Source organism: Hakea prostrata, chromosome 3 (assembly GCF_041222555.1).
Source record: "Hakea prostrata isolate BN-2017 chromosome 3, UWA_Hpros_2, whole genome shotgun sequence".
Lineage (NCBI taxonomy): Eukaryota > Viridiplantae > Streptophyta > Magnoliopsida > Proteales > Proteaceae > Hakea > Hakea prostrata.
Window position 1 is genome coordinate 33,445,810 of NC_142602.1, and position 121,544 is coordinate 33,567,353.

At 40.0% G+C, this 121,544-nt stretch overlaps 4 protein-coding genes across 5 annotated transcripts; all 4 read left to right on the plus strand.

Moving 5' to 3' along the window:
• Positions 1-16,425: 16,425 nt before the first annotated feature.
• On the plus strand, positions 16,426-75,144 carry LOC149022138 (phosphoglucan, water dikinase, chloroplastic-like). Of its 2 annotated transcripts, none has more exons than XM_089150310.1 (19): positions 16,426-16,896; positions 16,991-17,597; positions 21,194-21,280; positions 21,366-21,497; positions 22,183-22,308; positions 22,394-22,572; positions 30,505-30,589; positions 30,805-30,969; positions 31,061-31,113; positions 46,480-46,688; positions 46,803-46,921; positions 47,309-47,379; positions 47,550-47,667; positions 67,939-68,025; positions 68,128-68,214; positions 68,304-68,380; positions 68,477-68,639; positions 68,852-68,960; positions 73,573-75,144. In XM_089150310.1, exons 1-19 carry the CDS (start codon positions 16,697-16,699, stop codon positions 74,475-74,477), a joined length of 3,579 nt encoding a protein of 1,192 aa, XP_089006436.1. In that variant the 5' UTR covers positions 16,426-16,696; the 3' UTR covers positions 74,478-75,144. The 2 variants fall into 2 exon arrangements, with proteins under 2 accessions (XP_089006436.1, XP_089006435.1); XM_089150309.1 differs by having other exon boundaries at positions 16,985-17,597; positions 73,573-75,143.
• On the plus strand, positions 38,516-40,802 carry LOC149022139 (uncharacterized). The gene is made up of 2 exons (XM_089150311.1): positions 38,516-39,696; positions 39,819-40,802. The coding sequence occupies exons 1-2, from the start codon at positions 38,921-38,923 to the stop codon at positions 40,441-40,443; spliced, it is 1,401 nt and encodes a 466-aa protein (XP_089006437.1). The 5' UTR covers positions 38,516-38,920; the 3' UTR covers positions 40,444-40,802.
• Positions 75,145-76,554: 1,410 nt separating the features above from the next.
• LOC149022140 (uncharacterized) lies at positions 76,555-76,977 on the plus strand. Its single transcript, XM_089147554.1, has one exon. It carries the CDS (start codon positions 76,555-76,557, stop codon positions 76,975-76,977), a length of 423 nt encoding a protein of 140 aa, XP_089003680.1.
• A 16,456-nt stretch (positions 76,978-93,433) lies between these two features.
• On the plus strand, positions 93,434-94,349 carry LOC149022141 (oil body-associated protein 1A-like). The gene is made up of 3 exons (XM_089147244.1): positions 93,434-93,555; positions 93,635-94,038; positions 94,126-94,349. The coding sequence occupies exons 1-3, from the start codon at positions 93,434-93,436 to the stop codon at positions 94,299-94,301; spliced, it is 702 nt and encodes a 233-aa protein (XP_089003370.1). The 3' UTR covers positions 94,302-94,349.
• Positions 94,350-121,544: the final 27,195 nt, after the last annotated feature.

Consider the following 121,544-nt stretch of genomic DNA (forward strand, 5'->3'; position numbering starts at 1 on the left):
AAAACAGGGAAAGTATAGATGATTAAATTTTAGGTTAACACAATATTACTCAAGAAGATTTTCTTTCACGAGGGAGGTTACCAAAAGTTTTCCAGGACAATCACACAAGGTTGGGGTTTCAAAGAATTAGGGTTAGGTTTTCAAGAATTCAATAAGTAGGGTTTAAGAACATGATGATGATCATGAGTCTTAAAGAATATGGTGAGATCGGAGAATTGATGATTACAAGAATGCTTCATCACCTTTTCGATCTCAATGAAAACAGAATAAAAGAAAGAAAATCGGAGATAGAAGAGAGAGTGGTTGAGATCATACCTTTGCCGTAGAAAGATGAAGAATTCTTCAAGTCTTTGAAAGAGATCACCAAAGAGCCTGCAAGGGAATGGGTTAGATTAGGGTTCTAACTCGTTCCAGAGGCTTAGGAGGCAGATGAGGCGGAGTATTCCCGAGATTAGACTTAAATAGAAGTGACAGGATTCAAATTTCAAAAACAGAATCAATTGGTCGATTGATTGGTCGATTGATCCAATCGACCAATGAGTCGACCAATCAAGACAGCAACTTCAAAACAGGGAATTGAAGGCTCAGATCAAGTCCAAACATCAAGGGGTTTTGCACACCTCTAGAGTGACATACCTAGGAGTTAGAAATGCCTTTGAATCAATACAGAGACCACTCCAAGACCATCAACTAATCCAATCTTCATCCGGGTGCAGTTTCCACCATTGGAACACTAGCATCAACACTCATGGATTCCAATCCAGCCATCAAGTCTTCAACAGAAATGGTCCAAAGATGACTTCTTGCCTTACTTCGGGTCACTGGACCTACAATAAACAAAGTTTCCGGATTAGGGTCAGGGTTGGGTTTCACAAGGGATGAGATCAATAGAAAACTCAACATCTCTATCTGGAGGCACTCCCGATAGATCATCAGGGAAGACACCAACAAAGTCACAGACAATCTTGACTTCATCAACTCTTTTCTCTACTTTACTCTTGCCTTTAGATGAAGCATCATCCACTAGGGCGTAGACTTGCATCAATGCAGACAAGGATCTTCTTACCAATCCTTCTTCTCTCACCTTGAAATTCAAAGACCGGACTTCCACGGATATGGAACTGAATCTTCCTTGAGGAACAAAGAAACACAGCTTTGTGGGCTGTCAATCAATCGATTCCCAAAATGACATCAAAGTAATGCATATCGAGAAGTACCAAATTGGCTTCCAAGTTCTTCTCACCAATCAAAACAGGACATTTAACTAACCCTTTATCTAGTTTCACAACAGGACCAGTAGGTGTACTAATCAATAAACAATGAGATAATCTCTTAGGCATTAGGTCAGTCTTCTTGATGAATGCAGATGATATGAACGAATGAGATGCACCCATATCAAATAAGACAAATGCAGGAATGGAAGCGACTAACAATGTACCTGTAATCACATCATAGCTTGCATCCTGTTTAGTACTGGAAATACTGAACACTCTACCAGAGGGAGGAGTAGGAGCATTCTTCACTACAGGGAGAGGCTGCTGGGCAGGCCTCTTCGGACAGGCACGAGAAAAATGACCAGCTTGCTTATAGAAAAAGCAAACAGGATTGCTGAGTCCCACTGGAGTAGCTGCAACAGGAGGCTTATGAACCAAAGGCCTAGGATTTGCATTCACAGGCCTAACATTTGCATTCAACGGTGGTTGATTCCCGCCATACTGTCTAAACTAGCCGAGCTGCTGAAAACCAGGGCTCTGACCTACACTCCTAGGCTGAAAAGTAGGAGTGGGGTAGGGTGTAGGTCTCACAAAGCGCCGATCATTACTATACACCAAACCAGGGTTTCTGGGCTGCCAGAGCCTTTGTACACGAGCACTCTCCTTCTCAGTTTCTTCCAACTTCTTCGAGTTCTGCACCACTTGGGCATAGCTCACTATAGGCTGGACAGTGAGGTAAGCTTTAATGGCAAGGCGCAGTCCTTTAAAGAACTTCTTTGCTTTGGCGAGGTCAAGCTTCAAAGAATCTGGAGCAAAGAAATGAAGCTCCTCGAACTTCTGTTGGTACTCCAACACAAACAATGATCCATGCGTAAGAGCCATAAATTCAGCTTCTTTTGCATCTTTCACCGCTTCTGGGAAGTAGTTCATGCAGAAAGCTTCTTTGAACAAGTCCCAAGTTACAACACCCGCATGCAAACCTTCCAACACAGGCCGAGTGGAGGTCCACCAAGCGTCAGCTTCATGTTGCAACTTATGTTCAGAAAACAGAATCTTTTGGGCTTCAGAACATTGCAGATGTCGAAAAGCCTTCTCGAACTCACGAAGCCACTTGTTTGGAAACAAGGGGTCCTTGGACACTCCAGTGAAGGTGGGCACTTGCAGTTTCAGAAAACTCTCCATCAGATGAGTATGAGGAGTTCCAGCTAATCCTCTAGCATTCAGAACTACGGCATGAGGATTCCCATTAGCACCAGCACGAGTCTCATTATGTAGAGTCATGAAACCCGTCAGCATTTGATTAAATTGGGCTGCTTGCTGCTGCATCATATTGCCCATGATATTGGCAATATCACGAAAGCTTCCAACATTTTGGGCACCAAGTATGTCATGGGTACCCTGATCGTCATTGTTGGTCTACTGATCATGACCATCAATGGGTATCTCACCACCTCCATGAGGTATCTCACCATGACCATTGCTACTGGATCCACCACGCCCACTTCTCAGAGTAACCATTCTGCAAAAAATCGAAAACATCAAAAACACCGAATTTCAAAGTTTCATCATAATCCACAAGTCTAAATGATTTGAAAATTTAAATCATGCTTAAATACATCCATATAGTCATCAAACAATAATCCATAGGACAAAAATCACATTTTCCAAAAATTCAACAAAAAATGAGGTCACTGGGTCCATTGGTTGATTGATTGGTCGACTGGCCCAGTCAACCAATGAGTCGACCAAGGCTCACAGAATACGAAAATTAGTATTTTAGGCCTCATTTCCTCATTCTAACTTCATTCTAATCACTTCAAAACGTGAGAGAGCTCTGAGGAAAAACTTATAAGGTTCTTCCAAGTGTTTTTGGGAGTGATTTAGTGCTTCAACAACAACACCACATCACACATTCATCTCATACAAGGTAAATCCATCATTTCTTCTTTCATATACAATTTCTTATGCTTTCATTCTCATAGAAATCATGTTTTACTTGTATCCAATGCTAGAAATCATGTTTAGGAATACTTAGAAACACATTCCCTAGGTTTTAAACACAATGCCATGCATAGACAACAAGTTCTAACACATTCTAGCACTTTCACAATGTTTTCGTACCGAAATCGTTAACTTTAGAAAAAATTTGATTCCTTACAAACAGCTTGGAGTATTCGCACGAAATCAAATGCTACATGTTCGCAATGATGTTGTAGATATGACCATGTAGTTTGAATGGGCCAATTCCAACTTTTCAACAATTCAATTTTGCCCTAATTTACAAAAATCCCCAATTTCTTCTTGCTGAATTTTCCACTTTTCACCAAGTTTTCGATCGATTTTCTTCAAATAAACTTCATGATCATGCAATTCCAAGTATTGTGCACATGCTAGTATCTTCCAATCGAATTTTCCCCAAAATTTCAATTTTGATGAAAATTACGAAAATACCCTTTTGGTTGAAAACTTGAAATAGCACTAACTAGCAATGTCTTTTGTCTCTTCCACAGACATACACTATGCAGAGAGGAGGGCGAGGACAAGGACGAGGTCGTATGGTAGGGGCACTCAGGGGTAGAGGCCAGGTGCCTTCACGGCCTAGAGAGGAGGTTCGACGACCAGACAAATTTGATACTCCACAGGCCGAGTTCTTATACGAGGCCTACTTTAGTTATTGCAGTATCGAATTCGGACATCTTCTTCACCTACGACAGCTCAGGGTGTTCAAGATTCGGCAAAGATTTGACACTATGGAGTGGACACATCTCTTCACTGAGGATTTGCTAGTATACCCCGAGCTAGTGAGGTTGTTCTTTAGCAACCTCACATCTACAAAGGAGTCTAGAGGTCCAGGACATCCTCTTCGATTGGTCCTCAGGAGCAGAGTCCTTCAAACACGGATCCGCTTCTCCACAAGGGCATTAGCTGAGATCTTACGAGTACCTTACTATCCACGGCAGTGCGTGTGAATACCTGCGGGGGCAAGGATAGACAGCTACTTACTACCATATGAGCTGCACAAGATATGCACTACACTATGGGATGATCGTCGATGCTACACTCCACGGAATAGCAGGCGGATGATAGATTCTGCAAGGATTATCGGTCGTATTGTCGGCCGAAATATCATGCCGAAGGCGGGACATCACCATCGGGTCATAGTGATGGAGGCCTTGGTTATCTACCGAATCTACATGGGCTTCCAGATAGACTTATCTTACATCATTCAGCAGGTCATGCTAGATCTGGTACTGCGGCCTAGTATGCGGAACCTTTGCTATGGGAGGCTTCTGACTTTGATCTTTCGGCACTTCAGAGTGAGTCTTGAGGATACACCGGTGGACACTAGTGCACTGGGGTATACGATCAGGACTAGGACCATCCGACAGATGAGGCTTACACAAACAGAGAGATCTCCTGGTCCAAAGGGTGAGGATGATGAGACCGAGGAGGAGAGGGATGAGTCTGATGATGGAGGAGAGGATGTCGGTCCTAATAGTGATGATCAGGCCGAAGATGACACAGAGATGCACGAGGCTGAGCCGGAGCATCACGAGATTCCTCCTTCATCGCACTTCGAGACAGGAGGCCCTTCTCATTCAGTCCCAGAGACTTCTGATTTAGGTGCTCAGATGAGATCGATGACTTCCATGCTGGAGAGGATGGGAGTCAGACCGGAGCAGATGTATGAGAGGATGGAGTCACGGCAGGATAGGATAGAGTCACAGATTACTTAGATGGCCGAGGGCTTCAGAGCTTTTAGAGATCAAAGGAGATCACCTAGATAGATTGTACTTAGGATTTCTATTTATGCATTATTAGGAAAGAACTCCAGAAGGTAGAAAATCAAATCATCCAAAATAGACCAAATATGAGGCTACTGTCCTCATTGGTCTACTGACCTAGTCGACCAATCAGTCGACCAACAGAGTTAGTGACAGACAAAATCAGAGATTTCTGATCCGAAATCCGAATTTTGTGATTCCAATTGCCACCAAACAAGAAGGGAATACTATGACAGTGTATTGGTCTAAAGAGAAATTCAAAACCTCAACAACATCAAGTCCTAAAGTCACAGATTAGGAAATAAAACTTACCATAAATAGGTCAGTTAGGGTTCTTGGAGAAATCATGGCAAATTCATGGAGGGGAAACTAAAGAATGATAGATTACTAATCTAATAGAGAAATCATGGAAAACATGTACAAAACTTCTAGAAAAACAGATCTAAGATTGAAGAACTTTGAATCAAAAATGAGAAAGAAGATAAGGACATGGTTTCCTTCAAAAGCAAGTGATGATCTTGATTAAGATCATCCATCAAGCCTTAAATCCTTAGGAAAAAAAAAAAAAGTGGAGTGATGGTTGCAACAGAAATGCAACATCAACCCCATTGTTCTCAGTCAGAAAAGAAAAGAAAAACTAAAGAAAACTAAAGATGGAGAAGAGAGGAGGGTGATCACATACCTTGTGATGCAAAAGCAAGAGAAATGATGAAGATCCAACAAGAAAACCACCAAAGGTGTAAAGGAGATGACTTGGGGAGAGCTCTGGTTCGTTCCAGAAATTTTGGAGGCACAAAAGATGAATTAGACTCCAGGTTGGACTTAAATAGAGCAGCCAAGACCTAATTCAGCAAAACAGATCTCATTGGTCGATTGCGCCAATCGACCAAACATGACAGCAAGGCCAAAAGTGGGATTTGGTGGATCAAATGGAATTCAAACCTAATGAGTATTTACACACACCTTAATTGACATACCTAGAGTATAGAATTTCCTTCGGATCAAGTCAATAATGTTCCAAGCCTTTCAACTAATCTCAACTCCAGTCAGGTGCAGTTTCCTTAAATAAATCTGAGCAAGTTTCCATAAATGGAACACTGACATCAACTTCCATGGATTCTAAGCCAAACACCAAGTATTCCACTGAGATGGCACATAGTTGACTTCTTCCTTTACTTCGGGTCGTCGGACCTACAAACAACAGGGTTTTTGGGTCAAGGTTAGGATTGGATTTCACAGTACCACACTGGTTACGGTGAACAAGTTGATAAAGACTAGTAGTCCGAGATTGAGACTTATCTGGAGCAGATCGGTTTCGTACTTGTGTGCTAGAGATGGGATATCATCTCATTCCCTTTTTAACCTTTTATTTGATTCGTTGAGATCATAGTTTAGTTTGTTCCCTTATCACTTTGGGAACCAGTTGTAACCCTTATTTTCAGTCGATCTACCTTCCGCCATTATTATAGGATGGGTTTCCCCCTCTTTTTCACACTTTTACTATTTATCCTATTTGTATCATTTCCGCACTCTGATATTCTTTGTGATCCTTCTGAGATCCTTTATTGACTTTTATTATTAAAGTAATTGAATACAAAGATTTGTTCTTGCTTTTGATTATGTTATTGTGGTAGTGACTATGATCGTTCCTAAACTTGATCTTTTGGGCTGTGGATCACTCCACCGGGTAATCTAGATAGGGTACCCCCTGGGTGGATGTGACAGAATGGTATCAAAGCCCAAGTTTTCGAACAATCATAATCATGGAATACAGTAATAAAGCATCCTTGAGTCATAGATCCAGAAGTGACTCAAAATTTCTTAGAGGTGAATAATAGGGAACTTGGATTAGAAACTTGAATAAATGAAGCATAATACATCTTAGTTGAATAATACACAATAATTAAAGTTAATGACTTGTACTTGGGTTCTAGTCATGGTTAGAGTTAAGTTGTCAGTTCTAAGTATTGTGTTTGTGTGTTGAGTTGTGAGTTGTGAGTTGAGTCTTGAGTTGAAAGTTGTCATCATGAGTCGTTATTGTGAGTGAGTATTTGTTTTGAGTTGTTGTCGAGAGTAATTTGTTATGAGTCTGAGTCGTGTTGTCATCACGTGTTGTCATATGAGTCTAATTCGGGTGTTGTCGTTGGGAGTAATGGTCGTGAGTAGTCATCATGAATTATAAGTCATAACTAAACATTAACAATTACTAATGCAACAAAAGAAAATGCATAATGTACAATAACAAAAGTAAAACAAACTTAATTTCATTAATCACATAAGAGATTTTTACAAGTCTGAAAGGAAATACATCTAGGAAAGCATAAAAGGAAACTCCTAGTACTATCTATCTAGGTGATCGACTCTGATGATCTGTCTGATCCCTTCTAGATCTGAACTCCTCCTCCAGTCGTGCAAACCGCTCACCTAGGGTGCACATGTAGGACTCTATCCTCCTCTGTCCAGCCCCTATAGCCTCCTGATGAGCCTCTATCGTCTCAAGGATGGAATGAAGCGATGACTGATGAGAAGCCACACCTAGAGCCTCAAAAGTCGTATGAGATGGACCTCCAGCCTCAAAGAATTGCGGAGTAGGAATCTCCTCGTGTCTCAAAATCTCATCATGAGCCCGATCCTCATCTCTCTAATCTCCATCTCCTTGACCCTCACCCTGAGCTGGAACTCCATCATGATCATCATCATCTCTATGCTCATCCCCATCATCATCGTCATCATCGTCATCATCACTGGCATCATCATCCTCCGAGTCATCATCCTCGGAAATGTCACCCTCATCCTTCGATCTAGCTGCATTGCGAAGCCCCATCTTCCCCATCAACCATGCACCGATGTCCTCACCTATATCTTGGCCCTGAGTCACTGGAGTGTCATCAATTTGACATTATAGTGCCAAAAGATACGTGTCAAAAGCCGACCAAAAGCCAAGTTCCTGATCCCAAGAAACTCTACTTGATCTATCATGACCTGTTGCATGATGTAGGCCAAGTCTATTTGCACTCCAGTGTACATACTGTAGATGACCAATGCCTCCATCACGGACACCTTGCTGTGGTGCCCCGCCTTTGGAATAATATTTCACCCGACAATGCGAGCGATAACCTGAGCTGAAGGACGCATCGCAGTGCCGCTCCGAGGCATATAACAGTCAATGTCATCCCATAGAGTCATGCATACCTCGTGAGACTCGTGTGGAAGAAGAGCCTCGGTAATGTCCGTGCCAGCAGGAATCCACCAGCGAGAATCCCCTACATACGGTGTCACATCCACCCAGCCGGTACCCTATCTGGCATACCCGGGATGTGATCCACAGCCCCGAAGATCCATAGTTCAGGGACCACATAATCCACATCGACGATAATACAATCATGAACAGATAATAATCATAAACTAACAATGAATGATCATGGAATTCAGAAATAAGGTGTCAGACATAATCAGAGTGCGGAAATAAATATCAAATCATATAAATTAAGAAGGCAGTGGGCGGAATCCACTCCTTCACCAAACGGAAGTGAGGTCAAAATTTAGTTAAGTACAATTCTCAAGTTATAAAGGTAAGTTAAAGTTATTACAATTCTTCTAAGTATACTGTCACAAAAGAAGGGGTAACTACTCATAAGTCTCCTCCATAATAAATATATCTTCTTCAAAGTTGAGGACCATGGAGACCCAACATGACTGCTCCCATACAACTCCGGGGCTAACCCTGGTACGCCTGGTAATCTTCTTCGGTATGGTCACCGAAGTCTTCAACGTAGCCAACCTCCGGATGGTAGTATGAGGTATCTGGGTCTGCCTCAGGGAGGGTGCCATCAGAGTAATCACCTGTAGAATAGCCTAACAAAATATTGCAACAGAAAAGGAATGAGTTCAAAAGAACTCAAAGCAAGGAAGTTATCCCACCACACATAAACCACAAGATAATCATAAAATGATGCAGATGATATGAGGCATATAATGCAATATGACTTTATTCTAAGTATGCTGGTCATCTATGGTAGACATGCTTTAAGTCATAGCACCATACTTCTTTAGGTAGTCTCAGTCACTCATCACCGGGGGAATTGGGTCCCGCATCCCTCTCGGACAAATCCATGGTTGGGGTTTCGGTCACCGCTCTCTCACATCACCGTTTGGTCTAAGTATTGGCGCATGTCAGGCTATAGCCTAGCCCAATGCAAGTCATCTACTTAATCATATCATGCCAGTTCCAGATACTTCCATTCCTCCCCTCTCGGGATCCTTTCCGGTATCCTTCACACTAGAGTCACGGATATTACTCACCGGACTCATCAACCCTATTGGTCATCCACAAATGGTAAACGGGAAGCTCTCACGTCCCTCTCACGGATCATTTCACCGGTCTTGAGCGCCCGTGAGCCCAAGTCTAGCCATTTGTAACCCTACCAATAAATGGCCCCTTTCGGGTAACCGTAATGCAATTTATGTCCTCTCACGGAGTGGATACCGGTCTTGAGCGCCCACAAATCCACACTACTACCACGGGTTGTTCGGTCTCAATGCCCTTCCAAATCGGGTCTGATATGATAGGGACATCCTAGCCATACATCTAGACAAATCCTATGCATGTCATTCAATAACCCGGAAAGCGTCAATGGACACCTTCGGAGAACATCCCATACTATTCCCTCCGATGTCCAAGGACAGAAGCACCAGTAGGGTACCCCTCAATCCCAAGTTATACTTAAGCAATCACATGCCCAAGTTCATCACATCAGTTCACAAGATACAACGTCATAATAAACATTCAATTCATGACATTGACATAAGTCATCATATATTGAAATTGATAAACATGATAAAACATTGAAGTAATATAATGTAAACACAAAGCTACTGTTAAAAGACATATGTAGCAAGTCTAACACGATAAGAATATGAAATAGAAACTATATTTACTAGGTTAGGAATACCAAGTCAAGATTTCCATATCCTAGGTAATTACATCGATAACTATCCTTACCTTGAATCGGAGAAGAGAATGGTCCAAGATCACAAGCAAGTGGCCCAAATAGTCTTAAAGTCCTAAACAAGCATATATGAAAGGTTAGAGAAGAAATCGGAACAATCGGAGATCAAACGAATCGGAATCGGGCAAAAGTTGCTGACAAGAACTCTATTGGTCGATACATTTGGTCGATAGTATCGACCAATAGTATCGACCAAATCAATTCCAGGACGACAAGCTGGCGCTTTTCGGATTCTTGCCCGCATTTGGTCTTCCGGGTCTCGGATTGACATGAAACTTGGAGGATAGTCTAAGCACAACATGGGGACACTAATCATCAAGAAACTTTTATAATCCAATGGTCCATTTGGAAATCCCCAAATTGACATATTACGGTTAAGAGTTGTAGATCATGGCATTGGCTATATCTCAATGCAAATTAGGGGAAAACATGGGGGATTAGGTAGGGAATCGTTTAGAAGTAACATGGAGCACATATGCAAGGTATAGATTAGGTTAATCATGAGCTTCATCTCAGTTTGGTAAATAAAGCAAGTTGGTAAGCAATAAATCATGGAAATGTGTAGTCAATGATCATGAGGTGAATCAATCATAGTCATATCGGTGAAAACATCATTGTATGGGGTTTAGAAGGTTCATGGCAAGGTGTATGCAAGGTTGCAGCACCTTGGCCATGGTCCCAACAGTAAAATAGAGAAAAGATGAGTGAGAAAGTGATTAGGAGAGAGAGTCATACCTTTAAAGTGGAACAAGAAAGTAGGAATGAGTGGTTGGCAATGATTGATGAAGAAAATGCTTCACCACTACCAAGGAGGAGTTCTTGGGAGGCTCTCTCACGTTCCCAGATGTTAAAAACGCGAGAATAGGGCTCCAGTCTCGAGGAATAATTAAATAGAAAAGAATATTCCAAGAATCTTTAAATCTGGGCTCAGCAGACTTGTTGGTCGATACCTTTGGTTGATGGTATCGACCAATAGTATCGACCAAAACAATCTCTGCAGAAATTTTACAGAATAGTTCAGCAACTTTAGGTGCGGACTTGGAGGGCTATACAAGGTCAAATTGCATGGGGTTTTCTCCTACAGTTCACTCAAGAGGTCTAGTTTCAGGGAGTACCTTCAGATTATGCACAGGAGTCCGTTTGCTATTTCAATTGTCTCACTCTTCATCAGTGCGCAGATTCTAACTTAGCACTGGTAATGTGCTCAAGGAAGGAGCAGCATCATCAATGTCCATAAACTGGAATCCCGACATTACGTCATCAACCAGTAGGGCCCATAAGTCCCTCCTACCACCACTTCGGGTCTTTGGACCTACAAACATAACAATGACCGGGTCGGGTCAAGGTTAGGTAAAAGCTGGATTTTACATACGGAACACCCAGGATGCTAGATAACGTCCTGGTGTTGAAGAGAATTCCCTTGCCTCTAACCGAGGATTTAATGATGAGCCTAATACCATCCTCTGGGTGGTCAACAAAATGATAGGTCAGGTTACTGTAGAAGCACCTGACAAGGTCTGGGTATGCCGTGGTATACAACTGTAGCCAACCCATAGTCTCCAACCTCTCCCTTATGCGAAAGGTCTCTAGACCCTCCAAAACAACCAACCACCCATGCTCGATCGGTATATCGTGGAAGTAGTACTCATGTAGGAACTCGGCCCAAGGAGTGGTGAACGAGCCCTGTCTGTAACCACTGGCCGTGGGACCTGTCCTCGACCCCTATCAACCCGCTGCCCTCCTCTAGGCATAGTGAACCTGTGGAGACAAGAGAATATTACAATTGGATTAGTCCCTTTGTGTATTGGATAGATGAAGGGCATTTTCGTAAATTTTCAAAAAAAATCGATCTTGTCAAAATTGTGATTTGAACATATTAGCATGTGCATAAGACTTGGATAAACATGCTAGGATGGTTTGTTTGGTGAAAATCAATAAATTTTGATGTGTGGAAGTAAAAATTCAGCAAGAAGGAAGGAGAAAACCCTCTTCTGAGTTAGAGTTTGGGATTTTTCAAAAGTTGGAATTTGACCGAGCGGAGAGTGGGAGCATCTTCCCCATAGTAAATCAGTCTTGTAGAATCTAATTAAATTTAACAACATCCTCAAGCTATTCAGAATCTGATGAAGATCTTTCCGCATTTGACGGAGACCTTGAGGGCTCCGAAACCACCGGGAAGTTGAGGTTATTGGCAATTTGGTCCAAGCGCCGATGCAAGTAGCGCATATCACCCCTGTTTCGTGTTGCTTTGTCCTCAATTCCTGACGTTGTTCCCTCAATTCTTGATAATCTTTCATTCATCTGCTGTTGAAAAGCCAGAAATTCAGCTCGAGTGATGTATGCATCAACATTTTCAGCACCATGTGCTCCTACATCTGCCACCTCACAAGAAAAATTAGCTCCAGAGATTCTACAATCATTGTTCTTATTCTTCTTCTTCCCACTTTCACAACCCTCCCCCTTAAGTTCAACTCCATACATAGTAAAGATACAGGTAAGGAGTCTACCATATGGGAGAGCACGATTGTGTGTCGTTTTCGCAAACATCATCATGCGAAGAATTATGTACGACAGATTCAGAGGCGTCCTTGAATGAACACAATGGGTCAAATAGGCTTCAAAAGAAGTCAGGTATTCATGGTGACCACTACGAGGAACAATGTTGTGCATCACGATGTAGGCAATGGCATGAGGAATATGTTTCAGCTGCTTTAACTTGATGTGGGTGTCACCCGTGTAGTTTACCACTATATCCCTATAGGTGACACCCACTTCAAGCTACTCATTAAACCTCTTCCTAGGCTCCCAAAAAAATAAAGGTCCTACAGTTGAGATTCCAAGCTTACGACCTAGCTCACCAATATCAAACACAATTTTTACCCCTTTAACATGGGAAATGGCCACTAAGGTTTCCCCCTCCTCCCTAAAAGACAAGTTAGAATAAAAAACTTTCACTAGGTGGTAATAACACTAGGGAGGTAACTGAAATATGTTTCCCACCCCATGTCTCTACATCTCTTCCTTCTTCTTTAGCTTGGTCCTTTATGATATCAAAATCAACTCTCGCATCGTCAGTAACAAATATGTCCTCCTGACGTTGCTTTCCTTTTCCCTTCACCTTTGCCCTTCCCTTTGCGGCCTTAGGAGCCATTTGAGTAGATAAAGGGTATTTGCTGCATAGATCAAAAAACATATTAGCTAAACAACATATTATGACAATGAAACTAAAGTATAACAAAACAAATAATAATTCTAAGGATGAGACAACATTAAAGAGAGAAGACAAGCATTATAAGCATGAAAAGATTCAGTCCACATATTAGTTGTTCAAAATGAACAACCATCCAAGCATTGGCCTGAATGGAAAGCTTCACCCAACAAGTCATATTAAAGACAAACATTTCCATACACATAATTTGCAAGCAACCGAGAATCCATTTGTAACTACTTGTTTGTATTTTAACTTAATAACCAAGAACATGTGTCAAACATCCACCCACCCACAAGACATCACAAAGAGAGGGAAAGAACCCTCTATTCTTAAAATCAAAATGCTTCATATTGATAAACCCTAACAAGTTCAACTAGGAACCATGAACAGAAAAACATGCAACAAATTTAAAAAGTATCAAAATGTTCTTACGTATACTCACGCCATATGTCTGCACAATTAATTATACTGAATGGGATTTTCATGATAAGTAACTACAAATAAGTAGTACAACAGTACTATCACCCTTTCACTTGTCCAAACAAAATTACCCCAACCTTGGAAGCATCGAGTACAACTTTTTAGCAGATTAGTAACTTAACAAAGAAAATGACCAACAACAATAAAGTCAAAGTACATGCATAACAGAGAAGAAAATCATATTCAAATTACAACTACTAAGTATCTTAAAGACTGCAAACTAAGAGACACAAAGATCAAAATCTTTTACTTTCATTTGTTTCTGAGTTGGGGAAGGGAATCAATAACTTAACTTTATATGCCCACCTACAGCATTTCTAGCAACCACAAGGACACTAGCCTGACAAAGATTGCACGAAAAAACACTATAGCCTCAACCCTGATAATGGTTCTGGCGGAACAACTCCTTGACTAAAGCTATTTATTGTTTTGAACCCCATGGTGTAAATTACCAGCACAATGTTAAGATCTAAATCTCGGACACCACCCCCACCCCACCCCCAAATTGATGACAAACCTTGTAGAAGAAATCAAAGAATCTCTTGTCATTGAAGTTTTCAAAAGGGTGCATACAACAGCAAAGTCAAGGATGAAAGATTTGGTTAAAATTGGCAAGCAATTATCTTCTCCACTAGTCATACAAAAGCATCCCCACTTTAACAAGAGAAGCAGAAGAAGCAGAAGAAAGTAGACAAGGGGGATGAGGAATTTTGGCTCTCACAAGCAGGGCTATCAGCCCTTAATCCAATCAATCAATTGGGTAAAAGAATCTTTGGCTACTAAGGCCTTTTGTATAATAGGATGTTGAGTCACAAAGAAAATAGAGAATGAAAATTAGGAGATAATGAAAATAGCAGTCTCCTTTACGAATTGGATTTGCCATACATAAATTAGTCTTGCCTAGCTCCAACCACATGGTTAAGAGAATAAGGAAAATGAAATACGTGAGTTGTAGAAAAAGGACAAACCCAAGATATGATTGGAAGAGGCATAATCTACAACTCGAACTAAAACTCTTAAATTTAGTTACTTTGCTTCAACACTTATATTCCCTGCATTCATAATACTAGGTATTCAAGATAGTAAAGAAAGATATTTTCCATCATACAAGTTCCCCTCCCGTCTTCCTTCATTGATAGACTACATAAAACATTTAACCTACAAAACAGTAAGGTTTTATTTACTTTGTTTCACCATCTTCAACATCTATTTCGTCTTAGATGTTAAAAGAAAATTCAATAAGTTGAAAAGAGTTTTACCAATCAATCAGTTTATAATCGAAACACAGATGTCATATTTTATTTGTAACGAACTCAAAAAATAAGAGGCTTCTTCCAAGGATCAGTAAAATAAAGGATCCTATGTACATCAACAGTTAACACTCTCTTCGCAAGGTTCATATCATGCTTTCAAGGATCTTACTAGCTAGAACTGCTCTAGTTCAAACAATGGGTTGGGAATTCTAGTTTCAATCACTAGAACCATGGTATATGTAGAAACAAAATGAGGGCATCAAACCAAAATGCTTATAAGGATTTCAACTACAATCAGATCATCTTGTCCAGAGGATCATAATCAATATTAAAATTCACAGCAACCACAGATATTGTAATGCTACCAAAATGCTTATGTATGAGGCAAACATGAAAAGATAGTCTCACACTATAAAACTAATAAGAAAGCTGCAACTATAGATATTGTAATGCTTTAAAAAAACAATTCTTAAATTACACCTAGGTTCAACTTATGGAAACCTGGAATACAAGAGATAATCCAAGTTATAAAGGAAAAAAAAAACCTTTGTTCAAAGATAAGCATAGAAGATAGTGCACAAAGTCATAAGAATCATATCTAAAGCACTGAATCTCAACAAAAAAAAAATCATTTAAACTGAACCACAGCTTGAACTAGTTCAATTTAAAAGAAAAACACCAAAATAAAAGTAGGAGTGGAACAAAAACAGCTAATCTCGTCTGCAACACTATACTCAAGGTTCATAAAAATGACTTGTTATATAGGAAACCATAGGATCAAATGCCCAACAAGTATAGAATACCTAATAAAACAAGCTTATTTTCATAATCACAGACATTGGTTTCCATCTACTCAACAACACCCAAAAGAATATTTGGTAACATTCCAATAACAAACAAACATCCAGAAGGCTGAGACGAAACATTACTTGTTAACACCAGAGAGACAGAGAAGAAGCATGAAGTAAGAACTACAACGAAAGATGGAAGAACCGAAGAGGGTTTTGAGGGATTCTTCTTTCTTCTGCTTCAAGATTCTTCTTCTCCTTCGATCGAAAACTGGGTTGAAAACCTGCGACTGAAGCTGCTGTTTCCTGCTTCAAGCTATAACTCTTCTACTTCGAGCAAAACTGGGAAGCTGCTGCTTGCATTCGTCTTCGTCTTCTCCTCTACAAGTTCTTGAATTAGGGCTTTTGATTTTGAAATGAAACATGAGCTGTTCACTTAACGCTTTTGATTCATTTCGAAAACGTATTTGTGCTTTTCAAATCTTACATACGAAAACAATTGTATGTATATTGTGTTTTTAAAATGTATTAACTAATTGTATGGAATACCAATACTTCAGTTACATGTATCACTCGAACCGCCCACGGACTCCTTGGTAGCATTTGGACCGAACCGTCAGCAAAAACCAAGTATAACAGCTGAGTTTTGATTATTTTAATAAAATATTTCGAAGGACTTCAGGAAAATTGAAAGATGTCCATAGCGGCACAGCCTTCATTGTTCAACGTGGGCGCGAGAAGGATACTCAACGCATCTCCCCATGAAAAATCTACCCAACTGGATAGTTCAGTTGCTCGAACCCAATCCAGGCTTCAGATGGTTCACAACTTCAGCCACCGGGCAGAACTTCGAAGCTGTTGATCTATCACCGAAAAAACCAGCCGGCAAATAATTTTGCAAAGCCAACATAGCATTCTTATCTTCTTTCGCTGTTGAATGCAATAATTAACAAATAATGGCTTCTCTGCGACTCTTCCACTGCTCTGTATGCAGAGATGATTACCAATCCCAATGGCAACACAAGCTCCCCGGCATCTCCATTAACAAGCTCAAACTCTCATTCGCGGTTCATGATTTGTCATTTCCGGACAAGTCTATCTCTTGTCATACACGCTCATGTCGGATCCTTTGCCGTGTTTCTTCCGTCGAAGAAAGGTATTGTACAATTTTATTCCTTTCTTCATCTTGGTTTTCTTTTTGTGTGCAAATTATTCTAAATAAGGAGATTTAACGAATTTGGCAGCACTAGGGAGGAGGGTAAAGATATGATGCCGAGACCTGGAGGAGGAAAAGTGCGACTCTGTGTTCGTTTGGATCATCAAGTTAAGTTTGGCGAGAACGTCGTGATATTAGGTTCGACGAAGGAATTGGGATCATGGAAGAAGAGAGTGAAGATGAATTGGGCGGAGAATGGATGGGTATGTGAGTTGGAGCTGAAAGGTGATCAACCAATTGAATTCAAATTCACGATTGTTGGAAAAAATGATAAGATGGTTTGGGAAAAAGGCAACAATCGTTTACTTAAGCTGCCTAAAGAAGGTGTTTTTGAGATGGTTTGTAGATGGAATATGACTGGAGAGACTATAAATCTATTGCCTTTGAGTTGCACGAAGGAAGAAGGGGAAGGAGAAAAGGCTATGAGTGGTAATAATGGCGCTGAAGTTGATTCGGCTCCTCTTCTTGACAGAGCACAGAGCCCTTTTGTTGAGAAGTGGCAAGGGAGGTCTGTATCGTTTATGCGGTCGAACGAGCATGGAAAAAGAGAGACAGAGAGGACCTGGAATACCGAAGGCCTTGAGGGGTTGCCGTTAAAATTAGTTGAAGGTGACAGAAATGCCAGGAATTGGTGGCGAAAGGTACTGTCTTTGGTTTCCATATCTTTAGCTTTCAGTTTAATGACAGTTGTTTGAATAGTATGGAATTATTTTCTTTCTGGTGTTGCTTTGCCCTTTTTTTTCACTTCTCCTTATCTATGGTTTGGACTTTTGGTTTGTTTAGCGCCACAAAATTATTATGATTCCTTGAAGTACTATCATCCTGTTGCAATATTTGTTTACTCTTCAATTCTCACAGTTGAGACATTGGATTTTGCTGTCTTAATTCTTATCAGACGCCACTCAGCTCATCTTTAAATACATATGTTTTTCCTGCTAAAGGATCATTTGCATTAAAGAAGAATTCAAAGCGAACAATTCCAGATGCCTGAAACTGAACACAAGAAACAGTCAGCCCTTCCCATCTTAGGCAGGCACTCAATAGGAGGGCCAGACCTGCAAACAAAAGTTAAACTAGAATAAACATGATACCTTCCATAAGCATAAATTCATGTTTGTTGACTTCATCTTTTTCTAATTCATTAAGAAGAAAGCACCAAAGTTCACAGTAGCAAAACTCTAGGATTTCATTATCTTCGACTCAATCACCTCCACTGACTTTCATCCGGCGTCTTCAAAGAGACACCTCCACTGACTTTTAAATTAACATTGTTAATCTAAATACGTATTCTTTGACTTATTTTTGTGTGTTTAACTCACTTTTAGTAATCCTTCTCAAACTTAGCTTTTTTATTCACTCTTTGTCAAAACAATTGATTCTTTCATTTACCTGCTTAAAATACCTGAGCAATTTTTTTTTTTCGTTGTAAAATCTGGTCATTTGAAGTTTTAGGTGTGTTTCTGTTCTGGTCATGAGTTGTCTTTTTTCGGCTGGAAACACTTTCTATGACAAAACAAAAGAGACAACAGGATCTAGCAAGAAAAACCTTTTCTTCAGGGAGAGCTTGCAATCGACCAATCATAGATTCATTATGGCTCCTTAGTAGAATAATGTAAAGTAAATTCTTATATTGGGAAAAAAATAACTGACACTGGCCTGTAGCCACTCAGGAATCTAGCTCTGGTACTTTTAGAAAAATAGTAAGACAACAATGTCCACCTTGTGGTAGCAGCCGCAGCATGGTATGGGGACCTCGGATTAGATATGTAATGAGCACATCTGACCTATGGATCGACAGTTATGAGTATATCAGAGGTTTGGTGTGGATGGTCTATCCAGATTGTGGAGTTCATGTCTATTTCTTAGGTGGATTGTTGGAGATCACCCTTAATTCGATCAAGGGTCTTAATTAATACAACCTAGTTGGTTTAGCTTTTGTTTTTCTTCTTTTCTTTTGGATGAATATTTTTTCTTTTTGGGGTCATGCTTTTGGATGAATAGTCCAGTTGAGTTAATTTGGTTTTATTGGGTTTAATTTGACAAATGGGTAATTTTCATTTTACAACAGCAACACAACAACAACAAGAAGAGAATGTTTTCCCAACTAAATGGGATTGGCTACATGGATTCTTGCCTTCCAATCAGCTTTATTTGAGCCATACTAGATACAAGGCCTAAGCAATGCATATCCTTTCTCACCACTTTCTTAATGTTATCTTAGGTCTGCCCTTAATTCTTCTAATTCTTTACTGCTTTTCTGAGAGGTATTTAAAGGCCTCTAGTGAACGTGGTCGTGCCACCTCAATTGACTTTCTTGTAGCTTATCATTTATAGGAGCTACTCCTATACCATCTCTAAGCTTATCATTTATAGGAGCTACTCCTATACTAGTTCTAGTAAGATCATTCCTTACCTTATTGTTCCTAGTTTTGTCACTCATCCATCTTTACCATCCTTGTTTCTGGCAAACTGATTTTATCTATATGATGCTTCTTAACACCAAATACTCCACACCATACATTGTAGCTGGTTGTACGATAGTGTTATAGAGTTTTCCTTTGAGCTTTAAAGGAATGTGTTGATCACAAAATACCTCGAACGCACCTCTCCACTTCATCCACCCTATTTTAATTCTTCGTGGAACATTATGCTATATATCATCTTTTTTATTTATAATTAAGTCGATGTACCTAAAATAATCACTTTATAGAATTCCCTTTTCATCAACTATCACCACCACATGGTCCTCATCGTCCATTCATGACCAAAGTTACACACTAGATATTCCATCTTCGCTCTACTTAATTTAGAATGTTTTCATTTTAGTTTACCTTTTTATATTTATAAAATAGTTTAGCATTTGTGTTGAATGATCTAAGAACTTTTGACCTGTGGTAGGGGGAGAGAGTCGGTCTTTACCTATATCTATATATATATATATATACACACACAAAAAGAACAAAAATTTCCGATGTGGGTGTTACATAGTAATATCCTAGGACAATTCTACCCTATATACTCAATATTACAACACTCTCCTTCAAGTTGGTGCATAGATATCTATCATACCCAACTTGCTAATAATGTAACAAAAAACTTTAGTGTTCAAACTCTTAGTAAACACATCAGCCTTTTGATTTTTGAAGAATCAAAAGAGATAGAGATAAGACTAAATTTTCTCCTTGATGAAGTGTTTGTTGATCTCTACATGCTTCGTTCTATCATGCTGAACCGGGTTGTGAGCTATGCTAATTGTTGACTCTCGATCTGAAAATAGCTGTATAGGGACCTTTTTGTTTATGCATGTGGATCCAGACCAACTCTTTCAACAATAACACCAATGCCTTGGGCCATTTCTCTGAACTCGGTTTCAGCTTTAGACCTAGCTACAACTGGCTGTTTCTTACTTCTCCAAGTCACCAAGTTTCACCCAAATGAGTGCAATACCTAGAAGTTGACCTATCATTAGGACACCCTGCCCAGTCTGCATCAGTGTAGGCTTGAATATTTAAGTGTCCATGAGAAGAAATTAGGTTTTCCTTTCTAAGGGCTTCCTTTAAGTACGTCAAAATTTTGTAGGCAACATCTAGGTGAGAAGAATGTAGATCATGCATGTACTGGTATGGTATGCTCATTGCAAAGGCTATGTCCTGTTTAGTTGGGGCAAACAAATGTGTCTTCTACTAGCCATTGGGGGCTGGTCTCGTCAAAGAGTTCTCCATCTTAGGCTTCAGATGTGAGTTAGGTTCAATAGGCATGTTAGCTAGCTTGCATCCATATCCCTATCTCTGCTAAGAAATTCAGGGTATACTTTCTCTGAGAGAGGGATACCATTAGAAGAATATGCCAACTCAATACCCATTAATATCTCAACTTTCTCATGTCCTTAGTTCCAAATTCTGCTCCCAAGAAAGCTTTCAAGGCTGAATCTCAGCTGCATTGCTGCCAGTGATAACTATGTCATCTTCATGCATTAACGTTACAGTGATGTGGGTGTTGGTCTTGGTAGTTCTTGTACTATGGTTGTAGCAATTATATTTTCGGCACTTGCATAATTGCATTTACCATGTGCATTTTTCATAGGAGACACAAGTGGTGTGACTTGTTATTTTAACGTTTCTTGTCTTTTATGCATGTTGATTTAGTAGTTTCTGTCAGTGGTTTTCCTTGGACTCTGTTTATGGGTTGGATATAAGAAATACTATGAGGCATTTTGTGCTTCCATCCATTGATGCAGTTAGAAGTTGTACGTGAACTGCTGGTAGGACATTTGACAAGTGAGGATCGCTTAGAGGCTCTCACATGCTCTGCAATATATCTGAAGGTTCTCTATTATGATTTCTGTTCATATAAGGTGGCTGTCCGTTTCTCTTTTTAATTCATAGACTTAGTGCTGGTGCTTCATACAGTGGATAAACACAGGGCAGATTCCGTGTTTTGAAGATGGAAGTCATTACCGACCAAACAAGCATGCTGAAATTTCCAGGCTCATATTTCGTGAACTTGAAAGAATTACCTACAGGAAAGATGCATCACCTCAGGTGAGTTAGATTTGTCCAAAGAGATTTTTAGCCTACATCAACTGCCATTGCTTTTTCTCTAATGCACTTCATGAAAAGGGCATCTGTTGATATCATTTGTCTTCATATTTGTAGTTTTGCTGTTGAATAACACTTAATCAATGATTGTCACTCTGCAATTGTATACATGACCATTGACAGGAGAGAATTCTACATAAGTTTGTGGATCATTTTCTTAATCATGGGAGCCTTTCCTATGTCAAATCATTATGGTTTTTTTTTTTGAAATTGGGGTTCCATGATTTCATTTATCATTGTGAACATCAAATTGTTTGTCCGTGAGTATGATTTCTTGCTGAAATCTTTTTCTGCATCCTGTATGTGAAGCTAGTTTCCTGTTTTAGTGGTTCGCAATCCTATTAGTCATGGAAAACAAACTTCCGCAGTCACAAAAGTAAACTTTTTTCATGCGAATTACTTATGTTTCTTGTCAAATATCCCCCCCCCCCCCCCCAAAAAAAAAAAAAAAAAACACTTTCCCATTAAACTTGCCACCCCTACCTTGAAACCTCCCCCCCCCCCAGGTGACCAAAATTTTCTTTTGAATTCCCCTATTTAAACTTTTTAGGATATTATTTGTTTGCAATGCTTAACTGTATTCATCATTGTCTTCTGTAATCAATCTTCTCCATGTAATTATTTGCAGGAAATACTTGTTATTCGCAAGATTCATCCATGTTTACCATCATTCAAGTCAGAATTCACTGCATCTGTTCCTCTGACTAGGATAAGGGATATTGCTCATAGGAATGACCTTCATCATGATCTCAAGGTTATATATGAAACAGTACTTGCTGAGTTTGTCTATTATTTTTGTCCAGTATTTCCACTGCATTAACTTTCTTCTGTAACTCCAGCAAGAAATCAAGCATACGATACAAAATAAACTTCACCGTAATGCTGGTCCTGAAGATTTGATTGCTACGGAAGCAATGCTGGCAAGAATTACTAGGAATCCTGGCGAGTATAGTGATGCTTTTGTTGAACAATTTAAGATATTCCATCACGAACTCAAAGATTTCTTTAATGCTTGCAGGTATGCTACATAAAGTGTTAGATCCTTTAGTCTGTCTTAGGGACTGGTCTTTTGGAATATTATTGCTTTTGTAATTTGGCAAACCTTACTTTGTTGGCTTAAATATCAAGTTAATGAGACAATTTCAGCATTGTATCGCTGTCTGCCTGAAGACATTTACATTTAGTTATCTAGACATTGTGAACACTTAATGCCAGTCATTTATTGTTTTAGTTAATCTTTTGACCTGTGGTTGGATGTCAAGGTGGTGTTGCCTAGTTTAGGCCTTTGATTAGACATGATTTAGACATGATTTAGGCATTTCATCCACATATGATACCAATGAGCCCAGAGGATCCATATAGCCATAGTTATGGAAAATGGTTAATAAATTAGCATCCCAATTACTCAATCTTTTTATACTGTTTGGATCCCTATCATGGTATAACCATGTCAACAATGTTGAGGGAAAGGAATCATCCTTCACCTAGGTCTCAAAGGGCTTTACTGTACTGTTTCATTCTCATTTATTTTAATTTCACCCTGTTAAACTAAATCAATGAAATGAAGAGTTTTAGATCCTTTACCTTAGTGATTTTCTACAATGGATCTAGACACTGGAGGTGCTCTTTGCGTTCCCTTTCCCTTCTTTCAGCTTGTGAACTCTATAGGTTATTTCCACGCTTCCAAATCGGTGAACCACAATGATGGAGGTTCAGGATTAGCTTGGAGAATTCGTAGAGCATGGGAGAGTATTCTAAATCATGTGTTTTTGTTTGGTTTTCCATCCCTCTATTTATAATATTTTCCCTCAACCCTAATTCCTTAATTAGGATTTTCCTTAGACTCATCTTAAGGAGGGAATATTAGAGTCCTCTTTAGACTCAATTAAATAGAGGAGTAGTCATTTTAGACTACATAACCATCTTGCCGCCACCTATGGCACAAATTGTAGTGGGACCCACCCACTAATATTAACATCTCCCACTCGCCACAAGGTGGTGGAGTTATCCAAATGATTTCATCAACTCTAATCCTTTCAATGCAGAAATGGAACATGTGACCTAAAAGATGTATCTTGGGTAGGAGTGCTATATCAAATCTCCATCTAACCAACATAGCACATCACTTGAAAATTATCTCATTATACCCTAAACAATTCAATTATACCCAGTTCCACATTCTCGATCCCTCATAGTGAGTTATGTGAACTATCCTCATATAATGTACTCATGACTTTGTCCAATGACAAGTCGCCCTGGTAATGAGTCACATCATTGATGGGTATAAAATGAAAAGTTTTCCTATAACCCTCATGTCATTTGGATTATCCCCAACTGCTTCCCAGTCTTGCCCTGCGAGACCGCATCATCCATGATCCTAAGGAACAAGCTAAAGTAGCATCATTGGGTGTCCTCTTCGTGGCATAGTCTAAAGTATAGGGTACAAGTAGGATCAACAAAATGTGATCCTGATGGCTCACACAGTGATGATGCAGGGATCCATTCAATCACTTTTATCATCGGTCGACTTCAGCACATGCAACAAACATGCATGCTATGGCGTAACTCCCACTGATATGGGCATGTCACAAAAGAAAAAATACGCTATATGAATCTTGGTTTAGTCACTACCTAAACCGCCTAACCTGATTCTTCTACAATCAGTCACACATTGACCAATTATAAAAGATTCACATTCGGCTCCAATCCAGGCAACACAGAAATGTGATGATTCTATGTACAACCATTGAGGTCTCATCTTAGTTCCAACTAAGGTGCCTGACATTGGTTTGAAAGCCCCTTAAAGCCTTACAAACCCTTAGGCTCATCTTGCTCGCTATCTACAAGCTCCAAGGTGAATTACTCGTGTGAGTGGGTCAATTCCATGCCTGGTGACATCTTTATAAAATATACTAACTCACTGCATCATATCATCTGCATGTGAGAATAGGCTGAGACTTCTCAAAAGTCTTCTAAGCCAAACTGCCTCTTGAACAGTAGCTGAGCATGTAACATACGCAGCCTACATCGTGGACAAAGCAATGCAAGTTTGCTTCTTGCTGTTCTAGGTAACAGCTCCACCTCTAAGGATAAAAACATAACCTGAGGTAGACTTTCACTCGTCCTGATCACTGCCCCAATCAACATCTAGGTAACCTCTCAACCTCAAATTTGAACCACTATATGTGAGCACGAGATTTGTCGTCCCACGAAGGTAACGGAAAATCCTTTTTACTACTACCTGCCAATGAGTAAGTCCTCGGTTACTCTAGTAACGACTGACCATCCCAACAGCATAGCAGATATCTGGGCGCGTGCATATCATAGCGTACATCAGACTACCAACCGTAGAAGCATAGGGTACTCTTGACATTTTATTTTTTTCTTCTTCATTCTTAGGGCATTTATCTAGGGTCAATCTACACATTTTGTCCATTGGTGTGTCAATGGGCTTAGAATTTTGCATGTGGAATCGTTCAAGGACTTTCTCTAAGTAAGTTTGTTGAGACAAACCAAGAAAGTTCTTTGAGCGATTCCTCACTATCTTGATGCCTAACACAAAATTGGCTTCGCCCATGTCCTTCATCTCAAATGTGAAGGACAGCCACTCTTTAGTGGCGACTATAATGTCAATGTCATTCCTTGCTAAAAGGATATCATCGACATATAAAGAGAGAACTAAATTTTATATACACAGAATGATTTTCTTCAATCACATCAAAGCCATTAGAAGTTACGGAATGATGAAATCTAAAATACCATTGTCTGAACGCTTGTTTGAGGCCATATATGGAACGTTTAAGGCGGCAAACTTTGCGCTCATGTCCCTTGGACTCAAAACCCACTGGTTGATCCATATAAATCTCTTCGTCTAGTTCTCCGTTGAGAAATGTTGTTTTAACGTCCATTTGAAAGAGTTCAAGATCTAGTCTTGCCACAATGGACAAAATAAGATGAATGGATGCTATCCTCATCACAGGGGAGAATGTCTCATCATAGTCCACACCCTCTCTTTTGGTGTAGCCTTTTGCCACAAGTCGTGCCTTGTATTTGTCAATTGATCCATCGGCCTTATGTTTAACCTTAAGAACCCATTTGTTCCCAATAGTTTTGCAATTAGGTGGAGGATCAACTAACTCCCAGACTTGGTTCTTTTCCATAGAACTCAACTCATCTTCTATAGCAGCCAACTATTTGTTCTTAGCATGTGATGATAGCGCTTCCTTTAGGGATGCAGGCTCTTCCTCATCAGCTAATGCACACAAAAGGGCGTCCCCTTCAATCTCGAATTGACGACGGAGAATATGTCCTCTTGTGCTTCTACGTACATTGAGATCACAATCGTTTATGGGTGTTGTGTCCCCATTAGGTACACTCCCACTAGGTTCACAGTCTGCATTCGTGCTCCCACTTGGTGCACTATGACCAACATCTTCTCTGGCGACTAAAGGATGTGTTCTTTCCCCACCCTCGCCAAGAGGATTTGGTATGCTGTGATCCTCTATCTCATAGAGGTCAAGATCTTTATGCGCATCAGATAAACTAGGGTAATCTGCTTCTAGAAACTTAACATTTTGTGACTCAAATCTCAGACATACCTCCACTAAGGTGTTCGCCATACATAACGTATCCCTTAAAGCTATTAGGATACCTCACAAAGATGCATTTCTTAGCTCTAGGTCCTAACTTCCCGTACTTATGGGAAGAGGTGTGAACATACCCAGCACAACCCCATGGTCGTAAATGTCCTAGAGCAGGCTTTGTACCTTTCCATAGCTCATAGGGTGTAGATGGTATTGACTGAGATGGTACTCTATTCAGGATATAGGTTGCAATCTGAAGTGCATCTCCCCAAAAACTAATTAGGAGGTTTTGCTTGTGCCATCATGGACCTAACCATGTCCAATAGAGTTCTATTCCTTCTTTCTTCTACACCATTTTGTTGCAGAGTGTTAGGAATAGTTAATTGTCTCACAATTCCTTCTTTTCTTCACACAATTCTTTAAATTGTTCAGATAAATATTTGCGTCCACGGTCAGTTTCGCAGAATTTTTAAATTCCTGCATAATTGATTCTCAACCTCTATCACAAAGCGTTTGAAGCAATCTAATGCTTCATGACGGTGATCGATCAAATAAACGTAACCATATCGCGAATGATCATCTATAAAAGTGAGAAAATAGGAGGCTCCATGTCTTGCCTTAACATTCATGGGTCCACAGATGTCAGAGTGTACTAACTTTAATGGTTGAGTTGATTTGGGTGCCTTTCCAAAAGGCTTCCGATGAGCCTTTCCAGCCAGACAAGGTTCATATATGGGCAGGTCTACTTTAGCGAGTGAGCCTAAAAGGCCGACTATAGCTAACCGTGACATCTTGTCCTTCCCAATGTGACCTAATCTAGAATGCCATTTTATAGATTCTATTACTGTCAACAATTAAAGAAGAAGAATTAGAAATAACTTGAATCAAATCTAATTTTAAAAAAATCCTTTGTCAAGAATGCAGTGGCCCCATATGGCCCCTTCAAGTAACAAATCCAAAGCACTGTTGGAAAAATTGAAAGAATATCCAAAACTTAAAAATGCTGAAACCAAAACTAAATTATACATTAGGTCTGGTGCATAAAGTACATTATGGAGGATCAACGTGCGGCCCATTCGTAAGCTAAGTTGGACTGATCCAATGCCTTGAACATCAATATTGGCGCCGTTTTCCATGTAGATTCTATGCATTCTCAATGACACTTTGTGATAATTTATGAAACTGCCTTCTTTCTGTGTGACGTTTCTGGTTGCTTCAATATCAACAATCCAATCTGATTGTTTTAAGGCAACCAAAACAGGTGTACTCACAAAGATACAATGAAAAGATAAAGATGGTACCTTCTTTGACTCAGTGCAATCACAAGCAAAGTGTTCATTCTTTTGGCAATTTTAGCACGTTATTTTGGACTTGTCGTTCTTACCCCCATGCTTTCCACGTTTCTGTTTGACAATTCCCTCCCTAGGTGCCAAGTTCCTGGTACCCTCCTGATTCCCTCTTTTAAGTCCTTTACGTTTGGGCCATTTGCCCTTACGTGTACTTGCCTGAGCAACAAGAGCAGTTGTGCGGGTCGCCTCTAGGCGCTCCGCTTCCATCTCAAGGTGTTGAGCTAGATCAACATACGTCTTGATGCTCTCAAGATGAGCAAGCACTTGTTTCATTGGTGCCCAGGAATCATGTAAGTTCCTAATCAAGGCCTGGATTTATTGCTCATCAGAAAGGTCATGTTCATCATCTTTTAATTTGAGAACCATTTCCTTGACAGTTTTGATGTGCTCAGTCATTTTATGCTCATCCGGTACATCTCAAACTTGAGGATCATACCTCGCAATCTAGTTGTGGATGTACCACCAAAAGCGCGCTTCAGCTCGTCCCACATGGACTTAGCTATGGGGAAAACCTCATATTCCCCTTATAGGTCATCTTGCATGGCACTTAGTATGAAAAACCGCGCACTTTGGTCTTTCTTAACCCAAGCATCATATAGATCCTTATCTCTATGAGACTGGGTAGTCTCTTTTCCCAAGGGAGGATTGGTCGGTACAGTCATTTCCGTAGTAAGATGCTCCATGCTATCTTGGTCATTAAGGTGGTACTGGACTTTCCGTTGCCACTTCTCAAAGTTCTTATGATGAGAAGTTTCTCACCCATGAGAAGGTCAACGATCACGTTTTTAGAGGCCATCTAGACTACATCCATAATGCGAAAAAAAAACATAGTATATTTTTCACCGCCCATTGGAATTTTTCCAAATTAATTATCCTTAATCCATACTGTGGTGTCAATCATCTAAAATTGTTCGATGTCAAACCCCACCAAAAATGTATTGAGAATAATTAATTTAAATTATTCCAATAAGTATACATCGGAGGAATGAGCATCTCCTATTATATAATTGCGCTGTACATACGGATGCGCATGGGTCCCACCAGAGGAACCCAAATTTTGGTACTTCTAATGACACATCGAGTCAGTACAAGATTGTGATGCGCAGTGTGGTGGCAACCCTATTACATGGCTTCCAAAAAATAATTAAAATTACATCCCTTTAATTATATCTCAAAGAATCCTACTACAACACTACTAGGGTATACCACACTTTGCATCACTCTCAAATACCAACTCTAGCGTACATACATAAAATGTGTCATTATGGTAACACCAAACAGGATCTCTTCCATGCATAAATAAAAAAAATTTATGGTCTATTTTGGAAGAGTGATTCTGCATCCACCTAATGGAGCGAATCAAAAGTTTAAACCGCCATGGGAGGGTTCCATTGCTAATTAAATTTTTCGCAAAATCATTATAGCAAAGAATGTTAAAACAATATAACAACCGTAACAGTAAAGCTAATGATCACAAAAATTGCACAAAAACAAAATTTTATGCAAAACATAAAAATATGCAATCATAAATAACTCCAGGCTAATATCTTTTTAATTAAAAAACAAAACATAGTACTAGTAGAACTCCAATGGTTTGAGTTTGTGGTTAATAACCACAAGGTTAGGGGTTCAAACATCACTCCAGCAATAGTTTATGCTTTTTTAAAATTGAATTAAAAACCAACCTCAAAAGGGAATCTATTTATAATCTGAAAAGAAATAGAAAACCCACAGGCACGATCTCCACTCTCTCTCTCTTTCCACATAAAGAGAACGACAAAGAAACGTTAAGATTCCCCACTAGGTTCACAGTCTGCATTTGTGCTCCCACTTTTTTCTTTTTGGAACGCCGAACAACACAAAAGGCGTCATTTTCTCCCATTTTGTCTCCCTTTTTTTTTTAATTAAAAATAAATAAATAAACTATAAAAAAAAAATGTTCTAGCTTCACGTTCACGTGAAGGTCCAAGAACTTTTTTTTTTTTTTTTAATCCAACGCCGAACATAGGGAAGTGTCCTTTCCCCTTTTTTTTAATAATAAAAAAAAATCTACACAAGGAAAAGAAAAGAAAACTACTCATCCAATTTCATACCATAGATTGGGTAGAGGTCAAGCAATTGGTTAAGGATTGAATCTTACACTCATTAATGTCAATGGATCCTATCAACCAACACCCATAAAACTAGCCGTTGCCAGCGACCCTAACCCCAACTTGGCTCGGATACCAATGTTAAACTAAATCAATGAAAGGAAGAGTTTTAGATCCTTTACCTTAGTGATTTTCTGCAATGGATCTAGACACTGAAGGTGCCTCTTTGCGTTCCCTTTCCCTTCTTTCAGCTTGTGAACTCTACAGGTTATTTCCACGCTTCCAAATCGGCGAACCACAATGATGGAGATTCAGGATTAGCTTGGAGAATTCGTAGAGCATGGGAGAGTATTCTAAATCATGTGTTTTTGTTTGGTTTTCCATCCCTCTATTTATAATGTTTTCCCTCAACCCTAATTCCTTAATTAGGGTTTTCCTTAGACTCATCTTAGGGAGGGAATATTAGAGTTCTCTTTAGACTTAATTAAATAGAGGAGTAGTCATCTTAGAATACATAACCATCTTGCTGGCACCTATGGCGCAAATTGTAGTGGGACCCACCCACTAATATTAACACACCCGTTGTTGATCAACCATGGTCTGTTCATTGTGAATTAGCCAAAACTTTTGACCAACATATTTTGAAACCAAGGAATGATGGTTAGTTGCAACTTGTCAAGCCTTAACATAAGCCATTTGACTCAGTGAACTGAATGCAGTATAGTTTGTGTTCATTTGGCTCCATCTGGACAAAATGTTGAGAGACAGGTTTATCGATTGGGTTTCTTAGTATGCAAAGCGAATTACTCCCTTGAACTTCTTGTCCTCAGCTTCCTGCTAATAATAGATACCTACTTGCTTACTGGCAATCTATCATGAAATCTGTCTATTAAATTTATTTTCTATTTGTATTTTTGCAATTATGCAGCCTTACTGAACAGCTTGAATCTATTAAAGTATCCATGAATGGGCAGAGTTTATCAGCTATGAACTCATTTTTGGAGTGCAAGAAGGTACTGGTAAATTTTGTATCTTAGTAGTTTTCATTTGAAGTTTCATATCCATCATTTATTGTTGATATTTTTGGGTAGGTTTATTTCTTTAAAGTCCATTTGTTTCCATACTTGATATGCCAATTTGATTATAAAATCGTAAGCATATCTTCTCCAGTCAAGTCTGCTCAATAAATGTGTATTTTCAGCCTCATATCTAATTTCTGCTCTTGCAGAATCAAGAAATATTGGAATCTAACAGTCTCTCCAAAGATGGTGACATTGACCTATTGATGAAAACCTTGCAATCTTCGGTTGCACTTAGAGCTGTGCTTACAAAAGGTCTTGAAAGTGGTCTTCGTAATGATGCCCCTGATACTGCAATAGCAATGCGCCAAAAGGTAAGATTCTCTTGGATCCAAAATTCTGTAGGACTTGCAGTCAAATTTTGATCGTATAATGAATTTTTTCTCAGTAAATTATTTTGTGTAGTGGCGTCTTTGTGAGATTGGCCTTGAGGATTATTCTTTCGTTCTTCTAAGCAGGTATTTTTAGGTTAAGCCTACTTCCATTTCTTCTCTTTTTAAATATGATATAGTAGCTACTCCATATGATTCAGTGCTTATGTTTTCTCTTGTGATGTTAGGCTTGTGTTAATGTTATGAGTTAAAAGTAAACTTGTTGATCAATCTTCTATGCTGTGTTGTCAAACTACTCCTTGTCATCAGTTGGGTTACTGGTAAATGTTTCTCTTCTATGTATCATGAATTTGTATTTAGTCTGAATGGACATAAGTCAAATCTTCTGCATTGAGTAAAATGGACAAGGGATCCTGTGTAAATGGCAATAGAAAGAAAAGCTACTATATGTACTTTGCTTGATCAAATTTAATGAAGCAATGGGAAGAGGGTGGTAGGAGGGAAGACGGTCCAGAATAAGGGAAAATGTAAGTAAAATTTGTTGTTATCTGTTATGTTGCAAGTTCAGTATTAAGTGATAATCCAGACGAATAACCCATTTTGAGTGGTTATCCTCAACAATGATTGTGGCGCAGTAAAATTCAGGTATCTTGTACCCATTAGTCTCCACTCCTATTCTGAAGATATTTGGTGTGATGTAGTTCCCATGAGGTTGTAGACATAATCTTAGGGAGGCCATGGTTATTTGATAATGATGTAATTATTTTGGGTAGGGAGAATGTTTGTAAATTCTATCATAAAGAAAGAAGATTGTGTTCCTCCCCCTAAATCCCTAAGAGGAGATCAAGAAAGGACAGGTCAATAGGAGGAGCCCAGTACCCAACCGCAACCTTTGATTGTCCTCCCTAAAGAATTCAGAAGCCCTGGAAAAGAAAGCCACTAGAAGTTACCCTTGATTACTCGGGCTAGAGATCCACAACCAGAAGAACCTTCTCCACCAATCCAGAAGCTCCCTCTAGGGCTATTACTACGAGAGACTGATACAGGCTATGAGGTTAAACTGGAAGAAGACAGAGTTGACTCATGGTGAACAGGTCATGACAAGTGAAGAATATGCTACAGCTGATTACATGGAAGAGATTAAAGTAACAACACCAGCTACACATGTGCTCGAAGAAGTATTTAATCCCCTAGAGTTCACCATGCCCTTGATTTGAAAGACAAAGAACTGCTGCCCCAAAAATTTGAGGTGACACTAAAGGAGTTACTTGGTCTGGCTCCTACTCGATGCGACATTCGTCATGCCTTTGACCTAGCGTATGATCTTGTCATATCAGAATAAGGGGTAATATTTGAAACTATAATGACAATGACTATACACTCAGAGGAGATTCCTTGAGAATAAGAGACCAAAGCAATCAAGACTGAATGGATGCAAGGTAAAAAGAAGACTTTGAGAGCACTGCCATACAAGCACTTGAGCCCTAGAGTATGCCCCACCAACCCTCAACAGAAACAATAACAAGGTGGTAAATGGCACTAGAGATGTCCATAATAGCTTGATGACTGATTTGGAGCACATTGACCTTGTCTTGCCACCATGGTTCTTTGAAGAGAAGGCCCTAATACTCGAAGACTACATTCCTCACATTCTCACTTTCCTAGGACTCTGCTTAGAAATAGTTCACACTGTTGCACACAAGATGTTTCCTCCACCACACTACAAAATTCAAGGTTAAATGTTTTTACTAACTTTGAGCTTGAGCATATCAAATTCAACATACCTCAGGGTTCTTTGAAGAGAAAGCTCCAAGACTTGATGACTTTTTCCGCTTCACCCCTCGGGGGCCCGCAACACCCCAAATGACCCCCCACATTGCTGTAAAATTCGAGAATGAGTTCATACTAAAGATTTCCGGAGGATTTATCCAGAATCACATGACAGGTGCATTCATTAGGCGATAAATGCTTTTGGAAGAGGGGGGGGGGGGGGGTTTTTGGGTTCCCCCCCCCCCCTTTTTTCCTTTTTTTTTCCCCCCCCGGAAGCTCGAAATCCATCTTCCCACTCCGTCAGGGTGCAAGCTCTTCCTTCTATCTTCCTCCTTTATGGCTGCAAAACCTTAATCTCCACTATCATCTTTAATTGGATGGACCACAACTTCCTGTTATTGGATCTTCAGGTCCTTGGGCCTGCAATTTGGGTTTCAGGTTAGAATCCTAGGGGATGTCATAAGAGGAGCACATTCAATCCTACTTCACTAGAGTTCGAGACCAGAGAAGGGGTGCAGAACATCACAAGGTAAAACTCGGACTGAAGGAGTTCAATGGTTTGTTAGATCCTCAAATCTTCTATAACTAGAGAGCTGCCCTTGACATAGTTGTTAAGGCGTCTCCTAGGCGTCCGGGCACCTTCGGAGCGCCTCAAATCGGTGTCGCCTCATTTTCAGGCAATAAGGCAACCGCTTTGGGGTATGAGGCATTGCCTAGGCGTCGCCTCAAGAGCCTTAGACACCTTATACCCCAAGGTGTTTGCTTTTTTTTTCTTTTTTAAATCACATGGAAGATGCCAAATCGAAGGCATATATTGAATTACTTATTAGATTCCAATTGTAAAGTATCTATTGTTTGAACCTATATGCATATTTATAATGACACTACATGTGATCAAATGTTAAAATTAAAATAATAATAAAAAAAAACAAAAAAACAAAATTGAAAGAGAATAAGTTCTTGACTCGAGTCTCACACTCTCACTCTCACTCTAATCCCTAATCTCTTTCTCTCTTCCTCTCTTCTCTTCCATTCCCGCGACGACATTCTGGCAAGCCGCGCGGCAGATGACTTCTTCTCTTCCTTTCTTCCCGCGGCTTTTTATTTAGGACCTACTATGTGTGGTTTGTAGTATGTTGGATGACTTGAGGTAGGCTAATATTAGTTTTTTTTAATCATATAAGATATGATAGATTTATAATAAATTGGAGTGAATGAGATGTAGACTAAAAATTTCACTTAAAACGCCTCAACCGCCTCAAAAGCGCCTCGGAGGGCGCCTCATCGACTCATTGCCTCAACTAGCCTAAACCACCTTGCATCACCTCATCGCCGTGACCACTATGGCCCTTGATGACTACTTCGACTGGTATGACCTATCTGAGTATAGGAACATAAGACTAGGCAAAACTAAATTGGTAGGAGCTACCAAAGATTGGTGGATTGCGATGAAAAGAGAATTATACTAAGAGAGTAAAGAACTAACCACCTGCAACCAGATGAGAGTCCGACTGAGAAGTACCCGCCAGAACAGTACAAGGTAAGAGTCCAAGAGGAGCTACTCACTCTTAACTTGGGCACCATGTCTGTGCTGACTGCATCCAACAATTTAACTCTTTAGCATCCAAGGCAGGCGCCAGAGAAAGCAAGCGATAGACGATAACTTGATTCAAGCCTGGTCAAATGTAGGATATATAGATGGCTCTAAGAGTTATGTACATCATAGGTCTTCGAGATCTATTTGACAAGGATCTTTGTGCATAAGCCCTATCTCAAAAGATGCGATTTAGTTATGACTATTGAAGAGATCCACTTAACAACAATCCCTACACTCCCCTTAGAGGAGTCACATGAAAGGTGCCAAACTATATCAAAGAAGAAAATAGAGGTTTATTATTCATTAACAACCCTGGTGAGTGCTTTTACTACCATGAGAGAGGACACTTTGCTAGAGAGTGCCCTAAGAGAACAGGACTTGCAGTCCTAGACACTAGCCAGACAAAACCAGAGGAGACACATGAGTGCCAACTTCTAGACTTTGAGCCAGATGAGGAGTACAACAAAGATTGGATAGACCGAGGAGTTCTAGTAACCCATATTGAAGTTGAAGACTTGAGGAGGAGCTCCATCTTCCATACCAAACTGGGGCAAGAGGACTATTAGCTTAGACTATCATGCATGGAAAAAAATTCGATTTTCGACCGAAATGCTTGCAAAATTCCAAATCGAAACGAAATGTAGTAGTAGGCACGAAATGTATCCATATCGTTTCGTATCGACCGATATTTCGGCTGATACGAGTCGATATTTCGGCCCGATACCATATCAGGCCGAAACAACACTTCCACAGCCTTTAAAGTATCCAACTCGAGCTCATTTTCGACATTTCGATGCTGTTTCGACCTACCGAGCCATATCGCCTTGGAGATTTCGACCTCCTTTTGAAGATTTTGCTGATTTCTCTTGCATTCATTCCCTTCTACACCTAATTTCTAGTATTCCATTTCCTTCAAACACTTGATTTTCTCCTCCATTTGTGCATTTTCTCAAATCTTGCAAGGTGAGTAACCAACTTCCTCATTTTATGATTTTTGTTTCATTTGTCCCTTAAATCATGTTAGATTGCTTCCAAATTTATATATGTTTACTTTAGAGTGTTGATCTATGAATTTGTAGCGTCAAAATTATTTTTTGATTCTTCCTACTATTTTTTTATTTTTCTGTTATTAAAAATTATTTACTAAATTATATATATTGCTAAAAATGTATATGTATAGTACATGTATAAGCTTCAAATGAATGTATGTGAGAGTTGAGACACCATATTGCTGTGATGGTGTTGAATTAATTTTTTTTTCTGTTAATTATGTAATTTTACTGTATTTAATATATATTTAAATAATTAAAAAAATATTTAAATATTAAAAAAAACCAATTAATTTCTGTTAAATTTTAAATAGTGGAGTATTAGTGGAAGGATGTATGCAATTTTTGGAGCATGTTGTGGATATTTTTAAGATAGTTTGTGTGTATTTTATATATTTTAAAATTATTTATATATTAAAAAATACTTATATAGTTATACATATATTTTTTTTTATATTTAAAAATAGGAGGTTATTATTAAAAGCATGTATGTCATTTTTTGAGCATATTGTGGAGCTTTTCAAGATACTTAGTGTGTGTTTCTTGTATCAGGCACTCTATTTTAAAGATGTCTGACATACCTTGGGAACATGGGAGGCCACTGACAGCTGATAGGAGGAAGAGCGAGTGTAATTATTGTAAGAAACAAATAGGAGGAGGTGGGGCCACTAGATTGAAGGTGCATCTAGCTGGTGGCAACAGGGTGCCCAAAGGTGCCTGTAGAGGTCAAGAGGGCAATGGCCTCATATATTACTGGTACAAAGCAAAAGAGGAAAGAGAAGAAAACACAAAGGGATGAGTTCGAGGATGCCTGGTTAGATGACCTTCCAGATCCTGAGGGTTATTGTGATGCCCCGCATATTTTTATATCGTTATTTTATTACTATGTGTGAATGTGTCAGTCTTTAAGATTATAAAGGATCCGATGTTTGGTTTAATCAAATGATCTGAGTGTAGTTAAAGGATAGTTTAATTGAGGCTAGATTCCAATTGATATTTGGTCGAGGTCAGACATCGCGTGTGGGTCCCACAACAGTGGAATTAGACTGAACTGAAAATAAGGTAATGATCAGCATGATTTTCTGAACCCTAAGGTATTAATATTAGTACCTCAGAGTGGGTCTTGCGTAAGGTATTACAGCAGGCCCACGAGCCCATACCGAAGCCCACTATTTAATATATGTTATATTATGTATAAAAGTAAAGCATATATATGTATATTATATTATATACACGTAAAGGAATTAAGGAAAGAGAGGGAGGGAGGAGGTGACAGCTTTCCCCCAACCTCTCACCTACATGTGACTACATAAGTGAAATGAATTTAATCAGAGATATGAGAAGGAGGAGGTGGCTTTCCCTAAAGTGGTAAGTGCGCAGAATTTTAGAAAATGAATAATGAGGCGGTAAGAGGGAAATAAGAGAAGAGGATTAAGGAGGAGAGAGAAGAAGTGAAGCCGTAAGAGAGGAAGCAAGAGGAGAGAGAATACTGAAATGGAAAATAAGGAAAAGTTGTGGAAAAATCGAGGAAGGAGAGAAAGTTAAGAAAATGAATGTTTGCGTGGGATAGGTTTAAGAGGAAGGAGAGAAATGAGTGGAGAAGTATTAAGAGACAGAGAGTGGAAGCCATTAAAAGGGAAGAGGAGAGGTAGAGAGGAGAGAGATGAGAAGTGGAAAGAATGATCAAATGGAATGCTTTCTACGTGTAACTGAAGATAGCAGACAGAGAGAGAACGAGTGGAGAGGAGAGGAGAGAAGAGAGAAGGAGTTGAATGGAGAGAGAAATAGAAAAGGTAAAAGAGAAGCCATTAAAGGCATTAAAGGAGGAGGAGAGAGAAAGGAAAGAGAAGAGACGAAAGAGGAAAGAGGAAAGAGGAGAGAGAAAGTAGGAGAGAGAAAATATTATAAAAAAGGGAAAATTTCCCGTTGGTTCCCGCATATTCGAAATAGCTAATAATTATTCGGGGTACAGGAGCGAAAGCGGATTTTATCGGAACCAGGGTCAAAAACACACACGCATGGAACAGAGACAGGTAAGTGATATTGACCAACTTATGTATGTTAAGTAGGTGATTCCATTCAGTTGACATGTAACATTCACATGTTGACATGAAATCTATTTTATTTATTTTTTGATGCTAATTATGGAAAATGCATGATATATGTCTTTGTGTATTGAACAAAATGCATGGGATTGGATGATAGTTTAATGACTTGATTGAATTGCTTGAATTGGAATGCTGACAGTATTCTCGAACTGTACGTTAATTATGAATTGAAAATGATGCTTATGTTTATCAGATGTGGAATTATCATGCTTTCATATTTAAATGATTGAATTACATGAACTGTGTTCAGATGAGACTGAATGATGATTGAAATGAAAAATGTACATTGAAATGGACAGAGCATGGTAATGTAATACTGAAATTGAATATAAGAAAGAATAAAAGAAAAATGAATAAAATGTTAAAGGCTTCTGTAAGTCCTGGTACTTATGTACCCAAATGGGAGGGCATGAAGCGGCTTCTGTAAGTCCTGGTACTTATGTACCCAAATGGGAGGGCATGAAGCAAGACTGTAAAGTGAAAGAAAAGAAATGAAATAATAAGAATAAAGAAAGAAAGAAAATGTAATGGCTTCTGTAAGTCCTGGTACTTAATGTACCCAAATGGGAGGGCATAAAACAGCTTCTGTAAGTCCTGGTACTTATGTACCCAAATGGGAGGGCAAAAGTGAAAAGATATACTAGACTGATGATGGCCTTCTGTAGAGAACACCTGGCCTTGTGCCTAAAGATTGAAAGAGAATCTCTTCATGAGAACCTCTAAGACTGAGACTGAGACTGATGCCACTTGTGTAGTTTAGACTGATGATGCTCTCTCTACAGTTAGCGCTTAGGTCTGGTTTAATAATGAAAAGAAAAAGGAAAATGAAAAGGAAATTGGACTACATGATGTTATATGACAGTGATGTGATGATTGATATATGATGAATTGCTTGACTTACTTACATGGTTGTCTATATTGCTTACTGGACCGTAAAGCTCACTATTGTAACTGTTGACAGGTCCACAGATATATGACAAGGGCAAGGGTGCTGCCACTTGATAGTGCATTTTAAAGTAGAAGATGGAAAACTTTTCTTTTCTTTTTGTTGCAACTGATGTTGGTTTGACTGAACTGTGAATGTATATATTTCTTTGAGACTGTACGTACTTTACTAGACACTGTTGAAAAGACAAATGTAAACATGACAGGACTTTAAACTGTGTACATATGTTTATGAGTCAAACTGTCAAACAAGTTGTTTGTTTGTTTTTGAGAATGTTTAGTTTAGCATTTTGTTTTAGTAGTTATAAACAAATTGATAAGGAAAGGAACTGTCACGTGCCCTAGTTAAATGTCCATAATGTGGGCCCTACCAAGCATGTGAAAACTGGGGTCGTGACAGTTATGGTAGGGATGAGCCAAGAGACAGTGACCCTGATCCAGAGGCTGATCAGCTGAGGAGGGCGATGATGATGAGTAGGGAGCAACAAAGGATTGATGACATGAGGAGGCAACAGAGGGGTCTGGGTTGTGGGTCCTCTAGAGAGCCAGTAGGTATGGGAGGCACAGGTGGCTCCCAAGTCCCTATGAGGAGGTCTCAGAGTGTGAGGCAGGAGGCTCCTATCCCACGGGCCCCTACAAGGGGTCGAGCTTCCTCAGCACATCGTACAGATCCGGATCTTGAGATTCTTCGCAATGATCCGGCCCTATTTGCGAGGCCTGAGCATAAACAGAGAAAGTTGAAGCACTTATGGGGGAGTGTGAAGGAGAAACTGGGGATGGCTTTCTCCAAATGGGCGTATTACCATAGTGTTCCAGCACATACAGCCCAGGGGCCCTACTACAGAGATATGATTGAGCAGATAGGCAAGGCTGGGAGTGGTGTACAGGGCCCCACTCCATATAAGATCTATAATGTGTATTTGCTTAAGCATAAAGAGGACATAAATGAGTACATTAAGGGATTAAAGCCCATGTGGGATCATTATGGAGTGACTCTGATGGCTGATGGTTGGACTGGTCCCACTAGACAGTCCATCATCAATTTCATGTTGAATTGTGATGGGAGAACAGTGTTCCTCAAGTCAGTAGATGCATCCGATGAGAAGAAGGATGCAAAATACATTTACAAATTACTGAAGCAAGTGGTGAAGGAGGTTGGAGTGGAAAATGTGGTTCAAATTGTGACTGATAATGGCTCCAACTACAAGAAAGCTGGGTTGAAGATGCAGGAAAACTCCAGGTATCTAAAGTCTAAACATATAGTATTAATTTTCATTTGTAAATACATATATTTACATTACACATATACATGTACACTTTATAACTTTGTATTGATGGCTTGATGCCTTGATGGATGGACAGATATAGGCTCTTTTGGACTCCTTGTGCTGCTCACTGCATTGACTTAATGTTGAAGGAGATTGGAAAGGTCAAGCTTGTGAAGAATACCGTGGACCAAGTTCGACATGTTAGCACCTTCATATATAACCACACCTATGCATTAAGGATAATGAGGGACAAGTGTCAGGGTGAGTTAGTGAGGCCAGGCATAACCAGATTTGCTACTAATTGGATAGCACTGCAGAGCTTTGAGAGTAGGAAGACTGGCCTTAGGATTATGTTTGCATCAGAGGAGTGGTTTAACTGGGAGGGTTCTTCATCAGTGGGAGGAAGGAGAGCACAATTGACCATCCTTGATGAGACTTTTTGGCACAATGTGAGGATAGTGGTGAAGATGCTTGAGCCTGTGGTGAATGTATTGAGGATGGTAGATCAGCAGAGAAAACCTACTCTACCACACATATTTGCTGCAGTAGATAGGATGAAGCAGCAAGTTGCTCAGGTCCACCCACGCGGCAACAAGAAAGTCCTTCAAATCATCAACAGTAGACGGGAGTCTATGTTGCAGCATCCACTGCATAAGGCTGGTGAGTTGTTAAGTCTAGTAGTATTTAATTTAATTTTCATTATGTTATCACACTATTAAGCATTAACTATTCCCTTTTATGACATACTTTTTCTTACACAACATACTATTTAAATCCCAAGTACCATTACAAGGACAATCTTGGGATGAGGCAAGATTTGATGGATGCTGTCCAAACTGTAGTGGAGAAGTTCGAACAGGAAACAACTAAACAAGCAATCATCCTTATGGAAGTGAGATAGTGATTTGAATCATTTGATTCACAATTCGTAGTTTTATACTAAGTCATTAACCTGGTAACTAGTTATTGTTTATTTGTTTTTTCTCTTTATATATTAGATAAAGGCTTTTAGGGATGCCACTGGGAGCTTCGGTCGTGCTATGGCCGTATTGGGACGGGAAACCGCCCCTCCGAGTAAGTTCATTCATTTATTTCATTATACATTTAATTACTATATTCTATCTTTAATTTAGTTATTTAAGTATTAAAATGACTTGGAGTCTATGTTTGTTGCAGCTGAGTGGTGGTTGCAATTTGGACGTGATTCACACAACTTGAGTAGGATTGCAAGCAAAGTGCTCTCCCAAACATGTTCTGCCACTGGTTGTGAGCGAAATTGGAGCACCTTCAGCCTCATTCACTCAAAGAGGCGCAACCGATTGGGTGTGAAGCGTCTAGAGGACCTTGTCTACCTACACTATAATATGAGACTGAGAGAGGATCATATTAGACAGGGGATGGACAGAGAGAGCACCAATATCGAGTTGGCCGACATATTTGAGATGGATGATGATGATAACCCGATAGTTGATCGGATCGGGGATAGTGGAGACGGATTGCTGGATGAGGATGGAGGTCTTCCCAATAGTCAGATTGCAGAGGAGATGGGGGCTGATGTGGGGGACTTCATGGCCCAGGAGGGGAGGCCACATGCAGAGCCCGCCCGTCCCTTCGTGCCACACCCTAGTGCATCCACCCAGAGTGAGGATTTGATTTTCTGGTCCGACACTGAGGATGAGGTGACTCAGGCCTCTGGCGATGACGACGATGGTGGTGATGATGACAATGGCAGTGACGGTGATGATGGAGGGGATGAGGAGGGTGTGGGACCTCGTGATCAGGATTCAGCTGATCCTAGGGACAGACCACCACCACCACCACCAGCAGTACGTGAGAGTCGAGGGGGGGGGAGGACGACCACCGAGATTCACAGGAGAGAGTCAGTTCACCCACGCGACACAGGATTCAGACCATACTGGAGCTGCATCTCAAGGCAAAAATGTTTCCTCTACATATTCGAGGAAGGGGAAGGGGAGACAGCACGGCTGGAGCACAGAGGACACGCCATCATATGGGTCCTACCGTCCATTCGATGCCGAGAGCTTGGTGGGATCTATGAGATCGATGGGCATTGATGATGCTAGAGACTCCTCCACCTCCAGAGGATCCAGATGGCATAGGCCTGCAGAGTCCTCATATGATACTACTGTGGAGAGTATTGGTTCTACCGAGTCGACTTATGGTTATGGTCCTTATGGACCATATGGTGTCCCTCCTGGCTATCAAATTCAAGGTCAGGCTAGTCAGCCACGACTGGAGCCTTATGGTTATGGAGCGGCCTATGGAGCTTATGGTGTCCCTCCCACTGTTGATTATTGGAGTCAGCCATTGGGACCTTATCAGTATCCTTATCCTTCTCCTAGTCCTGAGAGCCAGGGTGCTCTTTCATTTGTTGAGCAGATCTTCCACACTATTCCATAGCCACAAGGCCCACCACCACCAGTTCCTTTGGTGATTCACAACTTCCCACCGTTAGGGAATCTTATGCATGTGGATGAGGCCACATACAGAGATGCAGTTCTTGACTATGTCCAAAACTATATGGGGCGGGGGCAAACATCATGGGAGTTATATTGTCATTTGTATGGGGTGCAGACGGAAGAGGTAGACCTTGAGGCTTGAATAGAATATACTTGTAAGTAATAACATTCCCGCTTCTTCTCTGATTCATGTACTATATACTTGGAATGTTGGATGTTACATTTTCAGTAGTTTTTTAGTAAACTAGTAGTTTTATAGTGTTTATTATGCTTGAAATAGCTAGTATGCAAAAATCCAAATCAATTTGAGTGCATTTGAGGCTCGAAATTGAGTTTTCAAGATTCAGGAAAAAAGTATCCAGTTTTGGTCGAATTTTCGACCGAAACCTCAAAATTTCGACCTTTTCCAAGGTCGAAATGTTCATATCGATCGAAATTTTTACCTTGCTATCATGAACAGCGGCAGCATCAATGTGGTCTTCGAGAGTTTCATACAGAGGACTGAACTAAAGACGGAAGCACCCATAACCTTACAAGGTTTCCCTACTCAACGGTGCCAGGATGGATGTGATGTAGTCTTCTGAATCTTATATTTCAACCCAATCTTAAACCTAGTCATGGTTTGAAGCTTACTCTCCCTTGTGCCAGTCCTAGAGGTCAATGAATCAATCTGCTGTATATAATCTGAAACTAACAAATTACCTTGCTTTAGTGTATGGAATTGATCCTGCAATCTGGTTCTGTAACGCTTTGGTTGATATCTCTCTTATCATTTCTCTCCTTATCTAGTTCCATGTTGTGAGTTCTTTGCTTTCATAGTATGACTCCTGCTCCATAGTATTCCACCAATCTCTAACAGCACGATCTAACTTTGCCCTGCCCAGTCTCATCTTCCTGCCTTCAAAGAATTCATGCCAATCAAAGTAATTGTCTAAGGCAACCCTCAGTCATAGACTACGTGTGGATCAAGAGACCCATTAAGCTCCTTGAGCTCAAGCTTGACTTTGTCATGGTCTGCACCTCTTCTTTGGTCCCGTCGACCATTAGAGGGTATGCCCTAATGTGATCTTCAAGTGCAGTAGGCATTTGAGGATGTTTGTGGAGAGACATGTCTTCAACATCATACCTATCAAACATAGGTTGTCATAGCAAGACTCCGTAGTGTGGCCACTCCTGTCACTCCTGTCCCTGTCATCTCTGTGAGCTCTTGGTGGGTATAGTGCTCCTTCAGTCTCATCCCTGTTTCTGTGAGGACTATTGGGTTCTTGTTGATGGGGTATCTAAATTTTGGGAATTGATTCTTGGGGGTGGGGAAGGAGTGTGCAAGTCCTGTTTTGGAAATTTCAGATTGTGTTGCTAGGAGAAAAGAAGAAGAAGAAGAGAACGATGGATAGGGGGCTGGGGAGTGAGGGGAATGCAGAGGAGGCATTGGGAAAGCGAAGGGACCTAACTGTGGGTTTCTAGGGGAGGGGAAGAGGGGCTGCGATGGGGATGGGGGGTGGGAATACCGAGAACTAGGGTTCGGTAAATGGGGGATGGTGCCACGAGGTTTTGGGAGAAGGGAAGGGCTAGACAAGGGTTGTGGGAATGGAATGGGGGTAGGGGAAGGGGCTAGGATCACACTTACTTGTTTTTCCTTTTTTTGGGGGTGGGGGGGCGCTGTTGACTGAAGACTGAGTTGAAGAGGACTCTAGGGCTGCCTCAGGCTTGAAGATGTAGAAGAAAGCTGCTATTGCAGAAAACTCTCTTAATCTGTCAAACCCTGGTCATGGGCTAGGTTCCCATGACTCCAAGTCTCTGATTCTTTTATATTAATTCTTCAACTGATTTGATAATAATGAGGTGGGGGCTTTCTATAGCCTTACATTTGAGGGAAACAGACTAAAGCACAATCTAGGAAACTCAATTGGACTTAAACTAGGGAATCTACTTTGTATTGGGCTTCCTTTTACAACCCAACAACTTGACAAAACAAATTAGAACGGAGTCTTCTAGAGATCTCCTAATTAAAAGTAACATGCAAAAATAAATAACCAATTTCCAGAAGGAATCTACTTGAAAATTGTATTCCAACTGGGACTCCTAGTTAGACAAGGACTCTAAACCACTATCCAATTGAAATACATAAAGTAGAAATATGGTCCTAAAAATATTCTAAAAGTTGCTGGACCCTTTTGGTGTTAAAGGGGGAGGGAAATGACCAAATTTGCCCTTTCAAGGATTCAGCCAGTTCCATGGTGCACCAATTCAGCCTGGTTTTTGGTCTAAGTTTTGATAGGCCTACTTACATCAAAGACACAAGGTGGAAGAGTAAACAATGAGGTGTTAGGTTGTAGGGCTGAAAAGGGCAGTTGATCATTTAACATAGATGAGGGCATATAATTAATAAGAAAGCACACAGTCAGAATAGCATTAAATTTTTTTAGGGACATCCGTATGCAATATAATAGATCTTGTAATATCCAGAAGATGCTTGCTTTTGCGTTCAGCTACCCCATTCTGTTGGGTATTATAAGAGTGACTTGTGTGATGAAGAATCCCATTTGAATGACAAAAATATGAAATTTCATTTTGAATACATTCAAGGGCATTATCTAAAAGAAACACTATGATGGAAGCATCAAATTGGGTTTTTATTTGATTGTTTCAGAAACAAATCGTGACTGATTCTTTAACAAAAATACCCTCAAAGCATACTAGAATGGTAATCATCAAAGCTAACAAAGTATGACCACCTAATCTATTTCTGACCCGACAAGTGCCTCAAGTGCCAGATTGAACTAATGAAAAAAGAGGATTGACTAGGCAGGATACCATGAGGTGGAAATGAAGATGTCATGATGTTATCTCAATTCACATGCTTCACATAGCAAGGAGAATATAGACCACCAACTTGGAAACATAAGTTGGAGCTTGGCTAAAGAAGGATGTCCAAGACAAAAGTGCCACTAAAAAGGAGTTCGAGGCATCAACCACAGTAGATGGACCAGCCCCAATTAGTAATATAATTTTGGTTGTTCAAGCCCTCCGCCAATTGTCCCCCTTGTCTGCAGATCCTGAAAAATGCAAAAGGAAAAAAGGTAATGGAACAATCAAGACTTTTAGTTGGTTAGCTAGCTGATAGAAAACCTAACAGAAGTTTAGGAACATAAAGACTGGGAGACATGTTCATGGAGTTAGTAGGAGATACCACACCTTGACCTGTAACTTTAGTAGAGGAGCCAACGGAAAGAATAAGTGGAGAAGAGTTAGTATGACTAGACAAAATAGTATTGAGTCAGAAAACCAGTCATATGGTAGCAAGCACCAGAGTCAACAATCCATAGAGTGAAAGTGGATGTAGTGAAGGCAGAGTTAGCTACATGAGCAACAGTGGAGTTAGATCTTGAGGCAGTGGTGGCTTCAAGCTGTTGGAGATGTTTTAAAAGCATGGGATAGTTATTGCAAGAGACATGAGACCCAGTAGTACATCCTTGATGTAACAGTAGTGTTGTCAAAAGAAACAGAACCATCATTAGCGTCACCAAAACTAGCATTGGCCAACTCATGGGCCTAATCTGGTTTTCCATGTTTTGTCCAGCATGTGTCTACAGCGAGATTAGGCTTTCCATAAAAAGTGCATTAACAAGAAGTCTTATCAAAGGACTGTTCACCTGCTCCAGGCACGATATTGAGATCTCTTGGGAATATTTTTGCCTACTGCTTTTTATTTTGTTAATTTTGTTTCCTACCTATTCTGTGTAGTTCTGTTCATAGTTGAATAATATTGGAGAGTTCACTTCATACAGTTGAACTCTAGAGTTGCACCCTATATATTCTTCTTCATCCTCTCCCTCTTCTTTGTCGTCTCTTCTTGTGTGCTCTATCAGTTGCAGTGTGGATCAGATCTTGATTTCTGAAGATATCTGCGACATAATCTTCTTTGACTTTGTAGAGTTTTCATCTCCTCTTTGAGGGAATAATAAATTGAGCTTTTGACTTTAAGGCTGGCAAGTGGTTGAATTCGATCCAACCTGATAACCCAAACATCGTAAATATATTATTATTCAGCCCTACCCAGTATTCTGACATTAGGCTTAATTTATCATCTAGATTGGAACACGGAGCAGGAATGTTGTATCAGTCCCCAAGTAGTGTAAAGAGTTACATTCTAATTTGCCTTCTGTTGCTTTCTATTTTATTAGATTTTTTATCATGATAAAATGCTTGTTTTAGCTGGAGCATTCTCGATACATCTTGGGATTACAGCCTGTTGGACTGTGGTGCTTTTAATAGGTTCATCAATGCACTTGAAGCAATGGGAGGACCATCTTGGCTTGCCCAGGGTGCAGGGTCAAAGAATATAAGCTCTTGGGATGATCCGCTCCATGCCTTTATAGCTGGTATTCGCCAGATGGGACTTTCATCTTGGAAGCCAAAAGACTGTAATGCTATTGAAAATGAACTCTTTGCATGGCAACAGAAAGGTCTACTTGAAAGAGAAGGTGCATTGTCCTTACTTTGCATTGTATGGATTTTTTCGAAGGTAGGTTATTTCTAGGATGTCTTTTGGTGTCTAAACATGCTTCTCTTCTCTGGTTCTATTTGTCATTGCTCAGGCAGTGAGGATGGGAAAATCATTTGGGCATTGAGGATTAAGGCTACTCTTGATAGAGCACGGAGGTTAACAGAAGAATATTCTGAAGCACTCCTTCAGATTTTTCCTCCAAAAGTTCAGGTTTCTAATCTGTTCCTCCCTTATAGAAGTTTGAATAAGTCCTAATAATGTGCAATCACTTGCTTGAGATGTTTTCTGCATTTAAGATGTGCTGTACTCCAGATTTTCCAAAATTATTATGTATGCTAGACTTCGAGGTTCAATATATAAAACTCCAAGTAATTTTTCAATTTTAGCGGGGCCTATTTTTCTTCTATTATTCTCCTGCAGCATCTCTGATCCAATTAATTTTATCCGTGTTCATTGTACTAGATTCCAAACTATGGCATAATCATAGAATATTTATGTATTAATGAATCCTGGATTTTTTTTGTAAAATATTTCTTTAGATTTAGATTAAGGAATAAAACTTCAGGTTCTGATAAGAGAGTTCTCTGGGCCTTGCAGTTGTTAGGAAAAGGTCTTGGAATTCCAGAGAACACTGTGAGGACGTATACTGAAGCTGAAATTCGTTCGGGGTATGGATTGCTTTCATTCAACTGCATTCACTTGTCAGCTTACCATAAGTCGTCGGTGCAGTTGATTGATCTTTTTTTCTTTACTATACAAATAAATATTGCATCAATGCTTTTTATTCGTTAGATAGCATTCATGTTCTAACTATTTTACTTTGAATTGTCATCCACAGTGTTATTTTTCAGGTCTCAAAATTTTGTACCCTGCTTCTGAAAGCTGTACGAAGTACACTGGGATCTCAAGGTTGGGACGTTGTTGTACCAGGTGCTGCTGTTGGTACTGTTTTACAGGTATTCTCAATTGTGCAGAATAAGAAACACATAAGTATATTACCAATGGGGAAACAAGTTTTTCCACATGGTTTGAATTTTAACATCTAGTTTAGGAAATTTATGTGATTGTAAATAGTTGTATGACAGTATGAGACTGAATGAGATTTAGAATGACTGGTTTCGTTTTTTTTTTTTTTTTTTTTTTTTTTTTTTTCAGATGAGTTTTTTCTTATTCCTTTCTGGTGGGTCCACCGGGGGGGGGGGAGGAACATACATGGCCCTTAATCCTTCGGAAGGTGGACCAAAGATGCAACAAAGAAATATATGCAGTACTGACCCCAAGCTAAAATAGTTAGCGTATTCCTTGGGCTACCCAATAAGGAACTTCTTGTAAGTCTGAAAATAGAGGGTAGAATTGTCCCTCGAGTATTGTTTGTAATAATCCCACATAGGGAATTTTCTTTCTTATTGTACTCTTCCATTATTATTTATAAAGACTGATTGTAACTCTCTAACAGAAGTTAGAAGTTCTCAAACAGTATCAAAGTCACAAATCTTAGCCATAGGATCTGAGAGTTTTTGAGAAACCCAAAAATGCCACTGCTGCTCACCCTCTTCCCTCACAGCCACCACTTCTGCCATAGCACCCCTCTTCCTCCTGGTCCTAAGGACCTTTGCAAGCCAGTGTTAGGTCCCTTGGACTGCCACCACCTGCCGTCGACCTCTGTAACCATACTGCAACGCGTCTAGGGGTATCACCCTACCCCTGCGAACCCTCTCGGGAGCCCGTCTCCTTGAGCCTTCTGCCGCCTTCCATGACCTTGTTTTGAGCTTCTACCTCCCTATATGTCTCTCCACCCTTGATGTTGAGCACTTTTCTCCTACCAAAGGCCTCCATTCATCCATGATAAAATTCCTTCCGTATAAAGCATCTTGATTTTTTTTTTCACATCTGTTATTACCCGAATTACAACAATGTTTGCTGAATTTGGTACTACTGCCTCATCTGGTTTGTCTACTATGAAGGATGCTCCCGTTATTCGTGAAATTGATTTTTCCCGATTCTAGATGAACTCAGTTATGCTTAACAGGACAAATTTTTTTTGATGTTCTCTATTGAAAAAGCCGATTGTGGTAGAATGACTTATTGTGATCAATGTGATCCCAAACCCTCTATTTATAATAAAGTGAAAAGAATGCTATTACATAAATACCCTCACTTGGGTGACAAGAAATGGAAATTTACATGAACACAAACTCTAATAGAATTGAACTCCTAGTAGAACTCAACCAACACTCCCTCTCAAGTTAAGGCATAGATATTAGTCATGCCCAACTTGCCTACAATAGGAAGGAATCTTTTTCTTTTAAACTCTTAGTGAAAACATCTGCCACTTGGTCTTCATACCTCACAAAAGGTATGCAGATAAGCCCTTGTTCCAGCTTTCCTTTGACAAAAAACTTGTCAATTTCAATGTACTTAGTTCAATCATGTAGCACTGGATTATTAACAATACTAATAGCAGCCTTGTTGTCACAATATAACATCATAGGGTTTGGAACTTGGACTCCAATATTTTGTAGCAAGCCTTTCAACCATAGTAGCTCACAAACTCCATGAACCATAGCTCTATATTCAGCTTCGGTACTGGATAAAGCTACCACATTATGTTTCTTACTTCTCCAAGTAACTAGATTACCTCTAACAAAGGTACAGTAACCTGAAATTGATTTCCTGTCTAGAGATCCAGCCCAGTCTGCATCAGTGTATGCTTCTACTCTTAGATTATCAGTGGGTGACAAAAGTATTCATTTTCCAAGAGTTTCCTTTAAATACTGTAGTATTCTGGTAACAGCCTTCATATGAGCTAAATATGGATCATGCATGAATTGGCTCACTATCCCCACGGCATAAGCGATGTTTGCCTAGTGTGGGACAAGTAAATGAGCTTTCCTACTAGCCTTTGGTATCTTCCTTTGTCCACTGGTTCTCCCTTTTTTTTGTTTAAGTTTAGCTCCAACTTCAATAGGGGTATCAATTGCTTTACATCCCCAACATTCCCACTTCTGATAATAAATCTAGGACATACTTCTTTGGGATAGGAATATACCCTTCTTTGATCGAGCCACCTCAATCACTAAGAAGTCTGTAACTTCCCTAGATCTTTAATCTCAAACTCTCTGCCAAGAAATTCCTTTAACCTTCGAATTTCTTCACCATCATTCCCTGTGATGACAATATCGTCTACATAAACAATGAGAAGTGTGATGTTAGTACCTAACTTCTTGACAAATAGTGTATGATCAACATCACTTTGCTTGTACCCAATAGAAGTCATTGCCTTTAGGAGGCGTCCAAACATGCATCTAGGAGACTGTTTTAACCCATAACTTAACCTCTTCAACCAACAAACTTTCCCTGTAGTATTGTCATCGGAGAAACCATGTGGGATTTCCATATAGACTTCTTCCTCTAAGTCCCCATGTAAGAAGGCATTCTTTATGTCTAGTTGGTGCAAGTTTCAATCTTTGTTTATAGCTACAGACAATAGAACTCGACAAGTGTTTAGTTTTGCAACAGGGGCAAAAGTCTCATTATAATCAATCCAATAGGTCTGGGTAAACCCCTTTGTAACTAGTATAGCCTTCAACTTGTTGACTGATCCATCCATATTTTGTTTAACCACAGACATCCATTTGCAGCCCAGTAGTTTTTTCCTGGAGGAAGTGTAACCATCCCGCATTTCTTCTACCATAACTGCCTTCCATCTCTTATTAGCATAGGCTTCCTGCCAACTTTTAGGAACAAATATAGATGATAGAGAGGATATAAAAGCTCGGTAAGAGTTAGACAAAGAGTCATAAGAGACATTTTGTCACACTCCACCTAGCCGGATCTAGTCATATCCGAATACCCGTGGGGGTTATACACCGCAAGATCTAGATTCAGTGACAAATCCATACTAGACATGATATAGCATAATTAAATGGACAAGAATAAATAAAGTTCAAGTAATAAATTATCAAATCTGAAATAATGATTACAATTATCCATTACTTCAAATCAAAACTAAACATCAGAGTCTTAGAAGAGAAAGAATATCTGCAGCGGAAAAACTCAAGAGTCAGAAAGAAAATACCCTCGCCTTTTCCAAAAGAAATCAACGTATATATCTAAAAAGAGACATGAAAGAAACTAAAGATTTCCTAAGGACATCAAGGTTTCTATCACTAAAAGTCGGCTCCGTACGAGCAGTCAAGGCACGAACACGTAGCTTTATGAGCTTCCACCTCCTCCTCAATTGTGCCCTCCTGGAAGCTTCCTTGCGACGAATCCTCCACTTGGAAGGGGGCCGCATAATCTGTAGAAAAGTCTAAGAAACACACACAAAATAACGGAATGAGTTCACAGAACTCAGTGAGGTTAACTAACATCCATGTCAATACATTCATCCAATTTCCACATCATAATTCATAAGATAACCATGTAATTTATAATATAATTAAACAAATGCATGATGATGATATGATATGATGTTCCTAACTCTATCATGTAGTCTCTAAAGTGGACATGCATTAAGTCATACACCAGTCTCCTCTGGGCGGTCTCAGTCACTCTTCCCTCACGGCACCAAAGCACATCTGTTGGGTTCTCTGCGGTTGTTGGGTCAAGTCACATCAATCTGTGGCTAGGGTATAAGTCACCACTCTCTTACATCACCGTTTGGCATGAGAACTGGCGCGTGTCAAGGATTACTCTAAGCCCAATGCAAAGTCATACGATCTCGTATTACATATGGTCTAGATACTTTCCCTATGGCACCAACCAACTCGGTTCAGTATCTTTTCCCACCTAGAGTCAACTTATCCTATGGCACCAACCAACTCGGACTATATTGACCCCTAACCCTATGGTCATCCACATATAATGGAGATGATGCTCTCGATCTCCTCTCACGGGTTGGTTAACGGTCTTGAGCGCCCATGAGCCATTATCTATTATATGCAACCCTACCATCTCATGATGGCAGTGGGCCTGCTTGATGCTTATATGACCCAGCTAGTCAGCCACTGACATCACAGGTTAACCGGTTTTGATACCCTTACCGGAAGGGTATTAGTACTTATGAGGTTACCTAGCCAAACACTTCTAGACATGCCCTAGGTATGTCAACCGGTAATCAAGGAAAGCGCTAAGGGCACCATAGGAATGAGTCCCATACCGCCTCCTCTGGGTGTCCTATGCCGAAATGCCAAAAGGACATTCCCCATTCCCCAATCACAACCTAAGCAATCACATAAGGTCACTAGAGCAATGGGCAAACCCACAACCCTAGTAGGAAATACAAAGTAAAGAGAATAATATCGTTCCTCCTCTTTCATCTCATACATTGTCATACCATATTCATATCAATAATATAGGATTCAATAGCAAATAGAAATACTCAAAACAATAAATCTTACATTCCATTCGTGCAAAGTCACACACAAGCATATCATGATAAATAGAAATTACAACAATTTATATTAATAAAAGAAATTAAAATAACAACAATTAATTAAGTATAACATGGTTAGTTATTCCTCACCTTTTACTTTATTCTTTTCTCCAAAGTCCAAGAATTCACTCCCACAAGTTTGGTGACTAAAGATAAATAAACCTATTCATGCAAGAGGATTAATCATCACAAATTAGAGTCTATTTGGATTTCAAAATAGATCCCAAAGTCTTCCCACGAAAACAGAATCCTGACCACTAGTTTAAAAAAAATAGTTCTCAACCTCACCAGTGAATGGTCTTTAATTCGCCACCGATTTGAAGTCTAATCGGAGCAAAACTTTGGGAAAGTCTAATTGGAAGTAAAAGGATCTTACGGGTACCTTCAATTTGATCCAATTTAATCTAGATCAAAAAGTCCCAAATTTGCTCTCCTAAATCACCCGTGGGTGACTCGGAGAGTCAAAATGCATTAACCTTAGCAAGGGATCGCACCAATAATTTTTATACGAGAAAGGGACATTAAAACAAGGATTGAGGAATGAGCAATGAGCAATGAACCTAACATGCTGCCCTTCAAGATCCCAAAAAAGGAAAGGAGAGAAAATACTCACAAAACTGTGACTAAGAAGGATTAAAGAAATCTAACCTTTCCTAGTGTTTTTGCTAAGATTTGAATCATAAAACGCCTTAGGAAGGATGGGAACCACTCTTCTTCTTGGTTTCTCCTCTTCCCGCAGCCTCAACCTTGTTCTAGCATAAAGAAATGCGATTACGGGTGAGTTAAAACATAAAATAAGGCTTAAAAACCCAGAATTTCGTTTTTGCCCTTAAACAGAAAATGGGGTGGGGGGTTGGTTCATCCAACCAGCCAACTGAAAGGTCCATGGTTGGATCCCCAAACGGACTCCGAATTCGGTGATTTTTGGCTTATTGGAAAGGTATTTCAACGATCTTTGATTTGATACCTTGTTTGCGTCAATTGGATTCTCCATCGCCGATCTATAGACGTTCCAATATCACCCTTTTTACACCATTGTGATAATCTTCTCTCATCACTTAAACTTTAGGAGAGTTGTTGAGTCATCACAAGGGTCATCCACCAACATTTGTTCCATTTCCAATCCTTCGGGCTCGACTTGAATGGCTCACAGTTATCGCCAACTTGAGGCCCGGGTTCTCGGTCTTGAAACCATGGGTTATAGGGGTAGAAATTCAGGGGATTTCACATATTTAGCTATGAGATGCTGAGTACAAGATTTGACTCTTTTTTTAATAGCAATAGGAAGATTAGAAGAAGATACCTCAAGGGAAATAGTAGAATCTGATTCTGGAGTAAGAGATTGAAGTGGTAACGTGTCACCTTTCTCCACTTGCTTTAGCCGGTTGTAATTCTTCCTCTGATAAGTCTGCACCTCCTTATTCTAGTCAATCTTGTTTTGAATACCTCAATAGTATGCCTCACAGGAGTGGTCGCCCCTTGACTAGGTTCTTTACATGGTTCAAAAAATGGAGGGGGGAATTAGAGTCCTCAGGTATACTGGTTGAAGTCTCCTCTTGGTCAGGAAACACTTTTTAAACTCCTAAGTTGTGTTGTGGTGGTGGAGAAAGGTATAGAGTTGGAAATAACACCTCTCCTCTAGTACTCTCTCCTTGGAGAGGTGTATAGTAAGGGCAAGACTCATTAAAAATGACATCCATGGAGACAATGGTTTTCCTGGAAAGAGGATGATAGCATTTGTAACCTTTCTGAGTAGCAGAATACCCTAGAAAATGCAGTGTAGGCCACGGGGAGCCAGCTTACTTTGATTGGGTGTGATTCTGGCATAACAAACACATCCAAAAACCTTTGGGGGAATAATAAAAGAAGTGGTTCCCTGGAGAAGCTCATTAGGACATTTAAAACCAAGTATCTTATTGGGCATCCTATTCATAAGGTAAGATGCAGTGAGTGTAGCATCACTTAAGTAATGGTCAGGGACATTCATAGCAATCATAAATGAACGAGCTATCTCTAAAAGCTGCCAATTCTTCCTTTCGGCAACCCCATTTTGAACAACGGTATCAACACAACTAGTTTGGTGTATTATGCCAGAGTCAGAGAGATATCGTTGAAATTCACCACCAATATACTTTGTATCGTTGTCACTGCGAAGGATCTTCACAGTGGCATTGATCTGAGTCTTAATCATATTATGAAAGTCACGAACCTCATTTTTTTGTCTTAAAAGATAAACCCATGTAGAACGAGAGTGACAATCAATAAAAGTAACAAAATACCTATGGCTAGTAATAAACACATGTCAGCAAATGCCCCACACATCAGTATGAATGAGTCCAAAAGGAATAGATTTCTATTATGAAGAGAAGGTAAATAAGTAGAACGAGTTTGCTTCGCAAAATTGCAAGCTTCACAAAAAAATCATCATTTTTATAAGAAGAAACTAAATCGGGAAATACTTTCTTAAGAGTTTCTGAGGGGGGGTGACTTAGCTTACGGTGCCACTGTTGAAGGTCTAATATTTCCGAATGGACTTGATTAGGAGATGCAGTCAGAGCAGAAGTAGATCCTCTAATTGGCTCCAATAGATAAAGTCTATTGTCTAGTTTATCACGTCCAATCTCCTTCCCCGGTACTAGATCCTGGAAGACACAGTAAGATGGGGAAAAAGTCACTTTACAATTCAAGTCATGTGTAAGACTACTAATATAGAGCAAGTTAGTAGAGAAAGAGGGAACGTGTAAAACTTTAAACAGAGAAAATGATGGACAATTCTGGATGGTCCATTTTCCAGCAATGGAAGAATATGAGCCATCAACAATTCGAACTTTATCTTTTCAGGAAGTTGGAGCATAATGTAAGAAAAAAGAGGATGAACCTGCCATATGATATGTGGCTCTTGTATCAATGATCCAAGGAGCAGAAACTGAAGAAACATAGTAGCCTATAAAAGTTTTACCTGTATTAATGATCCCTTTTTTTGTGCTCTTTTTTGCTTAAAATCAGCAGGCTTCCCATGGAGCTTCCAACAATTGGCCTTAGTATGATATAGTTTGTGATAGTGCTCACATTTGACAATCTCCTTAGCCAAATCAGATTTAGTGCTAACAGACTGTAAGGCTGGTTTCTCCACGATTGGAGTATGAAGCATGGCTAATCGATGGCTTTCGTCACACTAAACAAGAGCATAAGACTATCCTAGTGTAGGAAAGGGAGAACGACTTAATACTTGCACTCTGATCTGATTGTACTCCACATTCAAACCTGCCAAGAAGTCATATACCCAAATCTTATCAATGTGCTTCCTATAATTAGTCACATCATCTGGGTTAGGGGGTGATAATCCCCATAATGATCCAACTCCTGCCAAAGAGATCGTAACGTTGCATAATATTGGGCCACAGTCAGTTCCTTTTGGGTAGTCTCATGAAGCTTCTTTTGTAGCTCATAAACCTATGCATCATTCCCCAACTGTCCATATGTTTTAGTAGCTTTCTAGATTTGGCTTCAGTATCAAGTAATAGGTAACCCTAGGCAATGTTTGGATGCATGGATTCAAAAGGAATGACATAATAAGAGAGTCATTTGATATCCATTTATCCTATGAGACACCTGTGGTAGTAGGTTTGATAGTGGTCCCGTAATGTGTCCAACTAGTCTTCTTCTGACAATAGTTAGGTAAGCAGATCAAGACCAGATCAAATAATTTGTGCCATCAAATCTTACTGAAAGAGGATGAAGAGTGGGGTAATGTTCGGATCTAGTGGGAGCAGTAGTACCATCAGTGGTTGCCATGTTGAAAGAATTGTCTACAGTTCTTCAGTCTTCAACCCTTCAAAGTAACTGAAATGTTGTAGAATGCAACAGCCAAACCACCCAAATAAATGATAGGATTCAAAAAATGCCCCTGAAAAACTGAGAAATTACAATAGGTCCCTACAAATATACAAAATTACACATAAGTCCCTGAAAACGATGTAAATTTGCAAATAGGTCCCTTAAAATGTAAAATTACGCATAAGTCCCTGAATCTATGATAATTTACCAATAGGTACCTAAAAGAATGCAAATTTACAAACTAAGCCCCTCAATCATCGATTTTTTTTGTTTTTCCTGGCCTACGGTAAATTCGATCGATAGAAGAAGCCCCAAGTCTAATGGAACTCTACAACGGAAACTGAGAGAAAATTTAGAGGTAAACTCACTGTTTGCAGGAAGCAGCGGCGGTAGCAGCTTCTTTTGCTTTTGTTTTCTCTCCCTTTTCTTTCTTCTCTCGATGGCGCAGGAAGCAGTGGCGGTAGCGTGGTTCTTCTTCTCTTCTTCTTTCCCCCTTTTTTTTTTCTTGTTCTTGCAGTGGCAGATTGCAGTCAGAACTGAAGAATGATAGTGCAGGGTTTGCGATGGGTTTTTTGGAAAGAATCAGAAAATTGCGATTGGTTTGAAAAAAATCAGAGAATTGCGATGGGTTTGAAAAAAAATTCAGAAGAAGGTCCTAATCGAACTTAGGTTTTGATGCCATGTTGAAGCCGATTGTGGTAGAAGGGCTTGTTGTGATCAGTGTGATCTCAAGCCTTCTCTTGATAATAAAGTGGAAAGAACACTATTACATAAATACCCTTACTTGGGTAACAAGAACTAGAGATTTACATGAACACAAACTCTAATAGAATTGAGCTCCTAGTAGAACTCAACCAACAGTCTCTTGCGGTTGTTCTTGTGGTGGGTGCTCCTGGTTTGGCTTAAGATAAGTGGGAAACTAATGATGCCTTGTTCTAGGATTTTTACTTAATTCCATTGAATATAGTATTGCTGAATGTTACCTCCTTCTCCCTATTGCAGCTATGTCTAGAAAGTTGCAAAAGATATATACTCTAATGCTGGTAATGATGCACTGCTTTGAAATGCGAGATATTCATCAGTTACAAAAAAAAGTTCTCAGCCTCTCTTAGCATTACAACTCTTTAAGGGTACTACTGGATGCTTGATTTCTACTAGGCGCTTTACCCTGAAGTGTGTTGACAATGTTATTGCTCATTAGAAGTGGGAAGACCAGCTTTGCAAGTATGTTTTTCTGACTGGTTTAAATAGAATATGATCAAATATGTGCACTTATCCTTTAATGGGAACCTTTTCCCTCCTCGGAGGAAGCATAGCTATGGTTGCCACACAGGACATTTGCCGGACTGATATGATTAATGTTCATACACCAGAGAGATTTGCCTTGATTCCCGGTACAGGTAGCTCTCAGACTCGTCTTGGTGGCTCTTTCTGCACTCTTGAGTCCCGTTAAGTGTGAATATTGTGGCTAGCAATGTCATATAAAGGATAAATGCTGGAATTACATGGCCGACCACATGAACCCATGTAGGAGGATGGAATGCCAATTGTGGTGGAGCTCCCCATGCAGCTGCAAAGCAAGCCCATCTAGAAGACACTAGTGCGCCAACTCCTCTCTCCTTAGATGAGCTCCACCATCTTTGTTAGTTAATGATCAGGCTCGATATGTCTTCTTTCACACCAACTTCCAGTGCTAATGTTGCCTCTGCTATGGTGACTTTTGAGTCTCCTTCCACCTCAGGTATTTTCGGTTGCCACTATGCGTCCTACTGTCCTTGAGCTCTTCCTCGTTGATAATTGACTCTCGAACAACGGATCACATGACAGGTTCATTCTTTTATTCTATTCGTATTTTCATGTTCCTTCTTATTATACTATTTATATAGTGGAGGGTCCCTTTCTCCAATTTCTAGAAAAGGATGTATCATTTGTTCCCCATCCTAACAATTATCTTCCGTCTTACATGTTCCGATTATTTTTCTAACCTTACGATCTATTAGTAGTATCACTTGGGGTTTAAACTACAAAATAACTTTGTATTCCTATTATTTTACTAACCTTCTATCTATTAGGAGTATCACTTGGGGTTTAAACTACAAATTAACTTTCTTTCCTTCTCATTGTGTTTTTTAGGACTTGGAAATGGGGTGTACAATTGGTACTGGTAAAAGGACAGGGACTTTACTTGCTAGATAGTTCTTTATTAGTTGATTATGGTCTCCAATTCCTCTTCTCCTACTTTGTTTACTTTCCTTCAGTGGCATCTTTGTCTTGGCCTCCCTGCTTCATCTACTTCAGCTAAGCTTTTTCCTGATTTAGTTAAACTTTGTAATCCAAATGATTCCATTGTGATACTTGCATTTTAGCCAAGCAAACAAGACATTTATCCTATTTCTGATAATCATAGTACTAATTTTTCTGTTATTCATTCAAATGTTTGGGGACCTTGTGTCGTTTCTCCTTCTGGTTATAGTTGATTTGTTACTTCTATTGATTGTTGCACTAGAACCACATGGATGTATCTCCTTCACCTAAAAAGTGATGTGATTTCTTACTTTCAAGTTTTTCACAAACTAATTAAAACCCAATTTGGGACATCGGTGAAAATCCTTCGCGTTGATAATGGGACTGGGTATATAGTTGGGGAATTTCAAACTTATTTGGCTAATCATTGCATCATCCACCAAACTAGTTACATCGACACCCCACCTGAAAATGGTGTAGCCAAATGCAAATATAGGTACCTCCTTAAAGTTGCTAGATCATTGATGTTCACTATGTGTGTCCCCCTAATTTTTGGGGTGATGTTGTCCTTGCCACAACCTAGCTTATCAACTGGATGCAATCTCGTGTCCTACAACAATGTTGTCGTCTTGAGGTTCTTTTGGGTTCTACCTCCTTTATAGTCCTACCTAAGGTCTTTAGGTAGATTGTCTTTGTTCGAAATCATCACATTCATGGTAAACTTGATTCTTGGAGTTTACGGTGTATTTTCCTTAGGTATTCTACCACTCAAAAAGGGTACAAAATGTTTGTTTCCATGGATGTGGTTTTCTAGGAAAATGTTCCCCTTTTTTTTCACTTACATGTATACCTCTTCAGGGGAGAGTGAGTCTAGTGAAGAGATTCCATTTCTCATCCCTTCTAATGGCTATCCTTTCTGATATTTCTGTTGATGATGTGCACTTGGAAGTTGGGGTAACCAGATAGGAACAATGGCTAATGGACAAGGACGGTGACGTGTAGGGGGAGCCTGTACCATGCCTAACCAGTTGGATGTTCCACTTCCTGGTCCTACAGAGGCTGGTCCTAGTAAACAATTTTGTTTCCAATTTTGGATCCTTCATTAGACTTACTAATTGCACTCAGGAAACAACCATGAGCATACATTGAGCACCCTATCTCTAATTTTGCCTCATATTAGTCACATCCCCAGGTTTTCAGTGCTCCATTTCTTTCTGTCTATTGCTTTTGTTCCTAACCCCTGGTGGGAAGCATTAGCTCATTCATTTTGGAAAGAAGCCATAGATGAGGAGATGCGAGCATTGGAAAAAGGAGGGAGAAAAAGAAAGAAAAAAAAAACCAAACGTGGGATCTAGTGAACTTTACCTGCAGGAAAAAAGACTGTTGGGTATAAAAGGGTGTTTGTCATAAAATACAAAGCTAATGGCACTGTGGAAAGATACAAACATGGCGAGATCTTGTCACCTCAAAATACTGAGATATCAACCGAGATGGCAAGATATTGGTCAAGATATGCCATTTTTCTAGTGTAAACTCGGTGGGTTTTAAGGCCCCGGTTGGGTTGAAACTTAATATTTAGCCTATTTAACGCCTTTTGAACACATTGGTGGCCTTGGATTTGTAAGAAAATAACCCTACTAAGTCGACCCTATGTGTGAAACTGAAATGTTGCAAAATGCAAGGTTAGACAACATGTAATGTAGAGATATTAAGTGATTCAAGTTGACAACTATCAAGTATCAAATTCATTATACATCAAACTATCAAAGAACTTGAATGTCTTCATAATTTATAACAATAAGAAGTTTTAAGAAGTAATAAATCATAATCCATAAGTCAGTTAAGACAATAATAGAATGGGAATATCAAATATTGCCACAGGATTCAAATCATAAAAATTCAATCAAGATCTTCAGCTCCAGCTGCTCCACCACCAACTCTAGGCTCTCCAGCATCAGCTCCACTACCAGCTTCAGCAGCTCCAATACCAGCTTCAGCAGCACCACGACCACGACGTACACCAACAGCCGCACGTCGCCCCTCTATCTCCATGAGGTAGTCTACTATATATTGCCTCACAGGAGTAGGGACAACACGACACATGGGTGTATCACAATACCCGCCAGCCAAGTGTTGCTTGAGTTAGCGTTTTCCTCCATAGAGGGCTATTCCACACTAGTTGCATATGATCCTCTGGCCTCATGGATCCGCGGGGACACCGTGTTGCCACACAACATCATTGTCTTCCATGCCTATAAAATAAAATATTTTGGTTTCACACTATGAGTAGACTTAGAAATCATACTTAGGGTTGTTTTCTAACAAATCTAAAGCCACCAATGTGTTCAAAATGCCTTAAATAGGCTAAATATCAAGTTTCAGCCCAATTAGGACCCTAAAACCCACCGAGATGGGCTACTGAGTTGACGCAAAAAAATTGCATATCTCGACCGAGATCTCGCCGAGATGGTCGAGATCTCGGTTTTTTAAGGTGGCACGCTCGAGAGCGAGATCTTCTACCATGATGATAACCCTTGTGAATATGAGATAACCAACGAAGGGACATTTAGGACCTTTTGGATTCAACTTAGATGCCCCTAGACAATTATCACAAATAGGAGAGACACTCCTAAACACACAAGCAGGTAACACAAAAGAAAGAGTAGATGGAAAAAATAACAAATGTGGAATTCCTCCTTTTTAGAGCAAATGAGGGCATGTGGTTGATAAGATAACAAGCTGTCAAAATGGAATCAGCCCAAAAAGGTTTGGAAGAATGAGCAACTCCAATCAGATGGTGATTCTATGTCTCTACTACACTGTTCTATTCTAGGGTGTTAAGTGGTAGAATGATGTAGGATGCCATTAGATGGCAAGAAAAAATTAATCTGTGTTGACAAATATTCTTTTACATTATCAATATGAACAATCTCAACTGTAAGACAAAATTAAGTACAAATTTCCAGAAAAATACCTTAAAAATATTAATTTACTCTCAATTTTGTTTTATTGGATGAATCCAGGTAACACTGGAATAATCGTTCATAATGCTAATGAAGTACTGGAAAGCTTAAGTGTAAATATAGTACAGGTGATGTAATCCAGGGTCTGGGTTAGATCTTCCAGGATCTTCTTAGTTAGGAACCAGCATAAAACTAGGGTTTCTGGTAGTTCAGCCAGGGTAGAAGGGGACTAAGCTTGCTGCCTTGAAGTTGCAGACCTATTTCCTAGTGGCTCTGATCAAACGAAGGTTCTGAACAGCAATAGAGTTAGGGTTCAGACGTTAGAGAGGTTACAATAGTTGCAGAACTTCTGAATTTTCTGTTTCTCTATTTTCTGCCTAAACAGGGTGCTGAATGAGAGAGAGGGAGGTTTAAGGGGACCTGCAGGGTTGTGGGGATGCTGCTGGAGTGATGCGGCAGCAGGGACAGGGGATTGGGGAAGGTTGCACAGGAGAGGGAAGGGGTAGGCAAAGGTCTGTACCTACTTGGGGCTGCTGAGAAGGGGTGAAGGCTGCTGGTTGATGCCTTGAGGACTGTTGTCAACTTGATTGCTGTGATTGGATGCTTGAATACTTTGAAGAAGATGAGTTGCTGCTGGAATTTCTGAAATTCTTAAGAATTTACTCTCCAGCCCAGGCCGCAAGGGTTTCCTTCCCCACGGCTTGGGCCTCTGATTTACTCAAATAATCCAATCTGCTTTATTCATAATAGGCTATTTATAGCCAATTACATGACACTTTTGACTCTACTTGGGATTCCTTAACTGACAAGGATCCAACTACTTTAAAAGTTGGACTCTTAAGTAATAAATACTTGTTAATTAGGGACTCACAAACAACTTCCAAATAAAAACAGACTCTAAAAGATAAGATCCCTTTGGATAAGAAACCCTATCACAACCAACAATCCTTATCACAGCCAACCAACCATAGTTGTCAAGGCGTCGCCTAGGCGTCGCTTAATCGTCGCCTCGGCGTCTGGGCTCCTTCAGAGCGCCTCAAATTGGCGTCGCCTTATTTTTAGGCAATAAGGCATCCGTTTTTTTTTTTTTTTTTTTTTTTTTTTTTTTTTTTTTTTTTTTAAATCACGAAAAAGATGCCTAATCGAAGGCATATATTGAAATACTTATTAGATTCCGATTGTAAAGTATCTATTGTTTGAACCTATATGCATATGTATAATGACGCTACATGTGATCAAATGTTAAAATAAAAATAAAAACAAACAAAATTGAAAGAGAATAAGTTCTTGACTCAAGTCTCACACTCTCACTCTCACTCTAAACCCTAATCTCTTTCTCTCTTCCTCTCTTCTTCTCTTCCATTCCCGCAGCGACACTCCGGCAAGCAGTGGCCAGTGGCAAGCAACTCCTTCTCTTCCTTTCTTCTCGCGACTTTTTATTTAGGACCTATTATGTGTGGTTTGTAGTATGTTGGATGACTTGAGGTAGTATGATATTAGTTTTTTTATTATATAAGATATGATAGATTTAGAGTGAATGAGATGTACACTAAAAATTTCACTTAAAATGCTTCAACCGCCTCAAAAGCGCCTCAGAGGGCGCCTCGTCGACTCATCGCCTCAATTAGCCTAAACCGCCTTGCATCGCCTCGTTGCCGTGACAACTATGCAACCAACTAACAACCGACTGACTCTTAAATAACGCAAAATTGACTAACCAAAATAAAAATATGAAATTGGATCCCTGACCTTGGGATACGAGGAGAGTAAAACTAGACCCATATTCAGTCCTAAAAGGGCAGGGGAATTAACCAAATTACCCCTGGGGTATTCGGCCAGCTTTGTGAGACTTCTTTGGGTCTGGTTTTTGGGTCCAGTTTTAGAGTGTCCAACCCAGGTTACATCAACAGGGACCCCAAATAGCAGAATGAATCAAAGAAAGTGGTTGCTAGTCCTTCTATTAACGCAAGTGGGATAAAGCTCACACGGTTATGCTCCACAAATTGATAAGACTGACGTACTAAAACTCCTATTTAATAGCTTCAAACTTTACAATGAAGGATGGCCAACTAACAATGGATTTGGTGAGGTAGCGAAATGCTTAAACCTGCCCAAGAGAGGAATTTTTCAAACAAGTACGACCCCGAGACTCAGCCTCTACCAATTGTCTTCTTCATAATAAGATCCTGAAAGAGAGAAAAGCTAGGAAAAAAAGGTAATAGGGCAATTATAATCAATGGTAAGTTCGTGCACAGATAATAAATTGATGGGGGGGGAATATTGGCAAATATAAAACAAAGGAATAGAACAGTTTCAGTGCCTTTAACTGTGGCATGGAAACCATTCACAAGGGTAAACCCTGGATGTAGATGAACAAACAGAAGAAAGAGTACTTGAATTAACAGTCATGTGGTCAGAAGCACCTAAGTCAATGATATATGTCTGGGAGATCGATGAAAGGCAAATTGTTTCATTGTCTGTCTAAAGAGAAGTGGAGTGTTTGACTGTTGCTAAGCTGCTTGGAATTAGGTCAATATAATGTAATATTCATAGGACATCTTTGCGATTTTACCATTAGACCATGAAGGGGCAGCGATAGTATTTGATACACCAGAAATGTTGGCAACCTGAAGAGGGTTGCCATGTAGTTTCCAACAAAAATGCTGAATGTGACCAGGCCAACCCTCAGTGACAGCAAGTTTTAACTGGCTCTGATGTATTAGTGGATCGGTGAGAACTGGTAGTGGGGTTTTCTCTTGGAGCTCCCCCAACTGGTAGTGGGGTTTTCTCTTGGAGCTCCCCCACGACTATAAGCACCTCGAGAACCAGGCCATTGTTGGAACCTTGTTGGGAGTGAAAGAAGCAAGGGCTGAAGTTACAGCAGGGGTAGCGTCATGTGTATTTTCTCCAGAAACATGGAAAACACATGAAAATTTGTCAGACAAGTGGCAACTTATTTCCACCAAACAAAGTTAAACTCTTTTGTAAGTCCTCAGGAAAACCCCTAACAACAAGTTGCTCTCACTGGTTCTGCATTTGGATAAAAATAGAAATAATAGAAAGTATGGAATTGAGTCCTCATACATTCATTTAAAGTCAGCAAAGTATTGGTCAAAGGATGACCCTTCCTGTAAACTCTATAAAATTCCCATGACAACTCACAAATGTAGGGAAGCTAATTTTGTCTAGAATACAAAATATTCAAATAGTCCCATAAGGGCCATTAACTCATTAACTGTATACAAATTAAAACATGGTCTACAATATGACCATCTATGGAATTTACCATTGTCCTAATATACAAGCATCAACAATCTCCCATGTATAAGCAGTGGCAAGGAATGGCTTTGTCAAGTGATCTTGCTGTCAGAAGGAGATATCTCAATTTCCTAATCTGAGATTTCCACAATATATGTTTTTTCTGAAATAAAGTTACCACTAACCTTTAATTGAAAGAATCCTGGAGCTGTGAATGTCATGGTGGGAGATCTCGCTCTCAAGCGAGATCTCGCCACTCCAAAATAGAGAGATCTCGACCGAGATGGCGAGATCTCGGTCGAGATCTACCAAAATTTTGGCGTAATCTCGGTAACCCATCTCGGTGGGTTTTAGGGCCCCGGTTGGGCTGAAATTTGGTATTTAGTCTATTTAAAGCCTTTTGAACACATTGGTGGCCTTAGAATTGTGAGAAAATAACCCTAACTACGTCTTCTAAGTCAACCCTATGTGTAAAACCGAAATGTAGAGATATCAAGTAATTCATGTTATCAACTATAAAGTATTAAATACATTACACATCAAACTATCAAAGAACTTAAATGGCTTCAAAATTTTACAACCATAAGAAGTTTTAGACTTTTAGTAAGTCATAAATCATAATCCATAAGTTCACAATCACAATCACAAGAGTATGTGAGTAATAAGATTACAAGACTCCAAGACAACAAGAGTATCACTCAGCATTTTGCATCAACTGATTCTGAACGGTGGCCACATATGACTCCCAAGTCAACTCATCACTATAGTATGTCACATATAGGTTTAAATGTCACATTAAATTGGTTTCCATGAAAGTTAGATCAAAGCTTGTGGATCAACATATATTTACACTAAACTCACACACCCATTGTAGAATATTCTATTTGAAAAAAATTCAAATTTGGGGGAAAATCTTACCTTTGTCGTACATCTAGTTGAAATAGGCTTGAATGATGATAATTTGATGTTGTAGATGTCTTAAAGATGTTTAGAAGTTGAATCCCCAACAACTTCCGACAAAAAATCAAGTTTCTGGCAATTTTTTATGGTTGAAGCGAGAGAGAGGCGACTCGGCGAGATATGGCGAGATCTTGGCGAGATGTGGCGAGATCTTGCCTCTCCTCTCGTGTCGCTATGTCAAAATAGCGAGATCTCCCACCATGGTGAATGTAACTCTTCAACCAAAGAGGATATATTTCAATCTAACTTCTTTTCACATCACATATTCCAAACCATAGAACAGCATAAGGTGCTAGCTCCCCTTAATTGAAAACTGAAGTATTCCTCCAATCCTCAGAACAGCTTTAGGAAGTCTTTGCCTGAGTGTACATTGATTTCCAAGTGACATATTGAACGAGTTCAAGGATTTGTAAGAGTCTTCTAAAGCTTTAATACCGTGTAATTAAAAGGAAAAGAGTAGCAAGAAGAAGAACGGGTGCAGAATTTACTAAGAGCCAAGGAGGCCTCCTGTTAGCTTTTTAGGTTCTCCAAAACACATGTTACTACTCATAGGATGAACGGTAAGAGGTACAGTCCAGTTAGGAAACAAATAAGTAAAAGATAGCCAGCATCCAGTCTCGCTCAGCTATGGATAAGGAAATTTACTATAGAGTGTCACACCCTAGTTTATTGGTTTTCTTTGCTGCTGGTTGGCAGCTGTTTGCAGGGCTTGTCCTTCTAGATTTGGGGACCTCGTCGATCCCTTCTTGCAAGATAGAGTTCTTTTAGGTTGCTTGGTCTGTACAGTATTTTCCTTCTTGGTCTGTGCAGTATTTCCCTCCTTGTGCGTAAGGTTTACCTGTGTTCTTTTTTTTCTTTTTTTTTTTTTTTTTTTTTTTGGGGGGGGGGGACACTTGGAGAGCCAGGTCACTTGCTACTGCATTCAACATTTTCTGTTGTTACTATAAGTATGCAGCTAATAATGAAGCGGCCTGTTATTTGTTCTTTTCGTGGAAATGTGATTCAACTACTATGGATTGGCTACAGAAATTTTGTTCTGCCGTTCTTCAATTACTTTCTATCTAAAGCAAGGATGGAAATCTCTGTTTCGAGACCAGTTTCGATCTATCTCAAAGTCTGAGATGAGGTGGAAGTCTCAACCATCTTGGTTGAAACCTGCAAGACAACTTGATGGTGCTTTCACCTGGTTTTCATGGTTTTTTATCTGAATTTTTACATAGAACCTATTTGAATCATAAAGAGTCCAATGGCACAGATATTTTGATTAAATAAAAAACCAATGAAGAGTTATCATTCAAGTGGTAGTATACTTGAGAGGTTCTGACAAATGCCAAGACTTGTAAAATTGAACAAATTACATGAATGCATTAAATGTTTCATTCAAACACAATGACCACACATTGAATAACCAAAAGAAACTTTTGCTGACATCTTCAATCAATTCCAAGTTGAGTTTCTCTATGGATCCATCCCACAAGACGCTATTACTCAGAGGATCTGATCAACTGCTCTAAATACTGGACAAGATTCCTATGTCATGGTCTTGGAATATTTATTCAGGTAGTCTGATACTGCGAATCTGTAGGTGTCATCGTCACCTATAGATTCCCTAGGTAGTCTGATAAGCTAGATATCCCAACCTAGGGAATGTATCATCAAGGAATGGGCTGTAAAAGGATGATGGTTGAACTGGCCCAACTGGGTTTGATGGATATCCAATGCTGGAGTCCATGTATGATGCAGCTGTTCGCAATTCTTCCCCATTCCCATATGCAGACATACTACTAGCATCAGCAAATGACCACCCATGTCGAGAAACTCCAATACTCCACCATAAAGACTATAACCATGGAGCAAGCAGCGAACAAAGTGAAGAGTGGTGACTTTTTAAATGAAAGGCAAAAATGGCGAAAAATCCCCAAAAATTTCGATCGACGACACCTGCAAGGTCTGCAACCAAGATTTGGGACTTTTAAACACGGTTTTGCAGAACTTGGTCGCGGCCCATCTCAGTTGAAATTTCGACCATCTTGGCCAGAACCATGGAAATAAATTATCCATTGATTTCATCTTGGTTGGGCAAAGAACCAAAATTGCCGAAATTTTGGTCGTTGCAACCAAAATTTGGACTATGATCTATAACATTAAATCATGACACAAGTAGTTCTGTTTCTTTTAGTTATATTTTTACTATTTATTCTGGTGTAGAGAACCCTATCATGTTGTTAAAAGGTTGAATTATCTGGGTCCATGTTAGTTGGACCAGAGTTTTTGTATGAAAGAATGGAATCACATTCCCTAGAGTAAGTAAATGCTATCTTCATTGACTTCATGAAACAGCTTATGAGATGAGGCTTGAGAAGATAGGAGAAGCACTACTAAGCTCTCCTTCTAGGATTCCGTTTCTGTGGTTCTCTTATATGAATCTAGTTTCAGCTCAGTAATTTCAGTTTCTATCAATTCCACTCATTGTCTGTTGTATACGTCATTATAACTTTTCTGAGAAACTATAGTTATTTTTGACTCAGGTTGACAGAATTGTCCCGGGATCATTGCCATCATCAACTAGAGGACCTATCATTCTTCTGGTTAACAGAGCTGATGGAGATGAAGAGGTTCTAGTTGTTGCTCTTCTCCCATCCCCTCGACCCTATTATCCATTCAGTATTAGCCAGTTCTGATATCTAGAACGCTTACTGTATTTATGCATTTTTCAGGTAACAGCTGCTGGGAATAACATAGTTGCTGTGGTGCTTCTACAAGAGCTGCCTCACTTGTCACATCTTGGTGTTAGGGCCCGGCAAGTAAGCACTTCTTATGTACTTAACAGAAAGTTAAGTACTTGTGTAGAAATTATAATTGGAAAGAAATATGTGTCTGATGGTTATTGCAGGAAAAGGTTGTACTCGTGACATGTGAAGATGATGAAAAAATCGCAAGCATAAAAGAGCTTAATGGACAATCTGTGAGGTTAATATTTCTGATATATCTCAACTTTAAGAACAAATTTTGATATCGTGGTTGAAACACGTGAACCAGATAATATTTATGTTGCTGGAACCACAGGTTGGAAGCATCTTCTGCAGGCGTTGATATATCTGCATCATTGTTAAATAATAGCAAAGATGAATTTAGTGTAAATTCATCAGGTAATGGGACTGCATCCACATTGGAAGCCACAGAACCCCGATCTTCATGGGCTTCAGTTAAAGCGACTCACCGGAATCAGGTAGCAGTGTGTGCTGTTTTCTAAGCCTCTTAGTATTCTAGCCTGATGTTGATTGTGATGAGTTTTTTTTGTTTTTTTTTAATATTTTTTTTTTTAATTTTTAATTTTTTATTATTATTATTTTTTTTATAGAGTTTGTGTGATATATGTCTTCTACCTCTGATCCAAAGTTGATTTTGTAATGAAATGCTGATTGAAGTACTTTTGTTCAGGGTACTACTGTAGGAGTTATTGCACTTGCGGATGCAGATACTTCTACATCTGGTGCAAAGGCTGCTGCTTGCGGTCGGTTAGCATCTTTGGCAACAATGTCCAAAAAAGGTGAGTGTGTCATAGTCACTGTCTCAACTGTCTGTAAGGTAATACTGCAGACCAAAGGATATCAATCCCTAGTATGTTACTCAAGCTTCAATAGTCAGTAGAAAAACTCAGGCACTAAACAAAGTTAGAAACAAAATCAGAAATTAGGATGGTACTAGTCTAGCCAAACTGCCCATAGAGGTAGAATCTATGATTCTGCAGGTCTAACCATCCTCCTGCTATAGCTCGAGCTTGGACCTAATGGAGGAGCAGTGGAGACGATGACTGGCTGTGAATTTGGTATGACTCTGATGGGGTCGAATGAATGTATATTGATGGAATGAAAACATAAAGCAATGGCTGTGGAGCACTCCAGCCAACAGAATGGGTTAGGATCGGGATCAAATGGAGTGGCTAATAAGGTGGATCTATGCTGCAAAGCCCAGCAACTTCTGGTGAAGGTTTGTGAAGTTATCAAGCTTTAATGGTTGTAACATAAAGCATCTGAACCTTCAATGGTCCTTCATGGTGGTTGCAGCAGTTTCAATAACACAGCACAAGTTGGGTCTGATACAGTCTTTACAAGTAAAACTAACAAAGGAAATTTATCTTATTCATTAGGTTTTGAAAGTGAAAGAATCTAACTTTAACTCAATGTCAACAATGCTGGAAAAGAATATAGCGTACCTAGGGAAACGTGAAAGGCCAAAAACCAATAAATAAAAAGCTAAAATTTCTCTTGACTAAGTGGGAAAAAAAATCCTAAGCCCATGTAGTAACTAAAATCATAATTTAAAAGTTTCTCGCTTAAACCAGGCAATCCAAGCTGCAGAAATAGAAATCGATTTCTATTGATTTTCAATACGGAACCACCTCTTGGTGATTTGACAATTATCCTCATGGTAGGATAGCCGTTGAACCTTGAACCTATTATCCATCCAAAACCAGGGTGTTTTCTATTTCATCTTCTTTGGCTCTCGTACACTTTGGCTTATTCTCTGTTGGGTTTACATCCTCATCAATTTACTCTAATTTTCTCTTGGATTTTCCTGTTGTAAAATATCATACTTGTTAAAGTTTCTCATTTTGGACAACTCATATGGCCTGCATGTCAATATGGCATATTATTCCCCTTTGGGTAATCACATGTAAAATGGGGCACATCATCTTATCATGATGACTTGAATGAGCTTCATCCAAGGGAATATCGTCCCCATTTTTTAAAAGCACAAAATATAGAAATTACTGGAAATGGCTTTGATCAGGATTTTTTTTTCCTGCATTAAAGCTTCACAGAGTTGCATTGGTTCTCTGCTTGAGGGGTAGGGTTTAATTTAATTCTATTTATTTATTTTCGTTTTTGGGATAGAGTTGTTTTTTTCCCCTTTATGTTTTTGTGTGTACTGAAGAAGGTAAACCAGAAATACAAAGAGTTTATACCACCACCAGAACACTCTGGGCAGGAGAATGAGGAACCAAGTACAAGACATGTCGGACCCTGATTCTATCAATTCCTGGCCATTGTCTGAAAGCAAAGCAAAATTAATTAGTGGATCTTCACTTTGACCATCTCCAATCCCTTCATAGTCTCTCATCCATGCTGGTCTTTGTTGATGAAGTTGAGGACGTTCAACATGTATTGCAGCAACTTCTGTATTAAACACCATTTGTACCTGATCTGGATTGTTGCTCTTTAACAAAAATTTCTGAATTAGTACCAGCTACTGCAGAATTTGGGGTTGCACTTGGTTGTGATCCACCTCATCAACTTACTTCAAAATCTACTACAATTGTTGCTGCATTTTCAGCTTTATCAGACCATGGTTAGAACCTTTCTTCATCAAACACCACATCATGACTAATTATGATCTTTTTTGCAAGTGGATCATAAAGTCTATAGCCTTTTGTTTGATCACTTATACCAAGAAAGACACACTTCACTCCTTTGTCATCAAGCTTCTTTCTCGTTTGATCTGGAACATGGGCATATGCTATACACCCAAAAATTCTGAAGTAATCTACTGTTGGCCTTCTTTCATTCCATGCTTCTTCAAGAGTCATATTGAGGACAACAAGTGTGGGGCTTCTATTCAAGAGATGGACACTCCTATTTACTGCTTTAGGCCAGAACTCTTTTGGAATTCTACTTCTTTGCAACAAACTTCGCATCATGTTGAGGATGGTATGATTCTTCCTCTCACACACCATTTTGTTGTGGTGTATAGGCTGTAGTTAGTTGCCTTTGAATTCCATGCTTCATACAAAAATCATCAAATTCAAAAGATGAAGAACTCACCTCCACAATCAGTACGAAGAACTTTGATTTGATTCCCACTTTCCTTTTCAATAAGACTTTTGAAGCTTTTGAAAAAAAAAGCTTCATATTTATCCTGTAAGAAGTACACCCACACCAACCTACTAAAATCATCAATGAATGTCATTAGATTTCTCATTTACCTCCATTGGACCTAGGTGAGATTGGTCCGCAAAGATTTGAATGAATCAACTCAAGCTTCTTCTTAGCCCTCCATGCCTTTCCTTGTGGATTTGAGCTGTGGTGTTTGCTAACAACACAATCTTCACAAACTCCTTATGGGATTGTGCCACCATTTTCTTTTGGTGTAGTGTTCGCAAGCCACCAAAATTTAGATGCCCATATTTGAAATACCACAATCATGCTTCTTCCTTTAATTTCGCTGTGTAGCAAGCATGAGTAGAATTATGAAGATGAAGAGGGAACATTCTGATTGATGTCATGTCAACTTGAACAAGCAAGTTCTGCAGCTGATCATAAATCTTACAAACTCCTCCTTTAAATACAATTTCATACCCCTTCTCAAGTAATTGGCCAGCACTCAAGAGGTTTGTTTTCAAATCAGGAACATAAAAAACATCATTAATAATTTGAATGTTCCCTTTTGAAGAGATCTGAATGGTACCTTTTCCCATGACTGAAATAGTAAAGTTATCTCCAAATGTCACTTTAGATTTATGTGATTCATTAATTGAAAAAACGCTTCCTTATTGCCACATATATGATTGTTGCACCCAGTGTCAAGATATCTTAAATCTGGTGAAGACATCTGTTGTTCCTGACATGCCATTAAAAGTGTCTCTCCTTCTTTTGCTACTGTAAAAGTTGTTACTTCCTCATGCCGACTGAGATTGGTTCTACATTCAAACATTTAGTGTCCATACCTATGGCATCTAAAGCATTCAACTTTAGATTTGTCAGTTGCCTTTGGTTTGAAACCAGTGGAATACCTTCGTCGTCCTCTACTTCGTCCATTATCTGAGGAGAAATCTTCAGTTCTTGGATTGGAGTTGCTGCTGCGTTGGTGGAATCCTCTCCCTCTTCCTCTTACCAATATTCATTCTTATTGCTGAAGAATGACGAGAATCAGTAGAGGTCTTCAAGGCCTTCTCCTCTGGTTCTTGTTGCAAGAGTTGTTGTTCATGAACCAACAACCACCCTTGCAGTTCATCAATTGAAAGATCTTCAAGATCATTGGCTTCTTGAATCGAGCAGACAACAAAGTTAAACTTTGGCGTCAAAAAGTGGAGAATTTTTTCAATGACAGTGACATCATCAGTCTTGTCTCCATGGATACGCATCTTGTTGACAATTGCCATTGTCCTGGAGAAATATTTTGTAATTATTTATCTTGTCTTCATTCGTAGTAACTCGAACTCTCCACGAAGTTGTTGTAGTTGCTAGCGCTTTGCCCTTGTTGAGCCTTGGTACTTCTTTTTCATGGAATCCCATATAGACTTGGAGGTATCCTTGCATAGAATCGTCTCCAAGATTGATCTGTCGATTGCTTGAAGCAGGTAATTTTTTGCTTTGAGATCCTTCAGTTTTGATGCCACAAAAACTGATTTTTGTGCTGCCGACAACTGAGATGCATCTTCTGGTTTAGAACTACCATTCAGGATAACATCCCAATAATCTTTTGAACGAACGAAGTTTTCCATCAACGTGCTCAAATGGTCATAGTGACCATCAAAACGAGGAATAAATGGTTGAACAAAATTATCGGTAGCCATAAGAGAATTTGCTACTGCACTCTTTTCTCACAAACTGGCTCGAATACCACTGTTAAGAACCTTGTCAATAGCTAACTAAGCACAATAGAAAAGTAAAAAACAGAGTATATGGAGAACTTCAAATGCTGCTTACTTTTATTGAATACGTTCAGATTTAAATAGACCAAAACAGCAACCAAATACCCAGAAAAAACTCAGATCAAGTTGATAAGTAACAGAATGTAACCGAATGAACTTACTGCTCCCATATCTCCTAAAAACCAGCAACAACTTGAACTCAGTCATCTTGGACTCAAACTACTTGGACTCTATCCTAAATACTTGGTCAAATAGAAAACAGAAACAGAAGTCACTACTGAATTTGATTCCAACAATTTTATGCTCTTGAACCCCCCCCCCCCCCTTTAAAAAAATTAGAATCAGCTCTTCCCCCACACCCACAAAATATGTAACCCAAACAAAATTGAAAAAAGAAGAAGAAACTCCAAAAAACTATATAATTCATGGATCATTTTATTGATTTTTGCAATCGTATTTCTCTGTGTCCTACTGTCTGTTGTTCAGTCCAATTTTTTTTCACTTGCAGTTTACAGTGACCAAGGGGTACCGGCTTCATTCCAAGTACCTGCAGGAGCAGTTATACCCTTTGGGTCAATGGAGTTGGCGCTACAAGAAAGTGAATCAATAGAATCTTTCCGATCCCTTCTAGAACAGATACAGGATGCGAGAATGGAAGATGAACTGGATAACTTATGTTCTCAACTACAAAAACTAATCGCAGAGCAATGCCCTTCCAATGATATTATGAGGAACATAGCAGAAATGTTTCCTGACAATGCGACCCGCTTGATTGTTCGCTCAAGTGCCAATGTTGAGGATTTGCCAGGGATGACAGCTGCTGGACTTTATGAGTCGATTCCAAATGTTAGCCCCTCAAATTCTGAGGTTTTTGGGGGTGCTATTGGCAGAGTATGGGCTTCTCTATACACGATGAGAGCAGTGCTGAGTCGCCGAGCTGCGGGTGTGCCACAGGCGGCCGCTACGATGGCTGTACTTGTCCAGGAATTGCTGTCACCAGACTTGTCCTTTGTGCTTCACACACTAAGCCCAACAGACCGCAATCCCAGCTTGGTTGAGGTTGAGATCGCTCCTGGGCTTGGTGAAACTCTGGCATCAGGCACCCGTGGTACACCTTGGCGTTTATCCTGTGCAAAGTTTGATGGCAAGGTAACCACAAGAGCATTCGCTAATTTCAGTAAGGAGATGTTAGTTCGCAGTACAGGACCTGCTGATGGGGAAGTAATCCGTCTGACTGTTGACTACAGCAAGAAACCGTTGACAATTGACCCAATTTTCCGCCAACAGCTTGGCCAGCGCCTATGTTCTGTTGGTTTCTTCCTCGAGCGCAAGTTTGGCTGTCCTCAGGATGTGGAAGGATGTCTGGTTGGGGAAAACATTTTTATAGTTCAAACGAGACCGCAACCCTTGTAGGAGAGATGGTTCATGGTTCATGGTTCATTCTGGCTCTCATATACGCTAATTTATTGACGCGAAGCATTGTGTTTCACTCACCTGTCACAGCACTCATGAGATTTCTGCCCCAGAAAATTAAAAAAGTACCTGCCAGCATGTCTGTATAGCGTGTCTAAAATGTTAAAAAAGTTTCTAAAATGTTAAAAAGGTTCTGTAATTTTTATTTTTTTTTAACAAAAGGATTTTATTAAGATGGGGAATGAGGATATTAATATGCTTCAGCGAGAGTGGAATTCACGACCTCTTCACTAAGAGGTGTTGGTTTCAACCACTAGAATAGTTCTGCGTTGGCAAGGTTTCCATTTTAAGCCACATAACAATATGCTTCAATTGTTTAATTCAAGAATTGTTTAATACCAGATCTTACACAGATAGGTTCTCACATCACAACTTGCTTAGCAGGCAAAATGCCTTATTGAACACTCTCTGCAACCCCATGTCTTATTTCAAAATTTTTCTATAAAAAAAAAAGGCATCCCAACTCAAAAAAGTAAAAAGTAGGAAAAAGAAACCGATGATGCTGTAATTCACCTCAACCAATTTAAATCAGTTTATTTTACTAATCCAACAAAAACCAAAATAACGAAGATGCTAGATGATTTATTTGACTTGAGTGAAGCATGAATTCGCTATGAAGTAATCAATATCAAACATTTCCATTATAAGTAATATGGAAAAAATAGCCCCAAACCTGGTTTAACCACGGTCGGGTCATAGATCACAATCAGTAACGGCCTAAGCGTCGTCGGGACCAGTTTGGGGCATAAACCCATCAGTTGTGAGGATGAATGACTCTACAGTTATAGATATAAACGTCATTCGGAAGATTTCGTGATACGTGGTCGAGTCATAGTAGGTAACATCCACTAATCCAGAAGGGGGGTCGTGCCAAGATTGGTAACTACCCTTAGTTCCGAAAAAAGGGGTAAAATATTATGATCTAACGGTCACCAAAAGGAGATACAAGCATATCCAACGGTTGGGAATGAAAGGTAAAATCTATATAAACAAGGCACCTACGCACAGTGAATGTATATGAATCGTTTCCCTCCATTACTATATTCAATTTTAGCTCTGCAACTCGTTAGAGCTATGTGATCAATTCATTATTGACTTAGCCTTTCGAGGTGGCCTCCCAACCCCACGGTCGGACCACATCTAACACTGTTTAGCAGGTCATTCATCAAGGATCTAAAGGTTGAGCATATTTTGGACGCATCATTTGGCGCCGTATGTGGGAAACGATTCGAAAAGTCATGGTTGACACAAGATCTGCCACATTGAGGAATCAGGGAGTTCCTCCTCCTTAGGGAGAAAAACCTCCTAAAACAAGTCGTGTTCCTAATGAAGAAACTCATGAAGATGGATTGATTGGAGGCGAACGCAAGCACAACCCAAATAACCTTCAAGAATAAATAAATCAGATGGAGATTCAATTTCTGGAGATGCAGCAAATGTTTCGGACGGTGGCGAGACGTTTGGGAGCTCCTAGAGATCCTAATCATCATGATTGGGAGGAGGAACAAAATCGAACGCAGAGAGCAAGGATACCACTTTCCCCAGTCTAAGGACATTCTCCTTGGAGAAACATACAACAAACTGAAGGCCAGAACTTCAGACGGGATCCTCGAGGAGATCAGGAAGGTCGACCAGGAGCACGAATTGGAGAATTACCCGAAAGAAACGAGCAATATGATCAAGATCGGGCACAGGGGAGCCGGACAGAAACCATCACCAGACTGGAATGTGGGGTGTGCACGCATACACCAACATCCCAGCATTCGAGAAGAGATAGCGTTCGGTCAAATGCTACTCGGGCAGTACACATCGATCGGAAACTAGTAGACATTGATCAAAAATTGGGGCAACTCACAAGAGGACGAAGGACTGATGACATATACTCAATTATCAGAAAACCCCATTTGTGGAAGCTATTGCTAGGTACGAATTCCCCCATAATTTTAGACTCTCAACTTTCTCTCCATTTGATGGATAGAGAGATCCAATTGCCCATATAAGTTATTACCAGCAGACCATGGCTGTTGTTGGTAATTTAGACGAAATTATGTGTAGAGTATTTGGATCATCACTCACAGGAGCAGCACAAAAGTGGTTCTCAAATCTACCATCAGGAAGAATAGTTGATTTTGAAGAATTGGCTCGAAAGTTCATCGGTCGTTCCCAGAGTGGAATACAAACCAAGAAGATTGAGGAGAGATTGTTCACTATAAAGCAAGGAAAGAACGAGTCTATTCACGACTACTTGCAGAGGTTCAATAAAGCTACAATGGAGATCGAGAATTTGGACGAACAAGTAGCGATGACTGCTCTCTTCATCGGCCTCACCAACAGAAGACTTTTAGAATTGTTACTTCAAGATATGCCCGCCACCTATCCCAAACTCGTACAAAGGTGCCAAAAACAAGTTGAATTGACAGAGATTCTTGACGCTCGGTAAGGAGAAATCAAGGCTTCTAATAAAGATCAGAAGGCATATGAAAAGGCCAAGGATCGAAGGTGCCGAACAATGATCGTGGCAGAAAACAATGTTCGGGATGGATGTAGCAATCGCCTAATCATGCGGAGTATACACCACTGAATACTCCACAGTCGAAAATTTTGATGAAAACAAAAAATCAGGATATCCTGAAATGGCCACCGAAGATGATTGCTAAATCAGAAGAGAGGAATATGGAAAAATAATGCCGTTTCCACAAGGATTACAGACATTACATGAACAAATGTCGTAATTTGAAGGCGGACATTGAAAGGCTAATATCTCAAGGGAATTTGTCAAACTTCGTGAAGCGATGAGGCAATGATCGGGAAAGAAGAGCAACAGGTGAAAAAAGAAGGGAGCGTTCGAAAAGCAGGGATTTTCGGTGTAAAATCCGGCCTTATCCTAACCCTAACTTGGCCCGGATTTTATACTGTTGCAGGTCCGAAGACCCGAAGTGGAGGTAGAAGAGACTTGTGGGCCCTCGTAGTTGAGGATTCAATGCTTGATCCAGAGCCTATGGACATTGGCAATGACGCCCCTTACTTGAGCACATTGTCAGTGTTTAGTGAAAATATGTGCATCGAAGAAGATTGAATTAGTTGAAGTACTTATTGGACCCGCGTGCTCAATCCGAAGGTATTTCTTGAAACTATACTTGTTGATTGACTTGTAGGAGAAAACCCAACTCAATTTGGATCTGTCTGGCCTTCCAATTCCCTATTCTAAGTTGTTGTCAAGCCTTGGTCGACTGCTTGGTCGACTGCCAGTCGACCAGCAGTAATGAAATTCGAAAATTTACAAAATTACTTCCCATTTTGACCCTACCTTTTTGGAACTCGTGAATGAGGACCTAAACTAATCATTGGCACTCCAGAGCACGAGGTTTGACACTCTCTTGGGCTTTCCTTGGTGTTTGTGAAGATCTTTGACTCCAATCATTAGTTTTACACTTCAATCATCAACTCAAGGTATGATTCCTCTTATTATTCTTCTAATCTATTCATTATTCTATCAATTTATGATCTTAAGACCATGGTTGAAATGCTGCAACCTGCAAACACTTAACCATGAGTTTCTCCCTTTCAATTCCATGATTATCACCCTACTCTTGCTATGTTATGCTCCCATTAGGATTGCTTACATTTCATTGCTTTGATTCCTTTCATTTCAACCTATTCTTGATTCAAAACTGATATGTAGATGCATGTTAGGTCAAGATTATTATGAATTCATGATTCTAACTTAATTCTTAACATTCACTTGATTGATTCCCATCATTCTTTACTATTTCAATCAATTCCAATTCGATTCTTGATATTTATCATATAGAACATAGGGCTTCGATTTGGGTATTTATAATTGGACCGTTGGATCGTCATGAAATTTAGTGTGTAGTGTCCTCATATTGTTATAATCATGCCCTCCAAATTTCGTGTCGATCGGAGCACCGGAAGGTCAGTTTCGGGCCAAATCTTCAATTCGGCCCATTGTTAACAAGTCTTGGTTGACTGCCTTGGTCGATTGACAGTCAACCAAGCCAGTCAACCAAGAGATGGTAACATCCCTGTACTTGGCCAAATTGTTTCGTTTGACCTCTGATTCAATTGTTTTCTTCTCTGATGTTACTTGTATGTTGTCTAGGGTACCAACACTGACTTTTGGGACTATTCTTGGTGATCATTGATTTTATTTACGACTCGATTAAGGTAAGGACGGTCGTTAACTCAAGTACATTGATTATGTAAACATGCTTATATTTTGAGAACTCAGTAGATATATTTCCTATGTGTACTCCTTAACCATGCATGAGTATTATATGCATTTTTATCAGTAATTGTATGTTATATGTCATTCGGAATATCATGCTTAATTATCCTTTATGATTATGTATATGATTAATCATGTTATGACATGCCTTTAATTATATGATGAATTATTGATTTGATATGATATGATGAGATTGAACTTGTGAATGACTACGTATGACTTGAGATTGAGAAGTGTCCTTCCGACACTTCTGTCCTTGGACATCGGAGGGAATAGTATGGGATATTCTCTGAAAGTGTCCATCGACACTTTCCCGAGTTAGTGGATGACATACATAGGATTGTCTAGGTGTATGGTTAGGATTATCCTTGTTGTATCAGACCCGAATCGAAAGGGTATTGAGACCTAATGACCCGTGGTAGAGTATGGTTGATGGGCGCTCAAGATCGGTAACCACTCCGTGAGAGGACTTAAACCATACTACGGATACCCGAAAGGGGCCATTTATTGGTAGGGTTGCAAATGGATAGACCTGGGCTCACGGGCGCTTAAGACCGGTAACCAACCCGTGAGAGGACGTGAGAGCTTCCCGTTTACCATTTTTGGATGACCAATAGGGTTGATGATTCCGTAGTCCGAGTTGGTGGGAGCCATAGGATACGCTGACTCTAGTGTGAAGGATATGGAACCGAGTTGGTCGGTGCCATAGGGAAAGTATCCGGATCTGACATGATACGACTGAGTAGATGACTTGCATTGGGCTAGGCTTCGCCGTGACATGCGCCAATACTTATACCAATGGTGATGTGAGAGAGTGGTGACTTAATCCCAACCATGGTTTTGATGAGGACTTTACCCAATTACCCCGGCAGACCCAAGATATCATGTATGATTGAGGGGGAGTGACAGACGACCTAAAGAAGTATGGTGCTATGGCTTAAAGCATGTCTACCTTAGAGACTAGCATACTTAGGGTTAGAATCATATATCATCATTGTCTCATATCATCTTGCATCATATTGTGATTCGTATCAAATGAATTGTGTATTATGAAACGACTTGCCTTGCTGAGTTCTTTTAAACTCATTCCTTTCGTGCAATTGTTAGATTATCCTGCAGGTGTAGAAGACTCTGATGGCGCACTCTACGGCGAGCTATGATCCCGCATACTACCCTTCAGGTGATGGCTACGATGAGAGTCAGGATTATTGTGCCGAGGAGGATTATGGTTTGTACCAGGGTTAGCCCCACCATGGTGAGGGAGCGGCCGCGCTGGGTTCACTTCATCCACACTTATGAAGAAACAACCATTAGGATAGAAGAAACCTTTGTGTAGTGCCCCATTTCCCTGAATTACTGTTAAACACCCAGATATATTGTCTTTAACTCTTATGGATTTATTCTTGATTTTGGTTGTAACTGAGATTGATTAACCACTTTTTGCTATATTTGAAGGAGTGACTCCTGATCACTCTTTCCCTTTTGAGATTACTTTATGTGTAATTAATACTTGATAAATTCCGCACTCTGATTGATTATCTTTTCTTATTCACTTGATATGTTTATTACTTACTTTAAACATTGATTATATTGTTCATGATTATGTTATCGTGTATGTGTGAGGCATGGCCGCTCGATCTTGATCTTCGGGCTGTGGATCACATCCCGGGTATGCCAGATAGGATACCGGCTGGGTGGATGTGACAGTCGAGACGAAGCTCCTCAATCAAAAAAGGGAAAAGAAATTGTAGGAGCAGGTCGATCTCCAATCCTTACCATATTTGGGGCCCGGAGCTCAAATCCCTCATAAAATTGAAAGCCAAATCCAAGTTTGTGGGTTTGGGAGAGGCATAGAAGAGAAAAAAGGCCGAATGTGGAGAAGAGCATTACTTTTACTGAAGAAGATTAAAGAGGTGTGTGTACACCCCATGACGACGTGATCATGATCAAGGTTGAGATCGGTCATTGGGACATACACAGAGTATTGGTGGACATGGGATCACCAGAAAATCTCTTATCATATGATGCTTACCAGAAGATGAGGATGGAGGAAGATTTGTTGAAGCCATCCCCAACTCATTTATATGGGTTTGCTGGATCATCAACAATTGCAGAGGGATCAGTACAACTGGACCTCACAATGGGAAATTTCCCTAAGGAAATCACCGTTCAGGTAAATTTCTTGGTTGTTCTACAGCTGCCAGCATACAACATCATACTTGGGAGGCCCTCCCTAACAAAGCTAGGAGCAATGGTGTCAGCTGAACACATGAAGATCAAATTCCCGATTGATCAGGGGGTTGGAGAGGTAACTTCTAATAATAATAATAAAAAACCTCCAGACAGTGTTATGTTTCATACCTGAAGGATAAGGCTGGTCCCAGAAAGGCCACATCCTTGTCAATAGAAGTTCGTGACGATCGGGACAAAGATAAAATGTAGAGGCTTGAGCTCGTAGAGAACCTGGAATGAATCCAATTGGATTCTGAGGACGAACAAAGGACAACCTTCATTGGGTCCGAACGGACAGAAGACTTCAAAGATGAGTTGAAGAATTTTCTTCAAGAAAACATTGATGTGTTTGCATGGTCGGCTGATGACATGCCTGGCATAGATCGATTGCTTGCATGAAGCTATCAGGGGCGAGGTCGAGAAGCTGAAGAGTTCGGGATTCATTGAACCGACCGAATGTCAAACTTGGTTAGCTAATGTTGTGATGGTCAAGAAATTGAATGGAAAATGGAGGATGTGTACCGACTACACTGACCTTAATAAGGCATGGCCGAAGGACTGCTACCCTCTGCCCCGAATAGATCTCTTGATCGATGCAACCGCCGGGTATGAAACTCTGAGTTTCATGGACGCCTATTTGGGCTACAACTAGATCCTGATGAACAAGGAGAATGAAAAGTTTACAGCCTTCATGACTGATTATGAAAGCTTTTATTATAAAGTCATGCCATTCGGGATGAGGAATGCAGGAGCAACTTATCAAAGAACCGTGAACTAAATCTTTAAAGATCTGATCGGGAAGAACATTGAAGCATATGTGGACGACATGCTAATAAAAAGCCTTCAGTGTTTGGGACATATAGCAGATTTAACGGAAGTATTTTTAGTTTTAAGAAAATACCAGATGAAGTTAAACCCAAAGAAATGTGCGTTCGGTGTGTCCTCAGAGAAGTTCCCAGGATTCATGGTTTCCCAAAGGGGAACAAAAGCGAATCCAGTAAAGATACATCCCTTGATTGATATGGAGCCTCCAAAGACCGTTTGGGACGTACAGTGCTTAACGGGTAGTGTCACATCCACCCAGCCGGTACCCTATCTGGAATACTCGAGTGTGTGATCCATAGTCCCGAAGATCAAGTTTAGGAACGATCATATCCACTTAGTACAATAATATAATCAAAAGCAAGAATAAATCGAAATGTTTAACTTTATTAATCAAAATATCATGATATGGTTCAAGAATACAATCAGAGTGCGGAAAATGATACAAATCAAATGTAAAGTGAGGCAGAAAAATCACTCCATAGACATATGCGGAAGGTAGATCAAAAGGTAGATTACAACCGATTCCCAACATAAAAAGGGGAATGGACAACTAAAGTCTCAACGAAACTAATAAAGTCCAAAAAGGGAATGGAAAGATATTCCATCGCTAGCACTCAAGTGCTAAAGCTGAACTACTCCTAATAAGCATTAGTCTCGTACTAATAATCTTCACCGACATAGTCACCATAGTTAGTACCTTGAGTACTAAAATAATCATCAACTTGGTCGTCAAAGTACTGACCATCATAGTCAACAGTATTTTACCTGCAGAAAAGTCTAATAGAAGATATTGCAAAAAGAAGTGAGTTCAAAAGAACTCAGCAAGGCAGTTCAATCCATAATAACATAATAATACATGAAAGCAAACCATACAAAATGCAACATGATATAAAACAAACAATGCAAATATGCTTCTAACTCTATGTATGTTGGTCTCTATTGGCAGACATGCTTTAAGTCATAGCACCATACTTCTTTGGATCGTCAATCACTCCCCCTCAACCATTTAAGATATCTTAGGTCTACCGTGTTAATTGGGTTAAGGCAATCCATCTCGGACATTCCGTGGCTGGGGTTTAGGTTACCGATCTCTCACATCACCATTGGTCAAGTATTGGCGCATGTCAGGGTTAAGCCTAGCCAAATGCAAGTCTTCTACTTAGTTATATCAACTTAGATCCAGATACCTCCATTCCTCCCATCCCGGGATCCTTTCCAGTATCCTTCACCCTAGAGTCATTGCATCTTCATGGTAAAAATCCACCATCTCGGACTACAGACTCAGCAACCCTATTGGACAGTTACATCACGCTAATAGGAAGTTCCCGTTTCCTCTCACGGGTTGGTTACCGGTCTTGATTTCAAGGGCCCATGTCCCACATCTGCAACTGTACCAATGAATGGCCTCTCACGAGTATACACAATGTGATTCATGTCCTTAACAGATGTAACCCGGTATCTGAAGTGCCACACAAATCCCCATTGCTACCACGGGTTGCTCGGTCTCAATTTTCTTCCGATCAGGTCTGATATAATAGGGACATCCTAGCCAAACACTTCTAGACATGCCCTAGGTATGTCAATCAGTAATCAAGGAAAGCGCCAAGGGGCACCATAAAAAAATGTCCCATACCACCTCCATTGGTGTCCAAAGGCAGGAACGCTAAAAGGGCATTCCCCATTCCCCAATCACAACCTAGGCAATCACATTCCCAATCAGTCATTCACAAGCACAACTGTTAATACAACATATATAATTCATAATTGAAATAACAATTGAATAATAAGAACAAGTACTCCTGTAGTTGAAGAACTACAACAGCCATATGATTATAAGAAACTAATTACAACAGTGATATGATCATGTAATTCTAAAACAAATACAAGTAAGCATGCATATTAGGTTATTAGAGATCAACCGTCCTTACCTTAAGTAATTTTTAAAGGATTCCGTAGAATTAATGAGGAAGAGGTCCAAGACTAGCAATTAAGACCTAAACAAACATATAATAATGATGAGGAATAAGACCTAGAAGATTAGAAGTCAAACGGAAGCAAACAGAGCTGTTTTGAGGCTACTGCTTGTGTTGGTCGATTGTTGATTAATGAGTGGGGATAATACCAAATTAGAATCATGGAGAATAGCTTTGGAATCAAAAGGCTTTAAACTTAGTAGATCGAAGACAAAATATTTAGGTTGTAACTTTAGTCATGATCGGGCAGATGATGAGGTGGTGATACTTGACGATAAAGAGATTCCTCAGAGTGATTGTTTTAGGTACCTACGCTCAATCATAAGTAAAAGAGGTGATTTAGAAGATGAGGTTTCCCAAAGAATTAAAATAGGGTGGATGAAGTGGAGAGGTGCGTCCGGGGTCTTATGTGATCGGCGTATTCCATTAAAACTTAAAGGAAAATTTTATAGGACTATTGTTCGACCAGCTATGATGTACGGTGCAAAGTGTTGGGCTGTTAAAAAGAATCATATAGATAAACTCAGTGTAGCAGAAATGAGGATGCTAAGATGGATGAGTGGCAAAACTAGGATGGATAAGATAAGAAACGATCATATTAGCATTGGTCTAGGAGTTGCTCCCATAAGTGATAAACTTAGAGAAAGTCGTTTGAGGTGGCACGACCATGTTCAATGGAGACCTATAAATGCTCCCGTACAGAGAAGTGATATAATGAATATTGAAGGAACTAGAAGAGCTAGGGGTAGACCTAAGATAACCTTAAGAGAAGTGGTGAGAAAGGATATGTATAGCTTAGGCCTTGTATCTAGCATGGCCTCTAACAGAACTGATTGGAGGGCAAGAATCCATGTAGCTGACCCCATTTAGTTGGGACAAGGCTTATTGTTGTTGTTGTTGTTGTTGGTGGTGGTGGTGGTGGTGGTGGTCGATTGGTTGGTCTACTGACCCAGTCGACCAATGGAACAGTACGGGTCTGTAAACCCTAGTTTGATCATAACTTCTTCGTTTGAAGTCCGGTTGGTCCGAAATTCGAAAGGGACCTTCCTAGAACGTATTAAGACTATCCAAGAAGGTCAAAGTATCAAGTCATGGTCAAAAGATAGGTTCTTGATTGAACCATAAAGATTAGTGTTTCATCACATATACTAACCATGGCTCTCATGGAAAGGCTAGGGTGAATAAAGATTTACCCTAGGGAATAAAAGAGTGCGAAACCACTTCTTAGTTAGGAAAGTGTAGGTAATACATCAAAAGTAATTCAATTCAATTAATTGATGGGGAAAAAATTCCTTACCTGGATTTGCTTTCCCTTACTTGAAGTATTCGCAGCGGAAGTCTAGATCCACGTTCTCGTTCCACCACCAAAGATTTACTGGCGAGATTCCTCAATCACAGGGAAAGGGAATAATATCCACAACCCAAATGCCATGGATTAATGGAATGAAGATCAAATACTAGCAAAGAAGAAAATCTAAGCCTGCGATTCTAAGAGAGAGGGAGAGAGAGATGGAGCCGCCGTTTCTCAGAGATTCGCTCGTGCGAATGAATCACTCAGTTACTTTTTCACTAATGCGGTGGTTACCAAAATATATAACCCTATTTTGTAACCGCCCTAATAGTGAGTTTCCAATATTGCCCTTGGGCATTTAATTTATTAATCAAATTAATAAATTCCAACAGCTCCCACTTGCACAAGGGCAAGTGTTAATCTTTCAATGTGTCCCAGACACACTTGTATATCCCAGATATACACATTCAATCTCTCTGCTATGTATCCCAGATACATAGACCTCTTGTGTCCCAGACACACATGCATATCCCAGATATACATATATATTGATCTCTTCACTATGTATCCCAGATACATAGACCACCTGTGTCCCAGACACTAATATCCACAAGTCATACTGGCAAAATGGGTTGTGCGACCGGTGATATACCTGCACACGTGAGCCCCAAACTAGAAACATTCCCAGAAAGCCAGAATGGCACATCACTCATAGAAACAAATCAAATAAGCATTAGTATAACACAATGTCCTAGGTTTATTCAAACTCACCAGACTAAAGGTATCTCGATCCCTCTGAGAGATCACCTTCTTGTCCTTAAAATGTTCACTACTGTAACACATACAGTTGGCGCCAGCAAACACTTTTTAGGGTGCAGTTGAATCAAACCTTTCCTTTCGCCCCAGACCATCACTACACTTAGGATTGACTCCTTTCCCGGTAGTGCCCCTTTAGGTCGAATCAATCATGACCATAGGTAACACCCCAAAGTAGCCACATCAACCCTTCGTTTCATGATGTCGTCGAAAGTCACTAAGAACACTAATGGACCATAAGGTCCAGGACTCACACAATGAGAGGAGCAGGGATCCATCCTCTCATTTCCAATGATCGCTAAGCACACATAGTATGATATATGTGCTATGGTGGAGCATTCTATATACAATAGAACGTATGTCCATCTCAACACCATACAGGTCTTAGTCCAGTCGCAACCCCTTGCGCCTAACCCGAGTTTCTTTATTGTCGCCACCCTAGCGCCACATAAAGTACTCGCACCTTGCTCCTATAGGCAACATGAATAGTGGGAACATTCATGTCGATTCTCTTCACAATAGAGAAACTCATCTTGATTCCAAATCAAGGCGACATCATGATTATGAATTGACCTACACAAAGTCATTCACAATCCGTCTCATCTCTGCTCGCCTCCAAGGCGCCAGAGGCGAATGCTCGTGTGAGTGAGCCATTCTCTTGCCTATTGACATATGTTGTTTTATGCTAGAAGAAACACAATCGCACAGTAAAGTGAATAAGAATAAATGCTTGGAATGAACTCATATTACTCATTAATAAGAAAGTCTCAGTACAAAAATAAGTCACAATCTACGCAAGCCCAAGGATTTTACATGAGAAATAAAAACATCCTTGACTATAGGTTTGGTAAGAGGGTCAGCTACCATCAAACTAGTAGATATGTGCTTAAGTACAACTTTCTTTCTTGATGTAATGTCTCTAACAAAGTGATATCTCAACTGTATATGTTTGGTCTTCCCATGATACTTGGGGTCCTTGACATAGCTAAGAGCTGCCGTACTATCACAGTAGACAAGGGCAGCCTCTTTGGATGTCATCACAATCCCGAGATGTCGAAGGAATCTCCTCAACCAAACAGCCTCTTGAACCGCAGCTGAGCATGCCACATACTCTGCTTCCATGGTCGAGAGGGATATACAAGCCTGCTTCTTGCTACACCATGAAATGGCCCCGCCATTCAGCAAGAAAGCATATCCAGAGGTTGATTTGCGCTCATCGATGTCTCCAGCCCAGTCGGCATCACTATAGCCAACTAACCGCAAATCCGATCCTTGGTAACACAACATGTAGTTACTCGTTCCTCTGAGATATCTCAATATCCTCTTGACTGCTTTCCAGTGCTCTATGCATGGGTTTGATTGGTACCAACTAACCAAACCCACTGCATAACAAATATCCGGCCTAGTACACATCATAGCGTACATAAGGCTACCCACTGCACTAGAATATGGAACTCTTTCCATCTTGGTTTTCTCCTCTGGAGTCTTAGGACCCATATCAAGGTTCAAATGCAAACCCTTCTCCACTGGAGTATCAATTGGTTTGCAGTTGTGCATCTGGTATCTCGTCAAGACATTGTCAATATAGGTCTCTTGAGATAAACCCAGTAATCTCTTTTACCTATTTCTGACAATCTTGACACCAAGCACATAGCTTGCTTCACCCATGTCCTTCATATCAAATACGGAGGACAACTATTTCTTAATGGTTTCCAATAGCTCCTTGCTATTGCTAGCCATAAGTATGTCATCTACGTACAGTGTCAGAATGACATAATTATTATCAGATCTCTTGGTGTAAACACAGTGGTCTTCCTCAAGCATGGAAAAACCATTTTCCATCATAGCTTGGTGGAAGCGCACATTCCACTGTCTAGATGCTTGCTTTAAGCCATATATGGACTTCTTAAGCTTGCACACTTTGCGCTCAAGTCCATGTGCTTCAAAGCCTTGAGGTTGATCCATATAGATCTCTTCCTCAAGTTCTCCATTGAGAAAAGCAGTTTTTACATCCATCTGATAAAGCTCCAAGTCCAACTGAGCAACAATGGCTAGTATGAGGCGAATTGAGGCAAACCTAACCACAGGGGAAAAAGTTTCCTCATAATCAACGCCCTCTCGTTGGGTGTAGCCCTTAGCCACTAAACGAGCCTTGAATCTCTCAATAGATCCATCCGCCTTTCTTTTGATCTTGAGAACCCACTTGTTCCCAATTGCCTTTCGGCCTAGCGGCAAGTCAACCAAGTCCCAGACATGATTAACTTTCATCGACTCCAACTCTTCCTTTATTGCTTTTAACCATTCCTTTGAGCTTGACCCCGCAAGAGCTTCCTGCATGCTCTTTGGTTCATGCTCATCGACTGAAATCATCTCACAGGTCGATCTCTTCGGGAGAGTTACCATGTAGGCTTCATCCTCTATGTCGAAACGTCGACGAGGAACTAGCCCGCGCCCACTACGGCGCAAGTGCATGTCAAATTGCTCACCGTCTAAGGTAGCTATCACATCTGCACTCCCACTCCCACTAGGATCTTCTGGATGAACCCCAGGTTCATTATCCAGAATCTGAATCCCTGGAGTGACAAGACCACTATCTTGTATCTCAAAGAATTCCGATGATTCTTTGTTAACTCCTGAAAGAGATGGAAAATCATTTTCCAAGAATGTTGCATCCCTAGACTCAAGTTCCGTTCTCCTCTCACTCTCATCTAGTCCAATGAAGACATGGCCCTTTGAAGGTTCAGAATATCTCACAAAGATACACTTTCTTCCTCTGGGTCCAAGCTTTCCATATTGGTGAGAAGTAGAGTGAACATATGCTGCACATCCCCATGCGCGCAAGTAACTCAAATCTGGCTTCCTTCCGGTCCACAACTCATATGGTGTGGAAGGAACCGATTTGGTTGGAACTCTGTTGAGGATATAGGCCGCAGTCAGCAAAGCATCTCCCCAATAAGAGATGGGTAGATTTGCCTGCGCCATCATGGATCTCACCATGTCTAGCAAGGTTCTATTCCTCCTCTCAGCAACCCCATTTTGCTGTGGAGTCCCTGGAATAGTAAGTTGTCTAGATATCCCCTTTTCATCACATAACCCTTTGAACATATCGGAGAGATACTCTCTACCTCTATCCGTTCTAAGAGTTTTAAACCTTTTGTCTAACTGATTCTCAACTAAGCTCATGAATTTCTTAAAACATTCCAGAGCTTCTAACTTATGAGAAATTAGATAAAAGTGACCATACCTTGTATAGTCATCTATGAATGTGATGAAATAAGACTGTCCTTTTCTAGTATGCACATTCATGGGTCCACACACATCTGAATGGATAAGTTCTAAAGGAAGAGATGCTCTCAAAGCCCTTTTAAATGGTTTTCTAGTTGCTTTTCCTGCTAGACATGACTCACAGATTGGCAAATCAGATAGTGAACCTTGGCCTAAGAGACCTTCTCTTGCCAACCTGTTCATCCTATCTAAACCAATATGTCTTAGTCTAGCATGCCACAAATTAGAAACAATACACACAGTATCTTGGCAAACAAAAGCACTACTAGAATTAAATGAATAATCAATTGTATCCAATACAATGAAACCATTCAGAAGAAAACCATAACCATAAACTGTATCACCCAAATACAAAACCAAAGAATTGTTTTCAAATACAACTCTAAAACCATGTCTCATAAACCACTCTTGTTTCTGTTCCCACCTCTATTATTTTGCCTAGACCACTGAGGTTGAGCTCTCTCCTTCTTGCGCTTGAAGCCTGCACCCTTACGAGTGCTTGCTTCAGCAGCAACTATTTCAATGTGAGGGACATCGGCCAACATCCGATCCTCCTCTAGCTCAAGGTGCTTGGCAGCTTGATCAAATGTCTTGACCTCATCAACATGAGTCAAGAAGATCTTCATATGCTCCCAAGACTTAGGCAATGACCTAATGAATGCAGAGACTTGCTCCTCTTCAGTCTTTAGGCGCCCACATTCGCTCAACTCACTAATCATGTTGGACATGATGGTTATATGCTGCCTCATGGTGTGACCCTGGCACATCTTATAACCGTCAAAGGTGAGTCCGAGCTGGCAGCCTCTTGTGGTGGAAGTCCCTCCCTACTCTTCACAGCCTCCCACAAAGACTTTGCAGTCCTATGCTTCTCAAATCGAAGCATCAGGTCATCCTTCATGGAGCTCAGGATTGTAATCCTGGCTACCCGGTCTTTCCTCTTCCAGGCATTGTAAAGCTCAAGGTTCCTGCTATACTGTGCAGTGGTACCTTCCTCAGGTGGGGACATGGTCTAGTTTACGGTTTCCAGCATGTTCTATTCTTCTAGGAGATACTGCACCTTTCGGTGCCAAAGGTCATAATATCTCTCATTCGGTTTATCTCCTTTCGCGAAGTTAGCAACAATGCTCTTGGTAGCAGCCATTCATTCTAGAGACATTACATACTAGGATGAGTTCAACTATTCTAGCATAAAACACAACTCAAGCAACAGCAAATCACACTAGCATAGTCAACCTATGGGATAAGCATTTAAACCAAAAGAGATGCTAACAAACATTCAATCAAATTCTCATGCAAACCCACATAGACTTATACACTAGTTTCATTCTGTGCAAGAAACATGATTGATAGACCCATAAAAAAACAATTTTATTAAAATAAAACATGCAATCATGTTAAAGCTATGAGGTGGTTCACACAGAACACTTCTACCTCATTAGCTCCCACTAGGCCCCAATAGGCCCTCAATGCCCAAACATCACACAGATTGTCGGGCCATTGGTGTCCAGTAAGTTAGAAACACATTCCGAACTGGACAGACCAATATCCAAAAAATCCATCTCCCAGACGGACTGCCGTCTGCCCAGACGGAATTCCGTCTGCCTTTTATGCCCAGACAGATGACCGTCTGCCCAGACGGAAATTCCGTCTGGCATTCTGTGACCAGACGGATGACCGTCTGCCCAGACGAAAATTCCGTCTGGCATTCTGTGACCAGATGGATGACCGTCTGGTTCAGACGGTCGACCGTCTGGCCCAGACGGATGACCGTCTCCCAGACGGAAATTCCGTCTGGGTCACTGTGACCACTCTGATAATAGACGGACGACCATCTGACCAGACGGTCGTCCGTCTGGTCCACAGTGACCAAAAAACGGCGATTTTTCAATTTTTCTTGAACGAAAAAAAAAACGGTAAAACACGTTTATTCACTCAAAAAATCATCCAAAAACACATGGAAAAATCCAACAATAAAATTTTTTAAATAAAAAATTATCATCATGGATTATCAATTCATGCAAATCTTCATTAAGGAAATTCACAAGGATCTCTCACTCAGATCCGAATCAAAATTAAAGGTTTCCAAAAACCCTATCAATTCTCCCATGGGTTTCGTATTAAACCCTTGATCCTCCCATTGGATCCATACAATAAAATTAAACAATGGGGAGGAACAATAAACGTGGGAACCAATGGCTCTGATGCCAATGTAGGTAATACATCAAAAGTAATTCAATTCAATTAATTGATGGGGAAAAAATTCCTTACCTGGATTTGCTTTCCTTTACTTGAAGTATTCGCAGCGGAAGTCTAGATCCACGTTCTCGTTCCACCACCAAAGATTTACCGGCGAGATTCCTCAATCACAGGGAGAGGGAATAATATCCACAACCCAAATGCCATGGATTAATGGAATGAAGATCAAATACTAGCAAAGAAGAAAATCTAAGCCTGCGATTCTAAGAGAGAGGGAGAGAGAGATGGAGCCGCCGTTTCTCAGAGATTCGCTCGTGCGAATGAATCACTCAGTTACTTTTTCACTAATGCGGTGGTTACCAAAATATATAACCCTATTTTGTAACCGCCCTAATAGTGAGTTTCCAATATTGCCCTTGGGCATTTAATTTATTAATCAAATTAATAAATTCCAACAGAAAGCTTTGGGGAGGACCCAACAATTAGCAAAGGATTAGGGTTTTCAATTAAATATCATCTCATGAAGGTTCCCTTAGATTGGTTCTCAAGATAACCCAAGGTAGGTTCACAGAGTGAAAGGGAAACATCTTTTTAGTAATTCAAAACAAATAATGCATTGGGGAGGATTTATAAATAATAGGGTCCCCAATTGGATATTCTCTCATGAGGATTACCCAAGGGTTTCCCACCAAAATCTCTTCATATAATGGTTTCCAATTGTCCAAGAAACATTAGGGATCGACTCCTCAATCATGAGGACACAAGGGAATGTCATGGTAATGGTATGAGACCTCCCCCACAACCATAAACTTGTAAGAAAACAATACAAAGGGGTAATCAAGGATTCTGGTAAGATCAATAATCAATAACATCAAGAAACAAGAACATCACCATATGGTTTCAAAAACTTCAAGGACATAAGAATTGGAGAATTCACTCTAAGAAAGAAAGAATAGTCAAGAATCACGAAACAAGAACATCACCATATGGTTTCAAGAACTTCAAGAACATAGAGTGAATGGAGAATTCACTCTAAGAAATAAAGAATAGTCAAGAATCAAGAAACAAGAACATCACCATAGGGTTTCAAGAACTTCAAGAACATAGAGTGAATTGGGGAATTCACTCTAAGAAAGAAAGAATAGTCAAGAATCACGAAACATGAACATCACCATATGGTTTCAAGAACTTCAAAAACATAGAGTGAATGGAGAATTCACTCTAAGAAATAAAGAATAGTCAAGAATCAAAAAACAAGAAACAAGAACATCACCATATGGTTTCAAGAACTTCAAGAACATAAAGTGAATTCTAATTAGTTTGGTGTGATTTGCGTAGTTTGACTCAATACTAGACTCGTTGTATCCTTACTTTTTGGCTCATTTATGCATGTAGTTTTCTATAGTAGTACTGTGATAAATTATTAAATGAATGGTTTCCTCCTTTTCTGTCAGCAAATATTTTATTATAAAATTCCATTTACAAAAGGAACAAGCTGTGGCATCTTTTGTAATTCTTTGATGCCGACTCATCATAGCTTCGGTATGCACCTGATGTCACAATAAACACCCATTCCCAGCAGGAAATTGCTTTAGGACTGTCAAGCTGAATTTTGGATCGTCGGATTCAAAGTTTCGATCGAGATTCAGATCTCGACCATTGAATATCCAATGTCAAGATCGAAATCTCTATTTTGACCCGGTGACTGAAAATGTTTTGGTTGAGTGAAGCAAGGTCCCTCCCAAAGGAGTACACCTGTTAGGACTTCAAGAACACACAATGGCTTTTATCAACTTGTCCCATAGTAAGAGTAAGCTACGCTAGTTTAGCCACCAGTCATCTATGTTTAAAGTGACGAGACACGTTTACGTCCACGTTCCATCTAATGGAAGTACCACTAAATTGTCGAGTGAGTTTGCGTGGATTATTTGAACGGTTCATCTTAAATAAGAAGGAATCGGCAGAAGACAGAAATAAAAAAATAAAAAGGATAGTAAAAGCAACAGTACTGTTCTTGTAGGAATTAAAAATGGCTACTCGAGTGAGCATTCCAGGCGAACCCACTCGGACCGGCACGGCGTTGACAGACACAGCGGCAAGCGCAATCCAAACTTTCGCTCCAATCAACAAAATCCATCAACACCTCTGCGCGTAATCTTGTTCTTTTTCTTCCCGAAAATCATTTAAGATAGGAAAAAGATCCAGAATCATCAGTTTCGCTTCTTTGCAGGTTCCATTTCTACGCTGATGACATGACAAGACAGGTGGTGGCACACCACTTCTGCTCTCACCAGACTGAAGAGATGAGACAGTGCGTTATCTACGATGGCCCAGAAGCGGATGCACGGCTAATCGGTGTAGAATATATGATATCGGAGGACCTCTTTCAGAACTTGCCAAATGCTGAGAAGCCACTTTGGCACTCCCATGAGTACGAAGTGAAGAGTGGAACTTTGTTCCTGCCAGGGGTGCCTGAAGCAGTGCAGAGAATGGATCTCGAGAAGGTGGCTAGAACCTACGGTAAGACTATTCATTTCTGGCAGGTCGATAGAGGTGACGAGCTCCCTCTTGGTTTGCCCCAGATCATGATGGCCCTCACTAGAGATGGTCATCTCAACGGCAATCTCGCTCAAGGTACATGGCTGGCTTCACTTAATTAACATCTTTTCATGGCTTTTTAGTAGAAGCATATTACATGTTATGTTATGTCATTCATTGCAGAGGTACAGAAGCGATATGGTGTGAATTTTGACGAAGAAAGGAAGAACAGGGCGTACATAACAGGGCCGGTGCGTGGAATTCATCCATTAGCAAATGGAGGAGGACAGGGGCTGAAGACGAAGCTTAGAGAGACAGATCCCAAGCCAGTGGAATCTGTTCCCAGGGTTTTTGTCTAAGTATTAGGGCTTACCTTTTGCAACCCACCACGCTGAAGTTGGTCTTTATGTAATCCTAAGTGGTTTAATTTTGTCAAGTAAGTTGTAAGCTTTTTTTTGGTAACAAGTAGTGTTCAAAATAATCCGATAACAAGTAGGTTGTAAACTTGGTTTGCCTAGAACATAATATCTAGGGTTTGTGTTGGACATCCGTGTATCATAGTGGTAACGTTTGGTATATTTAGATTAATGAATGGATACATGTTTATGCGTTTGTGTCTTGGCAAAAATATCTATTTCTAGTCAGCTTTCCCACGGACCCTAGTCAATTATATCCAATGGATATGTGACTATATAATTGAGAGAATCTTGTTACTGTAAAATCTGAAGAGACATCCATATTGTTTCCAGGCCATTTGCTCCAGGCCATTTGCTCCGACTGAAACCAACCTGGGGAATTTTTCCTCAGTGGAAAATTAGCAAATCTGTTTGGATTCCTAAGAATTGGGAACACTTTAGTATTTGGAAATATAAATAGCATTTGTGACCAAATTGAAGCTGAACTTTAGGCCATAGAATCATCCCCCTCCCCTAACTAGTCACGTTATAACCAAAAGAAAGCATCGTTGAGTTGGATAAATAATTCTCAAAACCCAGACAGGAGTGCATTCGGGATGGGATCGAAATACTAGATTTTACTACATGAAGTTAAGACTTGGCACAGGAAAGAGAAAAATAGTGTTGGTGATGAATAACAACCACCGCATGACTGAAATCCAAATCAAATTGTAGCATGCGTGATTCAATTATACTCATCCTCTCCTGAAATCCCCACCTTTGTTGACCAAATGTTTCCTCCTGAACAACTAACTTCTGATGATGCTACTCTCCCTGCTATGCTGTGTTTTGTCTTGGAACTTGTAAAGCTCATGTTGGGATTCATTAATTATTAAATAGAAACTCTAGAAAATATAGGTTATATATTTTGGTAACAGCCGCATGACTTGAGTGATCAGATTATGGATACGTTGTCACATCCACCCAGCAAGTACCTCATATGGAATATCCGGGAATGTAATCCACAATCTAAGGATCAAGATTCGTAGGTCCATGCGTCCCACATACACAATGACATAATCATGAACAATAATAATCAAGGTAAAAACAACTAATACTAAGTATCATGAATAAGGTAAGATTAAATAAATCAGAGTGCGGAAAACAGATAATATCAAAGTGTGAACATAATCATAAAGGTGAGAGAAGGTGTGATAACCACCCTCTCAGAGTAGCGAAAAAGAAGTATGATAAAGTTAGTTACATGTTCAAGTATCTAAAAGATAAATCCAAACAAGTTAATTACAGATCCAAATACTCCATAAATACACCAGAGAAATGGGGCACTAAGCTAGGGTTTCTTCTACTCTAATAATAGTCTCCTCAATTGTACGGATGAAGAAAACCCAGCTCTGCCGCTCCCGCACAACCGTGAGGCTAACCCTGGTGTGAATAGTAATCCTCCTCGGCACCAACACTCGGATCTTCACAGATGTCACTACCCGAAGGGTAGTATGTGGAATCATAGTCCGTCTTGAAGGGGGTGCCATCAAAATCTTCGGTGCCTATAGGATAATCTAAAAACATTTGTACAAAAGGAATGAGTTTGAAGAACTTAGCAAGGTAGTTATTCCATAATTAGAAATCATACACATACAGAACATAACATAATGCAATGTGATATGGAACATATGATGCAAATATGATTCTAACTCGATCTATAAATGCTAGTCTCTAGGGTAGACATGCTTTAAGTCATAGCACCATACTTCTCTGGGTTGTCAGTCACTCCCCCTCAATCATACAAGATATCTTGGGTCTGCCAGGAGAATATCGGTAAAGTCATCTCAAAAACCATGGTAAGGGGATCCGTCACCGCTCTCTCACATCACCATTTGGTATAAGTACTGGCGCATGTCACAGTAAAGCCTAGCCCAACGCAAGTCATCTACTCAGTCGGTCAAGTCAGATCCAGATACGTCCATTCCTCGCCCCCGACGATCCTTTCTGGTATCCTTCACACTAGAGTCAGACTCATCAACCCTATTGGTCATCCACAAATAGTAAACAGGAAGCTCTCACGTCCTCTCACGGGTTGGTTGCCGGTTTTGAGCACCCGTGAGCCCAGGTCTAGCTATTTGCAACCCTACCAATAAATGGCCCCTCTCGGGTATCCGTAGCATGGTTTATGTCCCCTACTGGATTGGTTACTGGCCTAGAGCGCCCATCCAACCATACATTACCACGGGTCGTTCGGTCTCAATGCCCTTCCAATTCGGGTCTGACACAACAAGGATAAACCTAGCCACCCAACTAGACAATCATATGTATGTCATCCAATAACCCGGGAGAGTGTAGATAGGCACCATCGGAGAACATCTCATACTATTCCCTCCGATGCCTAAGGACAGAAGTGTCAATAGGACACTCCCCAATCCCAAGTTATACGTAGGCAATCACATATTCAAGTTCATCATCTTTTATGCATCCAATACATCTTATCATAAAAGTTAAATCATGATATTGAAATGAATCACCATAGACATAAGTAAACAAGAATAGTAATGTAACATGACAAGAGTATAAAGATTTCAATACTACTGTTCTAACACATATATAACAGTCTTATAAAGATTAAAAGTAATCAAGAGATTCTATTCATAAATAAGAACATAAATCATAAGTTGATGATCTATATGTTTATGGAGATAACCATCCTTACCTTGGGTTGAATTGATGATGAATTGAGAATACCAAGAAATAGTCCAAAAGAATTGTTAAGACCTTAAACAAACATCAATAATAAGTTAGAGAAGAAATTGGGAAGATCGGATGCTAATTGGATCAAAACTGGCCAAGGTTGCTGTCAGCAACAACTTTGGTCGATGGTTCTTGGTCGATGGTATCGACCAAAAGGATCGACCAAAATTCTCTTCGGGATAGAATAGTGGATTTTGGGGGTTTTCATCCGAAATTGGTTTTCCGGTGTTCGGATCAATCTGAAACTTGGAGGAATGCTTAACAACAGTAGTAGGACACTATAAGTCAAGAAATTTACTCAATCCAATGGTCCAAACAAAAAGCCCCAAATTGAGCTAACAAGTTCAAGTGACAAACATCATGGCATGAGTTGGAATTGATTGCATTGACATGAAAAATGGCATGTAATAGCTAGGGGAACTAATAGAAATTCGATTGGAAACATATAGTAGTGATAAACATGAACATAACATACCCTACAACTCAGTTTGGTACAAAATGGCATGATGTTAAAAGAAAAATTAAAGAATACATATGCTAGGCATGAGATGGAGGCATAGCATCAATGGATGGCTAAGAAGATCATAGGTTAATCATGTACATGTAGACACTTGGAGTGGTGGTTGCAAGGTTGTAGCACCATCTCCAATGTCTCATTAGCAAGATAGGAATAGAAAAGAATAGAAAATGGTAGGATAGAGAATGAAATGGTGATTCATACCTTGGTGTGAAAAATGTAGACAAGAATCAATGATAAACAATGAGTTTTTTTGGTGAAGTGCCATTCACATTAGCCAAGGAGTTGCTTTGGGAAGCTCCCCCCCCCCCCCCCCCCCCCACGTTTTCAGGTGAGAAAATGATTGCAATAGGGCTCAAGGCTCGAGGTTATAATAAATAGAATGAGAATATTCCATGGAATCATTAACTTGGCAGAGTGGGAAACTTTGGTCGATGGTATCGACCAAAATGTCTCTCAGCAGAAAAACAAGTTTAGTTCAGCAACTTCAAGTAGGGTTTTGAAAGGCTATACAAGGTCAATTTGAATGAGGTTTTCTTCTACAATTCAATCAAGAAGTCTAGTTTCGGGGAATACCTTTGGATTGTGCATAGGAGGTCATTAGGTACATCAACTAGATTAATCTTCTCCGATGCGCAGACTTTCCTTAAACACTGACAAAGCATTTAAGCAAGGGGTATCATCGTCAATGTCCATGGGCTCGGTCTCCGAATCATGATCATCAATCAGAATGGTCCATAAGTCTCTTCTACCACTGCTTCGGGTCTTCAGACCTAAATACAACAGTGGATCCGGGCTAGGGTCAGGGTCAGAATAGGGCTGGATATTACAACATCCCTGTTGTATCAGACCCGAATCGAAAGGGCATTGAGACCGAACGACCCATGGTAGTAGTGTGGTTTGATGGGCGCTCAAGACCGGTAACCAACCCGTGAGAGGACATAAATCACACTACGAATACCCGAAAGGGGCCAGTCATTGGTAAGGTTGCAAATAGCTAGACTTGGGCTCACGGGCGCTCGAGACCAGTGGGTTATATCCGTGAGAGGACGTGAGAGCTTCCCGTCTACTATTTGTGGATGACCAATAGGGTTGGTGAGTCCGGTGAGTAATATCCGTGACTCTACTGTGAATGATACCAGAAAGGATCCCGGGATGGGAGGAATGGACGTATATGGATCTGACATGATATGACTGAGTAGGTAACTTGCATTGGGCTAGGCTTTACCTTGACATGTGCCAATACTTAGACCAAATGGAGGTGTGAGAGAGCAGTGACTTAAACCCCAGCCATAGATTGTCCCGAGGGATGCAAGACCCATTACCAACCGGTGCTGAGTGATTGAGACTTACCCAAAGAAGTATGGTGCTATGACTTAAAGCATGTCTACTATAGAGACTAGCATATGTAGAGTTAGAATCATACTTGCATCATGTGTTTCATATCATTTTGCATCATGTTATGATTTGTATCATATGGCTTATGTATTATGGAATAACTGCCTTGCTGAGTTCTCTCGAACTTATTCCTTTTTGTGCAATTGTTTTGTTAGATTTCTCTGTAGGTGCCGAAGAAGTTGATGGCTCCTACCTCGAGACTAACCAGGATCCCTCATACTACTCTAAAGGTCTTGGCCACTATGAAGGTTACGGTGAAGATACCAAGGGTGGTTACCCTCTGTACCAAGATTAGCCCGACCTTGGTGTGGGAAAGGCCATGTTTAGTCTCCTATGTGTATACCTATGAGGATATCTTGTATAAGACTGAGGAGACCTTAGCTTAGGCCTTTATACTGTTATTTTTGGAACCTGGATCTGTAACTTTAACTTTCACTGATATACTCTTTTAAATTTTTGGATCTATAACTTAACTTTGATTGATCTAGTTTATGTTGTGTACTGAAGGAGTGAATTCCACTCACTTCCTTCCTTTTGATTATACATTTGGTATCTTTTAATTCTGCGCTCTGATTATCTTGCTTTTATCTTGTTCATGATTCCTTTTATTATAAGCTTTTACCTTGATTATTATTGTTCGTGATTGTGTTATCGCATATGTGGGAAGCATGGTTGCTTGATACTTAATCCTTGGGACTGTGGATCACATACCTGAGTATGCTTGGTAGGGTACCGGCTGGGTGGATGTGACACTTATAATTATATTGCTGCTGTAGTTTCTCAACTACAGTAGTACTTGTTTATGTGATTCAATTATAATTTCAATCTTGTATGAATGACTATTTACTTATGATTTGTATTATCAGTTGTGCTTGTGAATGACTGATTGGGAATGTGATTGCCTAAGTTGTGATTGGAGAATAGGGAATGCCCTTTTGGTGTTTCTGTCATTGGACACCAATGGAGGTGGTATGGGATGCATTCCTATGGTGCCGCTTGGCGCTGTCCCTAATTACTGGTTGACATACCTAGGGCACATCTAGAAGTGTTTAGCTAGGATGTCCCTATTATATCAGACCCGATCGGAAGGGAATTGAGACCGGGCAACCCGTGGCAGCAATGGGGATTTGTGGGCGCTCAAGATCAAAGAGATGACCCATGAGAGGACATGGATCACATTTTGGGGGCCATTCATTGTAGAGTTGTAGTAGTGGAATGTGGGCTCATGGGTGCTCAAGACCGGTTAAATGACCCGTGAGAGGACATGAGAACTTCCTGTTAACTAGATGTGGTTGACCAATAGGGTTGATGAGTCCGTAGTCCGAGTTGGTTGTAGCCATAGGTTACGTTGACTCTAGGGAAAATGATCCCGAGAGGGGAGGATAGGAAGTATCTGGATCTAAATTGATATAACTAAGTAGAAGACTTGCATTTGGCTAGGCTTAACCTTGACATGCGGCAGTACTCAGACCAAATGATGATGTGATAGAGTGTTTACCTAAACCCCAGCCAAGGTTGTCCAAGAAGGTTTCAGGACCCATTGCCAACCGAAGAACCAAAGATACCGAGATGGTTGAGGGAGAGTGATTTGAGACCCTACCCGTGGGAGTATGGTGCTATGACTTAAAGCATGTCTTCCAATAGAGACTAGCATACATAGAGTTAGAAGCATATATGCATTGTCCGTTTTACATCATTTTGCATTCTGTATGATTTGCCTTCATGTGTTATTATGTTATTATGGAATGAACTGCCTTGCTGAGTTCTTTTGAACTCACTCCTGTTTGCAACATCTTTTGTTAGACTTACCTACAAGTACTGTTGATTATGATGGTCAATAATATTAAGATCAAGTTGATTACTTACCTGCAAGTACTGTTGATTATGATGGTCAATACTATGAAGACCAAGTTGATGACTCTTACGGTACCCAAAGCATTGGCTACAGTATCTACGACGGTGAAGACTACCAGTACGAGACTGAAGCTTATCAGGATTAGTTTGACTCTAACACTTGTGTGCCAGTAATGAGACATCGTCTCATTTTCTTTTTGATCTTTTATAGATTCGTGGAGACCTTAGTAGTTTGTTTTCCCTTTCATGTTGGGAACCGATTGTAATCATTCTTTTACTTTTGATCTACTTTTTCGCTGCTACTGTGGAGTGATTTTCTGCCTCACTCTACACTTGATTGGTATCATTTTCTGCACTCTGATGTTCTTTTGTGATCCTTCTGTGATGCTTTCTTGATTTTTCATTATTAAATTACTTGAATACAATGATTTGTTCTTGCTTTTGATTATGTTATTGTGCTAAGTGGATATAATCGTTCCTAAACTTGATCTTCGGGGCTGTGGATCACACACTCGGGTATTCCAGATAGGTGGATGTGATAGGTTGGGTCATTACAGTAGTGTAATACCTTCCTCATAATCAAAATAACAAGAGAAAATAGTAGAGAGAGTATACCAGATAAGAAAGAGGTTGAATACTAACCTTGAAGAAGAGTAATCAAAGAGGGAATCCTTGGTTGAATGCTTGGGGATCTTCCTTGGCTTGAGGAGGAGGCTCTAAGGTTCTTCCCATGTTCTCCAATAGTTGAGAGGCAAAATATTTAGGTTTAAACTGAGGTTACAATATATAGAGGATCCAAAATCCAAAATTTCTAAAATTAGACAAATTTGTTTTCCAGAGTTTCTTTGGTCGATGGTTCTTGGTCAATGGTATCGACCAAGAGGGAGGATTGACCAAAGGGTACCCCTTTTCTATCTTGTTGAATTTTGGATCTCCAGGGTCAAAACCAACACTTGGGCCTTCAACCAACTTAGGGAAAGGTTTGACCTGACTTCCTAGATCCTTCCAAAGCTATCACACACTGAACTTAAGGTCCAACTTCTAGGTCAAACACCATTCAAGTCACTTCTTCATCCAAAACAGACAGGGTGTTTTCATCTAATTCGATCTGTTTGACCTCTGATTTTCTTGATTTTTCTTCTGATATTGCATGTATAATTGTCTAGGGTTCAAGTACTAACCTTGGGACCATTCTATTTGATCTCCGGACTATCTTCGATTCGAATTTAGGTAAGGACTGTTGTTACCATAATTACATAGATCGCGTGAATCTTGTTTCTATTTTGTGAACTCCTTAGATTGACTTTCATTATTGTATTTCTTAGTGTTGTATTACTGTTGTAAGTACTTCAAGTATAGTAGTACCATGTTTATGTATTCTTTGTTATTATGAATATTTATTCCTGTCATTACATATGCGATTGATCATGTTATTTGTATCTTTCTATATGATGAATATCAGTTGCGTATGATATGACTGAATTGGGAATATGATTGATTAAGTATGATTTGGGATTGGGGAATGGCCTTTTGACATTTCTGTCCTTGGACATCAGTGGGAATAGAATGGGATATTTCTGATGGTGCCCTTTGACGCTTTCCCAGATTATTGGATGTCATACCTAGGACTTGTCTAGCGGTGTTTGGCTAGGATGTCCTTGTTGTATCAGACCCGATTCGGAAGGGTATTGAGACCGAATGACCCATGGTAGCAATGTGGATTTGTGCGCACTTGAGACCGGTGTGTTATATCCGTGAGAGGACATAGATCACATTGTGGATACTTGTGAGAGACCATTTATTGGTAGGGTTGCAAATAGTCAACTTGGGCTCGTGGGCGCTCGATACCGGTGAGTTATATCCGTGAGAGGACATGAGAGCTTCTCGTCTATTATTTGTGGATGGCCAATAGGGTTGATGAGTCCATATTCCGAGTTGGCTGTAGCCATAGGATACGCTGACTCTAGTGTGAAGGATACCGGAAAGGATCCCGAGAGGGGAGGATTGGAAGTATCTGGATTTGAGTTGATATGACTAAGTAGATGACTTGTATTTGGCTAGGCTTTACCTTGACATGTGCCAATACGTAGACCAAACGGTGATGTGACAGAACGGTGACCTAAACCCCAGCCATGGATTTGTCCAAGAGGGATGCAGGACCCATTACCAACCGGTGTTGAGTGATTGAGACCTAACCAAAGAAATATTTGTGCTATGACTTAAAGCATGTCTACCAATAGAGACCAGCATACATAGAGTTAGATTCATACATGCATTGTCAGTTTCATATCATATTGCATCATGCTATGTTTTGTGTCATATTATATATATTATTATGGAATAACTTGCCTTGCTGAGTTCTTTCGAACTCACTCCTTTTGTGCAAATATTTTGTTAGACTATCCTTGTGAAATCCAGCCCAAAACCTAAATTAGACACCCTATTTGTTTTGGATGAAGAAGAACTTGTTTGATGTTTGACCTTGAAGTTAGACCTTGAGTATGGTGTTGATATGTTTAGAAGGTCCTAGGAAGTCAATTCGGACCTCTCCCTTAGTGTAGATTCGAAAACCCATAGAAAATTGATGATGGAATTCCCTACTTGAAGAGCTTGGTTGATTTAGAAAAGAGAATGCACCTTGATGAAGAGAAGATTGGTTGATGACCTTAGAGCATGGTTAGATATGATTTAAAGCCATTTTCCGATGCTAGGTAAGTTATAGTTGTTGTGTTTAAAATTTCGTTTGATTCCAATAAGAGAAACGCCCTCAAATCCCTGTTTTAGGCTATGCTGTCAGCCTGGGTCGACTGGGCCATGCTACCCACCCACTCGACCCAAGCAAACAGAATTCGAGCATAATCTTTTGTTTAGGTCCTTATTGCTAAATATACCTCATAACTTCGTGTTTTTAGTATCCCTAGCCTCCAAAACACCTAGAGAACAAAGGGAACTCATCTCCAAGCCTCCTTTGTTGTGGAAGAAGATCTACATAAAACTCTCAAGCTTTCTCTCTCTTGTTCTTCAATCAAAGGTTAGTATTCAATCTATTATGCTATTGATTCATTCTTACTATGATCATTCTCTTCTCTGATCTGAGATTATGAGGAAGATATTGCATCTCTGCTTTCATATCTTCTACAATCTCTTCTCATTCTATATGCTATGATTTCATATTCATTCTCTACATGATTTTCATGATTTCTTCTTAAACTATGATCATGTTCTTATTTTGATTTCTTCTAGCATATTAGATGCATCTCTATGATCATTCTTACTCTTGATTTACTGTATTCATGTACTAGAATGAGGCCTCATCATCTCTAGTTCATCTCTTTCATTCATAGCTTGTTTTCAATGAAAACCATGTTGTTTTCCAAATTAGAAAGTCTTGTTTACCAAAATAGAAACTATGATTCTAAATTAGTAAGTAATGGTTTTAATGATGGTTTGATGTCTAAATTATGTTTTTTAGTCTTAGACTACTGTGTTAGACAATCTCTCCAAGTTTCGTCGCATTCCGGTTTGTGTAGCAAAGGTTTCGGATCAAGATTCTCTTTTTATTTTTGGATTTGCTCTTGGGCAGATTGCCTGGGTCGACAGGAGCACTCAACCCAGCCAATCAACCCGCAGTGACAACAACTCTATTTTTTTTCCGTTTCGACTCCAATCTTTTGGAATCACTTCTTATTACCTATACATGTTTTGTCAAGCTTGTTTAGGTGATTTTGGATCTGTTCTCTGATCTCTTATTTGAAGACTATAAGTTTGGATTACGAGGTGAGTATTCCAACTCACAATATGCCTATTTACATGTCTTATGGTATTATGACATGAATGCATGATTTAGCTACTGTTATGTTAGTTTCCATTATGATATGAATGTTGTAAGTACAGTAGGATCTTATTTCCTTATTTACTTTATATACTTGATCATGAATGAATACTTATTCATGTATGTTTCTTATTCATTTAATCTTGTCTTCTTATTATACTCTTCTATTTGATGAGATATATGTCGTGGATGATATGACTGAATTATGATTGTGATTGCTTAGGTATGATTTGGGATTGGGGAATGTCCTTTTGACATTTCTGTCCTTGGACATCATTGGGGATAGTATGGGATATTTCCAATGTTGCCCTTTGACACTTTCCCGGATTACTGGTTGTCATACCTAGGACTTGTCTAGCAGTGTTTGGCTAGGATATTCCCTGTTATATCATACCCGATTCGGAAGGGTATTGAAACCGAACGACCCGTGGTAGCAATGGGGATTCATGGGCGCTTAAGACCGGTAACCAACCCGTGAGGGGACATGAATCACATTGTGGGGGCCATTTATGGGTAGGGTTGCATATGGATAGACTTGGGCTCATGGGCGTTCAAGACTGGTAACCAACCCGTGAGAAGACATGAGAGCTTCCCGTTTACTATATGTGGATGACCTATAGGGTTGATGAATCTGTAGTCCGAGTTGGTTGTAGCCATAGGATACGCTGACTCTAGTGTGAAGGATACCGGAAAGGATCGCCAGGGGCAAGGAATGGACGTATCTGAATCTGAGTTGATATGACTAAGTAGAAGACTTGCATTGGGCTAGGCTTTACCCTGTCATGCGCCAATACTTAGACCAAACGGTTATGTGAGAGAGCGGTGACTTAACCCCCAGCCATGGATTGTCCAAGATGGATGAAGGACCCTTTGCCAACCGATGATGTGTGATTGAGACCTTCCCAAAGAAGTATGGTGCTATGACTTAAAGCATGTCTACCAATAGAGACCAGCATACATACATAGAGTTAGAAACATATTTGCATATATTGTTTCATATCATTGCATATATGTTTGCTTGTGAATACATGTTAAGATGCTTATTGTGTTTGGTTTACTTGCTAAGTTCTTTTGAGCTTACCCTTCGGGGGACTTGTTTTTAGAAGACATTGCAGGTACAAAAGAGAACCCGTACACCAGCATGGAGAACCTTTCCGTACATGGTACAACTCCGGATGTCCTTGGACAAGGTAATGAACAGCGAGGAAGCCAACACTCGGATTTGGGTTGCACTGACGACTCCCATTGACGGCAGCCGGCATCGTCTTATTCGCCGATGGGATCGTGCGCTAGATGTTGATCTGAAGGTTCAAGAGCATGACCCTAAAGTGAAGAGGATGAAGACTGAAGAAGAAGAAGAGCCGACTGAAGATGTGGATTAGATTCTCTTGTTTCTTCTAGACTTTTATTTTAATTGTATTAGCTTAGAGCTTGCTTTAGATTTCAATCTACCTTCCGCATATGTTGTGGGGTATATTTCCGCTATACTCTACAGTTGTCTTTTGATTTGGTATCTTGTTATTCCGCACTCTGATATTCTTTAGTGATCCTTCTGTGATCCTTTCTTGACTTTTATTGTTAACTTATTAGAATACAATGATTTGTTCTTGCTTTTGATTATGTTATTGTGCTAAATGGATATGATCGTTCCTAAACTTGATCTTTTGGGCTGTGGATCACTCCCCGGGTAACCCCAGATAGGGTATAGGCTGGGTGTATTTGTGCGGGATGTGACAATCCTGCAGGAACAGAAGAACATGATGGCCCATACTACAAGACGCCCGTTGATGAAGCATACTACTCCCAGGGTACTAGCAGTTATGAGGATTTCACTGAAGATCCCTCAATGGATTATGCTGCGTACCAGGATTAATCCCACCCTGGAGCGGAGGCGGCCGTGTCATGTTTCTTTTGTTTATGTTTATGAGGATATATTTTATAAGACCGAAGAGACATTAGCTTATTTGTTTATCCCTTTCATTCCTTTCTTTTAAGAACTGGATTGTAACCTTAATTGTATTCGAACTACTTTTCTGCTACGTTTGGGGAGTGATTTCTCCACACACTCTCTACTTGTGATTTTTCATATGCTGGTATCGTTTATTTCCGCACTTTGATTATATTGCCTATCTTCTTCTTATCTTGATCTCATTGTTTTTATGATATTACATTGATTACATCTTGTTCATGATTATGTTATTGTATATGTGGGAGGTTGGTTTTCTCGATACTTGATCTTCGGGGCTGTGGATCACACACCCTGGTATGCCAGGTAGGGTACCAGCTGGGTGGATGTGATAGAGTGGTATCAGAGCCCAAGTTTAAGGAAACCCTAACCACAGAAAGCAATAATGAAACATTCCTGAGTCATAGATCCAAAAGTGACTCAAGTATTCTTAGATGTGAATAATAGATAACTTGGACTAGAAACTTAATTAATGAAGCATAATTTGTTTGTTGAATAATGTACAATAATTATAATTTAACAAACATCACTTAATGCAATAAAAGGAAACTGCATAATACACAATAATAAAGTGATACAAAGTGAACTTCATTAAAATTAAAAAAGTTTACAACGAGTTACATCTGATAAGCATAAAATGAAATCCTAGTACAATCTATCCAAGAGACCATCTCTGATCTCTGAATGTCCTAACATCATCTGTGATCTGTGTCAGCTGAGACTCCATCTGCTCCTATCTCGATTCCATCTGCACCTGCCTGACCTCCATCCTCTCCAGAATGGAAGTCATGGAAAACATCTGAGCATACAAATCCGGTGTCTCAGGAGCTGCACGTGATGGACCTCTAACCTCAAAATGTGATGATGCAGGAATCCCATGATCATATAGACCAGCCTCGTGCATCTCCATGTCATCTCCAGCCTGATCATCTGTATATGGACCAGCATATCCCTCATCCACTGGGACATCCTCGCCCTCATACTCTGACTCATCATCATTCTCTAGGCCTGGTGATCTCACAGCATCATCTAGTTGCATCAATTTGATGGTCCTCGTGCCGATGGGATAGCCCATATCTCTAGTAGTAGTCACCTCTGTGTCATCCAGTCTCACCCGGAAGTGCCTAAAGATGAGCGTCAATAGTCGCCTGAAGCAAAGATTCCTCATACCCGGATTCTAGACTATCTTGATCATGGCGTTTTGAATGATGTAAGCCAAATATATCTCAAACCCCATGTAGATCCGATAAATGACTACAGCCTCCATCACTGACACCTTATGGTGATGTCCGGCCTTAGGAATGATGTTTTGACCCACGATCCGGCCGATGACCCTAGCCGAAGGAGTCATCCTACAACTGATCCATGGAGGGTAATAGTGATCATCATCCCAAAGCGTAGCACAGATCTCATGAAGCTCATATGGGAGAAGATGTCTGTCTAGTGCCGCACTCGCTGGTATCCATACACAAGCATGTGGGTAGAAAGGTACCCTAAAGATCTCTGCAAGTGTACGTGTAGTAAATCTGATCCGTGTCTCTCGGACCTGACTCTCTACAACCAGCTAAAGAAAATCTACCCCTAAACCCTCCTCGAATGATGTCAGATTGTTGTAGAACAGCCTCACTAACTCCGGATATACCGGTAGATCCTCTATGAACAAGTGTGTCCACTGCATAATATCGAACCTCTGTCTGATCCTAAATGTCCTAAGCTTCCGAAGTCATAGTAATCGTCCATACTCGATGCGGCAATGTTCGAAGTACACCTTGTATAAGAACTCCGCCTGTGGCATGACAAAACGGTGCCTATCGATGACCTCAGCCCATGGCTGTAGCGGTTCTCTGCCCCTGCCTCTGCTAGCACCAATCTGTCATTCTCTTAGTGGCATAGTGTCTATATTTGTAGAGAAGATGAAAGAAGTTGAATGTCAATGTTATTACGAAAAAATTCAGCAAGAAGGGCATTTTCGTAAGTTTTTGGAAATTTTTTATTTTGGTGAAATTGCAATTTGAACATACTAGAATGTGCATAATACTTGGAATATCATGCTAATGATGTTTATTTGAAGAAAATCCATCGAAATCTCGGTCTGAAGTAAAAAATTCAGCAACTACAAAAAAGGGATTTTTGCATTTAGTTCAAAATTTGATTTTTGGAAATGTTGGAATTGGTTGAAACAAATTGCATGAGTACATCTAGCATATCATTTCAAGCTTGTAGCAACTGATTTGGTATTAAAATTCCTAGCGGTTTGAGAGTAATCAGAATTTTACTAAATTGGGGGTTTTCGGTTGCGTTAGCGATAGCAAAGACTTGTTTGTGCTTGTACTTGATGTTTAAGGTTTGGTATTGCAAGAAAACTATGGGAATGTGTTGCTAAGCATGCATAATCATGTATCTAACCTAGAACAACAAGTATATCATGGTTTTGCAAGAAATCTAAGTGAAGAACACAACTTGAGAAGAAGATGAATAGTGTTTACCTTGAGTTGTTGATCAATGTGTGTTGTGTTGTTGTTGCTGAAGCCCTAAACAACTTGGAATCACTTTGTTTGCAAGATCGTTCTCCAGAGCCCTCCCTCAAAGGAAATGAGTTTGAAATGAGTTTTGAAGTTGGAAATGAAGTATAAAAGCTGATTTTCGTGTGCAGCATTAGCTTGGTCGAGTGACCAGTCGACCAACCAATCGACCAGCTGGCTGAAGGCTTTAATGCTGGTTTTTGCTGGAAATTTTGGATTTTTGGCCAATGTTTGATTGATTGCATACTATATTGATGATTCTAAGCATGATTTAAGCATTCTAGTCATATGGTCAAGTGGTTGTTGATGAATCTTCAAATTTTGGTGTTGTTATCTTTCGGTTTTGCAGGATGGTTGTCATAAGGAATCGCCTTGTTGGTTCCAGAAGCACTGGGAATGAAGAGGTACCCATTGGTGGTTCCTACCAGCAAACTTAAGAGAATAGTCATACCACTAATGACATTCTCGATGCCCCGAACATTGGAAGTTTCTGTGATATTGCTAGTGTCAAGAGCAATATGATGCAGCAGTAGGCTAACCAGTTCAATCAGATGATGACGGGTTTCATGACTCTTCACAATGAGACTCGTACTGATGTGAATGGGAACCCTAATGCCGCAGTCTCGAATGTAGATAGGTTTGCTGGAACTCCCCATATCCGACTGATGGAGAGTTTCTTGAAGTTGCAAATGCCTACCTTCACTAGTGTCTCGAAGGATACTCTATTTTTGAATAAGTGGCTGCGGGAATTAGAGAAGGCCTTCCAAAATTTGCAGTTTTCTAATACCCAGAATTAGGGGTGTCAATTTTCAACCCAAACCGTTAAAACCGAACCGAACCAGTCTATTATAGCCCGAACTGGCCCGAACCGACCTTAATGGGCCGTAATTGGGCTGAGGGTCCTCAGCCCGAACAATTTCGGGCTGGCCTGGCCCAGCCCGTGTGCGGACCGTTAGCCCATTAGTCTTTTACATAAATAAAATTAAAATATTAAATGTAATTATTTTTTTTTGTATTGTTTAAATGTAATTAATGATCCATATTTCGGTGTTTGAGACGTTGAGACTCGAGTTTGAGTAGTTGAGAGTTGAGTGTTAACACGTTTAACGGTTTAAGTTTTAAGTTTTAACTTTTTAATTTTCAAATTTCATTTAGTTTTATTATTTTAAAATTTAAAAGTCTTAATTGATAACTCTTAAGTCTTAATCTTAATAGTTAACTTTTTAATTTTCAAATTTCATTTAGTTTTATTATTTTAAAATTTAAAAGTCTTAATTGATAACTCTTAACTCTTACAAATTCAATTTCATTGGGTGAAAATTGTGAGATTGGTCTACACATGACAGAAAAATCTAAGTTCTTTATTTTTTGAGGGTGAAGGGTGGTTTGGATCAAGCTAATGCCATCACGTATTTGGATCTACTTGTAGTCTTCATCCTCTATCTTTTGTAGTTTTGTGTGAGAGAAACTAGGATTTGGAGTTGAGGAAAAAAATAAAAATAAATTTCAATATTGATTTTTAATTTAGTCCAAACCATTAGCCAAACCGAATCCAAACAATTAGGCCAAACCGTTAGTCAACCCGAACCCAAACCGCACTGAAACAGTTATCTTTTAAATGGGCTGGTTTGGGCTGGGGGTTTTTCAGCCCGAAACCGTTAGGCCCGGCCCAAAACCGCTCCAAACCGCACCGTTGACACCCCTACCCAGAATGTTCTGTTTGCCGAGCAAAAGCTCCAGCACAAAGCTGATGCATGGTGGACTTCCACCCGGCCTATTCTTGAAGATTTGCATGCTGGTGTTGTGACTTGGGAATTGTTCGAGGAAGCTTTTTGTAAGAACTACTTTCCTGAAGTGGTGAAAGATGCCAAGGAAGCTGAGTTTATGGCTCTTGTCCAGGGTTCTATGTCTGTGCTGGATTATAGGCAAAAGTTTGAAGAACTCTTTTCTTTGCCCCTGATTCCATCAAGCCCGATAATGCTAAGGCAAATAAGTTCTTTAAAGGTTTGTGGCCTGCGATCAAAGCATATCTCACTGTGCTCCCTCTTGAGAGCTATGCTTAGGTTGTACAGAACTCGAAGAAGTTGGCAGAAACTGAGAAAGAGAGTGCCTGTGTTTAAAAGCCTTGGCAGCCAAGGAATCCTGGTTTTGTTGACCGTACTAAGTGGCGATTTGTTAGACCTGCACCATATCCTACTCCTGCCTTTCAGCCAAGGAGTGTAGGTCAGAGTTCTGGTTTTGCTCATGCGGGTCAGCATGGTCAGTTTGGTGGCAATAGACCTGGAATGAATGTGCAATCTTCTTGGCCTGGGATTGTAAATCCTAGACCCATGGTTCAGAAGCCTCCTGCTGTAGCTACTCCAGTTGGACCAAGGGACCTTGTTTGCTTTTACGATAAGCAAACTAGACATTTTGCTCACGCTGCCCTAAGAAGCCGGTTCAGCCGTTTGCCCCTACAGCGAAGAGTGCTCCTGCCCCTCTTTCTGGTAGAGTGTTCAGTATATCTGGTACTAAACAAGATGTGAACCATGATGTGGTAACAGGTACATTGTTAGTCACTTCTATACCTGCATTTGTTCTATTTGATACGGGTGCATCTCATTCATTCATTTCATCTACATTTGTTAAGAAGACTAACCTAACAACCAAGAACCTATCTAGTTGTTTGATGATTAGTACTCCTGTTGGATCTGTTGTGAAACTAGATAAAGTGTTAGAAGATTGTCCTGTTTTGATTTGTGAAAAGAGTCTGAAGGCGAATTTAGTACTTTTTTACATGAAGGACTTTGATGTGATTTTGGGAATTGATTGGTTGACAGTTCACAATATTGTAATTTTGTGTTCGTCGAAGAAAATTCAGTTTCAGATGTGTGGGAATCAGTTTTTGAATTTCAAGGTGAGAAGGAAAGAATTAGTAAGAAGACTTTGACTGCATTGATGCAAGTCTGTGCGTTAGTGGAAGGTGCTTCACCTGGAAGCAAGGTCAAGGAAGAGAAGAAGCTTGAAGAAGTCAAAGGTGTTAGTGACTTTGCGGACGTTTTACCGGATGATCTGTCAGGGCTGCCCCTTGATAGAGATGTTGAGTTTTCTATTGATTTGATTCCAAGAGTTGCTCCGGTATCTAAAGTTCCGTATAGAATGGCACCTACCGAATTGGAAGAACTACAAAACCAGATGAATGAGCTCTTAGTTAGAGGTTTTATACAGCCAAGTGTATCACCTTGGGGAGCTCCGATTTTGTTTGTGAAGAAGGACGGTAGCATGCGTCTATGCATTGATTATCGGGAGTTGAACAAGTTGACCATCAAGAATAGATATCCGCTGCCCAGGATTGATGATCTCTTCGATCAGTTGAAAGGTGTAGCCATGTTCTCGAAGATTGATTTAAGGTCTGGATATCATCAGTTGAAAGTGAAGTCAAGTGATATTTTCAAGACAACTTTTAGAACAAGATATGGTCATTTTGAGTTTAGAGTTATGCCTTTTGGTTTAACTAATGCTCCTGGTGTGTTCATGGACCTCATGAACTGAGTATTTCATAATGTGTTTGACAAGTTTGTGATCACCTTCATTGATGACATCTTGATCTACTTGAAAAGTGAAGAAGAGCATGGGAGACATTTAAATTTCACTTTGCAAAGGTTGAGAGAAAAGAAGCATTATGCTAAGTTTAGCAAGTGTGATTTCTGGCTCTCAAGGGTAGTATTTCTCGGCCATGTGGTTTCAGCCAAGAGTATTCGTGTTGATCTTGAGAAGGTACAAGCGGTTGCCAATTGGGAAAGACCAAAGACCGTGACAGAAATAAGAAGTTTTCTAGGATTAGCGGGATACTATAGAAGATTTATTGAGAATTTTTCTAGGTTGGCTGCCCCTATGACTAAGCTAACTAGGAAATAAGAGAAGTTTGTGTCGACCGAAGCATGTGAGAAGAATTTCCAAGAGTTGAAAGTTAGATTGACAAGTGCCTCGGTTTTGACGATACCCGATAGTTCCGGTGGTTTGACAGTCTACACTGATGCTTCAAAGATTGGTTTGGGTTGCATTCTTATGCAACATGGTAAGGTGGTGGCCTACGCTTCTCGTCAATTGAAGGATTATGAGTGGAACTACCCCACTCATGATTTAGAACTTGTCGTTGTTGTCTTTGTCACATCCACCCAGCCGGTACCCTACCTGGCATACCCGAGTGTGTGATCCACAACCCCGAAGATCAAGTATCGAGGTAATCAACCTCCCACATAGACAATAACATAATCATGAACATGACTAAATCAAGGTAACGATATTATTTAAATGAATCAAGCAAGATAATGAAATAACTATCAGAGTGCGGAAATGATACCAATAGATAAGTATAATCAAAATGTAAAGTGAGGCGGAATCTCGCTCCACGAATACAGCGGAAAAGTAGTTCGTAAGTCAAAAGAAAGATTACAACTGTTTCTAAGATAAGAAAGGAAGATATAACAAACTACACTAAAGTCTATTCTACTTTATAGAGAACGTCTTCATAAACATAGACTTCATCAATGACGCTCAGACATTCCCACTCCATAGTAGGGCTAATCCTAGTAACAAGTTAGACCACTTGAGGAATCCTCAATGTAATCTTCATGGTTGTCAGCACCTTGCGTGAAGTACGCTTCTTCAACTTGAGCTTCCTCGTATTGACCTTCGTAGTCATCAATACTTGTAGAGTAATCTAACAAAAGATATTGTACAAAAAGGAATAAGTTTCAAAGAAACCCAGTAAGGTAGTTAATCCATAACAACATAAATAGCAGGAATTCAAAGCAACGCAAGATGCTATATGATATGAAACACATGATGCATTATGATTCTAACTCTATGTATGTTGGTCTCTATTGGCAAACATGCTTTAAGTCATAGCACCGTACTTCTTTAGGAAGGTCTCATTCACTCATCATCAGTTGGTAATGGGTCCTTCATCCCTCGGGACATTCCATGGCTGGGGGTTAAGTCACCACTCTCTCATATCACCATTGGTCTAAGTACTGGCGCATGTCAGGGTCAAAGCCTAGCCAAATGCAAGTCTCCTACTTAGTTACATCAAGTCAGATCCAGATACGTCCATTCCTCGCCCCTGGCGATCCTTTCCGGTATCCTTCACACTAGAGTCCTCATAGTCCCTAACTACGGACTCATCAACCCTATTGGTTATCCACATATGGTAAACGGGAAGCTTACACATCCCCTCACGGATTGGTTACCAGTCTTGAGCGCCCATGAACCCAAGTCTATCCATATGCAACCCTACCAACAAATGGCCCCTACAATGTGATTCCTGTCCTCTCATGGGTTGGTTACCGGACTTGAGCGCCCATGAATCCCTATTGCTACCACGGGTCGTTCGGTCTCAATACCCCTCCGATTAGGGTCTGACATAACGGGACATCCTAGCCAAACACTACTAGATAGTCCTGAATATGTCATCCAACAATTTAGGAAGGTGTCCAAAGGCATCTCCGGAAACATCCCATATTATTCTCGTAGTTGTCCAAGGACAGAAGTGTCAAAAGGACACCTCCCCTTTCCAAACCATACTTAATCATTCACAAACATAAATCCATCATGTCACATATATGGTAACTTCTTATATAGAAAGAAATTAATAACAACATCCAACTTGCATATGATTGATAAGTAAATCATACATGAATCAAGTTAACATAAACAAGTAATGCTACTGTAATCAAGACAGTACAACAGTAGTATATCATTGTAAGAATCTAATTAAGGAAACAAATCAATGATATTCAAATATAGAAACTAGATTCATGCACTTATGTAATTAAGGAAATAACCATCCTTACCTTATATAACTCGCAAAGGATCTTAGGGAATCAAGTAAGACCTTGACTAAACTTGGGAAGAAAGTCCTAAACAAGTATATATAACATATTAGAAAAGATACCTAGAAGGAAAGATATCAAAACATCCAAAACAGACCAAATGAGGTTGTTGTACTCATTGGTCGATTGAATTGGTCTACTGCCTCAGTCGACCAATGAGTCGACCAACAGAGACAGTGGCCTTCAAAATCAGAGATTTTAGAATATGAAACCAAATTTGGTGGTTCAAAAGGGTACTAAACAAGGGGGAAATTACAATGGCAGTATACTAGTATATAGAGGGCTTCAAAACACTAATCATGTCAAGTCTTCAAGTTACAAATTAGGAAACAAAAGTTACCATAATTAGATCAATCATGGTTCTTGAAGATTTTATAGTAAAAATCATGGACAAGAACAATAGGATGATGGATCATTGATTTTGATAAAGAAATCATGAAAAGCATGCATAGGTCCTCAAGAAAAATAGATCTAAGACTGAAGAACATGAATCTAAATAAGGAAAGTGAATGAATACATGTTTTCCTTCAAAAGCGAGTGATGATCTTGATGAAAATCATCCTCCAAGCTTTAGATCCTTAGGAAAAGAGAGGGAATGAGTATAATGACCGTTGCAACAGAGATACAACATCACTTCTACTGTCCTCAATCAGAAAAGGAAAGAAAAGTAATGAAGAATCAAAGATGAAACATAGAAAATGATGATCACATACCTTTTTGTAAAAAAGCACGAGATTGACGAAGATCCGTTAAGAAAATCACCAAGGATGCGAGGGAGATGACTTGCAGAGGGCTCTGATATGTTCCAAAGAGTTTGGAGGCAGAAAATACGAAGTAGACTCGAGATTGGACTTAAATAGAGAAAGCAAATACCTAATTAGAAAAATCAGATTTCATTGGTCGATTGGATTGGTCGACTGGTCCAGTCAACCAATGAGTCGACCAATCAGAACAGCAAGTTCAAAATGTGGAATTGAAGGCTCAGATCAAGTCCAAACATAAAGGGGTTTTGCACACACATTAAGTGACTTACCTAGTAGGTAGAAATGCCTTCGAATCAAGCCAGAGGGTACTCCAAGCCAATCAACTAATTCCATCTTCATCAAGATGCAGTTTCCATAATCGGAACACTGACATCAACACTCATGGATTCTAAGCCAGCCACCAAGTCTTCTACTGAAATGGCCCAAAGCCGACTTCTTGCCTTACTTCGGGGTGTCGGACCTACAAACAACAGGGTTTCTGGGTCAAGGTTAGGGCTGGGTTTCACACAATTCATGACATTGACATAAGTCATCATATATTGAAATTGATAAACATGATAAAACATTGAAGTAATATAATGTAAACACAAAGCTACTGTTCAAAGACATATGTAGCAAGTCTAACACGATAAGAATATGAAATAGAAACTATATTTACTAGGTTAGGAATACCAAGTCAAGATTTCCATATCCTAGGTGATTACATCGATAACTATCCTTACCTTGAATCGGAGAAGAGAATGGTCCAAGATCACAAGCAGTGGCCCAAATAGTCTTAAAGTCCTAAACAAGCATATATGAAAGGTTAGAGAAGAAATCAGAACAATCGGAGATCAAACGAATCAGAAGCTGGGCAAAAGTTGCTGACAAGCAACTCTATTGGTCGATACATTTGGTCGATAGTATCGACCAAATCAATTCCAGGACAGCAAGCTGGCTTTTCGGATTCTTGCCCAGATTTGGTCTTCCGGGTCTCGGATTGACATGAAACTTGGAGGATAGTCTAAGCACAACATGGGGACACTAATTATCAAGAAACTTTCATAATCCAATGGTCCATTTGGAAATCCCCAAATTGACATATTAAGGTTAAGAGTTGTAGATCATGGCATTGGCTATATCTCAATGCAAATTAGGGGAAAACATGGGGGATTAGGTAGGGAATCGTTTAGAAGTAACATGGAGCACATATGCAAGGTATAGATTAGGTTAATCATGAGCTTCATCTCAGTTTTGGTAAATAAAGCAAGTTGGTAAGCAATAAATCATGGAAATGTGTAGTCAATGATCATGAGGTGAATCAATCATAGTCATATCGGTGAAAACATCATTGTATGGGGTTTAGAAGGTTCATGGCAAGGTGTATGCAAGGTTGCAGCACCTTGGCCATGGTCCCAACAGTAAAATAGAGAAAAGATGAGTGAGAAAGTGATTAGGAGAGAAAGTCATACCTTTAAAGTGGAACAAGAAAGTAGGAATGAGTGGTTGGCAATGATTGATGAAGAAGATGCTTCACCACTACCAAGGAGGAGTTCTTGGGAGGCTCTCTCACCTTCCCAGATGTTAAAAACGCGAGAATAGGGCTCCAGTCTCGAGGAATAAATAAATAGAAAAGAATATTCCAAGAATCTTTAAATGCGGGCTCGGCGAGACTTGTTGGTCGATACCTTTGGTCGATGGTATCGACCAATAGTATCGACCAAAATAATCTCTGCAGAAATTTTACAGAATAGTTCAGCAACTTTAGGTGCGGACTTGGAGGGCTATACAAGGTCAAATTGCATGGGGTTTTCTCCTACAGTTCACTCAAGAGGTCTAGTTTCAGGGAGTACCTTCGGATTATGCACAGGAGTCCGTTTGCTATTTCAACTGTCTCGCTCTTCATCAGTGCTCAGATTCTAACTTAGCATTGGTAATGTGCTCAAGGAAGGAGCAGCATCATCAATGTCCATAAACTGGAATTCCGACATTACGTCATCAACCAGTAGGGCCCATAAGTCCCTCCTACCACCACTTCGGGTCTTTGGACCTACAAACATAACAATGACCGGGTCGGGTCAAGGTTAGGTAAAAGCTGGATTTTACAGCAATGGTTGATATGATAAAAGAAATGATTAAGTCTGCTCAATCAAGACAGAAATCCTAAGCGGATAAGAGAAGGATCGACTTGGAATTTCTAATTGGGGAGAAAGTTTTCCTAAAGGTATCACTTATGAAGGGTGTGATAAGATTCAATGTGAAAGGAAAGCTTAGCCCTCGCTTCATCGGACCTTTTGAGATTCTTGAAAATGTTGGACCTGTCGCATATCGTTTGGCCTTACCCCCATCTCTTGCTGGAGTTCATAATGTATTTTATGTGTAGATGCTTCGGAAGTACATAGAGAATCCAGAACAAATACTACAACAAGCACCTGAAGGACTTAGTGCTGATCTTTCCTATGATGAAGAGCCAGCCGAAATCCTAGACAAGAAGGACAAATAGTTGCGGAATCGTACGATTCCTTTGGTAAAGATTCAGTGGAAAAATCACACCCCTGAAGAAGCTTCATGGGAGAAGGAAGAGGACATGAAGGAGAAGTTTCCTCATCTTTTTGGAAGCCCAGGTACACTTTCAATTTCAAGGACAAAATTTCTTTTAAGGAGGGGGGGGGGGGAGGATGTGAAATCCAGCCCTAGCCTAACCCTAACCTTGACCTAGAAACCTTGATGTTGTAGGTCCAAAGACCTGAAGTGGAGGAAGAAGACATATGTGGGCCCTTTCAGTAGAAGACATGGTGTTTGACTCTGAACCAATGGAGATTGATGATGGTGCTCCATACTTGGAAGCACTGTAAGTGTTTGATAAGAAACTGCACCTTAAAGAAGGGGAGATTAGTTGATGGACCTAATGCACTCCCGGACTTGGTTTGAAGGTAATTCTCTGACCTAGATTGGTCACTTGAGATGTAGGAAGAAGCCCCTTTGATTTTGAATTGATCTTGGCCTCTAATTCCCTGACTTAAGTTGTTGTCCTAGCCTGGTCGAGTGGCCAGTCGACCAAGCCAGTCAGCCAGCTGCTTATTAAATCCGAGAATCTTTGGTTTTTAGGTCATTTTAGGCTCTACTTAAGTGGACTTCGTAGTTATAACCCTATTCTATTGCTAGAACTCTCTGAGAACTTGGGAAGACTCCTCTTAGGCCTCTACTTGGTATTGGTGAACTGCTCTTGCAAGATTCTTAGTTTCTCTTCTCTAAGTTCATCTCCAAGGTATGTAATCTCCTATTTTCTCTCTAATCTACTCTTGTCTAATCTTATTCTTGCTATTGAGACTATGAGGTAGGTGCTGCAACCTTGCAACCACCTCTTCTATTGCCTCTTTGCATTTGTATAGACCCCCTTCTATTCTATCAATGCTATGCATCTCATATTGATTCTTAACCTTGTTTTTCTTATGATTTTCTTTTGTGACAAAATTATTTCTTTCCTAAACTGATTTCTTTAGCATACTAGGTCTGATTATATGTTAGTAACCATCTCTAATCTATTGCTCATTATCCTATTGATTGAATCCTTGATTCTCTTTGCATTTATAGTTGATACCATTGAAGAGCATGGTTTTATCAAATTAGAAAGCTAGGGTTTCAAATTGGGAAGTGATATGGAGAGTTTATGATCAGACCGGGTTCATACCTAGTCCGACCCTCGACCCCGGTCGAGACGGAGAAAACCGAATCGCTCCCGAGCGAACCGGATCCAGAAGATGGCTTGCCGAAGAAGAAAGATTATTCTGCTGCAAGCATGCCCTAATCTTACTTATGAATTAGGGTAATCACCCTGATGACAGCAGACTCAAACAGACGGCTGCGGATAATCATCATCAAAGGGATAACTATCGCATAACCTAACGGTTATCTCAGGAGTCCTCTACTAGCCCAAACTAGTAGAAGTCTATCGTTCAACGGATCTTACTAATGAGATCCAACGACTACCCGAAGAAGGCTCGAGTGCATCCAACGAAGGAGATTCGAAGGTACACTCTATATAAACCTCACTACCATACAAGGTGGGGGACGGATCAATCGATCAAGGAGAATACTATCTGAGACTCAGGTTCAGATACATACTGATAGACCTAAACTATCAGCGTCCTGCTATCTAGATCACCTTTCCCGTTTCTTCATTCATTAGCTCTGTGCTTCTAGCGAGCCGTTTGTGATTAAGTTCATCAAGCGACTTAGCCTTCGGAGGTGGACTCCCGACCCCAGCGGTCGGGCCACATCTGACGCTTTTGTTTTGCAGGACATCACGTGGAGATCCAAGGCTGAGCAGATTTTGGACGCATCAGGAAGTCTTGATTTGATCCTTGTTTAATGATAAATCTTCATTAGATAGTTTTAGTCTACTGTTCCTAACATTCCTTTCAAATTTCGGAGTGATCCGAGTCCCGAAAGCTAGTTTCGGATCAATTTCTCAATTTCAACCCCATTACTGTTCATCTGGTCGAATGCCTGGTTGACTAGGTTAGTCAGCCAAGAAGTCAGCCAATTGAATACAACAATGGTGTTTTCGTCTGATTTGATCCGTTTGACCTCTTATTTTCTTGATTTTTCTTTTGATATTGCATGTATGATTGTCTAGGGTTCAAGTACTAACCTTGGGACCATTCTATTTGATCTCCGGACTATCTTCGATTCGAATTTAAGTAAGGACTGTTGTTACCATAATTACATAGATCGCGTGAATCTTGTTTCTATTTTGCGAACTCCTTAGATTGACTTTCATTATTGTATTTCTTAATGTTGTATTACTGTTGTAAGTACTTCAAGTATAGTAGTACCATGTTTATGTATTCTTTGTTGTTATGAATATTTATTCTTGTCATTACATATGCGATTGATCATGTTATTTGTATCTTTCTATATGATGAAATATCGGTTGCATATGATGATTGAATTGATAATGTGATTGATTAAGTATGATTTGGGATTGGGGAATGTCCTTTTGACATTTCTGTCTTTGGACATCAGTGGGAATAGAATGGGATATTTCTGATGGTGCCCTTTGACGCTTTCCCAGATTATTGGATGTCATATCTAGGGCTTGTCTAGCGGTGTTTGGCTATGATGTCCTTGTTGCATCAGACCCGATTCGGAAGGATATTCAGACCGAACGACCCATGGTAGCAATGTGGATTTGTGGGCACCCTAGACCAGTGTGTTATATCCGTGAGAGGACATAAAATCACATTGTGGATACTTGTGAGAGGCCATTTATGGGTAGGGTTGCAAATAGTCGACTTGGGCTCGTGGGCGCTCGATACCGGTGAGTTATATTCATGAGAGGACATGAAAGCTTTTCGTCTATTATTTGTGGATGACCAATAGGGTTGATGAGTCTGTATTCCGAATTGATTGTAGCCATATGATACGTTGACTTTAGAGTGAAGGATACCAAAAAGGATCTCGAGAGAAGATGAATGGAAATATTTGGATTTGAGTTGATATGACTAAGTAGATGACTTGCATTTGGCTAGGCTTTACTTTGACATGCACCAATACTTAGACCAAACGACGATGTGAGAGAGGGTGACCTAAACCCCTGCCAGATGCAAGACCTCCGATCTCGTGAGAGAGGAGAGAGAACATAGGTCGAATAAAACCAACAAAATGACTTATAACCTCTCACAACTTGAACCACAAAACACATATTTACATAAAGCTTGAACCAGTTGGTTCATCCTT

Excerpts from the sequence above, each read along its gene's own strand:
- LOC149022138 (XM_089150309.1), top strand. The coding sequence starts at position 16,697 with ATGGCTTCTCTGCGACTCTTCCACTGCTCTGTATGCAGAGATGATTAC. Across the intron at positions 17,598-21,193 it reads CCAGGAATTGGTGGCGAAAG|TTAGAAGTTGTACGTGAACT; the intron begins GTACTGTCTTTG and ends CCATTGATGCAG. Across the intron at positions 31,114-46,479 it reads TCTTTCGTTCTTCTAAGCAG|GTTCATCAATGCACTTGAAG; the intron begins GTATTTTTAGGT and ends TGCTTTTAATAG.
- LOC149022141 (XM_089147244.1), top strand. The coding sequence starts at position 93,434 with ATGGCTACTCGAGTGAGCATTCCAGGCGAACCCACTCGGACCGGCACG. Across the intron at positions 93,556-93,634 it reads ATCCATCAACACCTCTGCGC|GTTCCATTTCTACGCTGATG; the intron begins GTAATCTTGTTC and ends GCTTCTTTGCAG. Across the intron at positions 94,039-94,125 it reads CAACGGCAATCTCGCTCAAG|AGGTACAGAAGCGATATGGT; the intron begins GTACATGGCTGG and ends CATTCATTGCAG.
- LOC149022139 (XM_089150311.1), top strand. The coding sequence starts at position 38,921 with ATGATGATGAGTAGGGAGCAACAAAGGATTGATGACATGAGGAGGCAA. Across the intron at positions 39,697-39,818 it reads AAGATGCAGGAAAACTCCAG|ATATAGGCTCTTTTGGACTC; the intron begins GTATCTAAAGTC and ends ATGGATGGACAG.
- LOC149022140 (XM_089147554.1), top strand. The coding sequence starts at position 76,555 with ATGGCTGTTGTTGGTAATTTAGACGAAATTATGTGTAGAGTATTTGGA.